Source organism: Anolis sagrei, chromosome 2 (assembly GCF_037176765.1).
Source record: "Anolis sagrei isolate rAnoSag1 chromosome 2, rAnoSag1.mat, whole genome shotgun sequence".
Classification (NCBI taxonomy): Eukaryota; Metazoa; Chordata; class Lepidosauria; order Squamata; family Dactyloidae; genus Anolis; species Anolis sagrei.
In genome coordinates this window covers 22188569-22303345 of record NC_090022.1, presented here as the reverse complement: position 1 = coordinate 22303345, position 114777 = coordinate 22188569, and the positions used below count along the sequence as shown (strand labels likewise).

The window sequence follows — 114777 nt, the reverse complement described above, 5'->3', positions numbered from 1 at the left end:
CCCCTGGAAGTCTACAAAGTTCTGCTTGATAAGGGTCACTCGCGGAAGCCAGAAGCAGTTGGTACCGGGTGCAGGGGCTCAACGCCAACAGAGGCAAAGACAGACTGCCTAGATTAGAAGTTAAGGATTTCCCCATTAGTTAAATTACAGTTTATGAAGATAGTGCCTGTTCCCAGTGAACAAGATTGAGAGAGCCAATAGACTTTTAAGAAAGCCTTAAAGAACCTGTTTGTTTTCATTAATAAAGAACTTTGTTGAACCTTTAAGCAATCTAAAGACTCTGTTTTAAGGAAATCCAAGGGCCTTTAATCTGAGGCAGCCCCGGTGTCCCGTTGGGCACACAGAATTTATGTCCTGTCTATTAGAAGAAGCCAGTCTTTACTTTTCTTTTTTTATAAATACTCCTTTTAGAAAATACATAAGGATGTTAGTAAACTACAATTCCCAAAATTGTGGGTCAATCTTTCCCAAACCTCACCAGTATTCAAAGTTAGCCACATTAGGTCTGTGTGCCAATTTTGGTTCAGATCTGTCCTCGACTGGATTCAGTGCTCTCTGGATGCAGGTAAACTACAACTCCCAGTTTATACAGTCAATCACTTCCAAACCCCATCAGTATTTAAAGTTGGCCGTGTTGGGTCTGTGTGCCAAGTTTGGTCCAGATCCAGCTTCAGCTGGATTCAGTGCTCTCTAGATGTGGGTGAACTACAACTCCCAGATTCCAAGGTTAATCATCCCTGTGGCTAGGTCAATGAGAGTTCAAAAATGTGTACTTCATGTGACAAGAAGAGAGACTGAGCAGACATAATGTCCTAAATTGATGGAGAGTAAAATGGTTATACATGTATAATCTCCTAATTTGACTCTAAGAGACCAGAGTTGTAACTCCTGGTCAGACATGGAAGAACAATGAGAGACCTTGAGCAAGTCACATTCTCTCAGCCTCAGAGGCAAAGGTCCCCTAACTAAATCTTGCCAAGAAAACGCCTCATAGCTTTGCCATAAGTTATCACCAATTTAAAAGCATATACAATCAATACAATCTACAGCAAGGATAGAGAGAACTGAGATCTGGATTAGCTTGTGAATTCCTATGTTATGTCTATAAGTAAATAAAAACAATTTACTCCTCAAGTGTTTCACAAAGGCAACATTAATGTCTATCCTCAGCCAAATAGAGCAATATTGTATCATCTGAGTCAATCTGATATTTTGTTATAGAGTCAATCTGATATTTTGTTACAGATTGAGTCAATCTGGTATTTTGCCAGATTTCTGTAACAATGAGAATGACAATGAAATTCTAGATTATACAAAACAGAAATGGACCACATCAAATGTGTGTGATGCCATGTGTGAAATTCTTCATCACGCTTACAGAAGATCAATCCCCACATTTGAAGTTATGCCTTTTCCTTATATTACACAGCCTTTCTGTTGAATTGCAGTTTTAGGCACACCAAATGGCCAGAGGAGGGTGACTAAAATGATCCAGGGTCTGGAGAACAAGCCCTATGAAGAGCAGCTTAACTGCTGGGCATGTTGAGCCTGAAGAAGAGAAGGCTGAGAGGAAACATGAAGGACGTGAATAAATATGTGAGTCATAGGGAGGAGGGAGCAAGTTTGTTTTCTGCTGCCTGGGAGTCTAGGACGCAGAGCAATGACTTCAAACTACAGAAAAGAAGATTCCACCTGAACATCAGTGAATTCATGTGCCAGCATTGAGTGTTTGCCGTTTCGTTTGTATGTTGTGCTTCGTCCTGAGTCCCCTTTGGAGTGTGAAGGGTGGATTATTTATTTATTTGTTTGTTTGTTTGTTATACTTGTATTACGCCTTTCTCAACCCAAAAGGAGACTCAAGGCAGCTTTACAAAGGCAACAATTCAATGCTGCATGAATACATATACCAATTGATAAGTAAAACATTAAAACTATCCAATTAAAACATAACATTAAAACAACTATTAAAAGCACATTGTCCAAGTCATATTCCAAGGCCAGTCCAGGTCATCATTAAAATTAATTTACAATCTCTTACTGCCTCGCTCTCATTATTGACCAAAAGCCTGATCCCAGAGCCAAGTTTTTAGTTTTTTTCTGAAGGCCAGGGGCTGATGTAATTTCACTGGGGAGGGAGTTTAAAATAAATAAATAAATAAATTCTGATTGTGAGAGCTGTTCAGCAGTGGAACTCTCTGTCCCAGAGTGTAGTGGAGGCTCCTCCTTTGGAGGCTTTTAAGCAGAGGCTGGATGGCCATAGAATCAGAATCATAGAGTTGGAAGAGACCTCATGGGCCATCCAGTCCAACCCCCTGCCAAGAAGCAGGAATATTGCATTCAAAGCACCCCTGACAGATGGCCATTCAGCCTCCGTTTAAAAGCCTCCGAAGAAGGAGCCTCCACCACACTCTGGGGCAGAGAGTTCCAATGCTGAATGGCTCTCACAGTCAGGAAGTTCTTCCTAATGTTCAGATGGAATCTCCTTTCTTGTAGTTTGATGCCATTGTTTCGTGTCCTAGTCTCCAGGGAAGCAGAAAACAAGCTTGCTCCCTCCTCTCTGTGGCTTCCTCTCACATATTTATACATGGCTATCATGTCTCCTCTCAGCCTTCTCTTCTTCAGGCTAAACATACCCAGCTCTTTAAGCCGCTCTTCATAGGGCTTGTTTTCCAGACCCTTGATCATTTTAGTCACCCTCCTCTGGACACATTCCAGTTTGTCAATATCTCTCTTCAATTGTGGTGCCCAGAATTGGACACAGTGTGATTCCAGGTGTGGTCTAACAAAGGCAGAATAGAGGGGTAGCTTTGAATGCAATTTTTATGCTTCTTGGCAGGGTGTTGGACTGGATGACTCAATAGGTCTCTTCCAACTATGATTCTATGAAATGGGCAAACAAATGTGTATGAGTATAAAATGTGGTATATGGTCTGGCCAAATGTTGGCACTCTGTGCAACTCAGGGAGAATGCAAGCATTCATAGGACACCCACAGGATTCTAGTCCTTGTGTTTAATACATCATGGATGCTTCTGTTTTCTTTCTTTCTTTAACCTTTAGTATAATATAAAACACATTTAAGGATAAATTTCCATGCTGTTGATTCTTGTCAACTTCAGCCTATGACAACCCCATGAATGAGAGACGTCCTAGTAAACTTATCGATAGTCTTGTTCGAGTCATGCAGATTCAGGGCTAAATTGGTTAAATCTACCCACCTGCAATGCAATATTCCTCTTTGGGTTGTTGTGAGTTTTACAGGCTGTCTGGCCATGTTCCAGAAGCATTGTCTCCTAATCTTCCTCTTTTCCTCCTGCTTTTTGTCTCACCAAAACACCATTGTCTGTCTGTTTGTTTGTTTGTTTATTTATTTATTTATAGTATTTATATTCTGCCCTTCTCACCCTGAAGGGGACTTGGAGCAGATCAAAGAACATACATATATGGCAAACATTCAATGCTATTTTATACAGACAAGATAGACAATTGTACATAGAAGGAGATATATATAGCCCCCCATTCCTCAGTATCTTGGAGGCTTGTGCTTGGTTCTGGCCACGAGGGGGTGCTGTCTCTCCATCTCCCTGCCAAAGGGGTGCCTTAAAATACTGCCCCCATTTTAAAGCAGTACCTATTTATCTACTCACATTTTTTGCTATGGAACCGCTAGGGTGGCAGAAGCTCAGGAGTTCACCCTGACCCGGGCTTCAAACTGTCAAGCTTGGATTGACAAAATTTACTGCAGTTGATGGTTTTTAACCTGCTGTGCTAAAGCCCGGCCCTGTTCTAGATTACCTACTGCAGTGGGACTCCCATCTGCAGTGGGACTCCCATCTGAGATACAAATTATGCTAGCTTCTTATGGAAATAAGGGGCCTTTCCAGACAGGCCCTACAGCCCAGGATCTGATCCCAGGTCCTCTGCTCTGAACTGGATTATATGAGTCCACAGTGCCAGATAATCTAGGATAAACTGAAAACCTGGGATAAGATTCTGGGATATAGGGCCTATCTGGAAGGGTCCAAAGATACACAGTTGCAGAAGAAAACAAAACCTCATCAATTAAATGCATAGAACACAGTGTTAACTTAGCAGGAAACATACATTTTGCAATTATTGCTGCCAAAGAAGTACAGTTTTCAGACAAGATGTACAAAGAGAGAGGAAGAAATATAAAACCTGTTTATATTAGCAAGAAGCAATGCAGGAAAACTGCATACAGGCAGCAACCAAAGGTAATGTCAGGATGCACAAAACTGGAAATACGAGGAAAACCAATATATTGTCGAAGGCTTTCATGGCTGGAATCACAGGGTTGTTGTAGGTTCTTCGGGCCATATGGCCATGTTCTAGAAGCATTCTCTTCTGACATTTTGCCTGCATCTATGGCAAGCATCCTCAGAGGTAGTGACCTCACAACCTCTAGGATGCTTGCCATAGATGCAGGTGAAACATCAGGAGAGAATGCTTCTAGAACATGGCTATATAGCCCGAAAACCTACAACAACCCAGAAACATCAATACTTTCTCTTATTTTCCAGCCTGAACATTGTTCTTACTAGTCTTCCAGTAGTACATGATATGGCCAAAGTATGACAGCCACCTAAGATGGTTAAAAAATATTTGAAGAAATCAAGTTGATGCCATCAAACAGAAGACACGGTACAGAGAGAGCTGAAAAATAACTGTCTCTTGTTATAGTTTATTTAAAATGGAAGAAACTGGAATGATAAAAGTTAATAAACTTTACTTACAAAATTGCTAAGCAGTAAAGCTCCTTACAAACATTTTCTGTCTCTCTTCATCACACTAGAGAAAAAAATCCACTTGAAATCCCCAGAGGTTTGTAATTTAGGGAGGAGCCTTTAACAGCTTCTCTGTGGCTTGATCTCCACTGTGGTAGTGTATTGCCTACTTTGCATTTTAAGATGTTACTTCCTTTATTGGGTAACATGCTCCATTTTACACCATTACTGTTTTGTTAAATCTGTTGCACTTTGAGAAGTTATGGGAGCGTGACACTGTTGCTAATCCCTTCCAAGAATTCATCCTCATCCATATTCAGCAATTCATTGTTTTGTAAAACTTGATTTTTAGGGTGGGGTGTCATACCTTTCTGAGCTAGTCACAGCACCCTAGTGGAGAGAGTTTCTAGACTGTCAGAACTAATCAGAATGCCAGTGAAAGTTCTTCACTCTTCAAAAGTGCACTGCAGTCCAGGTTTTGCAGATCCAGAGCTGGAGTCATCTTACTTCTCCTTTAAGGCCTCCGATTTCACCCAGATATTGCATATCATCATTCTTTTCAGGCAACCAGAGCCCTCTTTCCTTCCCCACCCCCAACTGTAATATATTCTAGCATAGAGCAGAGTTAATTGTGTGTTGCCTCACAGAATGGACCTTTTTCACAGAAATTTTTACATATATAAAAAAAAATCCGGGTGACCCCTGGGCAACGTCCTTGCAGATGGCCAATTCTCTCACACCAGAAGCGACTTGCAGTTTCTCAAGTTGCTCCAGACACGACCAAAAAAACGAAAACAAACAAACAAACTGAAATATTCATTTTAGAGTTATTTATTTCATTTATCATGTCAGGAGTGAACCAACAGTTGCATTGTATAAAACAAAACCACAAAGTTTGCAAACTTGGCATTCTATTAAATATCCTTTGACCAGTAGCTGGCCACTTGGAGTACCTCTGGTGTTGCTATAAGAAGGTCCTCCATTGTGCATTTGGCAGGACTCTGGGATATTATTGAAGGTTGCATTGTAGTAGGTGGTCAGTGGTTTGCTCTTCTCCACACTCACATGTTGTGGATTCCACTTTGTGGCCCCATTTCTTGAGGTTAGCTCTGCATCTCATGGTGCCAAGCGCAGTCTGTTCAGTGTTTTCCAAGTTGCCCAGTTTTCTATGTGCCTAAGAGGGAGCCTCTCATTTGGTATCAGCTATTGATCAAGGTTCTGGGTTTGAGCCTGCCACTTTTGGACTCTCGCTTGCTGAGGTGTTCCAGCAAGTGTCTCTGTACATCTTAGAAAACTATTTCTTGATTTAAGTTGTTGGTGTGCTGGCTGATATCCAAACAGAGATGTCACTGCCTTGGTCCTTTCACTATCCCCCCCCCCCCCCTCCTGACCCCATATTGATTATTTGTGCCAAATGTGGTCCAGTGAATTAAAATACTTCCTGCCTATCAGATATTTACATTGTAATTCATAGTGATTCAGCAAAATTACAGTTATGAAGTAGCAGCGAAAATAATGTTATGGTTGGGGGTCACCACAACATGAGGAACTGTATTTTTAAAAAAATAATTTTTATTGAAGATCAAGCATAAAATAATTTTAAAGAAGGTACATTTAATGTGGGGGAACATTACATTCAAAGGAAAGTTTGAAACTTAATGCAAAAAAGGGATACAAGAAAGAGAGAGAAAACAAAGAGAAAACAAAACAACCCCCCCCCCCCAAAATGGGGAGGGGGGAGGTAGAGAGAAAAAGAGAAGTGGAACAAGAGGTAGGTTTCACTATGAGTTTACTTCCAGGCAGGCCCGTAGACGGGATTTCGATTTGGGGAAGGGGGGGGGGCTGAGTGAAAGAGGGTCTAGCCTAGCAAACCTTTTGTATCGTTACCCCAATACCCCCATGCATATGGGATAAATTGAGCATGGTGATCAGATCATGATCTGAATAAACATAACAGTTTAAATAATGTACCAGTAAGGCCTTTACGCAGACCACCATGAGAATTTCGGGGGGGGGGGGGTCTTAGAAAACGATTTCTTGATTTAAGTCGTTGGCATGCTGGCTGATACCCAAACAGAGGATGTGCTGGAGATGTCACTGCTTTGGTCCTTTCACTATTGGTTGCTACTTCCCGGCAGATGTCAGGTGGTGCAATACCAGCTAAACAGTGTAATTTCTCCAGTGGTGTAGGGCGCAGACACCCCGTGATAATGTGGCATGTCTCATTAAGAGCCACATCCACTGTTTTTGCGTGGTGAGATGTGTTCCACACTGGGCATGCATACTCAGCAGCAGAGTAGCAAAGCACAAGGGCAGATGTCTTCACTGTGTCTGGTCATGATCCCCAGGTTGTGCCAGTCAGCTTTCAAATGATATTGTTTCCAGTGCCTACTTTTTGCTTGATATTCAGGCAGTGCTTCTTTTAGGTCAGAGAACGATCCAGGGTTACAGTCCAGGGGGACATGTGAGAAGCCTCCCTGCAGGACTGCAAGACATCCAGGTGTCCCCTGGGCAACATCTTTGTAGACAGCTAATTATCTCATTCCAGAAGCGACCAGAAGCTATTTTAGAGTGACTCCTCCTCATAATTATTCAAACTCCCTTGTCAATCAGTAACAGATTTCCAATCCCTTGGATGTTTCACCATTCAAATGCAACTTTTTTTTTTAGAACTAAGTAGGTTCTTGTGGTTTTTTTGGGGCTGTATGGCCATGTTCTAGAGCAGGGGTCCTCAAACTAAGGCCCGGGGGCCGGATGCGGCCCTCCAAGGTCATTTACCCGGCCCTCACTCAAGGGCAACCTAAGTATGAAACTACTTCAAAGCACACAATAATAATAACAACAATCCTATCTCATCAACCAAAAGCAGGCCCACACTTTCCATTGAAATACTAATATATTTATATTTGTTAAAATTGTTCTTAATTTTAATTATTGTATTGTTTTTAAATGTTTTTGCACTACAAATAAGCTATGTGCAGTGTGCATAGGAATTCATTCATGTTTTTTTAACTATAATCTGGCCCGCCAACAGTTTGATGGACTGTGACCTGGCCCTCTGTTTAAAAAGTTTGAGGACCCCTGTTCTAGAGGCATTTTCTCCCGACGTTTCAGGAAAATGCCTCTAGAACATGGCCATACAGCCCGAAAAAACCCACAAGAACCTAGTGATTCCAGCCATGAAAGCCTTCGACAATACAATGAACTAAGTAGCGTTAGTAGCATGCAAAATGTCTCAGCCCTTTTTACTCTCAGTGTGATAAAAACTCAAAAATACACATAAGTCTGTTGCTTTAAGTAGAAACAAAAATACAGTTCTATTCACTATAGGTCAAAAACACAAAGCAAAACAGAAGAATTGTTCTCACCAATACCAATATGCAATGAACAATATCTCTGGTGAGTCTTCTTCTTTACACAATATGCAAACGCATGGCAAAATAATACAGTCTCTCTACTTAGTTATCAGTAGAATGTCCTTATCTTGCTATAAACAAGCCATTTCCTGGCATTCCAAACTGCCTCAGTCTTCAACTTCAGAACGCTGCATAACTTCTGCTCCCAGCAACAGCCAAAGGTTTCTTCTGCTCAAAACGGGCCATCAAGCTAGTCAAAATGCAAAGCTCAAAGCTTGCAAAACCTAGTGCCTTGTTATATGCTGAAGCAGATAACACACCCAATTAACTTGTGGCAGCTGTAACAGAAAAGGTTCTGATTCTCCCTGTTACTTAGAAAAAGTCTGTTGTAAACCCCTAGTAGCAACATGAGCCACCTTTTTTGGTGTGTGAGTGTTCTTGTCATTGCACAAACTTGCATTTTCAGGTCAGGCGTGGTCCCTTCTCTACACTTAGTCTACCAGCCACAACAACTTTCCTTGCTGCCATGGCAGAATTTATTTTTGGAAATGACAGAATCCCAGAAAACCTCCCGGCTTTCAGGGAGGCTGGACTCCTGCGCGGGAAGGAATGAGAAGCCTTTTCCTCCAACGTTTTTTCGCTCTCAGAGGTCATTTGACCGGCATGACTGCAGAGCCCTTGCTGCCGGCGAAAGAGAAGGAAGAGGTGTCCAAAAGCAAGAGATGAGCTTCGGCAGAACTTGGGCAAAAGGGCGAGATCGTGGCGAAGAAGGAGGAAGAACTGCCATTCCATCGCTGGAGAGAGGACCCCGGTAGTCACAGAAGGGTTTGTGAGTGTGTGGGTTCTGGCCGTCTTAGAGCGCATCTCCACGGTTGACTTAACGCAGTTTGACATCGCGTTAACTGCCAGGGCTCAATACTATGGAATAAGGAGAGTTTCCCAAAGTGCCGAGCCTTTTCTCAGCTTGCTGGCGCCTCTCCAAACGACCAGGGTCCCCTCGCACTGTGCCAGGGCAGTCCAAGCGGTGCCAAATGGCATTAATCGGACAGTGTAGACTAGGCATGGGCCATCTTGGGCCCGCCAGGTGTTTTGGACTTCAACTCCCACAATCCCTAACAGCCTCGGGCCTTTTCCTTTTCCTCCTCAACAGCTTTGCGGCTGAAGAGGAAAAGGAAAAAGCCTGAAGCTGTTAGGGATTGTGGGAGTTGAAGTCCAAAACACCTGGCGGGCCCAAGTTTGCCCATGCCTGGTGTAGACGCATTGCACCCACTGTGATGTCGTAGTTTGGGTTTTGGACTCCTCTGTGGAAGCCCACTGGGGGTGGCCTTGAGGGAGTCACACTGCACTCTCTCAGCCTCAAAAGTGGAGGACCTTGAGGCAGTCCCACTCCAAGTCCCTCTGAGTGCCTTTCCCTCCCTCTGAGTGTGGTGGAGGTTCTTCCTCTCTAGAGGTTTTAAACAGGCTTTGATTGAGCTCCACTGGGCAGGCCTGGCCCCTTTCCCACCAGCTCGATGATGCAATGAATCACTAGAAGTCGGAAATGACTTGAGGGATCACCACAAGGCCAATGTTGTGTGCCTTCCAGGCGTTTCTGCCTTCATGTGAAAGAATTGCGGGGGCGTCTTGGCAAGCAGAGTGTTTTCCCTTTGCCTTCACCTGGGGTTCGAATCTGGGGAGAGCGTAGATGAGCTCTCTCTGTCAGCTTCCCATGTGCCAACATGAGAGAACCCTCCCACAAGGATGGTAAAATATCAAAACGTCCTGGCATCCCCAGGGCAACTTCCTTGCACATGGCCAATGCTCTCACACCAGAAGCGACTTGCAGTTTCGGAGGTTTGAATCCAGGGAGAGCTCTGGCTCCCTATGCGGGGACATAATAATAATAATAATAATAATAATAATAATAATACTTTTTTTATACCCCACCTCCATCTCCCCCAAGGGGACTCAGGGCGGCTTACATAAGGCCATGGCCATCAGCACAGTAAACACAATATAACACAAAAGTATAACAAAACCAGAAAATAAAATACATAAAATGCAAAACCAATATAATAAGCGACACAGCAATATAAAATCAAATATTAGAGAAGCCTTCCACAAGGATGGGAAAACATCAAAACATCTGGGCATCCCCTGGGCAACATCCTTGCACACGGCCAATTCTCTCATACCAGAAGTGACATGGAGTTTCTCAAGTCACTCCTGACACACACACACACACACACACAAACAATCTGAGGCTGAGAAAGTGTGACCTGCCCAAGATCAAATTGATCCTGCGGGGATTCAAACCCAAACCCTCCTGTGCTTAACTATACACAACGTTGGCTGTATTTGCCTTGGTAGTATTGGATAGTAACTTAGTCCCTTGCTTCTTTTTTTTTGTGTCAGGAGTGTCTTGAAAAACTGCAAGTTGGGTTGTTGTAGGTTTTTTGGGCTATATGGCCATGTTCTAGAAGCATTTTTTCCTGACGTTTCACCTCCATCTATGGCAAGCATCCTCAAAGGTGTGAGGTCACAGACGCCATAGACACAGGCAAAACGTCAGGAGAGAATGCTTCTAGATCATGGCCATATAGCCTGAAAAACCTACAACAACCCAGTGATTCCAGCCATGGAAGCCTTTGACTACAAACTGCAAGTTGCTTTTGGTGTGAGAGAATTAGCCATTTGCAAGGATGGCTAATTCCAGGGAATGCCCGGGGGTTTTTTTATGTGTTACCATCCTTGTGGGAGGCTCCTCAATTACTGGCTGAGAATATGAACTTCAGTGAACTTCAGTGTCTTCGGCACATGGAAAGAGAAGCAAGTGAGAGGGTGGTGCCAACGGTGGTGTGAGGAGCTGATGCCCAAAAAAGGAACAGGCATAAGTAAACAGGAAAAGGCGTCAATGCCAGACGGGGATTCCCTGGTTAAGCAATGCCTAGGCTGAGCCAATAAATTCCTCAGGCAGAGTGATGCAAGATTTAACTACGAAAGAGTGCTGTTGGAGCGGATATCCTGCTGTTTTCATTGTTGTTACAGTAGCAAACACACTTTCTCCTGTCTCAAGTGTTAGATCCTGGGCCCTTCCACACAGCCATATAACTCAGAATATCAAGGCAGATAATCCACAATATCTGCTTTAAACTGTTTTTTTCTGAGTCCACGCTGCTATATAATCCATTTCAATGTAGATTTTATACACCTGTATGGAAGGGGCCACAATTCCTGGATATATTTGACCTGCCAATTCAAAAAATGGCACCAGTTTCCCCCAGTTGCTCCCACTGAGATACAGAACATATACCATTTCTACCTGTCACCATCTGCTTGCCCATAAAAAAACCAGAATAAACATATCTAATGGCCCTTCTACACAGCCATATAATCCAGAATATCAAGGCAGATAATCCAGATTTTCTGCATTGAATTGAATTATCTGAGTGTGCACTGCCATATAATGCAGTTTAAAGCAGATCATCTGGATTGTATACAGCTTTGTAGAAGGGGCCTTTGAAACCAGAGCTGGTGAAGTCCAGTCAATGCAGTTTTCTGAACCAGCCTCTCAAACTTCAGGAATAGGCCTAAAAACCAACACAGAGTTGCTGAAAACTGCCTTGAGTCGCCGATTGGCTGAGAAAGGCAGCATAGAAATACAGTAGATATGTGTGTGTGTAGTGTCAAGGTGTTACAACTGACTCTTGGTTAACTGGAATCCACGGGGATTGCCTGATAAATGTAATTTCTGATTGCTTGAGAGTCACTATTAAAACTGGCCTATTGCTGCGTATATCGTGTGCTATATCAGTCGAAATTAATATGAAAACACATGAAGGCAAACTTAATGCACCCACTTTTACTTTTTTGCTGTATTATAAGAACAGTTTTTTAAAAATATTAAATTATTATTTCTTTGGGTTTTTTTTCTATCAGTTGCTTGAGAGTTCCAGCTGCTTGAGTTCTGGTTAACTGAGAGTCTTCTAAATTATATTTCTTATGGTTGTGTTGCATGCATCTAAGGTCCTTGTGACTTGTGGAGCTCCTAAAGGCTGAGAGAGCGACTCACCCTTGGTCATCCAGAGGAGTTTCACAGCTGAGTGAGGAGGAACTGAAGCAAGAACAACCATCAGGATTTATGCCCCTTCACACCGCTGTACAAAATCTAAATTGAAGCAGATTATATGGCAGTGTGGACTCAGCTAATCCAGTTCAAAGCAGATATTGTGGATTATCTACCTGGATATTCTGGGTTATAGGGGCTGTGTGGAAGGGCCCATAGAATATATCCCATGCTATACCATAAACTCTGAATTGATTTGATATTAATACTGTATTAAAATATAGCAGTTCAAAGCAAATTAATACGAATAAAGATAATTTTAATTTAATAGACCTCAGTTTTACTGTAGTAAAAAAAATCAGCTTTGTAAATGCAGTCTTTTATTTTTTTGGGGCTTATGTGGGTTGCTTGAGAAACTCAGTCCTTGGGTTGTTGTATTTTCCGGGCTGTATGACCATGTTCCAGAAGCATTTTCTCCTGACATTTCTCCCATGTCTATGGCAGGCATCCTCAAAGGTTGTGAGGTCTGGGTTGTTGTAGGTTTTTCCGGGCTATATGGCCATGTTCTGGAGGCAATTTTTCTCCCGACTTTTCGCCTGCATCTATGGCAAGCATCCTCAGAGGTAGTGAGGTCTGTTGGAAGTAGGAAAAATGGGTTTATATATCTGTGGAATGACCAAGGGTTGTGAGGTCTGTTGGAAACTAGGCAAGTGGGGTTTATGTATCTGTGGAATGTCCAGGATGAGAGAAAGAACCCTTGTCTGTTTGAGGCAGCTGTGAATGTTGCAATCGGCCACCTTGATTAGCATTTAATGGCTTTGCAGTTTCAAGGTCTGGGTGGGAATTCTTTCTCCCACCCTGGACATTTCATAGATATTGTCGAAGAGTTTCATGGCTGGAATGACTGGGTTGTTGTAGGGTTTTCAAACTATATGGCCATGATCTAGAAGCATTCTCTCCTGACGTTATTTATTATTATTATTATTATTATTAAACTTTATTTGTATCTCCCGCAGGACTCGATGCGGCTTACAAAGGCCAAGGCCTCAACACAACAACAGCAAAACAATAACAATACAATTTAAAGCAAATTAAAACATAAGCAATAACAAAACATTACATCATTACGCAGACGTTTCGCCTGCATCTATGGCAAGCATCCTCAGAGGTTGTGACCTCACAACTTCTGAGGATGCTTGCTATAGATGGAGGCGAAACATCAGGAAAGAATGCTTCTAGAACATGGCCATATAGCCCGAAAAACCTACAACAACCCATTTCACAGATATATAAACCCCACTTTCCTAGTTTCCAAAGTGTCGAGCCTTTTCTCTGCTTGCTGGTGCCTCTCCAAACCCCCAGAATCCCATCGCACTGTGCCAGGACAGTCTAAGTAGTGCCAAATGGCATTAATCGAACAATGTAGACGCACCCAGTGCGATGTAGTGCAAAATACACTTGCTGCCTCCTGCAGAATTCTGGGGTTTGTAGTTTAGGGAGGAGCCTTTAACAGCCTCACTCAACTACAAATGCCAGAATTCTGCAGTAGGTAAAAAGCCGGATTTAAAGTGGATTCATTCTCTAGTGTGATGAAGGCACTGTTTTGGAGTAGCTCATGATTTTGCTTATCCTAATTTAAGCACATTCCTGTATATATATGTTCATGCTGTGCCTAATCTGAACACTACGTTTTCTAGATGCCTTCAATCTGCATTAAATGGTCAGTTGAGATGCACTCCAGAATAACTTTAACTGCCATAAAATAACTTTAACTGCCATAAAAACATTTTGTGTAATAACTGTATGGTGTGAAAGACTGCACTCCAAAAGTATTGGTGATGGCTTCCAACTTGGGGAGTATGGAGGGGGGTGACTCAAAAACAGAAGACTTTGATATTCTAGTTGTGTTTCCTAAAGACATATGTGTCTCCTCATCTCTAACAGGAAATAAAAATAAAATTATGGGTGGTGTAATGTGTAGATGCAATGTGAAGCACGGTTGATGTGAAATGATATATAAATGATCAGAGACAATTCTACGGCAAAGTCCATTGACTATAACATTTTACTGAAAGATACAGGAGTCATCTGAGAAGAAAAGAATGGTGGAAAATAAGAATTCTCTGGGAGATCCATTGAACAAGGAGGCACTGAGCAATGGCATCAATGAAAATAGAACTTCAAACAATGAACCAAACCCTTCAGTGCAAATACCACTGACAGACAAAGACTCGGGAATGACAGGCCTGTCTGGTAAATTACTATTTCTGCTTACTTACTTTTATTTAGGCAAATGAATAAATTATGCTCTCTTCATATATGCACTGATTTTTTTTTCCATATTAGGGCCATTTATCCAAACTGAGTAGAGTAACTTCCATCAGGGTTTGTTTCCCAAATGATTTTTATCACTTGTTGAAGGCTTTCATGGCCGAAATCACTGAGTTGCTGTGAGTTTTCTGAGCTCTATGGCAATGTTCCAGAAGCACTCTCTCCTGACATTTCACCCGCATATATGGCAGGCATCCTCAAAGGTTGTGAAGTCTGTTGGAAAATAGGAAAATTGGGTTTATATATCTGTGGAATGTCCCGGGTGGGAGAAAGAACTCTTGTCTGTTTGAGGCAGGTGTGAATGTTGCAATTGGCCGCCTTGATTAGCATTTAATGGCCTTGCAGTTTCAAGGAATGGGTGGGAGGTTTTTCTCCCACCTTGGACATTTCACTGATATATAAACCCCACTTTTCTAGTTTCAAACAGACCTCACAACCTCTGAGGATGCCTGCCATAGATGCAGGCGAAACATCAGGAGGGAATGCTTCTGGACATTGCCACACTGCCCAGAAAACTTACAGCAACCCAGATTTTTATCTCATTTTATTATATTGGAATTATAGTAAAACAGTTTGTTGATTCTTGGTGGCTCCTGTTAAGATATTTTTCTAATAATGATCTAATATATCTAATAATATAGTTACTGGAAATATCTCCCACTAAGATCAATGAGGAGCCCCTGGTGGCGCAGTGGGTTAAAGCACTGAGCTGCTGAGCTTGTTGATCAAAAGGTCGCAGGTTCGATTCCGGGGAGCGGCGTGAGCTTCCGCTGTCAGCCCTAGCTTCTGCCAACCTAGCAGTTCGAAAACATGCAAAATGTGAGTAGATCAATAGGTACCGCTCCGGCGGGAAGGTAACGGCGCTCCATGCAGTCATGCCAGCCACATGACCTTGGAGGTGTCAACGGACAACGCTGGCTCTTCAGCTTAGAAATGGAGATGAGCACCACACCCCAGAGTCAGACATGACTGGACTTAATGTCAGGGGACTACCTTTACCTTAAGATCAATGAAGCATACTTCCTAATCAAGGTGTTTTAAGACTGAAATTTCACCTGTGCTTCATTTGATTTTCCAATGCCTTTTTTGCTTTTACTTTGTTAGAACATGCTGCTTTTCCAATGTACATTTTGCCTTCTGCATTTTCAAGTTTGACTTTTTGTGGATTTTATTATTCACAGAGCTGATTAAAATAAGATCTCTAGTAATTGCTAGATCCTTCAGTGCAGTGTTTTTCAAACTCTTCTTCTCCAGACATTTTGGACTTTAGCTCTCACAATTCCTAACAGATTTTTTGTGTTTATGTCAGGAGCAACTTGAGAAATTGCAAGTTGCTTCCTGTGTGAGAGAATTGGCCGTCTGCAAGGATGTTTCCCAGGGGATGCCTGGATGTTTTGGTGTTTTACTATCCTTGTGAGAGGCTTTTCTCATTTCCCCGCATAGGGAGCCAGAGCTGACAGAAGGAGCTCATCCACACTCTCCCTTTATTCAAACCTCTGACCTCTCGGTCTTCAGTCCTGCCGGCAAAAGGGTTTAACGCATTGTGCCACTGGGAGCTCCTGATGATAATCTGGCAGGGATTTCTGGGAGCCGAAGTCCAAAACACCTGGAAGAACAGAGTTTGAGAAGAACTATTACAGTGAGATCTTATATTCAACATTCAGCAGAAGATAACCATAGAATTATGTTGGAAATTCTGGACATTGGTAGAGAGATGTTGTTTCAGTTAAAAAATAGCAATGTTTTATTCATGGTTTTAATAATAATATTAGTAATAATAATAATAATAATAATAATAATAATAATGTATTGTCGAAGGCTTTCATGGCCAGAATCACTGGGTTGTTGTAAGTTTTTTTGAGAACAGAGAGGAAACAATCAGGGACAGCTAATCACCTCTCAACTAAAGATTCCCCCAGGCACTAACAAGCCACACCAAACAACTGCCAGGCCATCAAATGCTAATCAAGGTGGCCAATTGAAACATTCACACCTAGCTCCAACAGACAAGAGTTCTTTCTCCCACCCTGGACTTTCCAAAGATAAATAAACCCAATTTTCCTAGTTCCAACAGACCTCATAAGCTCTGAGGATGCTTGCCATAGATGCGGGCGAAATGTCAGGAGATAATGCCTCTAAAACATGGCCATATAGCCTGAAAAAACCTACAACAACCCAATAATAATAATAATAATAATAATAATAATAATAATAATAATATATTTATATACTGCCCTATCTCCCCAAGGGGACTCAGGGTGGTTTCCAACATTCAATTGCCAGAAAAGAAACACACAGACAAATTAAAATAAACATCATAAAAGATAAAAACCTTTCAAAACATACACAAAACATTCACTTTCATGGGCGTCCTGTGTCCCTAACTCCAGTGAAAGTGGAGAGCTGACTAGACTTCCTTGCACAGTCATAACTCAATTTCCTTGCTTTATGCTCTGTTCAACAGGTGAGGGAGATCCAAAGTTAAGTTACAACTTTTTCAGATCTCTCCTTCCAATTCCTTTCTAAAAAAATTCTAAATGGAAAGTAAGGATCCAGATGATTTTACTAGCTTGTCTGATCTTTGGGGTTGCCTAATATTTTTCTGCTCCCTTCTGGTTAGAAAAAGTTTAAAAACAGTCCTGGGATGTTTTACTGATGTGCCAGATATTCTACTATCTTTTTAAAGCCATTGAGAGGAAGTGAACCAGATATTTTCTCCTCTAGCTTTTCTCATGGTCCAGTAGTACTGTTTCACTACAGTAGTTTATGATTTTCCAAAAAGCACCAAATTTCCATAAGCTGTGAACTTCCTGATGACACTCATTTTAAAAATGTGGAAGCATGTGATCCTGTGAATATGTACATTCACAACCAATTGTGACTACTGGTAAGCAGGTGGGAACAATTTGGCCTGGCATGTGTTAGATGACAACTCCCATAATTCCCAAGTAGGATATCTTCAATAATAAATCCAATAATGTTTGAAGGACTGCACTTTGCCAAGTGCAACATAAATCTAAAGCATACCAGGCTTACTGAGGTATAAACCCAAAGTCATACAATGGTGCACTTTTCCATACATGTAGAATAATAAGAGTCATATTAAACTTATGGTTCTGTGGACCCATATGAGGTACTCATATTCAGACATTGAGAGTTCTGCATGGCACATGTGTCTGTATGTACAACCTGTTGATCATGAACTAACATGCACAGCTCAGTAGTTATGCACTATATCATGGAAATTTGCACTCAAAATTCATTTCTCTCTTATTTTTTTAGCTGGACGGCAAAAAGCAAAATGGTGCAAGAAGAGCATTTTAGTACCTTTGATTTCTTTAGTCTTCATTGCCAGCAATGTTATCACTGCCTTCATTAGTGAGTTCTCTATTTCTTTTTAATCCATTCTGTTTGACAACTATCTTGCTTTCATTGTTACATTCTGGAATTAAATCATTTTCTTAGTTTCTCCTCTGTGCGTAGCCTGTACTGTTGGATTAATATTTTCCAGTAGACAAGAGTAAGTGCTTGTTTGCCTCAGATTACGTAGTTCTACTTTTAGCTTTGACTAAACTCCCTTTTGTGGCCTTTCTCTTTCACTCTCCTCACTCACCAGCACCAGTTCATTAAAATGAAGGCGGTTCCACAGAAGCAGATGCAATTAACATTTGAACCAACAAATTCTAGCCTTTTCCCAATTGTCCTGAAAGGGAAAGCCAACAAAATTCAGGGACTGAATTCCAGTTTGGAAATGCTATGTGTCACATTCCATGAGCTGAGGGGTGGGGAGAGGGAAAGATGTGCAGGATAGAAACAAAACAAAGTATATGGGTTCAGAAGTAGTTCTTACCAGCCTGTAAACCAGAGCTTAATTCAATGCAATAACTTTGTGTTTTTCAAATGCCTTCTTATTACTGAAAATAAGATATAGACACAGATCGAAAGTCCCTTGCCCCTGAACTAAATTTATTTACTTTGTTGTTTTAGGTGTAATGCTGAACAAATCATCCTCAGCCGAGTGCCCAGGGACAACTATCCTCCCTTGCCCTTCAGATTGGGTTGGGTATGAAGGGAAATGCTACTACTTTTCTGAGACTGAAGGGACCTGGTATCACAGCCGGAGCAACTGCTCTGCATCTGGTGCTTCTTTGATTGCAATTGAAAGTCAAAAGGAAATGGTGAGACAGATTTTCAGTCTGCATAAAAAGGGTTTTGTACTGTGCATAGTCAGTAACCAGTAACCACTACTGAGTATCTGCAGCATCTGAGTGTCACAGGGTGAACCTCTTCAACATTGAGCTCATGAAACTGATAGAAGCTTACTCCTTGGTGTGCAGAATCATTGTTTCCAGAGTGAAAACTAGAGAGGGCTTTAATACCTTTCACAATTGTGTAAAATAAGACATTTCATCAGGAGTAAAAAGTGAGGGATGTAATCCTTCACTAAGTTTGTTTTTGAAGGAAGAAATAAGGATTTTTCATAATTTTCTTCCTAGTGTGAGACATTCTTCAGAAACCACTCAGTTGTGAAACATGTTTGTGATTTGGAACATGCTTTACAAAATGCATGTGTGATTATTTTGAACAGAAAACAGCATTTTCTGGTTAGAAAACTTTTTATTATATGCAAATTAAACACATATGGATTCTGCACAGAATATGCCTCCATTAAATCAGAATATGCCTCCATTAAATCAGAATTTTGCCCCATATAAGTTCCAAAGTGCAAAAGATTCTTATCAAACCAGGATTCTTCTCAGCAGAGATTCTTGACTGAAAAACATGTTTTTGTGCCATTTCCTACAGATTTATTAATATCCTTTCCATGCTTCCAATTCAGGGAGGTGGTCCAGAATTCGGGCTGCCAAGTGAAAACCGGAGAGGACTCCTGTGCTGCTAATGGCTGCATACACAATGGAATTTAAAGAGGTGTTGCTTGTTACCTGGTTGTATGAAAAGCAGTACCTGTTGAAATTCTTTCTTCTGCATAATCATATGTAAAAGAGGCCTTTCTCATTTTCAATGCATAAACCCAAACAAAGGTGTGGGTTTTTTTTGGGGGGGGGGGGAGGTTTCCCCACCCAGTTTCAGTAGCAATTATAATCTCTACTTTTTATATATTCAGAGCAGACCATTATAAAAGTTTACTTATGAAATTATCTAGGTAAGCATTTTAAAAAAACAACAACAGAGAATGACATCCCATTTAATGTTAGTGACTGGGAGCCTGCTGTATGCTCCTTGGCAGCTTTCTTTTATTGGTAGCCCACATGTCTAGAATGTGAGGGCCTTCTAGGTGGTGGCCCCCCAACTTTGGAACTCCCTCCCCAGGGAGATTAGGCAAACCCCCACACTGTCCACTCTTCGCAGGGACTAAAAACTTGGATGTTTCAGCAAGTATTTGAGAATGATTAGCCCCATTTATAAATTGCCAGTCCCTAGTTAACCAGAAAGGGCATTGCTCGACTGATTCCACGGTCTTATAGTTTGCTGTTGTACTTTCCCATGCCCAGCTCTTTTGATAGCTGGGTCATGTCCATTTTAGTAGCTTAGTTCCTGGATTTTGGTATTGATTGTATAGAGTTTTAATGCTAATAGTTTATGCTTTTATGTCTATTTAGCTTTGTCTTTAACTGGATGAATGCTCCATTTGATTATGTTCTTATTTTAATTGTATTTTTGTTTGATGGATCATTTGTTTATTGCCTTATGGATATTTGATCCCATGTAAACTGCCCCAAGTCCCTTCGGGGAGATGGTGGCGGCATATAAGAGTAAAGTTATGTTATTATTATATTAATGTTCCTGTATTTATGTTGCTAAGCACTGTGACATACTTTTCTTTTTTAAAATACAGAACTTCATAATGCAACATAAGAGAGCAACGGATTATTGGATTGGCCTGAAGAGAAAGAAAGGACAATCCTGGGAATGGGCAAATGGAACTGTCTTCAATGGCTGGTAAGGTTTTCCAAATCACCAAAAGGGAAGTGACAGTCAAAAACCAAACAACAACAAAAAATACTGTAAAGAAGATGCACAACTGCAAAATATGAGTTCAATTATATAAATATGAAGTCACGATACACAAAAGTCTAGGACATAAAAACATTAAAATCCCACAAAATGCTGATAGGACACACAATTGCTGAAGTAACAAAATGATTAAGCCAGAGGTTTGAAGAAAATACTATTCATTAGCTCAAACTAAACTGTTTGGTGTTCCATAATCTGAGTTCATGAATGACATTTTCTTCTGGCCCCAATTTTGTGTTCTGCCTGCATTTTGTGGTTTTTTAACTGTTTTGTAGTCATCGAAAGCAAATTCTCCAATTGCACCTCCTTTCCATGATATTTTAATGTAGTAAAACGTAGTAAAAAAAACCAATTTCTGAGAACTTTGGGGCATATTAATTTTGCAGGTGTAAACAAGATACATAATTTTTCAAAGATTACTTTACCTCTGAGTGCATATTTTAACTAAGAGGCTTAAAGGAAGTATATATATTTTGGCCAACTGCAAATTTCGTCTTCAGAGAAACAACCATCCTCTACTAACCCAATATATGTTTGTAGTGACATGTCTTTATCCTTGACAGTTTAAAGACATGGTTCTTCAGTTTAACGGCTGAGTTATCTGTGTGCCATTACATGAAGTCTTATAAATATCACTTGTTTAAAGGGTTGACTTCAAACAATGTCATGCTTTTCATGACTAGTGTTTTTCAAAAGGTGATTTCTATGTCCATGGAGATTCTCATTTGCCAAACAGATGTGACATCATTTTTATCTTTTCAATAAGGTTATGGTGCAGTTATTTTCAATATGGTTATGGAATTTCCAATAGTAAGGATTCCACCGCTCTTGTTTTCTTCCCGCAGGTTTGGGATTGGTGCTGATGGATTTTGTGCCTACTTGAATGATGAAAAGGCCAGTTCTACACTGTGCGAGACTACAAGAAACTGGATATGTAGCAAGTCTGCTCGTGTCGCCTGAACAAAACTTGAACGCTCCATGACACAACACTGGTGGCCAACACACATTTTGCGGCCTCAAATGTTAGACCTGTTTCTGGGTATATTTTGACCTGCTGATTCCAAAAATTGCACCAGTTTCCCCCTATCAGCTCTAGTTTTTGAGATATGGAATGTATACCATATGCAACTCTTCATTCTGCTTTCCCATTAAAGAAATCATGATATTTTAATGTAGTACTTAAATTAACATGAAGGAAAGTTATTAAACATCCAAAGAAAAGTGTACTACATGAAAATATACTTATTTCATACCAAAAGCACAGATTGATGATACAAACTGTCCATTATAAATTTGACCATGTCTGACACCCATTCTACACTGCCATGTTTAATCATGTTTGATGTTTATCAGGGAAGGGTCAATTTTGATGTTTTATACTGTTATTTATTGATTACATTGAATTGTTGCCAACACTGTGAACCGCCCTGAGTCCCCTTCAAAGAACGCCCCATCTCGTTGCGTCGTGACAAGCCATCTCCTTGGTTCACCGAGGAGCTGGCTGTGATGAAGCATACGAGAAGGGGGCTAGAGCGCAAATGGAGGAAATCTCGAGATGCATCTGATCGAGCACGGGCTAAAGCCTCTCTTAAGGCATACTCCGTGGCTATACGGGTGGCCAGGAAATCATTCACGACCGCCCGTATTGCATCTGCAGCAAATAGATCATCGGAGCTGTTTCGGGTCGTGGGAGAGCTCCTCCACCCTCCTGTGGTGGAGGAGGTCCCTGACGATCCTGCAGCTCGGTGTCGCGATTTCGCACACCATTTTGCAGGTAAAGTCGCCCAGATACGTCTTGAGCTCGACTCCAACTTCATCGCAGTGCCAGAAGAGGTGACGGAGGCACCTGCTTGTCCAATCTTGTGGGATTCTTTTAGGCTTGTTCTTCCTGAAACTGTAGAGGAGATTCTTGGGGCTGTGAGAGCGACCACCTCACCTCTAGACCCATGCCCATCTTGGCTCATTAAATCAGCCAGAGGGGGGTTGCTTGACTGGTTTGTACCGATTATCAATGCATCGTTGGAGCAAGGAATTTTTCCATCTAATTTGAAGCAGGCTGTGGTTCGCCCACTCATCAAAAAAGCTTCCCTTGACTCCACGGTGCTGAATAACTACAGGCCGATCTCCAACCTCCCCTTTTTGGGTAAGGTGCTGGAGAGGGTGGTCGTCTCCCAGCTCCAGGGTTTCCTAGACGACACCAATTACTTAGATCAGTCACAGTCTGGTTTCAGGCCTGGTCATGGCACCGAGACAGCCTTGGTCGCCTTGGTGGATGACCTCCGCAGAGAGCTGGACAGGGGGAGTGTGACCCTGCTGGTTCTCTTGGACATCTCAGCGGCTTTCGATACCATCGACCATGGTATCCTTCTGGGTCGTCTCTCCGGGATGGGCCTTGGGGGCACGGTTCTGTCGTGGCTCCAGTCCTTCCTGGAGGGACGAACTCAGATGGTGAAGCTGGGAGACGCCTGCTCTGACCCCTGGCCTTTGTCCTGTGGGGTCCCGCAAGGCTCTATTTTGTCTCCCATGCTTTTTAACATTTACATGAAACCGCTGGGAGAGGTCATCCGGAGTTTTGGAGTTGGGTGCCATCTCTACGCAGATGACACACAACTCTACTACTCCTTTCCACCTAATTCCAAGGAGGCTTCTCAGGTGCTAGACGAGTGCCTGGCCGCTGTGTCGATCTGGATGAGGAAGAACAAGCTGAAGATCAATCCCGATAAGACAGAGGTCCTCCTGGTCGATCGCAAGCCGGATCGGGGTATAGGGTGGTCACCTGTGTTGGACGGGGTTACACTCCCCCTGAAGCCTCAGGTCCGCAGTTTGGGTGTCCTCTTGGATTCTTCGCTTACACTTGAGGCTCAGGTGTCGGCGGTATCCGGGAGGGCCTTTGCGCAACTGAGACTCGTGCGCCAACTGCGACCATACCTCGTGAAGGCTGATCTGGCCGGGGTGGTCCACGCCTTGGTCACCTCTAGAATGGATTACTGCAATGCGCTCTACGTGGGGCTACCTTTGAAGACGGCTCGGAAACTGCAACTGGTTCAGCGTGCAGCAGCCAGGATGCTAACCGGAGCTCATTATCAAGAGAGGTCTACCCCTCTGTTTAAGGAGCTCCACTGGCTGCCATTCATCTTCCGAGCCCAATTCAAGGTGCAGGTGCTCACCTACGAAGCCCTAAACGGTTTGGGACCACCCTACCTGCGTGACCGTATCTCCATCTACAAACCCACATGCTCGCTTCGATCATCTGGGGAGGCCCTGCTCGTGATCCCACCCACGTCGCAAGCGCGCTTGGTGGGGACACGGGACAGGGCCTTCTCCGTGGCGGCCCCCCGACTCTGGAACGCCCTTCCAAAAGATCTCCGACAGGCCCCCACACTAGCAGTTTTCAGAAGGAATCTGAAAACCTGGCTGTTCCGTTGTGCCTTCCCGGATTAGGAATCCCCATCCCAAGTCCTAGTAGCACTTTAGCACAATTAATACTGCTGCACACCGTACTTTAATTCCTATGCCCCTCCTGCCATTTCAGCACTTTTAACCTTGTACCCCTCTCGCTGGCCGAACCAGTTTTTAATATGTCTTGATGTATTGTTATTGCTGTTTTGCTAATTTTTTTTATTTGTTTCGCTTTTTGATGTTGATTTGCTTTGTTATTACTTGTTATGTTTTCTATTGTATTGTGTGTTGTGGCTCCGGCCTGTGTAAGCCGCATCGAGTCCTTCGGGAGATGCTCGCGGGGTACAAATAAAGTTAATAATAATAATAATAATAATATATAAATATAGCAAATAAATAAATATAAAATCCAGATTATTTGCTTTGAACTGGATTATATGGCAGTTTATACTCATATAACCCAGTTCAAACCAGATAATGTGGATTATCTGCTATGATAATCTAGATTATATGGCAGTGTAGAAGAGGCCTGAGAAACTAGGGCTGATGCGAACTATCCAATGCAATTTTATGAATCCCCACCCCAAATAACCCCAGGATCTAAAAACCAAGACACTACCTTATAAAATCTAGATTATCTGCTTTGAACTGGATTATTTGGCAGTGTACACTCATATAATCCAGTTCAAAGCCAATAATGTGGATTATCTGATTTGTTAATCTGGATTATATGGCAGCGTAGATCCAACATTATTCTCAATAAACACAGGAATTCAGAATTTGGGATGGGGGTAAGGTATGAAATTATTTTATTATATAACACTGTTAATTTCAATATTTGGAATATCTAGAAAATGATTGCAGCACTTGTAGCTTTCTCTACCTTTTAGATAATTTTAGATTTATTTCTTCTTGATATCTATCAAGATATTTCATCTGCTTGGTAGAGCTGAAAATATATGTAGGTGAGGGCTTTGCAATTACTGTTTGTCCGCATCTGCTTATTTATTTATATATATATTTATGTATATATATATGTAGATATATGTATGTCATATGTAAGGAAACTGTCTTGGTATGGAACAAATGCTTATTGCCAGTAATTGATAATCCAAATGGCTTAGTACAGTAGAGTCTCGTTTATCCAACCTTCGCTCATCCAACGTTCCGTATTATCCAACGCAGTCAGACTCCCACGTGGATCCACAGCTATTTCAATACATTGAAATGTTTTGACGCTAAATTTGTAAATACAATAATTACTACATAACATTACCATGTATTGAACTGCTTTTTCTGTCGGTTTGTTGTAAGACATGATGTTTTGGTGCTTAATTTGTAAAATCATAATGTAATTTGATGTTTAATAGACTTTTCCTTAATCCCTCATTATTATCTAACATTTTCGCTTATCCAACATTCTGATGGCACATTTATGTTGGATAAGTGAGACTCTACTGTGTGTGGATGGAAGACCTGAATACTATTTTAGCAGTTTGGTCTTGAGAAAGCTTACTTGTCCGAATGTATCTTCCTCTACATTCTACCTCACAGTCTTAAGATCAACCGGGGAGGCCCTGCTCTCAGACCCAAACACATCTGGTGGGGACGAGGGACAGGGCCTTCTCAGTGGTGAACCCCTAGCTTGAGGAATTCGCTCCCCAGTGAAATTAGATTGGTGTCATCCCTCCTTTCTTTCAGGAAAAAAATGGAAAATGTGGTTTTGGAACCAGGCCTTTGGCTAGCGGGCACAACGGCACTTGAACATCGAATCGGACCATATGATTGTTTTAATGGAAATAGCTTTACGATTGTAAATAAATGTTGTAAATAATAATAAATAATAAATAATGGGTGTGTCACTACCATTGCTGCCATGGGATGTGACTGTCATTGCCATCCCTAGGGCTTACCATGACTATTCAGGAGCCAGAGGAAAGTTGGTCCTCTTTTTTTTTTTTTTGTCATGTCAGGAGCGACTTGAAAAACTGCAAGTTGCTTCTGTTGTGAGAGAATTGGCTGTCTGCAAGGACGTTGCCCAGGGGACGCCCAGATGATTTGATGTTTTATCATCCTTGTGGGAGGCTTCTCTCATGTCCCTGCATGAGGAGGTGGAGCTGATAGAGGGAGCTCATCCGCCTCTCCCCGGATTCGAACCTGCGACCTGTCGGTCTTCAGTCCCGCCGGCACAGGGGTTTAACCCACTGAGCCACCGGGGGCTCCTAAGTTGATCCTCTGAAGAACTTCCTGACTGTGAGAGCCATTCAGCACTGGAACTCTCTGCCCTGGAGTGTGGTGGAGGCTCCTTCTTTGGAAGCTTTTAAACAGAGGCTGGATGGCCACCTGTCAGGGGTGCTTTGAATGCAATATTCCTGCTTCTTGCAGGGGGTTGGACTGGATGGCCCATGAGGTCTCTTCCAACTCTTTGATTCTATGATTCTATTATCCTGTTGCTAAGTAAAACAAGGATTCAGAACAAGAGAGCAAGTGCCCGGCCTCATCTGGCAAAGAGAGGATGTTGGCAGCAGCTATAGTATCAAAGGGAGCCAGCCTAGGCAATAAGGGCAAGAGGAGAGGCCCTAAACTTCCTTACAAGTAAACCATCCCTCTCCTGCTTTAGCCAGGAGTGTAGTCACAAAAACATAAAGGGATATTTAATCTCAAAAAACATATAGCTCAGCAGTTGACAGTGAATAGGTAAAAAATGGTGATGTTTGCCACCCAACAATCTGTCCCACCTCCCTCCTTTGAAGCCACCCCAATCTTGGAGTCACCACTACATTTATTAGTTTTAGCCCAGCTCTCTAATCTGTTACATCCTGATCCTGTCCTCTGGGTTATTGGCTATTCCTCCCAATTTGGTGTCATCTGCAAACTTTACAAGCATGTCTTTTCTTCTGTGATCTGAGTCATTGATGACGATGTTGAACATCACTGGGCCACCAGACAGAACCTTGTGGTATCCACTAGTCACCTTTCTCCACAACGCAAAATAACCATACAAATTTGTGTAGAATAAGTCTCAGATTGCAAAAAAATCTCATCAGGGTTTCCTCTGGCCCACCAACCACAAGAGTCAGTTTACAGAGTCACTCAAAAATGAAGAGAAACTCCGACTTGAAGAGTGATGGCTGTTATCCAGAAAGCCCCCCCCCCCCCTTCTTATATTGATGCACAGAAAGACGCACTGAATACTTGTGGTGAAGTACAAACAGATTTGTGAAGTTTATTTGGACTACAACAAGAAAGCTTCTCAGATATTAGGAGAGGTTTGGATGCTTGGTGGTTTCAGAAGATTATCAAGCTGTTTCCTTAAAAGAAAATGGTTCCTTAACTTGTCTTCCACAGAATTATGGTCACTCACAGGTGAATTAACCGGGCTTTTCAAAACCCTTCGGTCCTCCCTTCCAGAGGCTCCTAATATAAGCATTCTGTCCCTTAGAGGCTCTTGAAAAAAAAGTAGCACTTCTCCCCATAGACTATTTTTAACTCCCATTCAGAGGTTTTTCCCTCCGACCTCCAAGCACTTCTTTTCTCCTCCTCAGATTTCTCCCCGTATCCTAGGTTACCGCTCTCTCTGGCACTTGTTGCACTTCAGGACAGGAATAGCCCTCTGATTTTAAAACACCACACATTGAGTAGGAAGAAAACAATCCTTTTATTGAAGATAAGTAAAAGTAGCAAAGTAAGAAAAGAAACACTTTAAAGGAATAGGTAACTCCAATTAGGGAAGAAGACAAGCAGGAACAAATTAGTCCAAGATAAGGTTCAGCAAAGTCCAAAAACAAAGTCCACTCTTCTCTAACAAAATCCAAAGGTGTATACAATCAGCAGAGACCAGGAGTCAAACCATGGAACAAGACATTCTTTAAACATGAATCTTCCAGGCAAAACTTCCATGAGGCAAGAACCAGAACTTAGCAGGATTCTAAAATGATGCTTCATCTGAATATATTTCCCATGCTTGGAACTTTATATCCCCTTGTTAAGCCATTCCAAGCACTCAGAAATTGGTTTCATTTTCCCAGAGTGCTTCTCATCCTTATCTGTCAAAGACTGGCAGAACGCTGAAGGCCTTGGATCCAGCTGTCTGTTTTGGCTAATTTCCACCCGTCTGTCTATATCAGGGGTCCTCAAACTACGGACCGTGGGCCACTTCCGGCCCGCCAAGGGCACTTATCCGTCCAGCGGAGGAGGAGCGCCCCCCACACACACGCCCCCTTCCCTTGGCTGGCTCACGCTATCCGTCAGGCCCGATGGGCAGCGTGAGCCAGCCAAGGGCAGCTGCTCTGCGTGGCCTACTCACGCATAAAGCACCTTGCGAGGTGCTTTATGCATGAGCAGGCTGCGTGGGGCTGCTCCTCCCTTGGCAGGCTCATGCTGCCCATCAAGCCCAATGGGCAGCATGAGCCAGCCAAGGGCAGTTGCTCTGCATGGCCTACTCACGCGTAAAGCACCTCGCGAGGTGCTTTACGTGCCAGTAGGCTGCGCGGGGCTGCTCCTCCCTTGGCAAGCTCACGCTGCCCATCGAGCCTGATTCTGCTCTTCCTTATCACTAGACCACAAAAAATGACCCTGAAATGATGGGCTGGAGAGTGGCCATTCAGGGAAGTTTTGCCAGTGATGTCATTTCATCTGGTCTTTCCAATTTTCAGTGCATTGCAACTTTGCTGCAGATCCAGTGGTGTTCGTGAGAACATCTTGAGGTGCTGGGCTTAAATTCATCATTCAAGTAGGCACAATCTCCTCCATTTTGTCCAATAACCTCCATCCTGAAACACAAGAAGGCGTTAAACAAAGATTTTGTCCCCCATCCCCCGTCCCCCCCGCCACCACCCATTAAACGGTCATCTTCTTTACATCTTGGCTGAATGCAGCTCAATAATCAGCAAGATGTAAAGGTATATTAACCAGAATACATAATCAAGGCTGATCATTACTGATATCTATATTGCATAGAGATTAACTTCTGAGCTGGCATATAGATTACTACCTTCCCCACCTGCCAATTTTTTTGAAGAAATGTGACCAAATCTGAAGAAGCTTGTCCATACATTATTTTTCTCTCTGTTTATATTATAAAGTCATTTCAGCTGAAGAAAACATTGGGACTAGTCCTGAACAATGTACTGAGCTGTTAAGGTACATATAAATATGACACAAATCAGTTTTTTGAGATTTGTAGTATTACAAGTAGGAGTCAATTTGTACTGAGGAAACTAAGTACTGGGTTGCTGTGAGTTTTCCAGGCCATGTTTCAGAAGCATTCTCTCCTGATGTTTCACCCACATCTATAGCAGACATCCTCACCTCTGAAGGCCTAAAATGACAGAGAAACGAGCTTCTAAAGTTTACTCATCGGTGCCAATACACCAAATCTTACTGGCACAAAAACAGAAGCCCCTTCCTGAATTTGGGACATTCCTGGAATGGGGGCAGCCAAAAATCGAGCACTGAAAATGGCACATGGTTTCCCCGAGTTGCACACCCCTAACAGTTATATGCAAAAATGTTTAGATGGCACTTCCTCCACTTTACCATACTGTAGACTGGAAACTGTGTCTTGGCTAAACTGTATTACCCAAATATTATTTCCTCCTCACTAGTGGGCAATAGTGCAGAAGTATAGGGAATCCACCTCCCACATTGAGGAAACAATCAATGAATTATCAATGTCCAAATTCTCCTGAGTATCTTGGCCTTGCAGAACCAGAGCTCAGATATGTGCTGCACATAAGACACTATGCATACATACTTCTACTGCAATTTCCTAGAGGGAATGCATTAAATCACAACAATGGACCCACCCTCTAACACTGGGAATAATAATAATAATAATAATAATAATAATAATAATAATAGCATCAGAGAAAGCGTCAGAGTCAAGAGCATGATATATATGTAGCCGCAGCCCTCCAGCATCTTCATAAATAAATAAATACTGACTTGTGCATTCAGGTTCAACAACCATTTAGCCTGGAAAACTCACAGCAACCCAATGATTCTGGCCATGAAAGCCTTCAACAACAAACTAAGTACTGTCAGCACTTTCCTTGAATGGATTCATATAGCACAGTTAGTTGTTTATTATTTTATTTATTTATGACATTTATATGCCACCCTTCTCACCCCGAAGGGGACTCAGAATGGCTTACAAGATATATATACATACAATATAGTATATTATTAGCATAGTACAATATCAGTATTATATATTACTATATTGTACTATACCATTATATTGTAATGTTATTAGTAATAATACATGTAATATAAAATATATAATTATGTCATATTATTATTATATTTATATTATATTATTATTTTAATTTTGAAAACACTCCTCGAAATAATCAACATTTTCATCTTCACAACACCTCTTATTTTATCTATAAAGAACATACATTGCTACATCTACATCTAGTTTACATGGTGTTATTTCTTATCAAGTAATGATTTCATTGGCACACCCATAAATCATTGCAGTATGGTCAACAGAACTATTGCTGGAATGCTTTTGGAAACTGCTGTACATAGTTGCATTGCTTCCTTGTTTAAAGCATGTGCATGCAATTGTGTCTCCATATTTGTAGGTTTGTCTTTTACGGATCTGATTACTCAAAAATTGGATTAAAATGTCATCTCTAAGAAAGACTAGGTCCTCCAGTGCAACCCCATGGTCAATGTTTGCCACAGAATTATACTAGAGACCCTACAGATTCCCAGAGAGAACATCTCTCTAGAAATGTCTGGACTCTTCAGCAGAGTTAAGTTGCCAGAAGGTGGCCATAGAATTCTATTGGAGAATCTAGTTGTTCCTAGGGAGGCGTTCTCAGCTGAAAATAATAGCATTTTTAAATTTGTGGGGTTTTCCTCCCCTTTTGCAGGGGTCCCATGCCTCTAAATGAAAGTGGATGGTGGACTGTACCTTCTTTTAGGCCCAAAGCTTTCAAGGCATCTTAGAAAATGATAATTCAGCAGTTTCTCAGGTTTACAGTCGAAATAAGATAGGACACAAAAAGGGAATGGAAAGGGAAAGGAAGAGAGGGAAAATTAAACATGAAATTTGTGTTAGTTCCTTCAATAGTTCTTATACCAGTGAGTGTTACCATATGCCAGCTCTCTTAATTTTTGTACACATGGATTAAAATTTAATGGATTTGCCAGGTTCAGCTCAAGATGTTTCAGGGCCCTTCCACACGGCCATATAACCCAGAATATCAAGGAAGATAATCCACAATATCTGCTTTGAACTGGGTTATCTGAGTCCACACTGCCATATTATCCAGTTCAAAGCAGATAATGTGGAATTTTATAGAGCAGTGTGGAAGGGACCTCAATTGATAATTGGCTCTTATTGACATAAAATTCGTGGGGCATTTTCATAGTGAGATCCTACCCCTAAAGAATAAAATGTAAAGAAGCTTAAAATTTCAGTTATTGAACACTAAAAGAAGATGAAAACTCACCTGGAAATTTCTCCACTTGTCCACTTCCAGTCCTGACCTGGTTCTCTTCTGAGGCCAATCCAATAAATATATCTTGCTTTAAACGGGGCCATTAATTCCTATTAGGAATAGAAGAGTTTTTGAATTCTTCACCTGCTGTAATCAATGGCCAATAATGCCTCACATTTGACCATTATTATTATTATTATTATTATTATTATTATTATTTACTGTATTTGTATACCGCCCTTCTCATCCCTCAGGCGACTCAGGACAGTTTACAACGGCAACGATTCAATGCCCAAAAACAGCATAAAACATTTTAAAACATTAACACATAATTTAAAACCATAACAAGTATTAAAACATAAATCATTTGAATCTCCTAATGGACATATCTATATGGGCTGTTTAACCTGGGGCAGGAAAAAAAACACATGGCATCTATGGGTCCTTCTCACTTCCAATGTGGGATCCACTTAATGGGGTTTAGTCTCACATAAGATAAAGTTGAGGAATGATCTGGAGAAGGACCATGCTTCAGAGTAGTGTAAATAGTTGGGTCCATTTTGAATCACAACTGATTCGACTGTTCATATGGTTATCCTATTAATCCTGGGCTCCATGGCATGGGGACAGTTGTCCTGTCCTTGTCATTGTGGTGGTCATGGAACCCCAAAGAGCTTCAGGCTGTCTCTGGATGCCATTGCTGACACTGAAAGGCCATATAACACACACACACACACACACACACAGAGAGAGAGAGAGAGAGAGAGAGAGAGAGAGAGAGAGAATTACCCCTCCCCTTCATCCTTTTAAATATCAACAATGGAGCCCAATTGATGTTTTGTCCAGGAACTCTTTGGAGCTCGGTGACCACCATGATGACTGTGATAGGATAACCAAGATAAGAGCGGCTGTACAGAATGGCAGTTGACAGGAACACAAGTGAATAGAGTTAGATTCTTTGCTAGTTTTGACCATCATAGTATACTTGCTATTCTATATGCAGAATACATACTTTTTTTCCATGTCAGGAGCGACTTGAGAAACTGCAAGTCACTTCTGGTGTGAGAGAATTGGCCGTCTGCAAAGGCATTGCCCAGGGGAGACCTGGATGTTTCGATGTATATCATCCTTGTGGGAGGCTTCTCTCATGTCCCCGCATGGGGAGCTGGAGCTGACAGAGGGAGCTCATCCATGCTCTCCCTGAATCTGAACCTCCGACCTGTCGGTCTTCAGTCCTACGGGCACAAAGGTTTAACCCGTTGCGCCACTGGGGGCTCCAGAATACAGTGTTCCCTCGCTACTTCATGGTTCACTTTTAGTGGACTCGCTGTTTCACGGTTTTCAAAAAACACATGCCTATTATCGCAGTATTTTCGTTGTTTCGTGGGGTTTTGCTGCCACCACTCTCCAAGGCACTTTCCCTCCTCAGTCCTCCCTCCCTCCCTCCAGCCTTGAAGGGCCTTTCCTTCCTTTCCTTCACTTTATTTTAAGTTTATAAAGACTTAAAATAGTGTATAACTACTAAAATATTGTAAAAATATTAAAATAAATAGAGCGTCCCTACATCGCAGTTTTTCACTTATTAAGGGTATGTCCTGGAATCTAACCACCGCAACAAGTGAGGGAACACTGTATATACTGAAAAAAATGGTAACATAACTTCCCATTATTTAGTGTTGGTGTTAAAACAGGTTTGTTTTTGTAATGATTGAATTTAAGATGGTCCATATGGCCTAATCATAAAGAAATGCAGAGCATAATACAGCAAAAGAACACCAAAAATGGACTTATGACAGCTCTCACCTGTAATTCAGTGTTGATAGTAGCCAAGGAGGCTTTGTACTGGGTACAGAAGCTTTCACTGGAAGTCCAGTTCCTTTCCTCCTTTGAAAAATGATAGCATTTCTCATTGTATCCAATCCAGTCAGTTGGACAAGATGTGGAATGACGTGAATGCCCATATAATATTCCTAGAACTGAGTACAATTTCAGGTATTAGATGCAGTATCTTATCCATGCGACTCAAGATGCATAAGCAAAACGGAGGTTCTCAGACTAAAGTTGAATCCCAGCTGTCAGCAAGACAGGGAAGATTTAAATGGGATAAGAAAAAAAAAATGATTCATCCAGCATTGTGCAATTTCTTGGGTATGGAAAGTGGATGCTATCATCAGTAGCAGCAGCATCGTGATGCTGTCTTCTCTAGCTTACAACCCAAAATAATAGTCAAAAATTCACAAAATGCCAATTTTAAAAGTGATTTGTCTGACTGTCATACCAACCCCAGAGTTCCATAGCAGTGGTGTCAAACTGTATTCGTTCTACACTGTAAGCACCCCCAGGACCTAAGGATAGTTACTTTTAACTAACACACACACACACACACACACACACAAGCACCTCTACAAGTGAGGGACAGGTAAGAAGTAAATCCACATATTTACAGTGTTGCATCATTCATTTTTCCATAAAAAGCCTTCTTTGGCTCCCCTTGGGAGTTTCCTATATCACTTATCAGAAGGAGCTATGGATTGCTATGTTCATATTGTGATTGGAAGACAACTGGCTCCATTATGATACAGAACATGTGGCAGCTTTGTTGTGTCTTTTCGTACATGGATCCTTGTCATCACAGAAGTGAGAGTTTCAGAAAGGATCACAGTGACACAAAATTACTGGACAAAGAACAACAGAAACAGAAATTAGATTGAAGCCTAAATTGAAAGGGTAACAGCATCAAAATCTGGGCTACTTACCCCCTATAATAATGAAGAGGATGACAATAAATACACACAAGAGTTTATGCTGTAAAAGCCGTCTCAGTTCTCTTATACCTAAAAAAAAGAAAAAAGAAAACCAGACTCATCAGCACTCCAGTTCTAATCCAATGGAAGGAATATGGATTTCACCATATTAATATTGTAAACTTTGCATACTATATTGTCTCCTGTCAACTTTACAGATGTTTGGAATAATAGAAGATCAATGCTTGTGTGTGACTCATCCATCAGAGGAGCTAAGAGTATAGAACAGTGCTTCTCAAACTCTGATCTTCCAGGGGTTTTGGCTCCCATAATCACTGGTCATTGTCCAAATAGTAGAGGATTCTGTGAGTTGAAGTCCAAAACAGCTGGAGGACCAGAGTTCGGGACTCACTAGAGTAGTGGTACTCAACCTGGTAAATTGGCTGGGATTTCTGGGAGTTGTAGGCCAAAACACCTGGAGACCCACAAGTTGAGAACCACTGGCATACAGACTAAGGGCTAAAACCTCCAGATTCTTACTAAAAATTATTGTACATCATAAAAACTGCCAGACCCAATTTCATGGTGAGCTTCTGGGATTTTTTAATTAGTGTAAACAAGACCTAGGTCTTTTTTAGTTGTTGTAACATGCTGTTGTGTTTAAGTCAAGGTTATGTAGAAGTCAAGGGCAGGTTTTGGAGCCAAAATTATGGCCCATGGATAATTTGCAGGACATTTAATGGAGAGAGAAAAGTGCCAGGACCACCTAATTGCCCCTTTACCAAGTTGGACAAGAAAACAGTAGTCAGACTCTAGACTTCATCACAAGGAACTGGAGAAAACAAGGGAAAGCAGGGGGAAAGGGTAGCGTTTCATGCATTTCTGTCTTTCATGGAGTTCCACCTAGAAGGGATTACAGGGATTGTCATCCAAAATTGTCTGGAGGATGGCTTGTCTCCCAGCCTTCTTTAGGTGGAACAGAAAGACTAGGAATCTGAAACCTGTCGATCCATTCATTCCCTGAAAGTCCTCATGTTGTTTACTTGTTCATCTTTGGAACTAAATGCACACAATTAAGCAGCGACAGCAGCTAGGACATGCACTCAACAGAACATGTAACCAGCCCTACTTTAATCAACGTTCCATTTGGAAGGAGGCCACACACTTGTCCCAAGTTAGAGGAAGGCAAGGAGCACTTCATTTACCAGAAATGAAGTGCACTTTAATTTTTGTTTTAGAGCAATCTTGATTGCTGCAAACATCTCTTAGAGAAATCCCAGACATTTGTCAATTCAAGAAAAAAAACTTTGCTCCCCAGAGCAACATAAGGTTGGTTATGTCATAGTTCCTTTTAATAATGAATTAGGTGCATCTGTATCTGCTTGGCAGTGGGGGAAAAAAACTGTATCCTCAACCCCCCCCCCCCCCCCCCCACGATTTTTGAATGCATAGGGACTGTCCAGGTTTTGTAAAAGATTACAATTTTGTAAAATAAAAGATTAATTAATAATCATTGCTCCCTAACAAAGAATGTTGTTCTGTGACTTATAGCACCTAAGCAATGTTGTGCAATCAGTTCTTCGAGTCCACAGGTACTGTATCCCTGGATTCAACCATCCAAATCTTGAAAATAGTCCAAAAGACAAACTTTGATTTTGCCATTTTCCTACATAATGGTATAGAATGGGACTTGAAGCTCTACAAGTTTTGGTATCCACAGGGGATCCTGACACGAAACTAATAGGTATCAAGTTTCCACTGTATATGTCATCTTAGTAGTACAGGGGTCCCCAAACTAAGGTCAGGGGTCTGGATATGACCCTCCAAGTTCATTTACCTGGGTCAACCTAAGTCTGACTTAAAAACAACAGCAACAACAACAGTCTTGTCACATCAGCCAAAAGCAGGCCCACACTTCACATTGAAATAATAATAAGTTTATATTTGTTAAAGTTGTTCTACATTTTAATTATTGTATTGTTTTAAGTGTTTTTTACCCTACAAATAAGATATGTACAGCATGCATAGGAATTCATTCATGTTTTTTTCTTTTCCAAATTATAATCTGGCTCTCCAACAATTTGAGGGACTGTGACCTGGCCCTCTATTTAAAAAGTTTGAAGACCCCTGTAGTAATATATATATCTCGACAGACGAATGGTTTGCTTTTGTATTGTACCATGTACTGTACACTGTTTGTGAAAATACAACCACATCCAGTGCAGAAAAAACTACAGTAGAGTCTCGCTTATCCAACATAAACGGGCAGCAGAATGTTGATAAGCAAAAACATTGGATAATAAGGAAGGATTAAGGAAAAGCCTATTAAATGTAATTTACGAATTTAGCACCAAAACATCACAAAATATTGAAATAGCTGTGGATCCAGGCAGGAGGCAGACTGTGTTGGATAATACTGACCGTTGGATGAGTGAAGGCTGGATAAGTGAGACTCTACTGTACTTGAGTTTAACAGTGTATGTAACCCTGTAAGAGGGATTCCGGTGTGTGTGTGTTTGTGTGCGTGTGTGCGTATGAGGCGGGGGGGGGGGGGAGAGACCACGACATTGGTGTGATGGAAGATAATACAAAGGCCATCCAGTCCCATCCCCTGCCATACAAGAATACCCAACCAAAGTATTCTCATCAGGTAGCCAACCAGAGCCCAACATATGCTGAGGTAGGATATTCCACTACCAAACAGCTCTTACCACAAGGAAGTCCTTCCTAAAGTTCAGATGGAATCTCCTTTCCTATAATTTGAACCCATGGCTCCAGGGCATGATCTCCAGACATTTTGATCATATTAGTCACCCTTTTCTGGACACAATCCAATTTACAAACATCTCTCCTGAATTGTGGTGCCCAGAATTAGACACAGTGTGATTCCAGGTCACACCAAAGCAGAATAGAGGGGCACAATGACTTCCCTTGGTCAAGCTAATAATAATAATAATAATAATAATAATAATAATAATAATAATAATCGTGTTTTATTATTTTATTATTCTCTTGGAGCCCCAATAAATGTTTATATTATATTATATTATATTATATTATATTATATTATATTATATTATATTGTATAGATATCAGGCATGGGCAAGTCCAAAATACTGCACAATCCAAAATTGTCCACAAAGGTGGCTGACATAGTGGCCCCTTTGTTTTCTAATGGTTCCAATAGTTCCAATGTACCATTAAACTTTGATTCATGCACACAATTACTACAAATATTACGTATGAAACTACCTTCAGGCTATGTATACAAGGTATTTTGTGATAAGGCTTAGGTCTCATCTCTAAGAGATCTCATTATGTATGTATATTCAAATATGTGTATTCTGAAATACAAAAAGATCCAAAATTCCAAAGACTTCTGGGAAACTGCCACAGTAACAGAACTGTCACCTTTGGTGATGGTCCATATGACACAACAACGATCATCACCTCTCCCCAATTAAGCTGCCAATAGCCCCTCAAGGTGCCACGGTGCCAAGACTTACCACGTGTGATGAGATCCAAATGTCTGTGGTGGTTATCTCTCCTCTCCCCTGCAGAAGAAAAAATTAACACAGCACACATTTTACAACTGCAACTTGCCTTTAAAACAACAATAATAGCAACAGCAATCGGGAATCAGTATAGTGGTAGTCAATCTACTTATTCAGAAGTGAAGTTTTGCAGTGCGATGCCACCTGTCATCATGCCAGTAAGTATCTGCTGTCTCATGTGTGATAATGTACCTGGCCCCATGCATTTCAGACAAGGAATACTCAACCTGCATTTATTTCAATATCTCATCTGCTTTCTCTTTTTGTTTTTATTTTCTTGTTTTTTGCTTCCTTTGCTTTTTTTCTTCTACTACAGTTGCCTTTTTTCTTTAAAACAGTGTGTGTGTGTGTGTGTGTGTGTGTGTGTGTGTGAATAAAAGCAGAAAAACAAAATGAACACAGCACTGTAGAAGGGGGAATAGTTAAACTGATGCTGCAATTACAATGTACAATGGCAGTACAGGATTGTAGGAATGGATAAAGATGGCCCACACTTCCCTAGCAATTTGCTGTTGAAAAAGAAGGCAAGACATCACTGCACTGAGAAATAGAACATCAAAGCAGCAACTTAAAAATGATTCAAACTCAGATGGAAAAAAATGCCTCATATCAGAGAGAAAGAGCATTAGTCTGGAGGGAGGAAATTCCTCCAAGAGAGTGTCACATTCAGGTTTCATCTGCTTTACCACAATGACCTTGACATGCTTCCTTTAATGAACTTTCTGAAAATTCAAAACCAAGGCTGTATGCAAAGGAATCTTTTAGCAACTTTCAAACTAAGAAAAAGCATAAACATTTAAGGTAATTTTGTCAGATTCACTTTCTGTTTTAACTCTTCATTCTCAACTTTTGGAGGGCATTTATACCCCTTTTGAGATTGTAATGGGAACTATGGACTAGTCTTCTTGAAATCCATTTCCTTCTGTTTTTGTTTTGTTTTTATTCCCTCTAGCTCAGTAGTTCCTAACCTTTTTTTGACCAGGGACCACTTTGATCAGAAACTACTTAACCAGGGATGACTTGACCAGGGACCACTCTCCAACATTAGTACCAAAAGGTTACGAATCAGTTTTTGGTCAAAATCAGATTCAGTTTAATTACTTGGGGTGCTGATTCAGGAAATTGCATTGGACAGACCACATCAGTTCTACTTTCTGATACAGAGCATATACCATCCAGTAGTCACCATCTGTTCATTCACAGAAAACCATATTTAATAATCTAGAGCAGTGGGCCACGGCCCACAGGTAGGGAACCATTGATCTAGCTTGTGCCTTGACTGTGCCTATTAACTTGCCTAGATTTTTGTTTACAAATTTGCTAAGGGGTTTAATGCATGTCAAACATATTCTGAAGGCAGTCTTGCTCACATCTAATGGGCAGCCCTGGAAAGGTGCTTTATATATCTTTGACATTTCTATAACATGATAAAAACATAATAGAAGGTACTTTCATAAACCATGACTTCTATACAAGCAAGACCTTAAACAAAATGTTGCAGCTTTGCTAAAAACCATGCTGATCTTCAGACTTCCTGGCAGTCAGCAAAGCAAACATCCGCTATGTTTCCTGTAGGTGACTTTGGTAATTAAATTTTGTTCTTTTTGAACACATGGCCCACTTTTTCTGATGTATTTCAAACTACTGCAGGTTATTTCAGTTTTGTTTGCTTCCCCCTTTAAAATATGTGTTTGGGTGTGTATTTGAACATTTAAAATCTTTTTTACCCCCATCAGTCTACAGAATAAATGCTCTATTATTCTTGGGGATGCCCAAAGGATGAGTTTCAAAATTATTTCAAGCAATTCAGAAAATTGAATTTGGTTCACAAAATGGACTCAGAATAGTGTGTCGGACTCAGATCTGGGAATAAAATGTACAAGGAAAAGCAATGGAATTTATGTTGGAAAACCCCAGCACAACATGGGCCCCATCTATACTGACCATTTAATGCCGTTCAAACCAGTATGGAAGAAGTGGTTTTGCTGTGCAGATGATTACATAGGAAATACTGGAACATGTTTGGGATCCAGGTGATGATTACTCAAACTACATAGTACCAATGTACGTTATGGGATTTCTTTCATGCCATTCACAGTCTAGCCAGATGAGTTAGAACAGTGGTTCTCAACCTTCCTAATGCCGCAATCCCTTAATACAGTTCCTCATGTTGTGGTGACCCCCAACCATAAAATTATTTTCATTCCTACTTCACAACTGTTATTTTGCTACTGTCATGAATTGTAAGGTAAATATCTGATATGCAGGATGTATTTTCATTCACTGGACCAAATTTGACACAAGTACCTGATACGTCCAAATTTGAATACTGGTGGGGGTGGGGGAGATTTTTTTCAATTGGGAGATGTAGTTACTGGGATTTATAGTTCACCTACAATCAAAGAGCATTCTGAACTCCACCAAGGATGGAATTGAATCAAACTTGGCACACAGAACTCCCATGACCAACAGAAAATACTGGAAGGGTCTGGTGGGCATTGACCTTGAGTTTTGGAGTTGTAGTTCACCTACATCCAGAGAGCACTGTGGACTTAAACAATGATGGATCTGGATCAAATTTGGTGGGGTACAAAATATTTATTTATTTATTTATTATTAAAGAAAGACCTCATGCTATAGGTGACCGCACAACTAGGAAAAAGGAGTGGGGGTGGGTCAGCTTCCCCCTTCTTTCTGATTGCAAGGGTGCCTCAGCTAATGTCAGCGCAGGGTACCTGTTTACCTGGTTCACAGGTGATTGGAAATGGCAATGGTAACATGGATGATGTGACAATTGATCGGCTGGCCCAACAATCTCAGACCAGGTAAACTACATATGGACTCCAACCCACGTCCCACGTCTACAGCATGGACGGGGGGGGGGGGGGCACTCTCAGGGGTAATGGGGAGCATTAAGATGTGTTTTCTCCCCACACTCCTAAAAAACAAACAAAAAAGCAGGATAACTTTCTGGCCAGATTGCATCATATGTTCTTGGAATGGGTTACACAACATTCTCAGAGCCCTCCCTTATCCACCCAAATGATTTGTCTTTTTTACTGCATATTAGTCCGGCAAATAGAGAGACATTTCTGTTGCTGATTTAATTAAGGGTATGTACTCAATATAACACTAACCTAGTATTTATAGTACATTATTAATATATTATTTATGCAATATCTTGTTATCAAAGCTTTTAAGCTAATGTATGTATTGTATTTATGTTTATTATAAACATAGACCTTGAAGAAGGCTAATCTATTTATTTCCAGGCTGAAATGTGCTGAGCTTTTGAAGAATAAATTCAGACAATCTACAAGCAGTTGTAAATCAGACTGCTTTTTTCTGATGATGTTTATTTAGTGGGGCCAAGTTTTCAAGAACGACTGGTTGAAATGTATGGTCTGAAGGGTCAACAGTCAGGAAATAGCAATTAACTGACTCAATGTTATATCCAAATGTTTGAGGGCTCCTGCTCTATCCCTAGAGTAAGATTTTCGATCACATATAGGAGCATATTGATTTACATTAATCTAGGTGAAGGGTTTGGGTTTTTTTAAAAACACAATTTCTATTACAGAGATGGGACTCATATGCACACACACACACACACCATCCTCAGCTGCATTTTCACCATTGGCTATATTGGCAAGGGCTTGTTTTTTCATGCCAGGAGTGACTTGAGAAACTGCAAGTCACTTCTGGTGTGAAAGAATTGGTCGTCTGCAAGGGCGTTGCTTTTGATCGACTTGGTCGTCTGCAAGGGCGTTGTTTTTGATGGTAAAACATCAAAAACAACTCGGATGTTTTTGATGTTTTACCATCCTTGTGGGAGGCTTCTCTCATGTCTCCACATTGGGAGCTGGAGCTGACAGAGGGAGCTCAACCCACTCTCTGGATTCGAACCACTGATCTGTCAGTCAGCAGTCCTGCCAGCAAAGGGTTTAACCCATTGCGCCACGGGGGCAAGGGCTGTTGAGTTGTGCAATCTAAAAACATTCGGAAGACTGTGTGCTTCTCACCACTCTGCTGCTGTGCGAGTCATCATTTCCCTTTGAAACTTTCCTTGATGTGGTTAGAAGAATACACTGAAGATCTAGAAGGCATGCATTTCATCCTTTCTGCTCGACTGAGGCCCCTTCTACACAGCTGTATAAAATCCACATTGAACTGGATTATATCGTAGTATGGAGACTCAGATAATCAAGTTCAATACAGATATTGTGGATTATCTGCCTTGATACTCTGGGCTATATGGCTATGTGGAAGGGCTCTGAAATGCCAGATACTTTAGTAGAGCAAGGTGGGTTTCTGGTTTATTGTTTTTCATATCTGGAAGTGTTTACATTAGTACATGCATGCATGTGATAAAGTGAAATTTGGGTTGTTGTAGACTTTTTTGGGCTATATGACCATGTTCTAGAGGCATTCTCTCCTGACGTTTTGCCTGCATCTATGGCAAGCATCATCAGAGGTAGTGAGGTCTGTTGGAACCAGGAAAATGGGTTTATATATCTGTGGAAAGACCAAGGTGGGACAAAGGACTCTTGTCTGCTGGAGCTAGGTGTGAATGTTTCAAAGTGAAATTTGTTCATGAAAGCTCAAGCTGGAAATTAATTTTCCCCAGTTAGTTTCAAAGATGCTACTGCGAGCCCTTCCACACAACCCCATATCCCAGAATATCAAGGCAGAAAATCCCAAAATATCTGTTTTGTACTGGGTTACCTGTCCACACTGCTATATATTCCAGTTCAAAGTAGAAAATGTGGGATTTTATTGAGTTGTGTGGAAGGGGCCTGGGTTTCTTTATGTCTTTTTATGCTGAAAGAGAGTAACACAGTCATTTCTTTGAATAATACTAAAAAGTGTAAAGATCTTCCCTGCACAACCCATTCAAGGATGCACAAGATTTCTGGCCTAGCTGCATTTGTGTCAGTGTGCTCTATAAGATTGTTCCCAATAATTTAGGGTTTTCAGCAGAAGTGCTTTGAATCCTCCCCAACCATAATTTCAATGAGTCATACAGGTAAAACAAACCGTCTTATTTGGCAGGAAACTGGAAATATGGGGTGTTTAGGATACTGACAAGCTGAAGCGTGTTCAAAGAAAGGTGGCCTTGAGGTCTGGACAAATCTTGGCCAAGACAAAAATACGTTAGGTAAGAGACAAATGATTTGAAGGCACATGACAACAGTGATGACAATGACAACAGCAATAACAACAACAGGAAAGGGTAGAAATGTGATCAGGTGGGAAGTCAAAAGAAGGGCAAGAATTCTAGTGGTCACCATAGTCCTGGATGAACAACCAATTCTGAAGGAAGGCAGGAGGGATGTGGTCTTCTTGGACTTTTTCTGAACAAAACTCACACACTATTGTTTTCTATAGAAAGCACAATTTTCCTCACACAAAGTTTGTGGGGTCCCCTTTACACTGAATAGTTGTAGCACTCTGATTGCACTTTAACTGCCATAGCAACATCCTGGGCTTTGTAGTTCAAGGAGAAACATAGACGTGTCTGCCAGAGAGCTCTGGCAAAATTGTCTACCAAAGAGCTCTTGTTGTCTTGGGCCTCACTGTTCTGGTACAGCTGTACCAGGAGCTCCAACTCTATTTCCTTTGTTTTAAATGCTTCCTTGCAGTCCAAGATTTCAGAGACTCTGCAGAAAGGTGGCTTCCTTTGGTTGCAGTCATAGGGCAAGTCACCTGTCCATCACCATTAAGTTTTGATTCCGCCCATTGCTCAGGGCAGTTGGGAAGGGAAGGGAGCCATTTTTTAGTTAGTCTCAGCAAGGAAAGCTAATATACAGGACGTGTGCAAGCTTCCCCTGTACAAAAGCTTCAACCCTTAAGACTTTCCGGGGGGCAACAGTCTTAAGAGTCTCCAAAGATTTCCAGGGAAACAGCCCTAAAGACCAAAGAACTCCAGCTGGAGAATACCTAAGCCTTTACTGATAGGTCCACTCGGTGCTTCGAGATGCAGTTCGACCTGGTAGCGGAGCCCACATCAGTAAGGGTTAGATTACAGTCAGCCTGGGAGAAGTTAAAAAGGGGATTTTCCATTTAAAGTAAAGAAGAAGTTATTGAAGACAGTTGCCTGTCCTTCGTGGGCAAGATTAGGAAGTCACCAGTTGCATAAAGCTTGGAAGCATTTGTTTAGCTTTATTGAAGACAAGAGAAGTTTCTGTTGATTGTTCATTAATAAAGAACTTTGTTATACTTCACAAGCCATCTAAAGGTCATTTGTGGTGGAAAACCTCTGAGAACTTCTCCGTGGGCCCCCTGGCTTCCCGCTGGGCAAAGGTTGCACGTCCTGTTCTAAAGGAAATTCTTACAGGCCCAGCACGCAACAGAACATTCACCCAAGACATCAAGCCCTTGGGGCCTAGGTATGGGTTATAGTCATGGCAATTAAAGTGAGATCATATTGCCATTTAGGGTGGAAGCATGTCAACTTTATAAAACACTGTGCTTATTCTATACATGCTTAACTGCCAGGTTATCTACCACACCTGGAATTGTTTGCATTTCCTTTCTCTATGATTTCATTTATTTGAGATAACTAGTCTGCCTATTGATCAAATTACTTTATAGCCAACTTACAATAAAAGGTTTTTTTTGTGTGTCAGGAGCAACTTGAGAAACTACAAGTTGCTTCTGGTATGAGAGAATTGGCCACCTGCAAGGATGTTGCCCAGGGAACACCTGGATGTTTTGACGTTTTACCATCCTTGTGGGAGGCTTCTCTCATGTCCCCGCATGGAGCTGACAGAGGGAGCTCATCCACACTCTCCTTGCATTTGAACCTCCAATCTGTAGGTCTTCAGTCCTGCTGACACAAGGGTTTAACTCATTGCACAATTGGGGACTCCAGTAAAAGGGTTAAAATATACATGCCAAAACCCCAAACCAACAGTTCGTGGCTCCCTGTGTTTTTATTGGCTGTAGGGGTGATATTGTGTTTGGATAACTTTGCAAAGAAGGCACTGGATGCTGGAGTTGTTTTGATGCCCAGAGGGAATAAGCAGTTGGAAGGCTGGGAATTAGTGCTTAGGAGGAAAAGGAAGGGTAATCCTCACGTCCCTGGCGGGATTACTTACCAGTTTGTTTGTTTTTTTTGGGGGGGGGGGGCTTTTTTCTGTGAGGATGATAAACCTTGTTGCTCTTATGGGAAATCTTGTAAGATTTACAGCCCTAGCATGGAGTCAATTCCAGTTGGATCAAACTTGGGAGTTCACACTTCATAGTCAGGGCTGGCAATTTGTATTGAGGTCTTTGCCTCAGGAATAGATTTGAAGTGTCATCAGAGGTAAACAGATTTACTCATGTAATTTGTGGTTTTTCTGTTCCAGTTATAATTTATAGGAAAAGTAACTGGGAGACTGCTTCACATCTTCACACAGTCTACTCACTGCTGGTAACAGGGGAGACATTTTTGGGCTATTCTATTGCAACTTTTCAGCTGTCAGGAAAAATCCCAACCAAAGTCCTCACTGTCTAATGATAGTGGTGGCCTTCTGAGCTTCTTATGATTATATCCTCTTTTCCCTTTTTCTATAGAACTAAGTAGGGTTCCTTTGTAGAAAAAACAAGAGAAGGTTACATTGAAACACATTGGCATCAATCTGAATGTTGTTATGCCCAGGTAGCCAAGGAGCTTGTAACCATATAGGATCAATGGTACCAATGGGACTTGAGTCATAACCAACTAGCTCGATTCTTTTCCATTTTGTTGGTTCTTTGCTAAACATGGTTGTAGAATTAATGCAATTCAACACCTCTTTAATTGTCACAGCTCAGTGATTTGGAATCATGGAAGTTGTTGTTTTCAAAATTATTTTATTTTATTTTATTTTTTGCCAAAGACTTCTGATGCCTCACCAAGTTACGAGAGTTGAATGAAAAGTAATGCCTCCACCTTGGGTTTGGATGGGAATATTTTAATAAATCAAACACAAAAATCATCCTTAGAATGTGCTCTTTAACTACCACTATTCACTTTTCTATATCGTAGTTGTCACCAGCCAAAAAAGTATTTTGCTAAAGAAGTTGGGAGAGGGGTTAGCCCCTCTCTCCCATTCTCATCCTACTGAATGAGTGGGTGGTCTAGGTGACATGAGTCAAAGTGCCCACAAGATGGGAGGTCTGGGTATTGTGGCTTGTGACAGTCATGAAAAGTGGACAACAGGGGACTGTAATATCACAACCCTGGGCTGTCTGAGCTTGGGCTATGTGGGATGGCAGTCAAGACAGCTGCCATCAGTTCCAGATAGGAACAAGTGCAGATGTCTTGGTTGCTTTTACGAGGGTTGAATGAAAAGTAATGCCTCCACCTTCGTTACTTGGGTTTGGATGGGAATATTTTAATAAATCAGACACAGAAATAATCCTTAGAATGTGCTCTTTAACTACCACTATTCACTTTTCCACATAATCACCAGACAATTGGATACATTTCTGCCAACAATGAACAAGTTTTCTGAAGCCATCAGGGAAGAAGTCTGTGTGCTTTCATTTCAGTCATCATCACCTTGGGTACCCATCGTGCACAGATCTTTTGATAGCCAAGCAAAGCAATAATGTGACCCACACATTCTTGTGTAATGCTGATTATGCTTGAAATTTTTATCTGAGTGAGACGACAATCATCCTGAATCAATCTGTCAACCTTTTGCTTGTGAAACTCGGTGGTTGTTGTCTCAGGTCAGGAGGGAGGGGGCCGCTCTTATATCCCTAGGCTGGTCATTGCACAGTATCTGCTTTGAACTGGGCTATCTGAGTCCACACTGCCACATATTCCAGTTCAAAGCAGAGAATGTGGGATTTTATTCAGCTGTGTGGAAGGGGATTCAGTGTGGACTCAGATAACCCAGTTCAAAGCAGATATTGCGGGATTTTCTGCCTTGATATTCTGGGATATAGGACTGTATGGAAGGGCCCTGAGTAGTGCTGAATATGCTGAATATGACTGAGTCATATCCCACAATTTTTAAAGAAATGTCAGTTTTGTTTTGTTTGTTTTACCATCAGAGAAAGGGAAATTCCAAAGTATTTCAAGTCATCAAATCCACTCACTGCAGAAAGCACAACATAGGCACAACACAACACAACATATAAGGAGTTTCAAAAGATATGAATGTAGAGGTAGCAAGCAAGGGAGCAGTTCCAGCATTGGTGACATCTGGCACAAAAACCAGCTTCCTACCAGATTTTAATGCCAGTCAAAACAGAAGGAATTTTGAGCCTTTTGTGGCAATAATGCAAACTAAGGGCCTTTCAACACTGCCATATAATCCAGAATATCAAGGAAGATAATCCACATTATCTGCTTTGAACTGGATTTTCTGAGTCCACACTGCCAGAGAAGCCAGTTCAAAGCAGATGATTTGGATTTTATACAGCTGTGTAGAAGGGGCCTAAGTTCATTAAGTTAAGCATGGAACGAAGTTCTCAACAACAAATGCTCAGTGGTTATAAGACTCACCTTCCTCAATCCTCAAAGGGTTGCAGGAGAATGGGAAAAAAATAAATTATTATACAGTAAATTCTAATATTATAGAATCAAAGGTTACACAGGCTATGCATCCCTTCCTCAGAAGCTCTCTGGAAAAATTGAGATTGTTCTATTGTTCAAAAGGCTATGAACATATTTCTCAGTGTTGTACCAGCTATGTCCACAATCTGGACAAATAAAATGTCTGCATTTGACTTGAACCTCCTACTCCTTTATTTATCAAATTTATTGGACCAGTTCCAGGCTGGGGGAAAATCCTCAGCAGAGTGCCCCATGCATCTGTGGGTTCCTGCCAAAATTTTACCTGGTGGTAGTAGGTAGCTATTTAATTTTCTGACAATGTCCTGATGTAGCATCATTGTATGACAGCTGTTAAGCATGGGCAGACACCATGAAGGTGGGCCCCACAAGGCCTCTACAGCTCCAGCAATTGCCAATGGGGTGCAGGCACTGATGCCAAGAATTACTCTCCTCACAATACATGAACTGGACGAGAAAAAGGAATGGCATCTGAAGATGCTTTTGCAACACGTGCTGTACCACAAGTGGATATCAGGGACAAGTGGAATGCAGGCGGTCCCCAAGTTACGAACATGATAGGTTCTGTAGGTTTATTTTTAAGTTTAATTTCTATGTAAGTCAGAACACAACAGGTATATTTTTAGGTGTAGCTCCAGCCATATATATCTATGTATATCTATAGCTATCTATATCTATATTGTTTAGATAGCATAGGGAAGGATTAAGACACCCCCCCCCCCCCCCCCCGTGGGGTTTGTTTTGCTGTCTGTGCTTCTGTTCAGAAGATTTCATCTCACTTTGTGTCCCTGTGATAATTGCACTTTGAAAAAATTGGCTTGTTGTGAAAACAAGGATTGGTGAGAAAGCTTCAGTGGAGACACCTTTTCCACATGATACAGGAAAACTTTTAAACAGAGGCTGGATGGCCATCTGTCAGGGGTGATTTGAATGCAATATTCCTGCTTCTTGGCAGGGGGTTGAACTGGATGGCCCATGAGGTCTCTTCCAACTCTTTGATTCTATGATTCTATGAAACTCTTACAGCAGTGGTTCTCAACCTGTGGGTCCCCAGATGTTTGGCCTTCAACTCCCAGAAATCCTAACAGCTGGTAAACTGGCTGGGCTTTCTGGGAGTTGTAGGCCAAAACACCTGGGGACCCACAGGTTGAGAACCACTGTCTTACAGGAATGACTGTCCCTCCCGAGTGGTAGATTTCTCTCCCTTCCTGTTGTCTCACCCCCAATCTTAACTATGAGTTGCTTGTAAATTGGATGTTTGTAACTCAGGGACTGCCTGTAATTCTATGTCTTCCCTTTGGTAATGTCTTTAACTACAGTAGAAGCTTCACTGGCTTTCGACAAGTTTCCAGGCTCAATTCAAGGTGTAAGTTAATACCTAGGGCCCTTCCACACAGCCCTGTATTCCAGAATATCAAGGCATAAAATTCCACATTATCTGAGTGTGGACTCAGATAACCCTGTTCAAAGCAGATATTGTGGGATTTTCTGCCTTGATATTCTGGGATACAGGGCTGTGTGGAAGGGCCCATATAAAGCCATATATGCTTCGGATCCAACCTATCTTCGAGACTGCATCTCTTTCTACAAACTGGTGTGGGCTCTGAGATGGACAGGTGAGGCCCTCCTCTCAGTCCCACCACTGTCGCAAGCCCGGTTGGTAGGGATGAGAGAGAGGGCCTTTGCTGTGGTGACCCCCTGACTCTCGAATACCCTCTCAAAAAAAGATTAGATTAGCCTCCACCCTTCAATCCTTCTGTTCCAACCTGAAAACATGGATGTTCTGATAGGCCTTTGACCTTGAGTAGGCTGAATGGGCCCATATGAAGCTGACACTTGGCACCTTGTGAATTGACGGCAGTTAGTTTTATCTACTGTTGTTTTAAAATTGTATTATTTTGATTTTATGTTACATGTGTTGATGGGGATTGTTGATATAATTTTATGTGACTTGTCTTATACTTTTGCACCATTTTTAACCTGTTGTATGAGTTGAGAAGGGCGGGATACAAATATCCAAAATAAATAAAATAAATTAATATGTGTGCCCTGGAGTGTCTTGTAAGCTACCCCGAGTCCCTTCGGGGAAATGGTTTGATATAAATAAAGATGATGACTTCCTTCACTTAGGCAATCCCTCGTTTTCTGAGTAGGATGATGATGATGATGATGATTATTATTATTATGGTATATCAGCTGCCACCCTTGAGGAGGTGCGCTTGACTACAAATCCACATCATGCCCTCACTCCCACCCAGGCCCGTAGCTAGGATTTTGATTCGGGGGGGGGGGGGGCTGAGTTTGATTCGGGGAGATGGAGATGAGTCTGAGCGAGAGAGGGTCTACCCTAGCAAACCTTTTGTATCATTACCCCAATACCCCCATGCATATGGGATATATTGAGTATAGTGATCTGATCATGATATGAATACACATAACAGTTAAGGCCTTCTCGCGGACCACCCTGAGAATCCCGCTACATGCCTGCTCCCACCTAATGACTATGCTGATTGAGTATGATATAATTTATGTCAGGAAAGGGACCAGCTTTGAGAGAATGCTAAACTGTTTCAGAATTGTAAAGTAAGCAATTCTTTAAATTCTTTAAAGTCATTACTCATAAGGTCTGGGCAGATATCCCAAAGAACATTTATAAAAAAACGCAGCTGCTTTTTCCTCCTGGATCAGCACAGCAGAGATAACAGCTAGACAAAAAGTTGGTTCCTTTTTCAAACGAGTGCATGTGAGCTCAATGGTCTGGAGCAGGGCTCCTCGAACTAAGGCCCGAGAGCCGGATGCGGCCCTCCAAGGTCATTTACCCGGCCCTCACTCAGAGTCAACTTAAGTCTGAAACTACTTGAAAGCACATAACAACAACAATCCTATCTCATCAGCCAAAAGCAGGCCCACACTTCCCATTGAAATACTAATAAGTTTACATTTGTTAAAATTGTTTTTCATTTTAATTATTGCATTGTTTTTAAGTGTTTTTTGCACTACAAATAAGATATGTATAGTGTGCATAGGAATTAATTCTTTTTTTTCTTCTTCAAATTATAATCCGGCCCTCCAATAGTTTGAGGGGCTGTGACCTGGCCCTCTGTTTAAAAAGTTTGTGGACCCCTGGTCTGGAGGCTCATTTTTAAAGTAGAATTGGAAGGCTTTGCTATGCCTAGACCCTCTGTATACTGGATAGAATCCAGGGCCTGTCCAGATAGTACCTTTATCCCAGGAGCTTCCTGATGTAGGAGGGTGGCCAGATGCCATTCCCTGTAAATGCAAAGCAATCGATACAGAAGGCAAAAAACGTGAGATTTCCAGGAGCAGGAATATTGTGGTTTTGAGTCGAATATGAGGATTTTCTCATGTCTGTATGTCCCTGGAATTTGAAATCTCTGGATTTTTAAATCTAGGTTTGTTCCTGGGTTTTAGATGTTTGTTCCTGATTCGGTGATTTTTTAAAAGACAGTAACAGTTGATTCGAACACTAAAACTTTGTTTGCGTGCCAGAAACTTCATGAAACGTGCGGAGGGCACATTTTCTCTGCTCAGGATAAAGTTGTGTCCCCCTAGTCAATGGTGTACATCTTTTCACAAAAAGAGCAATCAGGAACAGCCATGTATAACCCAGAAACAGCACCCTGTTGTTCGATGCCATGAGTACACAACCAAATCTGTCTGGATGGATGGCCAGGCAGCCAGGCTCTTAAAAGTGTCTATAATGACAAAGTTCTGTTCCTGGCTTGAAAGTGTGTGTTCCTGTTTGACTGTGCAGTGCTGACTTGGACAGACGTGGCCCTATCCCATAAACTTTGCAGTGATTTGCTGCAGTGATTCTCTGCATATCTTCATCTTGAAGTTTTTTAAAAAAATAATCAGAGTTTCCAGTGGAAGTCCCATGGCAGCCATCTTGGGAACCTCTAAATCTTGCAACACAGCATCAAGTCTGGACAGCAGAGGCAGAAATCCCGGGACTAACAGGTCTGTATGTAGACCTCTTCTAAAGTTCCAGGATTTTTTGCCCCTGTTTAAAACACATGATTTAGTACTGTCTGGAAGCACCCCCAGGGCCCTTCCACATGGCCCTATATCCCAGAATATCAAGGCAGTAAAATCCACATTATCTGAGGGTGTGTTCTCAAATAAAATGCTGTGTCCAGGTTGGTTCATCAGGTGCTCTGCTATGGCTGACTTCTCTGGTTGAAGTAGTCTGCAGTGCCTTTCATGTTCCTTGATTCGTGTTTGTGTGCTGCGTTTGGTGGTCCCTATATATTTATTTATTTCAGTTACTTCTACCCCGCCCTTCTCACCCCCAAGGGGGGACTCAGGGCGGCTTAAAAAAGAAGGCACAATTCGATGCCTATATCAAATATGCATACATACATAAAAACAATTAAACAGTTAACAGGTTAAAATCATCAGTACATAATACAATAGTAAACCATCTCATGCTCAGTGTTCAGAGTTCCAAATATCCATTCCCTTCCATCAATTCCTGCCCATCATCGAGGTCTTTCCTTTAGCTGCCAGAATGTCCAAAAGCTTGGTCCCACATCCAGGTCTTCAATTTTTTCTGAATGACATTCACACCTAACTCCAGCAGACAAGAGTCCTTTGTCTCACCCTGGTCATTCCACAGATATATAAACCCTTTTTCCTAATTCCAACAGACCTCACTACCTCTGAGGATGTTTGCCATAGATGCAGGCGAAACGTCAGGAGAAATGCCTCTAGAACGTGACCATATAGCCCAAAAAAACCTACAACAACCCAGTGATTCCGGCCATGAAAGCCTTCGACAATAAATTAAATAACATTTAGTTAAAAATCTAAATGAGGTTAAAAGCAATTAAAACATAAACAATACCACTTACAGCTATAAAATCACATTATCCAGTAACAGTAATTAATAATTTACTGAATATCATCAGGAGTCCCCCATAGTTATCTATGCCAATATCTTTGACCTAGGCTCTTTGTTTACTAAATGTAAAGATCTTTAAAAATCCAATACAGAAAATAATCTTTTTTTTTTCCATATAAAGTTGCCCCTGCGTACACATAATCTGTGCTATTCTGGTGCACAGTCTTGCTAGGCTTACGTGAACGGCATCTGACAGTATCTGATTAAATAGCCTTGTATTTTAGCACCTGCCTCATAGAGGGGGATTCTCCTTACCTTCTTCAGATGTTGGCTGGCTATCTCCATTAGGAATGAAACCCATCTCTATTTCATGATTATCTTCGTTATTGACCATCTTTCCTCTATTTGGCTGCCGGATCTCTCACTCTCTCACACAGCACTTGTTAGAAAAAACTACTGTCTCAAATGAATTTCACGCCTGGATTTGGAACATCTGAAATAAGAAACCAAGCAATCAGTCAGGAAGAGACTGGAGACCTCATCACATGTTGAAAATTCCCTATTTCTACACACTTTAAAAACAGGGCCTATATAACAAGTGGACCCTTTTTCTGATATTGGACTAAATACTAAGAAGTAGAAAACACTTCACTTTTCTATGTTTTAACTTATTGGACCATTGATACTAAGTACGTGCAGTCAGCAACCCATGGGCAAGAAGGACCTAGCTGCCCAGTGGATCCTTCCCCTTTTGTGCCAATGTCAGGATGCTGATTTATAACCAGATCAAAAAGAGATGAGAAAAAATATATGAAATATTTAAGCTGTCAGCACCTCCCTCCTTGAAGTGAAGTGTGCACTAGGAAAATACTTGTCAATTTTATACAATTAAATTAAATACGTAGAGCTCAAAAACCTATAATGAAGTTTTTGAAGCTTGACTGCATTTTGTAGAAGATATGGTATTTCACCTGGAGTACTTCTACACTACACATTTATACCTACGACCCTTCCAGGCAGGTCCTCTATCCCAGGATCTGATCCCAGGTTTTCTGTTTATCCCAGATTATCTGGCAGTGCGGACTCATATAATTCAGTTTAAAACAGAAAACCTGGGAGCAGATTCTGGGATACAGCACCTGTCTGGAAGGGACCTTGGTTAACTGGCCTGGCCCCATCTTATGTATCTACCTTGAACTACAGCGAGTCCTTCCACACAGGGGCGGCTCAACCCATTACGCAAAGTAAGCATTTGCAGTATAGTTGATTTTGCCCAGGGGCGCTCTTGAGGCGCTCTTGGGGGGAAATAGACCTTGGGCACATGCGAGTTGTAGTTACTGGGATGTATAGTTCACCTACAATCAAAGAGCATTCTGACCTCCACCAATGATGGAATTGAACCAAATATATCACACAGAACTCCCACGATGATCAGAAAATATATATCAGTGATTGGTTGGGGGAGGGGGGCAAAATACTGTTTACTTACCGTTGAAAGTTACCTAGGGCCACCTCTGCTTCCACATAAGCCCTATATCCCAGAATATCAAGGCAGAAAATCTCACAATATCTGCTTTGAACTGGGTTATTTGAGTCCACATTCAGATAATGTGGGATTTTCTGCCTTGATATTCTGGGATATAGGGTTGTGTGGAAGGGGCCTGAGTCCACACTCAGGTAATGTGGGATTTTCTGCCTTGCTCTTCTGGGATATAGGGTTGTGTGGAAGGGGCATGAGTCCATACTCAGATAATGTGGGATATAGGGCTGTGTGGAAGGGCCCAGCATCATCATGTTGGAAGACAAATTACTGAAAAGCATTCAGCCAACAGAAACAACTGAGGTCCCTTCCACACTGTTGAATAAAATCCCACATTATCTGATTTGAACTGAAATATATGGGAGTGTGGACTCAGATATCCCAGTTCAAAGTAGATATTGTGGGATTTTCTGTCTTGATATTCTGGATTATATGGCTGTGTGGGCCTACAGTCAGCTCATAGCATGTCATAGCATAGCATGAAATATGTTGTGACGATTATTAGAATGACTAAATGTGAGAGACTAGATATCAGTCACCCGCTTGAACTTCCTCCTGCTATACCAAAAATGTTTCATTTACATGTAATCTGTTGTCATTGTTTTTTTTCTGTGTGTGTATGGGGTGGGAGCTTATGAAATTCACAGCCATGCAAATCAAGCCTTGCTTAACTGTCTAAAACTAATAAGTCCAGTCAATCAATCAGATCTTTCTTTTTTGGTCAGTTACAATAGATGTAAGTGATGGAAGGGAAGGAGGAATAAAAAGAAAGAGAAAATGAATGAATAAATGAATACACAAACAACCAAAATAGGGGAAGGAAAGAGGAAGGAAGGAGGGTGAAACCGCAGGAGGAAATCTATGCTTCACAAAGTGAGTAAACAAACTCACTGGAGGTGTGGGGTTGCCTATTTGAGTTCCAAACCTGTGGGTTTCTGATGCGCTACAATTTTGTCCATTTCATCCTCTTCCAACGGGGCCCCCTTTTACACTGTGCTATATCCCAGGATATGATCCCAGATTCTCTGACAGTGGAGACTCATATAATCTACTTCAAAGTAAATAACCTGAGATCAGATCCTGGAATATAAGAACAGTGTAAAAGGGGCCTGTCATGGCTCCATCTTAAGGAACGCTGGGGGCTTCTAGATAATAATGAAGAGATCCCTGGCAGAGATTGTCAAGGGTGCATTTGTAGAATTAATGCAAGTTGGCATCACTTTCACAGCCCATGGCTCAGTGCTCCAGGATCCTGGGAGTTGTAATTTAGCAAGGTCATTTTGCCTACTTCGCCAAAGAGGAATGATGCTTGACCACACTACAAATCCCATAATTCCATAGCATCATGTGATCACAGTTCTAGTGGAGCCCAACTGCATCACTTCTACAGTGTAGTTGCACCCTAGAAGCTTATGGCACAACAAATCATTACTGTTTTTATTTTCTCCATCTCTGGGTGTTTTTATTTTAGGTGAACTACAACTCCAAAATTCGAGGCCAATGCCCACCAAACCCTTCCAATATTTTCTTTTGGACATGAGAGTCTTGTTCAATTCCCTCATTGTTGGGGTTCAGAATGCTCTTTGATAGTAGGTGAACTATAAATCCCAGCAACTACAACTCCCAAATGACAAAATCAATCCCCATCCAACCCCACCAGTATTCAAATCTGGGCCTATCTAGTATTTGTGCCAAATTTGATCTAGTGAATGAAAATACTTCCTGCATTTCAGATACTAAACTACAAATCCCATAATTTCATAGCCATTCCAATAGTGTCAAACTGCATTAATTCTACTGTGTGGCTGCACTCTCTAGTTATGCAGTAGCAACAAAAAATAATTTTATGGTTAGAGGTCACCACAACATGAGGAACTGTTTTGAGCGGTTGGGACATTAGGAATGTTGAGAAACAACTTTATGGCACAATAAATTATTACTGTTTTAAATTTATTTTATTTTAATATGCTATGAATTTTAATTTAAATGTTTTGTGTTGCTCTTTGGCTTAGAAATTGAGATGAGCACCACACCCCCAGAGATGGACATGACTAGACTTAATATCAGGGGAAAACCTTTACCTTTACTAATATTTATGTATTTTATCTGTTGTTGTATGGCATTGAATATTGCCCACTTGGAAGCCCCCCTGAATTCCCTTCAGGGGGAGAAGAGCAGGGTAAAAATAGTAAATAAATAATAAATATTCTTCTACATCTCTGAATAAATCTAATTCTACATCTCTAGATAAATCTAATTCAGCATTTCTCAACCTGGGGGTTGGGACCCCTGGGTGGGTCGCGAGTGGGTTTCAGAGGGGTCACCAAAGACCACCAGAAAGCAGAATATCAAGGCAGAGAAGGCTGAAGATCTCTCCGCCTGTTCTTCTCTTCCTTTTTGGAAACAGACTGTGAATCCTTCCAACAAAAGTCCTCCTCTGATGCAATTGGCAGGCCTCTAAACCAAGGGGATTGCTGCTTCTCAGACTCTAAGCAGGGGAGGGGAAAACAGGTGTGCTCAGCACATGGCAGCATGGTGCGAATGTGAGGGCAAGGGAGAGAGTGTGAGGCTGGAGGAAGGTTTGTGCCAGAGTCCCTTCAAGGCATGGATGTTCTGTGTGGGAAGTTTGGCCCAATTCTATCATTGGTGGGGTTCAGAATGCTCTTTGATTCTAGGTGAACTATAAATCCCAGCAACTATAACTCCCAAATGTCAAAGTCTATTTTCCCCAAATTCCACTAGTGTTCACATATGGGCACACTGAGTATTTGTGCCATGTTTGGTCCAGATCCATCATTGTTTGAGTCCACAGTGCTCTCTGAATGTACGTGAACTACAACTCCAAAACTCAAGGTCAGTGCCAACCAAACCCTTCCAGTATTTTCTGTTGGTCATGAGAGTTCTTTGTACCAAGTCTGGTTCAATTCCCTCATTGGTGGAGTTCAGAATGCTCTTTGATTGTAGGTGAACTATAAATCCCAACAACTACAACTCCCAAATGTCAAAATCACACACACACACACCCCAACCCCACCAGTATTCAAACTTGGGCCTATCGGGTATTTGTGCCAAATTTGGTCCAGTGAATGAAAATAGTTCCTGCGTATCAGATATTTACATTACGCTTCATGACAGTAGCAAACTTATATATATGAAATAGCAACAAAAATGATGTTATAGTTAGGGGTCACCACAACATAAGAAACTGTATTAAGGGGTCGCGATATTAGGAATGTTGAGAAACACCTTTATGGCACAATAAATTATTACTGGTTTTAATTTATTTTATTTTAATATGCTATGAATTTTAATTGTAATGTTTTGTATGAAGACCCTGGTGGCACAGTGGGTTAAACTGCTGAGCTCCTGAACTTGTTGACTGAAAGGTCTGCAGTTTGAATCTGGGGAGCCGGGTGAGCTCCCACTGTTAGACCCAGCTTCTGCCAACCTAGCAGTTTGAAAACATGCAAATGTGAGTAGTTGAATAGGTACTGCTTTGACGGGAAAGTAATGGTGCTCCATGCAGTCATACTGGCCACATGACCTTGGAGGCATCTATGGACAATGCCAGCCCTTCAGCTTAGAAATGGAGATGAGCACGACCTGCCAGAGTTGGACACCACTAGACTTAATGTCAGGGGAAAACCTTGACCTTTACTATTTAGGTATATTGTATCTGAATACTGCCCACTTTGAAGCCTCTCTGAATTCCATTCATGGTGAGAAGAGTGGGGTAATCATATCTATACAATTAAAACCTAATGTTCTTTTGTGGGATTAACATAACTAAAAAACTACTGGATGAATTGACACCAAATTTGGACACAATACACCTATCAGGCCAACGAGTGACCATCACTCATAAAAATATTGAAAAACATAGCATAAGGAACTTAAAAAGCAAAAAAAAAACCCCAAAAATACATTACGATGCATGTGCATAACCACATAAATACACATATACACAAATATATACACACATATTATACACATATATGCAAACAGAAAACACATATACACAGACTGGGCCACAGCAACATGTGGCAGCGGAAGGCTAGTAGTAAATAAATAACAAATCTTTTTTCTACATCTCTGGATGTTTTTATCTAATTTAGCGTTGGGACTCCTTGAGGGGTCACGAGGGGGTTTCAGTGGGGTTGCCAAAGACCATCAGAAAGATAATATTTGGCAGGGAAGGCTGAAGATCTCTCTGCCTGTCCTTCTCTTTCTTTTTGGAAACAGATGGCGAATCCTCCCACCAAAAGTCCTCCTCTGATGCAATTGACTGGCCTCCCAACCAAGGGGAAGGCTGTGTCTCAGACTCCAAGCAGGGGAAGGGAGAGCAGGCGAGCTTAGTGCATTGCAGCATGGTGCGAATGCGTGGGCAAGTTGTGTTGTTGTATGGCATTGAATATTTATTTATTTATTTATTTATTTTATTTACTTTACTTATATACCGCTGTTCTCAGCTCGAAGGCGACTCACAGCGGTTCACAACCAATAAGAACAGCAAAAATTCAATGCAACAGTGTAAAAACAGTTAACAACTTAACACATTACACAATTAATAAACAATTACTACAATAACCAATCACAATCGTCCCACTTGGATGCCTCTCTGAGTCCCCTTCACGGTGAGAAGAGCAGGGTAAAAATATAATACCAGTAAATAAATAAATACATAAATAATGTTTCTACATCTCTGGGAAAAAAATTATCTAAGTACTCTTCAAAGTTGACCTTGAAGGAGCTGGGTGTGGTGACGGCCGACAGGGAGCTCTGGCGTGGGCTGGTCCATGAGGTCACGAAGAGTCGGAGACGACTGAACGAATGAACAACAACAACTCTCCAAAGTACAAATCCCATTATTTCACAGCATTGTGCCATGTCAGGGTCCAACAGCCTAGTCTCCCCATCCCTCCCAAGAAGATTCTTTTCTCAAACTTCAGTTTTCAAGTAACTTTTTTTTTTTTGCAGGAAACAAAGCTTGTGTACTACCTTGAACCCTATGTGAGCCTCTGGTGGCGCAGTGAAGACCGACAAGTCGCAGGTTCGAATCCGGGGAGAGCGCGGATGAGCTCCCTCTGTCAGCTCCAGCTCCTCGTGCGGAGGACATGAGAGAAGCCTCCCACAAGGATGATAAAACATCAAAACATCCTGGCGTTCCCTGGGCAACGTCCTTGCAGACGGCCAATTCTCTCACGCCTGAAGCGACTTACAGTTTCTCAAGTCACTCCTGACACGACACACACACACACACACAAACCTTGAACCCTGCCTCTGACCTCGAGGTGGAGAATTCCTGAGTTTTGGCATTCCGGACAAAGTTCTTTCGGAAAGAGGAGCTGACACCCTTGCTTAAGACCACCCCCCCTCCCCCTCCCCCGAAATCCATGGAGTCTCCATAAGTGACATGCGACTAGAAGACACAGATAGATACATTCGTTCCCCAGCTAAATCGCCGCCTTGATTTACCTGCCGGCGACGGTGCTCTGGGGCTTGTTTGCCAGAGAGCTGAAAGGGAAGCAGAGCCCGATCGGCAGCCAAGGAAGAAGAGTCACGTGAAAGGTCTGCAAGGAAGGAGCTGGAGAGAGATGTATGAATGAATCTAAATTCACGTCATCAAATCAGGTGGCAGAAGAGGACACCCAGCCAAGTGGCAGGCAGTGTGCTTCTGGGTGTGTTTGGCGGCATAGAAAAGAACGAGGGAAGGGGTCAGGAAAGTCCCTTGCTAAAGAAGAGACTCCTGCAGCCAAAGGTCCTGAGCAGGCTTCAGAGACTGCATTGATACCGGAGCATGATGTATTTATTTATCGTGTCAGGAGAGAACCAAACAATTGTATTGTATCTTTTTAAAAACACACACAAAGTTTGCAAACTTGGCATTCTGTTAAATGTCCTTTGACCAGTAGCTGGCCACTTGTATTGCCTCTGGTGTTGCTATAAGCAGGTCCTCCATTGTGCATGTGGCAAGGCTCAGGCTGCATTGCAGTACGTGGTCTGTGGTTTGCTCTTCTCCACACTCGCATGTCAGGCAGGCATGTAGCCGGGGGGGGGGGGGGAGCTTGGGGGGCTTCACCACCCCCCCCCCGAAATTCTCATGGTGGTCCGCGAGAAGCAGGCCCGTAGCCGGGGGGGGGGGGGCTGAATTTTTTCAGGGGGGAGTTTCGGGGGGGGGGGGCTGAGTCTGAGTAAAAGAGGGTCTAGCCTAGGAAACCTTTTGTATCATTACCCCAATACCCCCATGCATATGGGATATATTGAGTATGGTGATCAGATCATGATATGAATAAACATAACAGTTTAAATAATGCACCAGTAAGGCCTTCTCGCAAACCACCATGAGAATTTGGGGGGGGGGGGCTGAAGCCCCTCACCCTCCTCCTCCCGGCTACATGCCTGGCAAGAAGGCCTTACTGGTACATTATTTAAACTGTTATGTTTATTCATATCATGATCTGATCATCATGCTCAATATATCCCATATGCATAGGGGTATTGGGGTGACGATACAAAAGGTTTGCTAGGGTAGACCCTCTTTCACTCAGACTCAGCCCCCCCCCCCGAAACAAACTCACCCCCCCTCCCGAAACAAAATCCTGGCTACGGGCCTGATGTCAGGGACTCCACTTTGTGGCCCCATTTCTTAAGGTTGGATCTGCATCTCGTGGTGCCAGAGCGCACTCTCTTCAGCACCTTCCAAGTTGCCCAGTTTTCTCTGTGCCCAGGAGGGAGTCTCTCATAATAAGAAGTAGTGGCAGTTTATGAGCCAGATGGGGAACCCCTGTTCACCTGACATTCCTTGTGCCTGAATTACATCCATGTTATTTTCTTTGTTTTAGGTGTGCTGCTGACCAAGTCATTGTGCTCAACAACCATTGTCCCCCGTTGCCCTTCAGAATGGGTTGGGGATGAAGGCAAATGCTCAAGCTGCACTGTAGTAGAATCATAGAATCATAGAGTTGGAAGAGACCTGATGGGCCATTCAGTCCAACCCCATTCTGCCAAGAAACAGGAAAATTTCATTCAAAGCACCCCCGACAGATGGCCACCCAGCCTCTGTTTAAAGTCTCCAAAGAAGGAGCCTCTGCAACATTCTGGGGCAGAGTGGTCCACTGCTGAACACCTCTCACAATCAGGAAATTCTTCCTAATATTCAGATGGAATCTCCTTTCTTGTATGGAAAGCCATTGTTCCGCTTCCTAGTATCCAGGGCAGCAGAAAACAAACTTGCTCCCTCCTCCCTATGACTTCCTCTCACATACTTATACATGGCTATCATGTCTCCTCTCAGCCTTCTCTTTTTCAGGCTAAACATGTCCAGCTCTTTAAGCCGCTCCTCATAGGGCTTGTTCTCCAGACCCTTGTGCATTTGAGTCGCCCTCCTCTGGACACATTCCAGCTTGTCAACATCTCCCTTCAATTGTGGTGCCCAGAATTGGACACAGTGTGATTCCAGGTATGGTCTAACCAAGGCAGAATAGAGGGGTAGCATGACTTCCCTGGCTCTAGACACTATACTCCTATTGATGCAGGCCAAAATCCCATTGGCTTTTTTTGCTGCCGCATCACATTGTTGGCTCATGTTTGACCTGTTATCCACAAGGACTCCAAGATCATTTTCACACGTACTGCTCTCAAGCCAGGCATCCCCCATTCTGTATCTTTGCATTTCATTTTTTCTTCCTAAGTGGAGTATCTTCCATTTGTCACTGTTGAACTTCATAGTAGGTGGTCTGTGGTTTGCTCTTCTCCACACTCACATGTCGTGGACTCCACTTTGTAGCCCCATTTCATAAGGTTGGCTCTGCATCTTGTGGTGCCAGAGCGCAGTCTGTTCAGCACCTTCCAAGTCGCCCAGTTTTCTGTGTGCCCAAAAGGGAGTCTCCCATTTGGTATCAGCCATGGATTGAGGTGCTGGGTTTGAACCTGCCACTTTTGGACTCTCACTTGCTGAGATGTTCCAGCAAGTGTCTCTGTAGACCTTAGAAAACTATTCTTTGATTTAAGTTGTTGGCGTGCTGGCTGATATCCAAATGGGATGAGCCAGAGATGTCACTGCCTTGGTCTTTTCACTATTGGTTGCTACTTCCCGACGGATGTCAGGTGGTGCAATAACAGCTAAACAGTGTAATTTTTCCAGTAGTGTAGGGTGCAGACACCCTGTAATAATGCGGCATGTCTCATTAAGGACCACATCCACTGTTTTAGCATTGTGAGATGTGTTCCACACTGGGCATGCATGATCAGCAGCAGAGTAGCAAAGCACAAGGGCAGATGTCTTCACTATATCTGATTGTGATCTCCAGGTTATGCCTGTCAGCTTTCATATGATAATGTTTCTAGTGCCCACTTTTTGCTTGGTATTCAGGCCGTGCTTCTTGTAGATCAGAGAACAGTCCAGGGTAACTCCCAGGTATTTGGGTGCGCTGCAATGCTCCAGTGGGATTCCTTCCCAGGTAATCCTCAGAGCTCAAGATGCTTGTCTGTTCTTAAGATGAAAAGCACATGTCCGTGTCTTAGATAGATTAGAAGTCAGCTGGTTTTCCCTGTAATAGGCAGTATGAGCGCCTAGAGCTTCAGAGAGCTTGATAAGAGCCATGGCTTCGGAGATTATATCAGCGCCCTCCCTCCTGACCTTTAGAAAGAGAACGAAGATGTGGTTTTGAGATCAAGCCTTTGGCTAGTAAATAATGCAGTACAAAACATAATTAAAGAGTATGTTCAATGACAATCGGAATGGCTATGGTCTATGATTTCTGGATCATGTGATCATGTGATCATGTATATACTAGTATGATTTTTATGTTTTGTCTGAATAGTTAAATTTTATGTATGTCTTATGTTTAATTATTTTAATTATTTTAAGTCATAGTTATATGTAGTAATTAATCATTATGGGTTTTTTGATTTGTTTTACTGTATGTTGGTATTGCATTTTTGTCATTAGTCTGCTGTAAACTGCTTTGAGTTCCCCCAGGGGTGAGAAAGGCAGTATATAAATAGAGTAAATAAATAAATGCTTCACTATCTACAGAGCTAAGCTCACTCTGGGATCTGGGATATTGGGATCTGCTGCAGTACATTAAAGGGCTGAACTCAGACTCTCCTGCTGCTTTCTTTAATATCGTGTTACCCCTTTAATCCAAACCGCTATGCCTATTGGTAGTATCCATTTTGTAGCCACCGCAAAGTCATCTTGAATTTCAAGCTGCATTAAATGGTCAGTGTAGATGGTCCTTACATAAACCACAACTTTAACATGAGTCAACAGGGCAGCTAAAAAGCCAATGTGATACTAGGCTGCATCAATGGAAGTATGGTGTCTAGATCAAGGGAAGATATAGCACCACTTATTCTGATTTGATTGGGCCTCATCTGAAATATTGTGTCCAGTTCCAGATATGAGAAAGTTTGAAAAATTCGGAAGGTATGAGAAGGACCAAAACACGGAAATAGACATATTTGCATTTTATTCCCTTTGGAGCCCAAGGGGAGGGCACCTTGCACTTGCAAACATGTGTATGCTGCTGCTGCTTTCAACCGACGCAGAGGTAACACCAGCAAGTAACAAAAACCAAAACCGGGAGCATCCAGTATTAGCAGTGGAAAATAGAAGGCATATTGCATGAGAAGCACCCACTGCTGAAATTCCTACTTCTGTGCAACAACCCTGTTTTAAGTAAGATATAGGCAAATTGACCATGTTTATGGGGCAACAAAGAAGAAAAGTTAATGGAACTTGACAAAGAGGAAACTTAGGGCAATTGACCATAACCGCTCTCTGAATGCCTCTCAGGAAGCTACTGGGTGGAGAGGGCATTCTTGCTTTCTGCAGACTCCAAAGATAGGACCAGATGAAATGTTATAAAGTTACAGAAAGCTAGATCTTGATTGAACTTGAGAAGTAATGTTTTTGACACCAGAATGACACCATTTAAGCCTGCTAGATGAGCGCCATTTAGGCCTGCTAGATGAGGATATTCCATAACCTTGTAAATAAAATAAAGAAGACCCTCTCCCATGTTGTCCTTCAGTTTAATATCCCGGCAGGTGGGACATGAGGAATACCTCTACACAGGCCCGTAGCCAGGATTTTGATTCGGGAGGGGCTGAGTTTGATTCGGGGGGGGGGGGGGGGGCTGAGTCTGAATGAAAGAGGGTCTACCCTAGCAAACCTTTTGTATCGTTACCCCAATACCCCCATGCATAGGGGGTATATTGAGCAAGGTGATCAGATTATGATATGAATAAACATAACAGTTTAAATAATGTACCAGTAAGGCCTTTTCACATGCCTGCCTCTACAGAACTCAGTTCATGGATTGGATAGATATGTTTTCGGAGAGAGACTTCCTCAAGTATCAAGCCATTCAAGGCTTTCAACATTTCAGCTTTATTTTTGGGAGTGCTGTTAGTTCATTGTAGACAAAAGATCAACAATGACCATTCTTTCCTCTTTTTCTGGATTTTTTTTTCTTTTTCTTTTTTTTTTCTATTTCTACTATCTCTTTTCTATTTATCACTTGTATATAAGACCTGAGATTTTATCTTTGTATATTTGAAAACTTAATAAAACTATTTTTAAAAAACAAAAAAATAATGACCATTCTTATGGCGTTTTAAAGACTGACACATTTTGAGGAGAATAAAAGACAAACAGATTCACTGGCTGCCAACCTGATTCTCGGCATGATTTAGGATTCTGGTTATAATCTACAAAACCATAAAGTTCAAGGACTGACTTGTTCAAAATCACAAAGGGTATAAATGCAGATACCCTTCATTAAAATACAAGCTTATTACAATAAAATGGTCGTGATGGTGAAAGCTGGATGTTTATTATCATGGTAGTATGCAGCCAAAACCCATTCTGGCACAAGGATTTGATCCCTCCTTAACAGCTCTTTAACAAGTTATTTTTGCATTACACAATAATTCCTGGGTTGCTGCAGCTAGCACAGTGCAAAAAGCTGAGTGCTCCAAGGTCTATATCCTGTTGTCTGCCACCCAACAAACTAGCACACAAATTTGCTGCTCCGGGGCACATTTACGCTGACACTATAATGCAGCTTGGAACTGGTTTGGCAGAAACAGGTGCTTAGAGCTGGTCTGAGGCCAGGATAGAGATTACATTGAACATGGAACATGGGCTCAAACCATTCTGTCGGTTTCCCTCCCTCTTTCATATTTTAAAGCAAGCATGGGCAAACTTCGGCCCTCAGGGTGGGCCTACCATAATTGTGGGAGTTGAAGTCCAAAACACCCAGAGGGCCGAGGTTTGCCCATGCCTATTCTAAAGAGATGCACATCAAGGCACTGGAGAGATAGGGGTGAAAAAAGAGAGAGTGACAGATAAAAGCAGAGGTGATTATTTATACTTTCCAGGAGGCCAATTAACACTCTGCTGCCCAGCCATGCCCTTGGGATATTTCTTGACAGCCCCAGTTCTGGTCTCTTTGCCCCACTTCAGCAGAAGCAAATGTATACAATACAGTGTGCATTATGTGGAACTGATTTAGTCCTGGATCTGGGAAATACTGGGATCTCATGCAGCATAATTTATCCATTTTTGGACTTTCCTGCAACTTCTTTAGTGCACTGCATGCCCTTTAATGCATGCTGCAATGTGTATGTTGTGGCCACCACACAGTTTAGAGTCACCTTGAAACTGCATTAAATGGTCAGTGCAGATGGGGCCCTAGAGAACAGGTCTAGAACAGTTCTACAGTGACTACTAATGAGGGGCGAGTGTAGCATTTGGGATTCACTGAGCCATCTTGGAGAAGGCAAGAGGTCCCACTGGCTCAGCCATGCCAATTAGCAGCATACCTTATGGTTCCCCCACTCTATATGGCAGTTGTCACCAGCCAAAAAAGTATTTTGCTAAAGAAGCTGGGAGAGGGGTTAGCCCCTCTCTCCCATTCTCATCTTACTGAATGAGTGGGTGGTCTAGGTGACATGAGTCAAAATGCCCACAAGACGGGAGGTCTGAGTATTGTGGCTTGTGACAGTCATGAAAGCGAGAGTTGACAACAGGGGACTGTAATATCAAACCCTGGGCTGCTTGAGCTTTGGTTATGTGGGATGGCAGTCAAGACAGCTGCCATCAGTTCCAGATAGGAACAAGTGCAGATGTCTTGGTTGCTTTTACGAGGGTTGAATGAAAAGTAATGCCTTCACCATTGTTACTTGGGTTTGGATAGGAATATTTTAATAAATCAAATGCAGAAATAATCCTTAGAATGGGCTCTTTAACTACCACTATTCACTTTTCCACATAATCACCGAACAATTGGATACATTTCTGTCAACGTTGAACAAATTTTCTGAAGCCGTCATGGAAGAAGTCGACATTCTGTTTTCGCAACCAGCGTCTACAGTTCTCTCAATGTCTTCATCAGAAGCATAATGATGTCCCTGCAGATCTTCTTTCATTAATGGGAATAGATGGAAGTCAGATGGTGCTAAATCTGGACTGTATGGAGGATGTCGTACAGAGATCCAGTCTCTGAAGTTTCAAGTCTGTGCACTTTCATTTCAGGCATCAGCATTCTGGGTACCCATCGTGCACAGATCTTCCAATAGCCAAGCAAAGCAATAATGTGACCCACACTTTCTTGTGAAATGCCGATTATGCTTGAAATTTCTCTATGAGTGATACAACGATCGTCCTGAATCAATCTGTCAACCTTTCGCTTGTGAAACTCAGTGGTTGCTATCACAGGATGTCCAACTCTTTGTTTGCCACGGAAGTCAGATGTTCCCATTCAACATCTTTAAACTTACTTGCCCAATGACGCACATTACTCTCATCAACACAATCACCATAAACAGCTTGAAATCTCTGATGAATCTCCTTTGGGGTGACACTTTCTGCTGTCAAGAATTCAATGACTGCACATTTCTTAAGTTGCATTGACCTACCATCTACGCAGGGTTCCATACTTTGCACTTTAACAACACAACCATTCAATGCTAAGGCTTCCCACCAAAATGAAATTGTAGAGGAGAGTCTACTGAACAAGGCAGTACCTGCTGCATACCAGTACTGCCATCTGTTGAGAAGTTACGAAGGTGGAGGCATTACTTTTCATTTATTCCTCGTAACTTGGGTGACAGCCTGAATCCTGTTAAAGTGAAAACAGCTCCTGTGGCATTTAGTTGACATGGGACTGATCTACACATACATCAACTTCAGTGGTTAGTGTAGATGTGTCCCTAGATCTAATGGATTTTAGGAGAACATTAGGAGAAACTTCTTAGCAGTTAAGGTGGTTTGGCAATGGAACAAATTACTGACAGAGTGGGTGGGCTTTTTATTATTGCTATTATTGAAGAAAGCAATGTCTTGAAGCAGGAGCTGAACCACAATTCATCTGGTGGCTTTGCTCTGGAAAGTTCCATTTGCTGGTTTTCGGTTATCAAAATACTTGAACCATAATGCAACCGTTACTCCCTTACTAGCCTTTTGAAATGTTGTTTGTCATCTGCAGCCACACCAGAAAGAAATGAGTGACAATAAGATGGAGAATTTGCCCACATTCTAACATGTTTTCATATCTGAGATGGAAAGAATGGGAGTTTTTAAAATATGAATAGTGGAAGAAACCAAAACATCAAGAATTCTCCATCCAATCCAAATTTTTGAAGTTTTGAAATTCAGAGTCAGAAAACCTTGGGAATTCTACTATATTAAATACTGTCCTGTTTCTTTTGTTCTTTCTTTTCTTAACAGACTTGACATTCTTATCTTTTACTAGCTGTACCCGCCACGCGTTGCTGTGGCCAACCTTCCCTCCCTCTTTTTCTCCTTTCTTTCTCTCCTTCCTTCCCTCTCTCTTTCCTTCCTTCCTTGCCTTTTTTTCTTTCTTTCTCTGCTTTCTTCCTTCTCCACCTCTTTCCTTCCTTCCACACAGTTCTATAACTCAGAATATCTAGGTAGAAAATCCCACAATATTTGCTTTGAGCTGGGTTGTCTGAATCCATGCTCAGATAATGTGGGATTTTCAGCTTTGATATTCTGGGATATAGGGCTCTGTGGAAGCACCCTCTCATAACCTAGTTTAAAGTAGATATTGTGGGTCATTGTGCTTTGATATTCATATAGGGCTGTGTGAAAGGGCCCTGGGTTATCTAAGTCTACAGTGCCATATATTCCGTGTGAAAGCTGGTAATGTGGGATTTTATTCAGGTGTGTGGAAGGGGCCTTAGATACAAATGCAACCGAAGAGCAAACCAAGAAAACCAATTTTGTTCATAGGTTGAAGACTGCCTGTAATTCTAAAGGGGATTTCTTTTTTTCCCTTCCTAAAAGGCCTCAAGGGCTATAAAGCTGCCCCAACTAACCCGCACCACTCTCCTGAGGCACTCTGTCGATGCTCAGGGGTGGCGGTTGCTTAAGTATAACTTGCTCTTTCCATTGTTGGGCATAGCTATTCCTGTTGGATTTGGCTAATGGACATGTGGAAGAATTGTGCTCCAATTTATCAAGGAAGATATCCCAAGGGCCATCCAATTACAGTTCATACGGCACAAAAAATAATTCATGAGTATTATCACGGGTAATGCTAAGAATAATACTCATGAATTTTTTTTTTGTGTTTTTTTTACACACAGCCCTGTCAGGGCATGGAACATTAGCTTTGCAAAAGAATTCATAAATGCAAATCATTTGCAAGTGAGATGTTAGTTATTATTGACACAGGTGACAAAATTGCTTGATTTATTAGATAAGCAGTAATTTATTGCAAATCCCATGATGTGGCAGAAGTCTGGCAATCTGCTAACAGTCAAATTGGGAAAAGCCTACAGCCCAAGATTTTAATCTGATAATCTTTATTATATTTTGTCACTCCCTTTATTCCTGTGCCAGCTAACATGAGCACTGTTCAGTCATTTTACAACACCTTTTTTTTGTTAAAAGGATAATGCTAAATTAGTGATGAATAGCGTTTTTCTTTCAACTAGGAGGCCCTGATTCATTGAAGTACAGTTCTAGCAGGCTACAAAAATCAGTTAGTGAATCAATAGTAAAGAATTCTAAATCAAAGGGAGCTGCACAGCTTATAGCACTGATGGTTTTTGGGATCAGGACAGCATCAGACAGCCGGGTGGCTGTCTCCATTGTGGATCCCTTATCTGTCCATATGTATCTCCTCCTATGAACCACCTCAGAGATTAAGATAGAATCATAGAATCATAGAGTTGGAAGAGACCTCATGGACCATCCAGTCCAACCCCCTGCCAAGAAGCAGGAATATTGCATTCAAAGCACCCCTGGGGAGTCTGGGTAGGCCCTGCTGTCACTCCCGCCTTCCTCGCAAGTGTGACTTGTGGGGACGAGAGACAGGACTTTCTCAGTGGTGGCCCCTCGGCTGTGGAACTCCCTCCCCAGCGACATTAGATCCAGCTTTCAGAAGGAAAGTAAAAACTCAGCTTTGGGATCAGGCTTTCAGAGAATAGTGCTGTGCGATAACAGATTTGGAATATATGCAATGACTATGGAATGGCTTTGGGACTACGTTTATGTATGGCATGATTTTAATATTGAATGTAATGTTTTTAAATGCTTAATATGCATTAATTTTAATTTTAATATTATTGGAACTATATGTGTTTTAAGGCATTGAATAATTGTTTAAATGTAAGCTGTCTTGAGTCCTCTTTGGGGTAGAGAAAGGTGGGGTATAAACAGGGTAGATAAATAAATGCATACATAAAGTCTTTGCCTTGTTCTTCCCAAGGAACTATGTGACTTCTTGGCAAGGAAATGGGAACTATATATAGAACATAGATATCTATTACTAAGATACACACTTTGTGTATACAAGGAAATGGGAACTGTTATCAGTGGGTTTGAACTCTCTGGTTGGTGAGCCCAACTCAAATATCCTGGATTCAGTTTTCACTCCAGTTTGGGGGAGGGAGGAATTCAGGGGCCTACTCTCATACTTCCCAATCAGTTTTTTACAGAGCGGCACTAACTCATCCATTAGCTAGAATGAGTTATGCATGTAATTTTCAGTCTATGTATGTTTTGCATATATGTCGGTTTCATGATAGTTTGTCATAACTTTTGTGGATAGTTGATATGCGTTCTGGATCTGGGGTATCTCTTACCAAGACTTCTTTTGCATTACTAATGGAGGGGGCTCCCTCAAAGGACTCAGGAAACATCAGGAAGATGAAAGTGAACATGGGTGAATATGAGCACACGTGATTATTTTCCTCACAAGCAAAACTGATGTTGTAAAATTGAAACTGTTGCCTTTTTTAATGAAACCATCAGTAAAGACAGCCCCCATGTAGGCAAAAGGTGTCAGCAGAGGTGTTGAGAGTTGGTCAAAATGTCAGAGGCATCATTTCCTGAGTGGTGTCTTTGCTTGCCAGCCTCATTCTCTCCGAGCTGCTTCTTTGAAGACCTGTTAGACAACTGCAACACTGCTCTTCTTCCTCATTTAAACAATACCATGAACAAGGAAATGCATCCAACTCGAATCCCTTGCCAGCTGGAGGATGGGCCCTGCTACTTTAATTTCAGACCAAGACTGAAAGATCAAAGAGTGAAAGTTAAATCTCATGTTCAAGGTAAATGATGACTTCTCTCCAGACTAAAGGTTTCTATGTTGTGATTGGCAGTCTCAACAGAATAGAATAGCCTTGTGAATGTTGGATTTTTACAACCACAATTCCCAGGATCCCCTGACCAGCATGATCACTGCTGACAGTGGTAGCTTGGGGGTTCTGGGAACTGTAGACCAAGAGTCAGTTTTGCATTCTTGTCTCACTATGTCATCATGAGCTGTATTTGATAAACCTGTTTATTGTCTAGTAAGGTCCATCTCATGGTTTCTTGGTGCACTATATTAGTGCAAATGGAGTATAAGTGATGTGGAAGAGGTTGGAAGGTTTCCACTGTAAGGCAACCAAATTAACGTTCTTCACATCACTCTTCTGTGGTTATGATCTATGTATGCTGATGATGATGTTTGGGGAGGTCTTGCCCCAGAGCTACAGAGATTCATGGCCAGTTTGTTATTTGGGTGAATGTCTTTTCTGACATTGTTTTTATCTGTACTATTCAAATGTCATAGTACAACATGTTGTTTAATCTGGGGAAATGTAAATACTCACACATTATGTGAGCTCATTTCTTTTAAAACACCACATGTAACAGAGTAGATCGTGTATGTGTTGGCTTGGGGGGATTGCCTCTCAACTGCAAGGTTGTGCTGCAATATATATCCAATGCAGAATCATTCATGGTTCTGCAATTGAGGTACCAAATGGTGCACGCATAATTGTTACTTGAATTGAGTGACCTTTGTGGTCTCTTCCAACTCTATGATTCTATTAATTTCATGAGCAGATTTTAGTTTTCATTTTCCCCTACTTATTTTTATAAGAAATGCATGTCAGTTAAATAAATGTCTTTTTAAAAGAGTGCACGTGACAATAGGAAACTCATGCAGATAGCTCCATTACCGGTATGAATGAACTGTTATGGGAGCAAGATCTACTTCTCCACATAGGCTCAAAACATCTTTCTTAGTGAAATGAGTCAAGATAGTGAACTCAGAGTTACTGAACAACAGAGAAACCTTGTATTTTCCAAGGTACAATAGTTCCCACAATATAACATGTTTGGTAACAAATAATCTAATGTTTATTTCCCAGACAACAGTATTAGTAACTAATAATATCTGCTGATAATCAGAGTAATTTATTATTTATTTATTTATTTACTTACTTTATTTGTATACTGCTCTTCTCAGCCCTTAGGCGACTCAGAGCGGTTTACAACAATTTAGGTATACACAATACAAAATCATTAAGCATTTAAAAGCAATAGCACCACAAATCATTAAACATCAATATCAATACATCACTACATAATCAATTACTGTATATACTCATTCATAGGTTGACCGAATGTATAAGTTGAGGATAGGCTTTGCGACCAAAATTATGGATTTTAATATGACTTATGGATAAATTGAGGGTCATTCCATGGAGGGAAGAAAGCACCAGTGCTGCCCCAGGAGTCACTCCTGGTTGCCAGTGCCATTTCCCAGACATTGAAAGAGACCAGGAGTAATAGGTTCCCTGGGATGGACTAAGCTCTTCCCTTTTGTGTTGCGTTGTTGGAGGCTTTAACAGCCGGAATCACTAGGGTGGTGTCTCTGAAGATGCTAGTAACAGATGTAGGTGAAATGTCAGTAGAAAATGCTGCTAAAATTTGCCATACAGCCAGGAAACCACACAACACCCCCAAAAAGTTGGTCCTTTTTTAAAATAAGAGTTAAAGTGCACTACTTCCCATTGATAAGTTGACCCAAGTTTTTTGAGTTGTGTTTTTGACTAAAATCTCTGGACTAATACATGAGTATATACTATATTTTTCAAAAATTGTATCCCAAACTCTGGTTGTGATAGCCAACCCTTTCCATTAACGTTGTATAATTAGGTAGGGCTAAAGTTACTGCAAGTGAAGGCTGATTTTTATGCTACCCTACCTTGCCATTATTAATTACATTTTAATGACAAGTGCCCATCTCACTACAGATCAAAGAGTCTCGTAATATGTATTAAATTATGCAAATAATTCCATTGAGAAACATGTAAGGAGCCTAAGTCTTTTGTGATCAGTTACTATTCCTAGATTTGGAAGGAATCCAGAGATAGAAAAGCTATTTGTCCAACTTTCTTCCATGCAGGATTATAGGGCTAAAACACCCTTAAAAACGTTCAAAAATCTCAAATGAAGGAGAATCCACCATCATTTGATGTAAGCCGTTTTGTTAGCAAGTGTCAAGCATTGGGCTAGGGCTCTGGAGATCAATGTTTGAATTCCTACAAAGTCATGGAAACCCACTGACTATTATAGAGAAAAGTAAAGACAACTTCCCTCTGAACAAACCTTACCAAGAAAACCCCAAGAGTCTTAGGGTCCTTCCACATAGCCATATAGCCCAGAATATCAAGTCAGAAAACCCACACTATCTGCTTTGAACTGGTTTATCTGAGTCCACACTACTATATAATCCAATGTGGATATTATACAGCTGTGTGGAAGGACCCCCAAAGTTGCCATAAATCAGAAACAACTTGACAGTACACAAAAGAAACAAATGTTGTTGTCATACAGTTTTTATTCTCTAATGTCCACTTGGAACATTCTTCTTGCAATTTGAATCCAGTAGTGTGGGTCCTACCTTTAGCAGCAGCATGAATCTTATGGGTAGTATTGGGATAAATAAATTGGGCTTGGCACAAGAGGAACGGAGAGGGAGGAAAGGAGGGAGAAAGTGGATAGGGTATTGGAAGTCAGGCATGAAATACACATTATGTAAAGTGTGGGCTGGCTATTAAACAATTTATCTTTGCCCATTACACTTATCTTACCAACAGCGTGATGTCATCACATTCAAGGCCTGCATAGCTGCAAAGCTGACAAATACACCATGATAATGTATTGTCGAAGGCTTTCAAGGCCGGAATCACTGGGGTGTTGTAGTTTTTTCGGGCTATATGGCCATGGTCTAGAGGCATTCTCTCCTGACGTTTCGCCTGCACCTATGGCAAGCATCCTCAGAAGTAGTGAGGTCTGTTGGAACTAGGAAAAAGGGGTTTATATATCTGTGGAATGACCAAGGTGAGACAAAGGACTTTTGTCTGCTGGAGCTAGGTGTGAATGTTTCAACTAACCACCTTGATTAGCATATAATGGCCTGACAGTGCCTCAAGCAAACTTTTGTTGAGAGGTGATTAGATAACTTTCATGTTTTATAGATAAGATATAATAGTGATGAAGCTTTGGCTGAGCCATTGCATGGCTGTCATAATTTACTTTGGTTATTAAAGTAAAAAAGAACTGGGTTGAAATCTCCACCTAGACATTCAACTCACTGGTTGATATTGAGCCAATCACTCTTTCTCAACTTTACATGCCTCCTGAATTTTTGTAAGACACAAAATTAGGGTCAGTTTTTGTTCATTATGATAATCTCCTTGAGTTAAGGATGAGGTGTAAAATCAGAGAGAAAATACTTCACCCTTGATTTAAGCATCTAACACCTTCATATTTCCTTCTAGAGCGCACTGTGGTTGGATTTTAATATATATCTGCGGGTTGAATATACCGTACAATGTCCCACTGTGAAACTGCCTAATAATTGAAGGGAGTTTCACTATGTATCCATACATTTATAAATGTGGATTATTTTCCATTGTTTGAAAATGTGCATGCACCCAGTATGGTAATTTTCAGCTATTGAAATTAGCTGCTAATATATTAAATTATGTTTTTTTAATAATTTTACAGTGTGAGAATATGTATATTTTTTATTTTTCATTTAACCCAGTACAGGGACTATAAAATGACAACTTCCATGATTTCATAGCATTGAACTATGACAGTTAAAGTGCTATCAAACTACTTTCATTCTACACTGTAGATGCACTGCCATATCTGCAGCTCTGTTCTAGTTAAAAGGCATGCATTACCATGTGATATTTATTATTTTTATTTATTTCCCACATTTCTAACCCGCTCTTCTCAACCCCTGAGGAGGGACTCAGGGCGACTTATACCAGCAACAATTTGATGCCACAAGATAATGGAACTATAAACAAATATAACAGCAGTTTAAAACAATAAACAGAACATTCAGTTAAAAACACATTAAAAACATTACCATAAATCCATGTAGCCAATTCAAGTCCAATTCAACATCCAAAGTGCTGTCATGCTTGCTGTCCAAAGGCCTCATCCCAGAACCATGATTTAACCTTCTTTCTGAAAGAAAGGAGGGAAGAAGCCGACCTGATCTTGCTGGGAACGGGTTCCACAGGTGTGGGGCCACCGCCGAGAAAGCCCTATCCCTCATCCCCGCCAAGTGCACTTGCAAGGCTGGCGAGACTGAGAGCAGGGCTTTCCCGGACGATCTTAAACTGCGAGGCAGGACATAGAGGGAGATAGATTTGGACAGGTAAGCTGGGCCAGGACCGTATAGGGCAGTGGTTCTCAACCTGGGGTCCCCAGATTTTTTTGGCTTACAAGTCCCAGAAATCCTTGCCAGTTTACCAGCTGTTAGGATTTCTGGGAGTTGAAGGCCAAAAACATCTGGGGACCCCAGGTTGAGAACCACTGGTATAGAGCTTTATAGGTCAAGACCAGCACTTTGAATTGTGCTCAGAAGTGGACCGACAGCTAGTGGAGCTGACACAGCAGGAGGTGGTATGCTTCCTGTATGTTGCTCCAGTAAGTAACCTGGCTGCCACCCTTCGACTAATTGAAGTTTCCGAACAGTCTTTAAAGGCAACTCCACATAGAGTGAGTTGCAGTAGTCTATTCTGGATGTAACCAGAGCATCGACCACCGTGGCCAGATCAGACTTCCCAAGGTACGGGATTATTAGCAGTATTATTCCATTTTCACTGCTATGTTAACACCTGCTGGAGTTTTGGGACTTGTAATTTAGTGATGCCTATCAGCTCTCTGGCTGAAAATTCTAAATATCCCTCCCTAAACTTCAAATACCAGGTTTCATATGATGCTGCCATGACAGTTAAAGTGGAAAAATAGCACCATAACAGAATAGTATGTTAGGGGCCTCTGAGATCAGAAGTTGTCACAGGACTCCAAGAGTGCCTCAATAATTCTCTCTATCAGGAGAGCATTGCAGCACCATTGTCCAACGTTATGATATGCAACATTTTGGAAACCTTTTGGTTATGGCACTGTCTGGCTTCAGTATTAGGCTTCGGGAGTAGCATTGGTAAACAGAGCTACAATAATTGATTAAGAACAATGGAAATTGCAGCCCAACAGCATTTGTGGCTCTTAGATTGAGGAAAGGTAAAAGGGCATTTTAAACATCAGACATATCCACAAACCTTGGATCTAAATCCAAACCTATTTCCTGACTAAGCAGAACAAACTGCAGCCTTCCAAATGTTACTTTAGACTTCATTTCAAAGGGCACATTTTGGTGGCATACACCGGTTCTGCTCTATAATAATAAACTTCATTTATACCCCGCCACCATCTCCCCAAAGGGGACTCGGGGCGGCTAACATGAGGCAAAGCCCGAAGATACAATACAGCAAAATAAAATGCAAAATACAGAACAACAAAAATTACATCAGAATAAAATACATACAGTAGAAAAATAGCATAAATAAAGCAAAATAACAAAATGGAAAATCGAAACACAATGGGTAGGCCAGATGCACAAGATAAAATGATAAAACCCTGGATGAGGTAGGAGTAAAAAAGTGTATTTGAGAGGAGCTCAAAAAGGATGAACAGTGGGGATAGGCCTTCAATTTAGGACAGGGGAAAGTTCATCATAAGGACACTGTAGATGGAACAGACAGAAATGGGATGAATGGTCACTCTCCAAAGGCACGTCGGAAGAGCCAAGTTTTCAGATCTTTCTTGAAAGGCTGCTAGGTTTGCCTAATCTCACCAGGTAGCGAGTTCCAAAGCCAGGGGGCCACAGTGGAGAAGGCTCTCTCCCTCATTCCCACAAATTGTGCTTGTGATGGAAGAAGGGGCGAAAGGAGGGTCTCTCCAGAGGATCGAAGGGATCATGCAGACTGGCCCTACTTCACCCACAGAACCCACAGGCTTCCATCAAACAATGTCAGTGGGATTCGTGAGTGCTTATCAGCATACTTCAGACAGGACACAGCTCTTTAAGATGCAATGCTGGAGCCAGGAAATGATTTGTCAAGAAGCTGCATTGTTTGTGGCTGTTGTGGGAGAATGAATAAACTGTTATATTTTGTAGACTGTGCTTTGCCAGTTATCTGAAGTTGGCAATAAGGGCTCACAGCCAAAGAAATAACACAGTTGTGGCTGGCTGAGAGGCCAATGAAACCACAAAATGTGTGGGCTGAAGTTCTGCTCGCTGGCCAAAAGATTAATAAAAGATAATATGACAATTGAGAACAGACTCAATGCATCTCAAAAGCTAGATCTGCTCCAAGATTAAATGCACATTTGCCAAATGAAGAAATCAAGGCAGAGAGCCAACATTTGTGAATCAGTAGATGAAATAAAGCCAACAAAACCTCATGAACGATATTTAAAAAGAACAATAGTCACTCAATTGACTGAGTAAGAAGACAGAAGGGTTCTTGATTATGGACAATCCCCAGAATAGATGAGATAACCATCTTTATTGTGTTTTAAATTAAGACTCTAATATAACAGAGTTAAATTCTCTGTTAGCTACACTGAAGCAATAAATTGTGTTGGGAATAAATAAATTAACTGTGTAATATCTTCCACAGATGAATACAAGTGTTGATCTTATGCAAAATGTTGCTCCCTTGCCAGTGCACTGTCCTCTGACAACCATAAATTTTATATGTTTGAGAAATGTTCCTCATAAGAAATATGGTGCATACTTTGTCCAAGATTATATAATGCCTATCAGCACAAAATACCTAGAATATAAAAGGTCTAGACTGTAAATTTATGTGATATGGTGAACTTCTGTTCAGAGCATGTTAAAGCAATAAACATAGACTAAACATATGTCTGGTTTTTCCAAGTAATGTATACCAATTCGTTGTACAGTAAAAAACAAAAACAAACCAGCATTATTGTTGTTGGGGTGTTATGTGGTTTCCGGGCTGTATGTCTGTGTTCTAGCAGTATTTTCTCCTGATGTTTCAACTGCATCTGTGGCTAACAACTTCAGAGGATCTGAAGATGATCTTCTGAAGATGACAGCCACAGATGCAGGTGAAACGCCAGGAGAAAATGCTGCTAGAACATGTCCATACAGCCTATAATCCACATAACACCTGAGTGATTCTGGCTGTGAAGCCTTTGACAATACATTGTTGTTGTTGTCATTTCCAACTCATGACAACCCTATCACAGGATATTCTCTGGCTGGGAGTGTGAGTTTCATTCAAGATCACAAAGTGGGTTTCCATGCAGAAAATTGAGCCCTGGTCTAGTCCTCAAACCAGAATATCACAGTGGTTCCCAAGAAATAGTGCAGAAAGATATTAAACCACGTATTCTTTATTCCACGATTAATTCTACAATACTCAGTTCCATAAGGACACTTATGGGGAGTGTCGATGTTAACATATATATCTGAATAATACTGTTGTTCATAAGTTAGAAGCCAAGTTAACCCAAGGTCCAGTTGGAGATTCACAGATTAGTTGAAAAATAGCAGAATTCCTCCAGGCAAAGAAAAAGAGTGGAATATTATGTCTAAGGAATGGATAGTAGAGGTCTGTAATTTTTTTTAATAAAGTGATTAAAATTGGGGGATAGACTTGAAGAAAGGCTTTTTCTCTGGTCTTCACACTGTACCCTTATAATTCTGTGATCCCACTTCAAATGCCATGGCTACATTTCTGTAGAATCTTGTGACAAAGTGCTTTGGGAAAGCCTTGATTTCTCTGGCAGAGAATTCCAAACTCTTCATGAAAATACAGATCCCAACATCCCATACTGAACACATAGCTATTGGAACTGAATTAAATATTATGTAGTGGGAAATCATAATACTAAAACCCAGAATTTCTGGTGAAACTGAAAGGAGAGAATAGGAGAGATTCAAGGCCCAAACTTTTTTCACAGCATGTAGTTAAAAAAATGGCTAAAAGCTATAGTGGCATTTATTGCCTTCCTAAACTTGTGCACCATATGTGCCCTTACCTTGGGAAGTCAGACTTGGCCATGGTAGTCCACGCTCTGGTTACATCCTGAATAGACTACTGCAATGCGCTCTATGTGGGGTTGCCTTTGAAGACTGTTCGGAAGTTTCAAATAGTCTAATGGACAGCAGCCAGGTTGATCACTGGAGCAATGTACAGAGAGCACACAATCCCCTTGTTGCATCAGCTCCACTGGCTGCCAGTTTGCTACCAAGCACAATTCAAAGTGCTGGCTTTAGCCTATAAAGCCCTAAACAGTTCCTGTCCAGCTTACCTGTCCAAATGTATCTCCTACTATGAACCACCTAGGAGATTAAGATCGTCAGGGGAAGCCCTGCTCTCAGTCCCACCACCTTCGCAGGTGTGTCTGGTGGGAACAAGAGACAGGGCCTTCTCAGTGGTGTCCCCTCAGCTGTAGAACTCCCTCCACAGTGATATAAAGCAGCTCCCTCCCTCCTGGCCTTCAGAAGGAAAGTGAAAACTTGGCTCTGGGGTCAAGACTTTGGATATTAACTACAGTGCAATAATACTATGAAATATGTGCAATGATTCTTGGAACGGCCCCAGATTACAATTATGGATGGTGTGATTTCAATAATGATTATAATGTGTTTATGTTTTAATATGCATTTTAACTTTAATGTTTAAACTTATTTAATTTAAACAATTAAATGTATTTAATTGTCTGTTGTCTAAAGGTAGCAAATAGTTGCTATATGTAATGCTGCCTTGAGTCCTCTTCAGGGAAGGGAAAGGTGGATTATAAATAGAGGATATAAATATCCTCTATTAATAAATAAGTAAGTAAGTAAGTAAGTAAGTAAATAGATGTTTTAGAAAAGGATTAAATAGACCCATTGAGGATGAGGCTATGACCAACTAGCTAATGGCAGCATAATCCTGACTGATTTTGGCCCCAACTACACTGCTCTATAATGCAGTTTCAGGACCCATCTACACTAACAATATAATGCAGATTGAACTGGATTATATGGCAATGTAGACTCATATAATTCAGTACAATGAAGTTCAATCTGTATTATATGAGTTGACACTGACCATATAATCCAGTTTAATCAGCATTATATGGCAGTGTAGATGGACCTGAGCAGAAGATTACAGTATGTTGTGTTGTGTTGTGTTGTGTTGTGGGGATCTCTCATTCATAGGGTCAAAGCCAACTTGATGGCAATCCGGAGTTCTCCAAAAAATCACCTGTGGGAGAAATAAGACGCTGAATTAATGATGCCCTTAGCCTGACCTACATGTGTTCATTTTCTGTTTTTTCTTTAACATCTTCCCCCAATAATTGGTTTTTGTAGATCACCTGTGGAGACATTCCAGATGGCATCAGTTCCTTCATGTTTTCGGTTGCATGACAGTTCTCCTTCTAATGGGAGCTGTGATCGCACTAGGCATTTGGGGTGAGTTTGTCTGAGACATAATGTAATACTAGGTGTGTTACAAAACCTGGTAGCTAATCTTTAGTATTACCAACTAGTTTCCAGGGGTAACATCATTTTCAGAGAATAATATTCACACAGCCTTGTCACTGCTTCTCAGGCCAAAGCATCTCAAGATGAGAATTAGGTCTAATGCAATACTCCAGACCATGTTGGGACAAGGTGTGTATGATTAATTAAACATTTCGCTTTCATAATTTTTTATCCTGTGCCCCAAGAATTGGAGTATTGTGAGGAGGTACATAGATTTGCTTGAACCTGACATATAGCAAACTCATGCATTGATTTCAAGGATTTTTAAATATTTCTCTCTCTGTCCTACTGAGAACATTGCTGCAATGTTAATATGTTTTATGATGATTTAATATGTGTAATATGTTTTAATGATTTTAATTCATGTTTATATGTCTATTGATTTTTAGTTAATTATGTTATGTATTGCTTCTTTCTTATGTATAATGTGGCATTGAATTTTGCCAAACTGTAAGCTGTTCTGAGTCCCCCTCAGGGTGAGATAGAGCAGGATAGAAATATAGTAAATAAGTAAATAAATAATAAATACGGATAGGAGGAGACAACTTGCAGGAAAAAAACAGGGAATTCTGGGACTTGAAATCCAGAATAATGGAGAGGAAAACCAGTCTGTGATTGGCTGAGGCAGGCCATGTGGTGCATCAGATATCAGCCTTATCACCCCAAATGAGAGGTGCTGCTGCTTCAATTATTGGGGGGGGGGGGGGAATTCTAAAAATCAGTAGATGAATGGATCTTTCTGAAACTTAGCAGGAATCATGCCCTACTCATCTTCTGTTACTGTGGGTAATTTTTAAAAACATCTCTTTTGGGTTTTTTAAAAGGTTATTTGTAAAATCTTTAAATTTTTCAAAAAATCAGTAGATGAGTGAAATGTTCTGAAACATGGCAGTCTTACAGTTATAAATGTCTCCTGCAAGTGTGCCAAGTTTCATCTTGATAGACATAAAAATGATGGAGAAACGAGCTTCTAAAGTTTCCTTATTAGCAAGAATTGACCAAATCTTCCCAAAGCCGGATACAGAACTCCAGATCACAAATTACAAATCCAAATGGCCTCCCTTCTATCTCCCAGAATCTTCCCAAAAACAGAAGGGGGGGGGGGGCATTCGAAATGAAAATAGAACAGATTTCTGCCATTTCACACACCATTAATTAGCATATCTATGTGTACTATTTCTTAACATAATAAGTTTATAAAACTGGGGCTCAAATTTCATCCATCTGTAAGGGGCACATTTCAGTAAATGTATGGATTATAGTTCTCTTATTTGTTTACTAGAGGAGCATAGAGTTGGAAGGGAACATAAGGGCCATCTAGTTTGATCTCCTGCCATGTAGGTAAACACATGTTAAGCACTCTTGTAAGATACTAATCCAAACTCTAATTTAAAAACTCCAAATATTTGTAAGAAAAAAGAGGCTTACTTTAAGATGGATGGATGGCATCCATGAAGTGACTGGACTGACCTTGAAGGAGCTGGGGGTGGTGACGGCCGACAGGGAGCTCTGGTGTGGGCTGGTCCATGAGGTCACGAAGAGTCGGAGACGACTGAATGAACAACAACAACTTTAAAAATGAGTTAGTTACCATTACAGATCAATGACTACATTAAAACAAAACAGTTTACATTTTGAAATACTTAGGGTTTTTTAAAGGATACACTACTTTACCATTGTTCCAAAATAGATACATAGATACCTCCAGTTACTTTTAAACAGTATCCAAAATGCTCTAAGCCAGCAAAACATACACAAATGTTGATATCACTATACTTTATAACAGTAACAGAAAACGGTTACACTGCAAAAAGAGTGCTACTATCCCTTGTTATATAATAATAAAATAGTAACATAATAAAGAGGCAATTCTGTTATTAGTAAATAGAATGAAGTACAAATACCCAGGATTCCATATCATTGAGCCATGACAGTAACATTAGTATCAAACTGCATTAATTCTATAGTTTTACATTCTCCATAAACAAAGGATTGCAGTTCCAGGGGAATTAACTGGTTGGGAACTATCTTTCTGTAGTTCCATGGAAGTTGCTATACTTTAGTTTAAAAGCTTATATATAATATTGGCAAGTATGTTGATCACTAAAACAAATATCTCTTAAAGCTTGGTGGATCAAAGAATCCCTGAATGACCTTGAGAAGAAGATCCATGTCTTCCACGAAACAAGCAGCCAAACACCCAGCAATGTGAGTCAGCAGAAGATCAGGCAAGATAACCATCAGGCTTTGCTGCAATATTTGTGCAAGTCATATGGAAATCACTCCACAAGTAACTTTTCAGGTATGTTTTCAGTCCCCTGAAGCTATCAAAAATTGAAGCTTGGCATGGTCCAGAGGACTTCAAGGATGCTTCAGTCTCATCGTCTCTCCCTCCCTCCCTCCCTTTCTCCTTGAAAGATTTGGGGAGTTGTGTTTCAAAAAAGTAACTTTTTAAAAATAGAAAAGCATGCTCTCTAACTGTTCTGATTTGTCAGGGACAATCTTGATTAGTCCTCTGTCATCCCACCTTTTTTTAAAGTTGCTTTTCTCTCTTTCTTGATAGAGCCCATGGCTGCTGCTTACTATTTCTTAGATTTCCAGAGTCCTTCATACTTTAAAGGCCACCAACAGCCCACTATTTTGCATGTTTATCTAGAGCAGTGGTTCTTAACCTCTGGGTTGCGAATCACCAGTGGGCCGTGAGGATGAAAATCTGGTCCGTGAGCCTCCTTCCTCTTTATTTATTTATTTCATTTATTTTATTTCTGCTCCTTTCATGCTACCTGCCACTCCTTCCCTGTCACTGACCATGGCATATGTTCTGTATCAGAAACTAGAGCCGATGTGGTCTATCCAATGACATTTTCTGAATCAGCACCCCAAACCGAATCTAAAGTTGACCAAAAATGGATTTGTAAACCTTTTGGTACTAATGTTGGAGTGTGGTCCCTGGTCAAAGGAGTCCCTGGTCAAGTGGTCCCTGGTCAAAAAAAGGTTGGGAACCACAGATCTAGAGAAAAGTGTTTCTTGATTTCAGGAGGTCTGCAGCTAACACTTTGCATAAACATGCTTGTTTAGAAAAAAAATTAGAATACAAATAAGGATGTTTAATTCTGTGACATTGTTTATGTTGACATGGCATCAGCATCTATATATATTTACTAGAGTGGAAAATCTAAGTTGCATAGAGCTCAATCAAGTAAAACAAGTAGTAACTTCCCCTTTTAAAAACAATACAGATAATCCAAGATGCATACTCTGTCCTGAAAGCTGGCTGCTTCATGAGCACAAATGCTACTGGATCTCCCAAGAAAAGCAAACGTGGAACAAGAGCCGCCATGACTGCACAGCAAAAGTCTCAAAGCTTGCAGTGATAAAAGAAAAAGAAGAACTGGTAAATACTGATACTCCGTAGATCTGAATAGTTAAGGCACTTTCTGCACTAGGAAAAAAAGCAAATCCTTTGTCTGAGTGATCACAATATTGTGCTCTGGTAAACAACAACAACAACAACAACAATAATAACAACAATAAACTTTATTTATATTCTGCCCTATCTCTCCAAGAAGACTCAATGTGGATTCCAACGACAAAACGGCAAACATTCAATGTCTGATAAAACAATACCTGGTAAAGTAAATTAGGAGGCTGCATAAATTGTTTACAAATATTTGAATTGTTTGATTTGACCTGTATAAGATTTTATATTTTTCCTTTATTGGTGATTACAAGGACAAGGAACTGCTAAACACCTACTGATAATTCTTAGAAAATAATATTGATCAGAATCCTGTATTGGCTACTTAATTTAGTATACTATTTATTCTTGTTATTCTGTGCCTTCAAGTTGTTTCTGCCTTACAACAACTCTAAGGTGAACCAATTGTGTTGTTTACTTGGCAAGATTTGTTCTGAAGTGGGCTGTCTTTGCTTTCTCTTAGGCTATGACATATTCCTAAATATACTTCAGTATGTTTAACTAGATAAACTTCCATTGGTCTGACCCTAATTCTAATGGAAATGTAATTAAACTATGAGATTGATACCCATTGAAGTAGGTGGATGGGTGGAAATAATCAAAACTGTGACAAATTAGTGACCATGAATATGGAAGGGTTAGCAGTTTGAAAACATGCAAATGTGAGTAGATCAATAGGTACCGCTCCAGCGGGGAGGTAACAGTGCTTCATGCAGTCATGCCAGCCACATGACCTTGGAGGTGTCTATGGACAATTCCAGCTCTTTGGCTTAGAAATTAAGATGAGCACCAACCCCCAGAGTCGGACATACTGGACTTAATGTCAGGGGAAAACATTTACCTTTAGCTATTTAAAATTTACTCCCCCATAACTGTCTATATTGACAGTTGCTGCTTGATCATGATCTTGAGACTATTGCCACAATTCTAATCCCTCTTCACAACTTTACCAAACACCAGCTGTATAGGGAGATGGTGACCCATTCTGCCACTGATGGGAGCATGTTTCAATGATATTGTTAAGTTTGGGGAAGTTAGGCCAGGATTCAGGATTCTTGCTTTTATTGGCAGTGAGGATCATATGATGTATGGCAAACAAGGTATGTGAAGAGTATTGATGGAGCTGAGTATGTTCAGCTTGCAGAGGCAGCCCTAGGTAATTTTCAACGGTAAGCAAACAGTATTTTGGCTCCCCCCCCCCCCCCCCCAACCAATCACTGATATATATTTTCTGTTCATTGTGGAAGTTCTGTGTGCCATATTTGGTTCAATTCCATCATTGGTGGAGTTCAGAATGCTCTTTGATTGTAGGTGAACTATACATCCCCATAACTACAACTCGTATATGTCAAGGTCTATTTTCCCCCAAGAGCACCTCAAGAGCGCCCCTGGGCAAAATCAACTATACTGCAAAAGTTTACTTTGCGTAATGGGTTGAGCCACCTCTGTCAGCTTGGTTACATGATTGCACTTTTTAAATGCGTCCAGGGCTGCCATAGAGAGGATCAGAAAAGTCTGTTCTCTTCTGCCCCAGAAGGTAGGAGCAGGTCGAATGGTTTGAAGTTCCAGGAAAGTAGATTTTGATTGAACATTAGAAGAACAATGAAAGTAGTTCAGCAATAAACCCAACTGCCAAGAGAGGTGGCAGGGATCTCCTGTGGATGTCTTCAGAAAGAGGCTGGCTAGCTAGCTACCTGCTGGGGAATGTTCTACTTGGAGATCTTGCATTGAGCAAGGGGATGCTCTCAATGATGATCTCTTGGACATTTATAGACTGTGTATCTATAAATGTATAAAACATACCTTCTGAAATTATGTAGATGTATTCCTGTATTATTGCCAGGACTTCCTACAGCATATTACTGATGGGGCACAGCTGCTGTGGCTTGGACTGATTGCTGATCCCTCTACAAAGGAATGGTCTTGGGTAGAAGGATCCCCATTAAATAATACACTGTGAGTATTTTCTCTCTCTCTCCTGCAGTTTATGCCAGCCTTGCTGGGGAATATTTATGTTCTCTTGTGCCTAATAGAAAATGAACTCTAGTTTCAATGTTGCAACTATATATACTTTAAATCATCATCTGTAAGGTAAATGTAATTTGTGCCAATTCTTTTCTAGGACTCTTCACATTCTTTAAGTCTAGGCTAGTGTCAGATCTGATACTGTTTCACTCCCTATCTTTCTTTTTGAACTTATCAATCTTGGCAGTGAGAATTATTTCCAAAACATGTGCAAGCCAGGCATGTAGCTGGGGGGGGGGGGGGGGGGAGGTGTTGAGTGGCTTCATTTCCTCCCCCCCCCCCCCCCGAAATTCTCATGGTGGTCCACGAGAAGGCCTTACTGGTACATTATTTAAACTGTTTATGTTTATTCATATCGATCTGATCACCCGAAAGAGACCCTCTTTCACTCAGACTCAGCCCCCCCCCCCCCGAATCAAACTCAGCCCCCCCCTCCCCAAAAATCAAAATCCTGGCTACGGGCCTGGTGCAAACAGATTGTGGTTTTCATCCAAAGAAAATATTAGTTAAAATGAACAAAATGAAAACAAATCAAAGCTTTTGAATTCTGATCTGAACATCATTTAAAATTCATAGCCTATCATGATTTTGAGATGAAGTGTATTTAAATTTAATATATTGAAATACATCGAAACCAGGATGATACCAAGGATCCATCTTTACAGCAGTGGATGAAATTGACCAAATACAAGAACTATTTTCAAAACATGGCCTTCACTCGTAATATGAAAGTAGGAGATAGGAAAGGTCTAACATATAAAAGTATGCACAAGCTGGTTGAGCTAAACCAGACTGAGAAAACACATTCTTTGAGATGTTTATGAAATCCTATTGAGTGGAACAAATGGGACCTGGAGCCAACTGTAACTAGATGGCCACAATATTACCAGATGGAGAAGCAGGCAGCAATAAAAAAGAGCATAGTCTAGTTAGGGAAGGATCCTAATGAGGTATCTTGTCCCACTTGACCAAATGTACCAATAGTACAGGTAAGAATTTCACAATTCTTCTAATAAAGAATCCAAGGGTGCATCCACACCATATAGTTATATTTTGATAGGATTTCAACTGGAGAGAATCTATTTTAAGGAATTCTGAAATGTGTAATTTGGTGAGGTATTCAGCATTCTCTGCTAAGCAACTCTAGGGCTATAGGTCAATGGTGTGGACTAGCAGGAAATGCTGAACACCTCAATAGGAACAAATCTCAGTGTTCCAGAGGACTGGGCCATGGCCATTAAAGGAAGAACAAGGTGTGAAAGCCTTTAGGGTGGATACTCCCAAGGTTTCCTACATGCAATGACACACAGACACAGGATGATGCATACTATAGCACAAGTCCTAAGTAATACCTACAACAAGGTTCATATAAGCTCAAAATGCGCAAGATATATTCAGCTATGGGAGGAATAACTGTTGTTTGAAAGGCCAAATTCAGTCATGATAAAAGAAGTGAGCCCTTGACAAGTCTTCTTTCTCCTTGATTCTGTAGGTTGCAAGTAACCGGGGATGCTCAGGCAAACAGCTGTGGGATGCTTAAAGGGAACAAAATAATATCAGAAGCTTGCAGTGCTGTAACCAAGTGGATATGTGAAACAGAAGCTCTTCTGGTGTGAACAATCAAATAGAAAATAAACTGTGTGGTCTACATGTGATCCAGGCATGAACCTAAAGTGCTATTTATGTAGAAAAGTAGAAAAGTACTATAGTGTGTGTATATGTGTTTCTTCTGAGAAAACTCTTCTTATTAATTCATTTATTAAAGTGGGTGCTAGAAACAATATCATAAGAAAGCTGACTGGCACAACCTGGGGATCACAACCAGACACAGTGAAGACATCTGCCCTTGCACTATGCTACTCTGCCGCTGAGTATGCATGCCCAGGGTGGAATACATCTCACCATGTTAAACCAGTGGATGTGGCTCTTAATGACACATGCTGCATTATCACGGGGTGTCTGTGCCCTGCACCACTGGAGAAATTACACTGTCTAGCCAGCATTGCACCACCTGACATCTGCTAGGAAGTAGCAGCCAATAGTGAAAGGACCAAGGCAGTGACATCTCCTCCAGCTCATCCCTTCAGCCAGCACATCAATGACTTGAATCAAGAAATAGTTTTCTAAGATCTACAGAGGCACTTGCTGGAACACCCCAGCAAGCAAGAGTCCAAAAATGGCAGGCTCAAACCCAGAACCTCAATCAATGGCTGATACCAAATGAGAAACTCCTCCCTGGGCACACAGAAAACAGGACGACTTGGAAGGCGCTGAACAGACTGCGCTCTGGCACCACAAGATGCAGAGCCAATCTTTCTTTAAAGGAAGAACAAGGTGTGAAAGCCTTTAGGGTGGATACTCCCAAGGTTTCCTACATGCAATGACACACAGACACAGGATGATGCATACTATAGCACAAGTCCTAAGTAATACCTACAACAAGGTTCATATAAGCTCAAAATGCGCAAGATATATTCAGCTATGGGAGGAATAACTGTTGTTTGAAAGGCCAAATTCAGTCATGATAAAAGAAGTGAGCCCTTGACAAGTCTTCTTTCTCCTTGATTCTGTAGGTTGCAAGTAACCGGGGATGCTCAGGCAAACAGCTGTGGGATGCTTAAAGGGAACAAAATAATATCAGAAGCTTGCAGTGCTGTAACCAAGTGGATATGTGAAACAGAAGCTCTTCTGGTGTGAACAATCAAATAGAAAATAAACTGTGTGGTCTACATGTGATCCAGGCATGAACCTAAAGTGCTATTTATGTAGAAAAGTAGAAAAGTACTATAGTGTGTGTATATGTGTTTCTTCTGAGAAAACTCTTCTTATTAATTCATTTATTAAAGTGGGTGCTAGAAACAATATCATAAGAAAGCTGACTGGCACAACCTGGGGATCACAACCAGACACAGTGAAGACATCTGCCCTTGCACTATGCTACTCTGCCGCTGAGTATGCATGCCCAGGGTGGAATACATCTCACCATGTTAAACCAGTGGATGTGGCTCTTAATGACACATGCTGCATTATCACGGGGTGTCTGTGCCCTGCACCACTGGAGAAATTACACTGTCTAGCCAGCATTGCACCACCTGACATCTGCTAGGAAGTAGCAGCCAATAGTGAAAGGACCAAGGCAGTGACATCTCCAGCTCATCCCTTCAGCCAGCACATCAATGACTTGAATCAAGAAATAGTTTTCTAAGATCTACAGAGGCACTTGCTGGAACACCCCAGCAAGCAAGAGTCCAAAAATGGCAGGCTCAAACCCAGAACCTCAATCAATGGCTGATACCAAATGAGAAACTCCTCCCTGGGCACACAGAAAACAGGACGACTTGGAAGGCGCTGAACAGACTGCGCTCTGGCACCACAAGATGCAGAGCCAATCTTAAGAAATGGGAGTACAAAGTGGAATCCATGACATGCGAGTGTGGAGAAGAGCAAACCACTGACCACCTGCTGCAATGCAACTTGAGCCCTGCTACATGCACAATGGAGGACCTCCTTGCGGCAACACCAGAGGCACTCCAAGTGGCCAGATACTGGCCATAGGCTATTTAATCAACTACCAAGCTTGCAAACTTTGTGTTTTGTCTGTCTGTTTGTTTGTTTTGTTAAAAATGTAATACAACTGTCTGGTTGCTCCTGACACGATAAATAAATACATATTTATTCCCCCTCCCAATGCAGTGGATAGGAACAAAGATGAAAGTCGAAGTATTCCCTTGTTGATACTCATTTAGAGAGAGTTCAAGGTTTCCTGCCTTTACTCAGAACTGGTTTTCCGGATGGAATCGTTATAGGAGTTGCATGTGACGTCTGTAGACAGTCCACGTCTCACAGTCATATAGCAGGGTTGGCAGAACAATAGCTTTATAAACAAGCCCCTTGGTATCTCTACTGATGTCCTGGTCCTCAAACAGTCTGTGTTATATAAATCATGAATGATATAGGTACACACATAGGGGTTCCTGGGGTCAGCAGGCACCATCTAGGCACCACTCAAGGTGACGCATTCAGGGAGGGGTAAGACATATATAATATCATATAAAATCATTAGTGAAAAAAGGTGCAAGGATGTTTGGGGAGCATGCAGGGTGGGGGAAGGAAGGGTTCCTGTCAGATACAGTGTTGCAGGCAAAGTGAGCTAGAGGAGAGAAAAGAGCTTTTGCTGGAGCTGTGGCTGGTGCAAATGTCTCTGCTGAGATCTTGAGTCAATTGCATGTTGTGATCAGATCTTGAGCCTGTGGAACTCCCTGTTGCAACCAGCTGGATCAAATAAATTCAAAAGCAGGGGATTCCGTGTTCAGCATTATAAGCACAAAATGTATGTTTTGTATACAATTTTACTCACACATCTTGAAAGTAATGTTATACCAAATATTTTTTAATAATTTTGTGCATGAAAGCAAAGGCATCACTATCTCAGGCCTTGTTTGCAGCAGCTCCAAAGCCTGCTGACCAGGAAATTGATCCTGCATATTTGTATGGCATCCAGGGACTTCTGGTTCATATCACATGTTAAACTGAGTTAAACCAGTTTAGAAATACACGAAGGAATTTGTGGAATGCTCTGGAATTCAGATGAAATTCCAGAGCAGTCCTGCACTTTGGGCATAGTGTGGACAACATGACCAGGCATGGTGTGGGTTTGAGAAACACAGCTATTATAAGATTGCAGGAATGACTGCTTCAAAATGCAATAAAGCTTGACCTGGGAAAAACAAGATCCTGCTTTAGCTGGCCTTACTGTGGCACTATGTAGGAAACATAAGCTGTTTCCTACATCCTTCCTAAGCAGGTATGAACAGCACAACAGAGAAAAAGCTCCACCAGCAAGCTGAACAAAGAAAAAAAACATGCCCCATTCTGATGCAATCAATTAATCATTCAATATCTCTGGAATTTTGAAAGAAGCATTCAAAGGATTTCCATAAAGTTGAAACCACTTTGGTTTCATTGTCTCTTTGTTTCATTTCAAATGTGTAGTCTCTTAGCTTTGAACAAGAAAAAATGGATGTAAACCCTTCACAAAATGCACTCATCCATGATGGATTGGCCTGTGGAATTTGTGAAGCTGCCAAAACCTTAGACAAACACCAAGCCCATCTTGCATCAAATTGCAACAGGCTCATGTGTGTCATACTGGCTGAAGCCCTTTGTGCTGAACAACCTTCTAAAGGTTGATCAGCCTTCTAAAGGTTGATGACAACAGGAAGCTGGGAGACTGGGTAGGTAGGCCTCTGCAAGATCGACAGAAAAGAAAACCCCACAAAGTTGTTGGCTGCAGTTGTGTGGTTTTGAAAGACTATGGCAAAGAATCGCAGGCTAAAGATGTCATTGAAGAGTACTTCAAGTGCAAGAAATGAACAAATAAAATATTTTTTAGGCTGGTAAGAAAGAAAGAAATTTGCTCAAAGGTGCTGTATGCACTTCCTTTTTGTGATGGTGTGGGAATCCACCCCGTTCATTCAATTTGACACCACTTCTACTGCAATGGCTCAGTATTATGGAATCATCAAAGCTGTAGTATTTAGCCATCTCTGCCAGGGAGTGTCCCACCAAACTACAACTTCCAGGATTCCATAGCATTGGCCATGGCAGTTCAAGTGGGATCAAAATGCATTAACCCGACAGTGTGTAGATGCACCCCTGGAGAGGGAAAAGCGACGCACAGGTCCCATCTACACTGCCTTATGAAATCCAGATTATCTGCTTATCCCTGATTATATGGCAGTGTAGACTCATATGATCCAGTTCAAATCAGATGATGTGAACTATCTGCTTAGAGAGTCTGGATTATATGGCAGTGCAGAAGGGGCCACAGTGTTCCTATACCCCTGAGCATGACTCCCCCATCACCCACCGCTGGGGAAGCCAGGAGAAAGGATGTGAACTGAGGTTACACCCAAAGAGATGTCTTGAGTGCAACTGCAGTTCACTTTCTTTCTCTTACAGCCTCTTCTATGCTGCCCTATATCCCAGGAGCTGACCCCAGATTATTTTCTTATTCCAGATTATATGACAGTGTAGACTCATATAATCCAGGTCAAATCAGATAACCAGGAATCAGATCCTGGAATAAGGGTCAGGCTAGATCCAACCTATAAATAATGCAATTTGTCACCATTTGAATTGACACAGCTCAGTGTGATGGATGAGGATCACGATAAGTCAATTGAGTCAGGATATGGGCCTGAGGTGGGCTGGTGACCCCAGGTTGAGAAGGTATGCTAGCTCAGGTCCACAGCAGGGTCACAATGCTCCACTTTATGTGAGGGCCAGATATCATAAAATATTATATATATATATATATATATATATATATATATATATATATAGGTAAAGGTTGTCCCCTGACATTAAGTCCAGTCATGTCTGACTCTGGGGTATGGTGCTCATCTCCATTTCTAAGATGAAGAACCAGCGTTGTCCATAGACACCTCCAAGGTCATGTGGCCGGCATGATATAATATATATAATTGATAGAAGACACATAGAGGACTCACAATGGGGGAGAAAGGAGATTCAGCATCCCCATGGTGTTGGGAGACATACATAAGTTTCATCCATGGGGCTTCAGCCTCCCCTGTGTTTCCTATGGGGGACAAAGCAAGGGATATTAGGAGTTCCCCACTTCCCTGCAGGCTAGAGGCTTTGGGGTTCCCCTAGGACTGGGAGAAGGCGCAATGGATACAAGGAGTTCATGCGGGAGGGAAAAGGAGGTCCCTCATACCTAAAAAGTTCATAGGTAAAGGCAAAGGTTGTCCCCTGACATGAAGTCCAGTTGTGTCCGACTTGGGGGTGTGGTGCTCGTCTCCATTTCTAAGCCGAAGAGCCAGCGTTGTCCGTAGACACCTCCAAGGTTATGTGGCCAGCATGACTGCATGGAGCGCCGTTATAAGTTCACTAGCTGTCCCCTGCCATACGTTGCTGTGGCCCAGTCTGTGTACATGTGTTTTGTGTGTGTATATATGTGGTTTTGTGCATGCGTTGTAATGTATTTTTTATTTTTTGGCTTTTAAAGTCTCTTCTGCTATGTTTTTCAGTGTTTTTTGAGTGATGGTCACTCGTTGGCCTGAGAGGTGTCTTGTATCCAAATTTGGTGTCTTTTCGTCCAGTGGTTTTTCGAGTTATGTTAATCTCATAAATGAACATTACATTTTTATTTATATACTAGCAGTCCGCTGCCACATGTTGCTGTAGCCCACATGGGGGTTCTGTGTGGGAGGTTTGGCCCAATTCTATCGTTGGTGCTCTGTGTTTGTAGGTGAACTATAAAGCCCAGCAACTACAAATCCCAAAGGTCAAGATTCTATTTTCCCCAAACTCCAGCAGTGTTCACATTTGGGCATATTGAGTATTCGTGTAGTGTTTGTTCCAGATCCATCATTGTTTGAGTCCACAATGATCTCTGGATGTAGGTGAACTACAATTCCAAAACCAAAGGACACTGCCCACCAAGCCCTTGCAGAATTTTCTGTTGGTCATGGGAGAACTGTGTGCCAAGTTTAGTTCAATTCCATCGTTGGTGGGGTTCAGAACACTCTTTGATGGTAGGTGAACTATAAATTCCAGCAACGACAACTCCCAAATGACAAAATCATTTTTTTTAAGTGAAGGATATACATTGGGTTGTTAGGTGTCTTGTGTCCAAATTTGGTGTCAAATCGCCTAGTGGTTTTTGAGTTCTGTTAATACCACAAACGAACATTACATTTTTATTTATATAGATAAAAGGTAGAGGTAGTCCCCTGACATTAAGTCCAGTCATGTCTGACTCTGGGGTGTGGTGCTCATCTCCATTTCTAAGCCGAAGAGACAGCATTGTCCGTAGACACCTCCGAGGTCATGTGGCCGGCATGACTGCATGGAGCGCTGTTACCTTCCCGCCGGAGCGGTACCTATTGATCTACTCACATTTGCATGTTTTCGAACTGCTAGGTTGGCAGAAGCTAGGGCTGACAGCGGAAGCTCACGCCGCTTCCCGGAATCGAACCTGCGACCTTTCGATCAACAAGCTCAGCAGCTCAGCGCTTTAACCCGCGCAAAGGGTCACTTTGGACCGCGTTGCCCATGCTCACCCAGAAGGGCAAACTCATTCACGCAAGAAAAACCAGTTCATGTGTGGGGAGGTGAATCGGGGCCACTGCAGTGAAAAGCGAGATAGCAGTTTAGCGTAGAAAATGCTCCGGAGTGGAATGGAATGGGTCCGGAGTGAATCCGTTAAGTTGTGGATACGGGGACCCAATGGGTCTCTGTATCCGCGGTTGAAAGAACTGCATTTCCTTGTTCCCTGGGCCACCTCGGCCAAGCCGGCAGAGATCCAAGGCTTGGAAAGGGGTTTATTGAGAGTTTTTTTGGTTTTGAAGGCAGCCTGCAAAGGGTGGGGAAGTGAAAGCAGCAGTGGATACAATTTTAGTACACTGGGGCAATAGTGAGAGGCTGCCTGTGGTTTTTAGCTACTGTAAGGGAGGATACAATCTCAGCTCCTGGCTGAGCTCGGCTGTGACGTTAAAGCAATGCGAGTGCGGAGGGGTTGCGAAACGAGTGGCAGCGATGCCAATTCCAGAATGAATGAATGAAGAAAAAAAGCAAGGGGGAGGCGGAGTCCTGCACACTATATATACACCAGGAAGTATTCTGGAGGCATTTGTGCGGAGGACAGGCAGAGAGGAAGAGACATGGAAACTTTCCGCTGGAACTTGCTCCTGATGCTCCTTGGACCCCTTGTTTCTTCCTCCAGTCTTGTCAAAGGTAAGTTCCCAAAAGGTGGCCTGGTCTCCCACCAGAAGGACTTCTCCAAGACCTGACTATCTGTAGGCAATGGTACCCTTCTCCTTTCTCTCTGCCAGGTCCTTTTCTCCAGATTTATTTATTTATCTATATAAATAAAAATGTAATGTTCGTTTGTGGGATTAACATAACTCAAAAACCACTGGACGAATTGACACCAAATTTGGACACTAGACACTTACTAACCCAAGGAGTGACCATCACTCAAAACATTAATTTTGTCATTTGGGAGCTGTAGTTGCTGGGATTTAAAGTTCACCTACAAAGAGCATTCTGAACTTCATCAGTGATGGAACTGAACCAAATTTGGCACACAGAACTCTCACGACCAACAGAAAATACTGGAAGGGTTTGGTGGGCATTGACCTTGAGTTTGGGAGTTGTAGTTCACCTACATCCAAAGAACACTGTGGACTCAAACAATGATGGATCCAGCTCAAACTTGGCACAAATACTCAATATGCCCAAATATGAACACTGGTGGAGTTTGGGGAAAATAGAGCTTGACATTTGGATGTAGTAGCTGGGATTTATAGTTCACCTACAATCAAAGAACATTCTGAACTTCATCAGAGATGGAATTGAACCAAACTTGGAATACAGAACTCCCACAACGAACAGAAAATACTGGAAGGGTTTGGTGGTGGGCATTGACCTTGAGTTTTGGAGTTGTAGTTCACCTACATCCAGAGAGCACTGTGGACTCAAACAATGATGGGTCCAGCTCAAACTTGGCACAAGTACTCAATATGCTCAAATATGAACACTGGTGGAGTTTGGGGAAACTGCATTGCTGGGCAGTTTACAAAACAGCAGCAATGCAAACAGAACAATATAAAATATAAAAATGCAACAGTATGAAGGTACACACACACACACACACAAGAGAAAACATGGCAATGGCATTTAACATAAACCACGTCAAATCAAAATAAAATAACAATAAACACAACAAAGGTTAAAAGTAAAAAGTTAAAACCACAGTATCCAAACTTGTTTGGACTACCCAGCCACATGTCTAATTAATATCAACACCTGGGCAAACATCAATCAATTTAGGTCCTTCAATTATTGAATCTTATATTAGTAAGTATCGAAGGCCTGCTTGAAGGCCAAGTCTTCAATTCTCTCCAAAAAGTTTGAATTGTCAGGGGCCACCTGATTTCCCCGAGGAAGATGTTCCAGAGTTGGGGGGGGGGGGGGCGCACAATCGAGAAAGCCCTCCCCTTTGTGCCTACCAACCTTGCTTGCGACACGTTTGTTTCCCCCTAGACAGGATTCTCTCCTAAGAGAGGCTATAGATTCTGTAAATATGTGACTTTCCCCCTTCTTAGGCCCCTTCTACACTGTCATATAATGCAGATTATCAAAGCAGATAATCCACATAATCTGCTTTGATCTGGATTATATGAGTCTACACTGCCATATAATCCAAGTCAAAGAGGATAATCTGGATTTTACATGGCAGTGTAGAAGGGCCCTTAGGCTGCATAAATCCTACATTGAACAGGATTATATGACAGTATGGACTCAGGTAATCCAGTTCAAAGAAGATATTGTGGGTTATCTGCCTTGATATTCTGGGTTATATGGCTGTGTGGAAGGGCCCATAGATACATGCATCAATCTCAAGGCCTGCAGGTTGAGTTTAAGATCAAGTTGTGTTTGTTTGTTTTTTAAAATCTTTGAATATGTTTTAATAGATTTCAACTGAAATTTTTAAACTGTTTATATTTTATTCTTTTTTATTGTTTGCAGATTTGTACATTTTAAATAGTATGCCAATGGGTTCTTGTGGGTTTTTTCCGGGCTATATGGCCATGTTCTAGAGGCATTTCTCCTGACGTTTCGCCTGCATCTATGGCAAGCTTCCTCAGAGGTGAGGTCTGAGGAGACCTCACCTCTGAGGAAGCTTGCCATAGATGCAGGCGAAACATCAGGAGAAATGCCTCTAGAACATGGCCATATAGCCCGAAAAAACCCACAAGAACCTAGTGATTCCAGCCACGAAAGCCTTCGACAATACAGTATGCCAATGCTTTTATGTTAAGCAGCTTAGAGTCTCCATTGGGAGAGATAAAGCAGGATATAATAATAATAATAATAATAATAATAATAATAATAATAGAATCTGGCCTGCTGTGTCATTTCATGTTATACTCAGAGGTCTATTGGAGGAGAGGCAAGTAGAGTGTATATACATCTGTGGAATGTCCAGGATGGGATAATAAATCCTTATCTGTTTAAAGCAAGTGTGAATGTTGCAATTGGCATGTTTGAATATTATTGAGTATCTAGGAAGCTGCAAGGTCAATCAGTGAGGATATCTGCATAAAGGTTGCCTGACTACTGTTGCCTGAAGGCATCCTCTGTTGGGAGTTGTTAACTGGCACTTGATAGTTTGCTGTCTGGAGTTCTCCTGTTTCTGAGTGATGTTCCTTCAGCTTCATGGATACTCAGTGCTATTCAAGCTTGCTAATTGCAACATTCACACTATGTATAAAACAATTGTGCTCAAAATCTGCCTGGTAAAATGTATGTCAAGAGCTGTGGGGCCTGTAGACAATATTATAAAGCTCACACTGCATTTCATTTTCTCTATTTAAAATTAGAGTTGACGTGGTTGGCACAATGGGTTAAACCCTTGTGCTACTGAACTATTGACCTGAAGGTTGGCAGTTCAAAGCCGTGGGTCAGGGTGAGCTCCCGCTGTTAGCCCTAGCTCCTGCCAACCTAGCAGTTTGAAACATGCAAATGTGAGTATATCAATAGGTACCATTTTGACAGGAAGGTAATAAAGGCACTCATGCAGCCATGCCACTAACGCAATCATGAGGTGTCTACAGACAACAGGCTCCTCGGCTTGGAAATGAAGACAGAGCACCTCCCTATGGCCAGAATTGAGCACTGCCTCCAGGAGCCAGATATGAAAGGGGAAGCCTTTACCTTTGTTCTGTATATTTCTGTGTCATTGTTTTTCCACAGTATTAAAGGTATTGAATGTTTGCCTATGTTGTAATCAAGTCTGAGTCCTCTTGGGGAGATAGAGCGGAATAGAAATAAAGTGTTATTGTTATTGTTATTATTATTATTATTATTAGCCATCCCCTGCTACGCGTTGCTGTGGCCCAGTCTGGTGATCTGGAAAATAAAGTACGGAGAAAGTGTTGGTTTCTAATATAAGTAATTTCTTTATGCTTGTGGGTAAACAGTGTTTCTTGTTGTTTCTTTGTCAGTGTTGACGTGGAGATTGTCTGGTGTGCCTATTCTGGAACATGCAACATATAATTGTCCTTCTTTAGGGGCCCCTTTTAAATCTATGATGCTATATCTGTGTGTGTGTGAATTATATCTATCTATCTATCTATCTATCTATCTATATCTATGGCTGGATGGCTCTTTGTCAGGAGGGCTCTGATTACATTTTCTTGTCCTGGTGAAGAGAGTTGGACGGGATGGCCTTAAATATTTTCTGTTGGTCATGGGGTTTCTGTGTGGGAAATTTGCCCCAATTCTGTCGTTTGTGGGATTCAGAATGCTCTTTGATTGTAGGTGAACTATAAATCCCAGTAACTACAACTCCCAAATGTCTTGACCTTGGTCTATTTTCCCCAAAATCCATCTGTGATCATATTCAGGCAAATGGAATATTTGTGCCAAGTTTGATCCAGATCCATCATTGTTTGAGTCCACAGTGCTCTCTGGATGTAGGTGAATTACAACTCCCAAACTCAAGGTCAATGCCCACCAAAGTCTTCTAGCGTTTTCTGTTGGTCATGGGAGTCCTCTATGCCATGTTTGGTTCAATTCCACAATTGATGGGGTTCAGAATGCTCTTTGATTGTAGGTGAACTATAAATTCCAGCAACTATAAATTGATTTATAGTTGATTTGATTGTAGGTGAACTATAAATTCCAGCTCTTTGATTGTAGGTGAACTATAAATTCCAGCAAATGACAAAATCAAAAAGAATTGAGTGAAGGACATACGTTAGGGTTGTTAGGTGTATGCTGTCCAAATTTGGTGTCAATTGGCCCACTGGTTTTTGAGTTCTGTTAATCCCACAAACGAACATTACATTTTTATTTATATAGATTATTATTATTATTATTAGTAGTAGTAGTAGTAGTAGTAGTAGTAGTAGCAGCAGCAGCTAGACCATGATCTCAACCATAATTGCTTAGTGAGTATGAGGCATCTTCTACACTGCCATTTAAAATCCAGATTATCTGCTTTGAACCTGATTATATGGCAGTGTAGACTCATATAATCCAGTTCAAAGCAGATAATGTGCATTACCTGATTTGATAAACTGGATCATATGGCAGTGTAGAAGGGGCTTGAGAAACTTAGCTCTTTGATAAATGTGGTAGATGAACAGCTCAGATCCCATTTTATCTATGGAATCAAACAAATGCAGAGAACTGTTTTAGGAGAACCTGATGTCCACTTTATCATAGTATGCTCATACTTTTCCACCTGAGGAAGACTTAATATTTTGGAGAACTTGATGTCCATTTCATTGTACTGTTCATATTTTTTCACCTGAGGAAGATTAAGACGGTCAAAACCGGTCTGGAAATCCTCTATGTGGATATCCTCCTACAAGGAAGTGGAAGCTCCACTCAATAATATTATTACAGAATTATCAATTCATAGACATTTTGGCTTATAAACTTCTACTCACAAGAGAGTAAGGGATCTAATGCCCTTAGGAGAAGTCTGCTTTACAGCAAAAATATTCTATGTCTGTTACTGGTTCTTTGTATATATATATTCAATGTTATATTATATAACTCTACGTGGGGCTGCCCTTGAAGACGGCCCGGAAGCTCCAGCTAGTCCAGCGCGCGGCAGCCATGTTGTTAACCGGAGCGGGACGCAGGGAGCGCACAACGCCCTTGCTGTCCCAGCTCCACTGGCTGCCGATTAGCTACCGGGCCCAATTCAAGGTGCTGGTGCTAACCTACAAAGCCCTAAACGGTTCCGGCCCAAAATACCTTGAGTACCGCATCTCGGCCTACGAGCCCACGAGGACCTTGAGATCATCCGGGGAGGCCCTTCTCTCAGTCCCGCCTGCCTCACAGGCACGCTTGGCGGGGACGAGAGAGCGGGCCTTCTCGGTGGTGGCCCCCCGGCTCTGGAACTCCCTCCCCGCTGAAATTAGACAGGCGCCTTCCCTCCTGGCCTTCCGCAAGGGCCTGAAAACCTGGCTCTTTGAAAAGGCCTTCAATTAAGTGCTAGGCTTTGGAACGACCACTGGAATGGACTATGACTACGAGACTGATTGTGACCCAAACAAGACGAAGCGGATTTTTAGCTTAATTAGCTGTGTGTTAGTTAGATGTGTGTTATGACCCTGAATTTATTGTAATTGTTGTCTTTATGTTCTATGTTTTGTACACCGCCACGAGTCGCCTTCGGGCTGAGAGTGGCGGTTAATAAATGCAAATAATAAATAAATAAATAAATAAATATAAGTTGCAAAAATATTTTCCTCTGTGATTGATGTACTACTGCTTGTAGTGGATTTGTGTCTTTGTGAACCTTGGTTAGTACTTGGATGGACAGTGCCAATGAAGAACAAGTGCTGTAGGCTATATTTCAGGCCCGATCTACACTGCCATATAATCCAGAATATCTACTTTGAACTGGATTACATTGCTATTGTGCGGAAGTTATTAATACTTTGCATGTTTATATATATATATATATATATATATATATATATATATATATATATGGGTTAGCTACAGTAACACTGGAGTGGCCTATTTCAAAGAAAACCTCAGTCAGCATTGCCATGGTGACCAAGTCAAGCTGGCAGCAGGTGGAGAAGTAGGAGGAGCCAAGGGGAGAGAGTGGAGCAATGGACAGTTTGTGTCAGTTGGGAGTTGGTTAGTGTTCTGGGTAGCAGTGAGTTTGTATGGGGAGTGGTGAGAGAGTGAAAGGAAGGGTGAAGTAAAATAGTGAGGCTTTGGGAAGCCTGAATAAGCAGTCTGGAGGTTTCTCAGTCTAACAAGGCTGTAAGGAGAAACATAGCCAGTGTTCTTTAGTTAGGTTAAGGCTAAAGAATAAGCTTGTTGAGTCATTTGATCAAAGACAGATCAAATAGGAGAGATATACTTGTATTGAAACATTGTTTAATAAAAAGAAGTTCACCTCAGGAAGAGTAAATGATACAGTGTAACCTGGAAGAGTAAACGATACTGTGTAACCTGGAAGAGTGGAAAGCATTTCAAACCAGGTATCCTTCAAAGTTCAATAAGAAAGTTTACAACTTGCAACCATATGCTGTTTACCAAATAAACCTGTTATCTTTAGTTGAAACAGTCTCATCTCCATCAATACTGCGTCTGATGTGCCATATCTCATAGTAAAACCTCATACCTCGCGTTGGTGGCAGAATTTAAAGAAATATACAATAAATCACTTTCCACTCCCCTACTTCCTTGCAGCTATATTATCCAGTTCAAAGCAGATAATCTGAATTTATATGGTACTGTAGAAGGGGCTTTAGAGGCAAAATCATATTTGAGCATCCTTTCCTAAGAAAACTCATGGAGTGACTAGAAAGCTCTTAGACACACACTCCAGATTGATGAAATTATTTCCATTTTCCTAATGCTATCAGTTTGGTTACAGTGAAGGATACAGAAATCTTTGAGGTCTTATCTTCAGTTCTGTTTTTTTATTCTTTTCATTGCTAGATCTCATGTCCTGCCAACCTGCTAATGTCTCCTTGCCTGAAGGTACATCCAAGGTGATTTTCTCAAATGTTTCAACCTATTCCAAAAACCTTCTTCTGTGGAAATGGAATGATTCTTCCTCTGACTGGCAAGAAATTCTGATCATAATAGAAAGTCAGATAAACCTTGTGGACACTGCATACAAAGACTATTTCTATATATCTGGGAATGATCTTGCTATCAAGAATGCCACCAAAGAGCTCACTGGATGTTACAAGCTTGTCTATGGCCTTAAAGAATATTGTGTGGGGCACGTTTGCCTTGAAATTCTGGGTAAGACTGTTTATTTATTTGTTTAATTTGTCTTTCAGGGAAGAAAAGACCCTTTGGGATGGCTTACAAATAATTAATTTGCCCTCAGGCTTACAATCTAAACAAGACTTGACACATAAGGAAAATGGAATGGTAGTGGGGAAGGGATTCAGTCCTGTGTAGGATGGCTGCTGTTCATTTCCTTGGAGATCAGGAGCAATGGCTGCGGGAACATGGCAGGAAGAGTTCTCACCAGCCATTGGGCCCTCTTGGAATAACCTAGTGTCTAGATCTAGGGAAGTAATGCTACCCCTCTATTCCGCTTTGGTGAGACCACACCTGGAATATTGTGTCCCATTCTGGGCACCACAATTCAAGAGAGATGTTGACAAGCTGGAATGTGTCCAGAGGAGAGCGACTAAAATGATAAAAGGTCTGGAGAACAAGCCCTATGAGGAGCGGCTTAAGGAGCTGGACATGTTTAGCCTGAAGAAGAGAAGGCTGAGAGGAGATATGATAGCCATGTATAAATATGTGAGAGGAAGCCACAGGGAGGAGGGAGCAAGCTTGTTTTCTGCTTCCTTGGAGACTAGGACGCGGAACAATGGCTTCAAACTACAAGAGAGGAGATTCCATCTGAACATGAGGAAGAACTTCCTGACTGTGAGAGCTGTTCAGCAGTGGAACTCTCTGACCCGGAATGTGGTGGAGGCTCCTTCTTTGGAAGCTTTTAAACAGAGGCTGGATGGCCATCTGTCAGGGGTGATTTGAATGCAATATTCCTGCTTCTTGGCAGGGGGTTGGACTGGATGGCCCATGAGGTCTCTTCCAACTCTTTGATTCTATGATTCTTTAAATTGGAGCCACCTTGAATAACCATCATCCCAATAACAACATGGAAGGAAGGGTTCTCACCAGATGCTGGACTAGGGCCTGATGGAGCTGCATCTGGCTGCACTTCTCTCCCTCAGAGGTCAGGACAATGACAAAGGGAACATGGAGTGCGGCTTGCACCACTCTGAGGGGGTCATGCCTCGAGGACACACAAATAGGTCCCACGTTCCTATTAGCCTGTTATATTAGGGAAGTAGGGAGGAAGCGGGGGAAAGTGGTATGTCACATGGCAGGAGAGATTTCTGGAGAAAATAATGGTGAATAGGGGAAATCACCAAATAGCTGCTAGGAAGAGGACTGTTAACCAGAGTGATGGTTTGTAAAGTAAGCCCCTATTAAAAATGGCTTCCAGCCTTGCAAGGCTGATACAGTATGCCACTGTTTTAAAATGGTCATACCCCTCATGAGGCTTATGCAGTAGTCCTCTATTAATAATGTCCACAAGTCATTAGCCTGTGTGTGTCTTGTGGATGCACCAGGCTAATGCGAGTGCTCTGCAGTGCCGATGCAGCCTGAAGACAACTGTTTCTGTGTTTTTGCTGCGACACTTTTTAAAACACGTTTATTTCTTTTGAGGGACCCTGACTATAATAAACGAGCTAAAATGCTTCTCTAAATCTGGGATAAGACAAAATATCAACTTTAAAAAACAAATAACTGTTTCAATATGTGATCCATCTGCCTAAATGCATTCCATGATCACTGTGTATCTCACTAAACTACAAGCCCCACAATTCTGCAGGATTTCAGATGGGTTGCATACTCTTTAAGCTGTAGTGTGATAGAGCCTTATGTCTTGATGTTAGTGGTGGCTGCCACTTTTTGTCCTTCTGTCAACAACAGTTGTGGAAAAGCAGTGGGACTGAGGAGAGTCATGTTCAAATCAACACTTAGTCATGAAATGCAACCATGTATGACTTTGGGCCAGTTGTTCTCTCAGCCTTAAATGAATGCAATGGCAGGCTCCCTCTGTATAATCTTGCCAAACAAATGCTGCCTTAAGTTGAAGTCAAATTTGAAGGCATGTGACCACTATCCTTTTATAAGTGTATACAAGCTGACTTTAGACTTCATCACAGAAGCTGGAGAAAATGAGGGAAAGTGGGAGAAAGGGTGGTGTTTCATGAGGTTCTGTCTTTAAAGAAGAAGGTGAAGTATTTATTCACTCCCATCACACTAAGATTGCCTCCTCCAGCTTCTAACTCAGGGCCCTTCCACACAGCCATATAGTCCAGGGTAGATCTAAACAGCTCCTTTATTGCGGAAACTTCCTCAATAAAAAGGGGGCTGTCCAGACAACATTCTGGACAATCCCAAATTGATTCACCAAAAACCAGGAAAGCCCTGTTTTGTGGTGAATTAATTAGATGGAGGGTTTATTCTGCACCTTCTTGTAAGGCATGGGATAAACCCCTTACTTCCAATGTCTGGAGTCCAGGCACCATTCCCACAGTTTTCTGGGTTAAATTAGCCCGGAAAACTGTGGGTATCCCAACCCCCTCCTACAAAGTCCTAAAAAACAGACTTTTAAAAATAAAATTACTTACCAGCCTCCACTGGAGAACTGCAGCAGCTCTCCTAGCATGTAGAAATGACATGCCAGGAGAAAGGGGAGGGGAGAGGAAAATTGCCCCCCCCCCTTTCTCCTGGAACATCATTTCTACTTGCCAGGGGAACTGCCTCAGCTCTCCAATGGAGGCTGGTAAGTAATTTTATTTTAAAAAAAGGGGGGGTATGGCTTTTGGGGAGGGGGTAGAGTCTCCAGGTGTTCTCCTGGGCCCGTCCTGGAAGAACATCTGGACTCCCACTCCAGAAAGTGCACACTTTCTGGGGTGAGTGTGGATGCTCCTGGGCTAAAGCCCTGTCTGGAAGGCCCCCAGAATATCTGCTTTGAACTGGGTTATCTTAGACCACCCTGCCATATATTCCACTTCAAGGCAGATAAGGTGGGATTATCTGCTTAGTTCCCATCACATGGGCAGGTGATGGGAACTAAGGCTCCTTCAAGGATCCCAGCACACTTTTTAAAACAGGCCTCCTTTAAGACAGCACTGCCTTTAAGTCCCTTCCACTGAAACAGATGCACCTTTCTTAAGGCAGCACTTTCCCTGGGGTCATTTGCACTGAGATTTCCTCCCAATATCCCTCAAGGTTTTTGATTATTTATCTGTTTAAAAAATCATCCCAGTTCATAGGAAGCAGTTTTAAATTAACCCTCATCTTTGCAATGGTGATCGTAGGAAGTGGTTTTAAATTAACCCTTTCCCCAAGCCTCTGGATTAGCAATCTGGGAAAATGGGCATTTTGGCCACACATAGTGTCATCCTTTTATTTACAAGCAGGCAACAAAAGTGGGCAACAGGGATTTTAACATTACATGAGGGAATTGGCTGTTTTGCCAATCTCTATGCGGGGAATTTAAAAATAAGTCGATTGCCAAGCAGCTTAGGAATCATTGGAAAAACCAACACTTTACCTCACAGTTGAAGCTTGCATCATGTGAAGGGCACAGTGGGTTGCCATTTCTTAAATGTGTAGAAATGCTGATTTTATTGTGTGTGATGGTCCCTTCTCTCTTTCTCTATTTTAGGTTCCAGAGCCATACATAATTCCACCTCTTCGAAAATCATTTTTTACATTCTAGTTCCAGTGCTGTTAGTATTAGTTCTGGCATTTTGGGGGATCTATAAATGTTACAAATGGAGAAAAGAGGGAAACCAAAAGGGAGTTGTTTAGTACTCTTCAAGGCTCCCAGACTGAAAATGGAGCTGTACACATGGAATATAAAGTCTGCAATGAAGTGAAATGGACAGACAAGCTCAGGAGGTTCTTTTCCCTAAGAAGGAAGAAGTGACATCGTGCCTTTATGTGGAGTAAACTATGTCCCTTTTTTGACATGAAGATGTACAATGAAGGACTGGCAAAGGAAGTGGGAGCAATACTACTTTTTCCTTCATATTGTTTACTTTCTTTTTTAAACCATTATGGGTTTACTTCCATTTATGATGCTGCTGTATATTCCTAAATGGATGGTGGAAATTTGTCTTCCCCAACTGCACTTCCTTAAGATATATTAAGTCTAGAGTTCCAACCATTCTCATGTAGCATGACTATTGTTAAGTTAGCAGGCGCTCAAATAGCATTTCCTCTCAGTATTTTCCACTTTTATTTTCCAAAAACTTGCTGTGGTTACTTATCTTTTTTTCTTTCTTATTAGGCTGTTGCAATTTTGATTCCTTTGCTTTTTTAGAAGTTTAAAAATGTATTTTGTACTTTGACAAGGTTTAAGGTTCCTCAAGGTATACATGTTTCTCACTGCCCACATTTTGATTCCATGTGAGTCAGTTTTCACCACTAAGTTTGCTTTAGTTTTTAATGTGATCGTTTTGCTAGTCTATTTTAGCATGGAAAGATATAGGGAAATCCTATGAATACCTTAGAGCAGGGGTCCTCAAACTTTTTAAACAGAGGGCCAGGTCATAGTTCCTCAAACTGTTGGAGGGCCGGATTCAAATTTGAAAAAAAAAAACACATGAATGAATTCCTATGCACACTGCACATATCTTATTTGTAGTGCAAAAACACTTAAAAACAATACAATAATTAAAATGAAGAACAATTTAAACAAATATAAACTTATTAGTATTTCAATAGGAAGTGTGGGCCTGCTTTTGGCTAATGAGATAGGATGGTTGTTGTTGTGTGCTTTCAAGTCGTTTGAGACTTAGGTTGACCCTGAGTGAAGGCCGGGTAAATGACCTTGGAGGGCCGTATCCGGCCCCCGGGCCTTAGTTTGAGGACCCCTGCCTTAGAGACTGGAAAAAGAAATCCCCAGCACATAATACACCAATCCACTTCATGAGATGTGAATTTGCTGTTGAAGCAGGGATGAGGATTTTTGTGTTCCTCAGAGGATGCTAGGTTGTATCTCCCTTCATGGCTGACTACTGCTTATACTGGCCGGGGAAGTTGCAGACCAGCCATGTCCAGAAAGTCAAATGATTCCATTTGGGAATTTGTGGGATAGCTTTCTTGAGAGCTTCTTTCCTATACTCAGGGATTGCTTTGAAGGTTGTTGAGGTCAAGATCTAGCTTTTTCCATGTAACATCAGGAGACAGGTTCAAACGGGGGCAATGGGATCATGTAATTGGCCTGGCCTGCTGTGGAGCATCTTTTCTTTTTCATGGATGTCTCTGCTGAATGTAGGAAGGTCGTCTGTTTGAAACACCTGGGAGAGGGAGATGGTTGTTATTCAAACAGATATTTGTGAATTCAGCAGTAATTAACTACTACAATTCCAGTAATCCCTCAACATTAGGCAAGAGTCTGTGGGCCCACTACTTTCCCAGTATACATGCCCTGATGCTCAGTGGGCAAAGTTGGCTGCTGCTTCTCTGAGTGCCAAAGTCAGCTGGTCCCAGAGTGGATTCTTTCAGCTGATTAGTGAATGGAGTAATAATTTGGGCCTTATTTATTTTATTTATTTATTTTCAGTATTTATATACCGCTTTTCTCACCCCTTCCTAAAAGATGAAAAAGTATATCCAGTTGGCATAACTAGGGTTTATGTCTACATAAGCTACTAAGAGGATTTCACCCACTACAGCAGGCCCTTGGCATCTCTTGGGGTTAAGTTTGAGGAACACCCCCCTTCCTCATGGATGCCAAAATCTGAGGGTGCTTAAGTTCCATTATATACAATGATGTAGTAAAATGGAGTCTCTTATATGAGATGGCAAAATTAAGGTTTGCTTTCTGAAACATTTTTAATTTTTGGGAATATTTTCAAGCCATTGGTTGTTGAATCCAAAGATTCAACCACCAATGGGGTCTGTATCTTTCTTTATATATATTTTTTCCTTTCCATGCACACACACTAACCTGGGGCAGCTTTTGAGAAACAAGATGATATTGGTCTTTCCTTGTCCAACACTAAGTCCTTTGGAATGTTCTATATATATATTTTAAAAAAAACTATGAAAGTTTGGCAAAATTGACATGTGTTAACCTGGATTTGAAGCAGCAATTAAACATCCATTCATTTGTGTTTAATTTCTGTTTTGCCATTCTACCATATTTGACCTATGTGGTACCTTGATTATGTAATTTTCCTGCCTCATCAAGGAATTAAGGAGCCCCCGGTGGCACAGTGGGTTAAACCCTTGTGCCGACAGGACTGAAGACCGACAGGTCGCAGGTTCAAATCCAGGGAGAGCATGGATGAGCTCCCTCTGTCAGCTCCAGCTCCCCATGCGGGGACATGAGAGAAGCCTCCCATAAGGATATAAAACATCAAAATATGCAGGCATCCCCTGGGCAATGTCCTTGCAGACGATCAATTCTCTCACACCAGAAGCGACTTGCAGTTTCTCAAGTCGCTCCTGACACGAAAAATAAAATCAAGGAATTGATAGTGTAATTTCAATTTCCAGATATGAACCTACTAGAATTTTAAAATATTCAGGGGAAAAATTTGGGCCCATTACTATCACAGAAAGAGAGAGAACGACAGACAAACAGTCAGAGAGTTCATATTGGACTACAGAGTTTGTTTATGCTTTTACTGTTACACTATTTTAATGAGATATCCTAACATTATGCTTTACCTAATTTAATCTGCAAATACATTTTTGCCACTTGTTCAATCTTTTCTTCTTTCCTTAATAAAATATGACTGAAAAACCATAGATTGTGCTAATGGAAGATTTCTTATCAGATGATTTGTTAACTGAAATATGCCTGTATAGTATGCACACATATGAGTATTTCATGTGTTACTCAAAAGTTCCTTGTTTGCTTTTCTGCCCAAATAAAATAGTCTAAGAATGTTCTACCTATAGAGAATAAAAACTATTTCTCTTTAAAAAATAACACCCAGCAAAGATGCCTGAGAAACAATAGTACAGGCAATCCCCACGTTACAAACAAGATGGGTTCTGTAGGTTTGTTCTAAAGTTGAATTTGTATATAAGTCAGAACAAGTACATTTTTAAGTGTAACTCCAGCTCTCTCTCTCTCTCTCTCTCTCTCTCTCTCTCTCTCTCTCTCTCTGCAGTTACACTTAAAAATGTACCTGTGACTTATATACAAATTCAACTTTAGAACAAACCTACAGAACCCATCTTTGGATAGAAAAATTGGCTTGTTGTAAAAACAAGGATTGGTGATAAAACTTCAGTTGAAATACCTCTTCCCCATGGTAACTTCCAGGAATGACTTTCCCTTCCGAGGGGTAGATTTCTCTCACTTCCTGTTGTCTCAGCCCTGTTCTTAACTATGAGTAATTTATAAGTCAGGTGTTTGGAACTCGGGGAATACCTATATACACTCTGACAAAGACCAATGTCTCAAAAACAAGTAAAGTATTCCTTATCCATAATACTTGGGGCCAGATATGTTTTAGCTTTGAATTTTTAGCATTGGCACCCCAATGGCTTGTAGTGCTGGGGGACTTCAATATCCATGCAGAGACCACCCTGTCAGGAGTGGCTCATGTTTGCTATGGCCACCATGGCAAACATAGGGCTGTCCCAACCGGTTTCTGGCCCTCCCCACAGAGCAGGGCACACATTAGACCTGGATTTCTGTCAGGGATAGGAGGAAGGTGGTGGTGTGGAGGAGCTGTCTACAGTTCTGTTGCTGTGGGAGAAAGATGGGATAAAAATAAATAAAGAAAACATATGTAAGGACAGCAGAAACAGGCAGACCCTACACCAACATGCACCAAATAAAATGTGCTCACCTTGAATCCTCTCTCCAGGTAGCCCACACAATGTTCCGCAGCAGAAGTGCTGTTTCCAACCATTGGTCAGCACAAGAGGAACAGCAAAATATGTCAAAGCTTCCAGGGAACTCTGGAGCAAGCCCCGGGATTTTTGATGTGTGGCTCCTTCTACACTGGCATATAATTCAGGCTAACAGCTTTGAACTGAATTATGAGTGTGCACTGCCACATAATCCAGTTCAAAGCAGTTAATCTGGTTTTTAGTCTCAGCAGGAGTCTCAGACTGCTGCTGCTCCTGCCACAGGGGTCCTGAATCCTTCCATCCAGCTTGGCTGCCCTGGACTACTTGGGTCCTGAATCCTTCCATCCAGCTTGGCTGCCCTGGACTACTTGTGAGTAGGAGAAGCCCCAGGCCCTTTCCAACTGGGTGCGACTCAGCAATCCTCCAAGGAGGGAGGGACTATAAAGCTGTGTTGCACCTGCCTTGGCCTAGTCTCAGACTGCTGCTGCTCCTGCCACAGGGTCCTGAATCCTTCCATCCAGCTTGGCTGCCCTGGACTACTTTCCATCGGGCCTTCTTACCAACGCGCCAGCTCCTCCATCTGCTGAGCTATTCATAGCTAAAGCCCTTGTTGTCCCAGTTGCCGGCGAGGATTCCTCCAGGGGCCGGAGCAAGCTGCTGGGCCACGGGCCAACTGGCCAAATCGAGCCGAAGAGAGACGGTCCCTTGCCGGGTGGCTTCGGCCTGCGGCCTAACCATCTGGACTTGTTTGTCTCCTTCGGCCGCTGGGCCAACTAGGCTTTCCACCTTTGCCTATTCTGCCCGGGCCCTACTGCCTTTCCATCTGGCCCTCACCACCGGCCAAGCGGCGGCCCCCCCCATCTGAGCTGACCGCCACCGTGTCGACCACCTCCGGAGGTCCATCCGCCAATTTACATCAAACGTCAGCTATTTACATCTGAATCATAGCACTTTACTAACTGCCAGTCTCCTGACCACTGTGTACATTTTGCGAACATTGCACGGTATAATCCGTCCTACCTCTGCTGCTAATGTGGTAATAAGACCATAATATAGCGCTTAGTGGCACCTGTTCCGTAGCCAACTGTTTGCACTTTACCAACTGTGGCACTTTACCCCTCCCAACTCCTCCTGCCGCACTTTAGTAGTATAGAGGGCCAAATATTTTCTGTTGAGGCTGTTGCACTTTAATATCTTGTTGCACTTTAAAAACCTTGCACCTTAAGAATTACTCGGTAACCGCGGAATTTACCTTGCACTTTGCACTTTAAGACTCTAGTATTCAAGGACCATCCTATTTCGTGGCTAACGCTTGCCTCTGGTACCCTTCATCTACCGAAGTGTCCATTTCCATCCATGTGGTCCCCCACCCTCCTATGCTTACTGTCTCTGTCACTATTATCTGGTGGAAGGGGCAGGGGAGGTAGTGGGCTGGAACCTGTGGGAAACAATGAGGGGAGGAGGGGGGATGAAGAAGGCCAGCACAATTGGCAAGATAAAACGCCAACATCCCAAACAGCTGGTGAAAGTGTGATTAAGACCCTAGCCAGAAATAGCGGCATGGAGGAGGGGAGGTGTTCCACTAGCCGAGGGGCCCCCATAGAGGTCGTGGTGGGAAGGAGGAGATGCGGGAAAAGGAGACCTCAAATTCGGCCAAATTCGGACCACTTATCTATAATCAAAATTCCAAATCGGTCTCCTAAGGTAAATTGGTGTAACCAGGTGAGCGGACCCTCCGGTCTGAAGGTGGTGCTGTTGAACGCCAGATCTGTCAACGGAAAAACGACCTGGATCCAGGACTTAATCCTGGACGAACGGGCAGATCTGGCGTGCATCACGGAGACCTGGTTGGATGAAGCTGGAGGAGTAAATCTGACCCAGCTTTGTCCTCCGGGTTTCTCCGTGCAGCACCAACCTAGATCCGGAGGGCGGGGAGGCGGGGTCGCAGTGGTCTATAGGGACTCCATCCATCTGACCAGGTGCCCCATCCTGCAGACCGCAAATTTTGAAAGCGTCTACCTGAGGGTGGGTGACCGGGACAGTATAGGGATTCTAGTAGTGTACTGTCCACCTCGCTGCACTACAGTCTCCCTACCTGAGCTAGCGGGGGTGGTCTCGAGCCTGGCATTGAAGTCTCAACGGCTTCTTGTGCTGGGAGACTTCAACGTCCATGCCGAGACGACCCTCACAGGCGCGGCTCAGGACTTCATGTCTGCCATGGCAACCATGGGGCTGTCCCAACAAATATCTGGCCCCACCCACTGTGCTGGACACACATTGGATTTGGTTTTCTGTCAGGGATGGGAACAGGGTGGCGGTGTGGAGGAGTTGTCCATCTCTCCGTTGCCATGGACCGACCACTTCCTGATCAGATTTAGGCTCACTGCGCCCCCTAACCTCTGCAAAGGTGGAGGACCCATTAAGATGGTCCGCCCCAGGAGACTGATGGATCCGAATGGCTTCCTGACGGCTCTTGGGGATTTTCCCGCCACCTCGGTAGGTGACCATGTCGAAGCCTTGGTGGCTCTCTGGAATGGGGAGATGACCAGGGCTATTGACATGATTGCACCGGAACGTCCCCTCTCAAGTAGCCGAGCTAAACCAGCCCCTTGGTTTACTGAGGAGCTGGCAGCTATGAAGCGAAGGAAGAGGGAACTAGAGAGCGTCTGGCGTTCGGAACCGAGCGAGTCAAACCAAGCACGGTTTGTGTCCTTTCTTAGGGCATATGCCACGGCAATAAAGACCGCAAAGAAAACTTTCTTTGCGGCCACTATTGCGTCTGCAAAGAACCGTCCGGCGGAGCTGTTTCGGATTGTCAGAGGTCTTTTAACTCCCGCCTCTGCAGGTGGGAGCCCTGACAATTCGGTCGCGCGCTGTGAAGCATTTGCTCGGTTCTTCGCAGACAAAGTCGCCTTGATCCGTTCTGGGCTGGACGCCGCGTTAGATGCAGACTCTGTGGATGTAACGAGAGCACCTGCTTGTCCTATTTTGTTGGATTCTTTTCAGTTTGTGAAACCCGAGGATGTGGACAAGATACTTGGAGGAATGAGGCCCACCACGTCCATCCTAGACCCCTGCCCATCCTGGCTTCTGAGAGAGGCCAGAGGGGGATTGGCCGAGTGGGTAACAGTGGTGGTGAATGCCTCCCTTCGGGAAGGCAAGATTCCAGCGAGCCTAAAACAGGCTATTATAAAGCCGCTGTTGAAGAAGCCATCACTGGACCCCACTAAATTGGACAACTTTCGGCCTGTTTCCAATCTCCCCTTTTTGGGCAAAGTCATGGAAAGCGTGGTGGCCTCACAACTCCAGGTATTCTTGAGAGACACGGATTATCTGGATCCGGCACAGTCTGGTTTCAGACCGGGGCATGGTACCGAGACGGTCTTGGTCGCCTTAGTGGATGATCTGCGCCGGGAGCCAGACAGGGGGAGTGTGTCCCTGTTGGTGCTCCTGGACCTCTCAGCGGCCTTCGATACCGTCGACCACGGTATCCTTCTGGGGCGCCTTGCGGAAATGGGTCTTGGAGGCATTGCTTTGCGGTGGCTCCGGTCATTTCTGGAGGGTCGCACCCAGAAGGTGTCATTGGGGGACTCCTGTTCCGCACCACAACCTTTGACTTGTGGGGTGCCACAGGGTTCCATACTGTCCCCCATGCTGTTTAACATCTACATGAAGCCGCTGGGTGAGATCATCCGGAGTTTCGGGGTGCGGTGTCATCTGTACGCAGATGATGTCCAACTCTGTCACTCCTTCCCACCTGCTACTAAGGAGGCTGTCGAGGTCCTGAACCGGTGCCTGGCCGCTGTAACGGTCTGGATGAGGGCGAACAAACTGAAACTAAATCCAGACAAGACAGAGGTACTCCTGGTCAGTCGCAAGGCCGAACGGGATATAGGGTTACAGCCTGTGCTGGACGGGGTCGCACTCCCCTTGAAGGCGCAGGTTCGCAGCTTGGGTGTGACCCTGGACTCATCGTTGAGCCTGGATCCCCAGGTTTCAGCGGTGACCAGGGGAGCATTTGCACAGCTTAGGCTCGTGCGCCAGCTGCGCCCGTATCTCGGGAAGTCTGACTTGGCCACGGTGGTACACGCTCTTGTCACATCCCGCCTGGATTACTGCAATGCTCTCTACGTGGGGCTGCCCTTGAAGACGGCCCGGAAGCTTCAGCTGGTCCAGCGTGCGGCAGCCATGTTACTAACTGGAGCGGGTAGCAGGGAGCACACAACGCCCTTGTTGTCCCAGCTTCACTGGCTGCCGATTTGCTACCGGACCCAATTCAAGGTGCTGTTCTTGGCCTACAAAGCCCTAAACGGTTCCGGCCCAAAATACCTTTCTGACCGCATCTTGGCCTACGAGCCCACGAGGACCTTGAGATCGTCTGGGGAGGCCCTTCTCTCGATCCCGCCTGCATCACAGGCACGGCTGGCGGGGACGAGGGAGAGGGCCTTCTCGGTGGTGGCCCCCCGGCTGTGGAACACTCTCCCGGCACACATCAGACAGGCGCCCTCCCTCATGTCCTTTCGAAAAAGCCTTAAGACCTGGCTGTTCGAGAGGGCATTTAATTAAGTGCTAAGCAACAACATTACGGTAATGAGAACTGGAATGGTATAAGGAAAATGAGACTGGCTATGATTCTACTAAGAGACGAAGCGGATTTTTATGTAGTTTGTATTTGTTGTATAGTCATATGTTGTTGATACTGGCCTCTGTAACTGTCTTTTTATGTGTACTGTACACCGCCATGAGTCGCCCGTAAGGGCTGAGAATGGCGGTCAATAAGTGCATCAAATAATAAATAAATAAATAAATAAATAAATTTTTATACAGCAGTGTAGAAGGGGCTTGTGTGGCTCATGTGCTCTTGTTCTTGTGTTGTTCTCTCCCACACAACCAATTAACCAGTTATTGGTTGATCCAAAATGATGTTGGAACTGGTAGCTCTGCTGGGACTTTATTTGTATTTATCACTAAGTTTTAATGTTTTTTTACCATAGGAATTTATTGTTTTATAGTCTTCTCCTGCTAGTTTTATACTTTTAACTGTTTATGCTTTATTAATAACTTTTATTTATGCAGGGCTATAGCTTTCTGGATAACCCCTTAGTCAAACCAATAGAAGCCAGGGACCCATTGCTTTTAACATTTACTGTCATAGATCAGGACTATGCCTCTTCATTATCAAGACCAAAGAGGAGAGAAACAATAAACTTACCTTCAAATAAAACCAGCCAACGCAACTCTAAATAAAACAAACTGGACCACTTTATTGCAGGGTAGTCCCCTTCTGTATTTTAAATTTCATAGAATCATAGAGTTCGAAGAGGCCTTGTGAGCCATCCAGTCTAATCCCCTGCCAAGAATCAGGAAAATCACATTCAAAGCACCCTCAACAGATGCCCATCCAGCCTCTGTTTAAAAGCCTCCAAAGGAGCCTCCTCCACCACTGTGAATAGAGGTTTGCACCTTTATTCAAATATCACACATACTAAGAAGCATAATATATCAGTTTCTGTATTTTGGGTTATGTAGTAGATTTCCAAAATGTGATTTAATGCTGTAAGCATGTGTATGAAATAATATTCAGCAGGCATAGTTAAAACTATGTTTCCTGTGTGTGACATATAATGCCTTGTATGGAATGCGTTCTACTGAGCTTGCAGAAGAAGGCTAGATGCCATTACTGAAGTTGTTTGCCGTGAGCAGACCGCAATGCAACTCTCCTATGTCTATAGTATGTAAATAAAAGCTAATGGGTTTATTGTTTTACGACTGTGTGTTGGAGCAGTTTTTATCGCCTCATCAACCATAAATAAACCATGATGATAAACTGAACTTGAATCAAGTGAGCCTGACATTTTTACCACAAAGACACACAGACTATTCTCGTGGAAAATCTCCCATGCAACACATTATATACTGGACTATTATCAGAGCACTGTCTGTTAACTGCACAAAAACTACATATTGAACTTCTTTGCATGTGATTTCTGTCACTAGCACTAAAGTTTTTGTTAAAG

General features: G+C 41.9%; 2 protein-coding genes and 1 long non-coding RNA gene across 3 annotated transcripts; 2 read left to right on the top strand and 1 right to left on the bottom strand.

Annotated features, from left to right (window-relative positions):
* Positions 1-28122: 28122 nt before the first annotated feature.
* On the bottom strand, positions 28123-59227 carry LOC132766746 (C-type lectin domain family 2 member B-like). The gene is made up of 7 exons (XM_060761050.2): positions 59099-59227; positions 52399-52576; positions 37619-37666; positions 34125-34202; positions 33172-33344; positions 31381-31478; positions 28123-28683 (listed from the first exon to the last, which is right to left on the bottom strand). Exons 2-7 carry the CDS (start codon positions 52475-52477, stop codon positions 28563-28565), a joined length of 597 nt encoding a protein of 198 aa, XP_060617033.2. The 5' UTR covers positions 52478-52576; positions 59099-59227; the 3' UTR covers positions 28123-28562.
* Positions 59228-79646: 20419 nt separating this feature from the next.
* LOC132766747 (killer cell lectin-like receptor subfamily B member 1B allele B) lies at positions 79647-87126 on the top strand. The gene is made up of 5 exons (XM_067465530.1): positions 79647-79743; positions 81941-82117; positions 83055-83209; positions 85137-85249; positions 86811-87126. Exons 1-5 carry the CDS (start codon positions 79695-79697, stop codon positions 86932-86934), a joined length of 618 nt encoding a protein of 205 aa, XP_067321631.1. The 5' UTR covers positions 79647-79694; the 3' UTR covers positions 86935-87126.
* Positions 87127-93991: 6865 nt separating this feature from the next.
* On the top strand, positions 93992-105231 carry LOC137096013 (uncharacterized). The gene is made up of 3 exons (XR_010909130.1): positions 93992-94078; positions 100829-101140; positions 104604-105231. It is a non-coding gene; the product is annotated as an uncharacterized lncRNA (long non-coding RNA).
* The last annotated feature ends 9546 nt before the right edge of the window (positions 105232-114777 follow it).

Coding starts and splice junctions, on each gene's coding strand:
- LOC132766746 (XM_060761050.2), bottom strand. CDS start 52,477: ATGGTCAATAACGAAGATAATCATGAAATAGAGATGGGTTTCATTCCT. Junction 34,203..37,618: donor TTTGGATCTCATCACACGTG/GTAAGTCTTGGC, acceptor TCTTTTTTTTAG/GTATAAGAGAACTGAGACGG. Junction 33,345..34,124: donor CCTCTTCATTATTATAGGGG/GTAAGTAGCCCA, acceptor AATTGTACTCAG/TTCTAGGAATATTATATGGG.
- LOC132766747 (XM_067465530.1), top strand. CDS start 79,695: ATGACAGTTCTCCTTCTAATGGGAGCTGTGATCGCACTAGGCATTTGG. Junction 79,744..81,940: donor GATCGCACTAGGCATTTGGG/GTGAGTTTGTCT, acceptor TATCTCTTAAAG/CTTGGTGGATCAAAGAATCC. Junction 83,210..85,136: donor TAAAAGAAAAAGAAGAACTG/GTAAATACTGAT, acceptor TATTATTGCCAG/GACTTCCTACAGCATATTAC.